Source organism: Podarcis muralis, chromosome 14, assembly GCF_964188315.1.
Source record: "Podarcis muralis chromosome 14, rPodMur119.hap1.1, whole genome shotgun sequence".
NCBI classification, from domain to species: domain Eukaryota; kingdom Metazoa; phylum Chordata; class Lepidosauria; order Squamata; family Lacertidae; genus Podarcis; species Podarcis muralis.
In genome coordinates, this window is record NC_135668.1 from 36,680,196 (window position 1) to 36,802,605 (window position 122,410).

The 122,410-nt window shown below is 46.2% G+C and overlaps 3 protein-coding genes across 12 annotated transcripts; 2 read left to right on the forward strand and 1 right to left on the reverse strand.

The window, feature by feature from the left end:
* Positions 1-13,949: 13,949 nt before the first annotated feature.
* LOC114583991 (cytoplasmic phosphatidylinositol transfer protein 1-like) lies at positions 13,950-57,343 on the forward strand. The gene is made up of 10 exons (XM_028705400.2): positions 13,950-14,232; positions 21,448-21,616; positions 40,594-40,742; positions 45,824-45,912; positions 46,640-46,647; positions 47,950-48,021; positions 48,915-49,010; positions 49,619-49,774; positions 50,478-50,541; positions 56,785-57,343. Exons 2-10 carry the CDS (start codon positions 21,569-21,571, stop codon positions 57,036-57,038), a joined length of 936 nt encoding a protein of 311 aa, XP_028561233.1. The 5' UTR covers positions 13,950-14,232; positions 21,448-21,568; the 3' UTR covers positions 57,039-57,343.
* A 1,841-nt stretch (positions 57,344-59,184) lies between these two features.
* MSS51 (MSS51 mitochondrial translational activator) lies at positions 59,185-86,418 on the reverse strand. 2 transcript variants are annotated; one of them, XM_028705399.2, is made up of 7 exons: positions 85,590-86,418; positions 75,603-75,815; positions 74,174-74,329; positions 73,514-73,638; positions 72,563-73,126; positions 64,664-64,757; positions 59,185-63,045 (listed from the first exon to the last, which is right to left on the reverse strand). In XM_028705399.2, the coding sequence occupies exons 2-7, from the start codon at positions 75,785-75,787 to the stop codon at positions 62,817-62,819; spliced, it is 1,353 nt and encodes a 450-aa protein (XP_028561232.2). In that variant the 5' UTR covers positions 75,788-75,815; positions 85,590-86,418; the 3' UTR covers positions 59,185-62,816. The 2 variants fall into 2 exon arrangements, with proteins under 2 accessions (XP_028561232.2, XP_028561231.2); XM_028705398.2 differs by having other exon boundaries at positions 75,603-75,825; positions 85,590-86,417.
* Positions 86,419-87,903: 1,485 nt separating this feature from the next.
* On the forward strand, positions 87,904-120,856 carry CFAP70 (cilia and flagella associated protein 70). 9 transcript variants are annotated; one of them, XM_028706193.2, is made up of 30 exons: positions 87,904-88,041; positions 89,178-89,308; positions 90,119-90,305; positions 91,642-91,740; positions 92,423-92,502; positions 93,971-94,147; positions 95,671-95,853; positions 96,315-96,409; positions 97,897-97,996; positions 99,712-99,858; positions 100,473-100,616; positions 101,298-101,378; positions 103,549-103,640; positions 104,186-104,246; positions 105,541-105,732; positions 105,961-106,092; positions 106,969-107,094; positions 108,473-108,606; positions 109,785-109,900; positions 110,521-110,541; positions 110,710-110,898; positions 112,166-112,291; positions 112,473-112,580; positions 113,620-113,723; positions 114,319-114,471; positions 116,678-116,839; positions 117,382-117,471; positions 117,589-117,750; positions 118,148-118,195; positions 118,940-120,856. In XM_028706193.2, the coding sequence occupies exons 2-30, from the start codon at positions 89,219-89,221 to the stop codon at positions 119,018-119,020; spliced, it is 3,480 nt and encodes a 1,159-aa protein (XP_028562026.2). In that variant the 5' UTR covers positions 87,904-88,041; positions 89,178-89,218; the 3' UTR covers positions 119,021-120,856. The 9 variants fall into 9 exon arrangements, with proteins under 9 accessions (XP_028562026.2, XP_028562025.2, XP_028562029.2 ...); XM_028706192.2 differs by having other exon boundaries at positions 87,951-88,114; XM_028706196.2 differs by having other exon boundaries at positions 87,951-88,114; positions 90,123-90,305.
* Positions 120,857-122,410: the final 1,554 nt, after the last annotated feature.

Consider the following 122,410-nt stretch of genomic DNA (forward strand, 5'->3'; position numbering starts at 1 on the left):
AACCAAGGAGGATTAATAAAAGAGCCTGGGCTCTGTTTGATTACGTACAAGCTTTTCCATTCGCATTCACCCCTGGAGCTTGTCTCGATGTTCTTGTTCCAGCATAGAGAGACATCCCCACCGGTTGCCCCTCCCCCCCCCAGCAGACTCTCCTTTTGTCTAACCCGGTGATCTGTAATGGCAGAGGGGAGAGAGACAGCTGGCTGGTTTGTATGCAGCTATTTCATTCCCCTGTATTTCGATGGAATTCTGGATGCCACCCTTTGCACCTAATGATTTCTTCCTGTGGATCTGCCTCAGAGGTGCATGCTTTTGCAAAGCAGCATGCAGAAAGAGTCTGGTCACGACCAGGGCATGCCTTCGCTCTCTCTTATCTACAGAAGTTGGCTGTGTACAGGCGGGCAAGGTAGCAAGGTTTCCCCAAAACACAAACTAATCGTGGAAGTCCTCTCCCTTCCCTGATGAGATTCTGCACTCCACAGGAGGGGTGAAAGGGAGAGCCAGCAGATCTCCTTCCCTCTCTCTGAGTGGGGCAGGGTGGTGGGGGACCTCCTCCCTCCCTCCCTCCTTGGGTGCCAGCCTTCCAGCGCCTCCCACACCTGTTCCTTCCTCCTCCTCCTCCTCTTCCTCCTCCAATCATTCCACATCCTGATGGAACTGAGGAGCCCATGAATGTTGTAGCCAAAACAAAAAAAGAATCCTGTGGCACCTTCAAGAACCGAACACATTTATTACGACTGAAATATTTGTGGCCTATTGCCATGAATCAAGATATAACCTTTAAAATTCCTTTCTCTGATTTACAGTGCAGTAGGTTAATGCAGGAGAGGGTAAGATGGAATAATTGTGCTTGTGACAGCCCTTGAGATTGCCAACTTTCCAACCTGTCCCTGCTTTTAACATCGCACCAATGGTGCAGAGAACCACGGTCTGCTCTGAAAAGCTTCACAAACAGGTGGGGTTTTTTATACACTCTGCTGTTGTCAAAGACACTCGGTTAGGGCAGGGCAGGCCTGAATGTCCCTGAATGCCTTCCCCTGGTAACAGCCCTGTGCCCTGGAAAAGCTGCCCCTTGTTTCTGTGTCTGTAGGGGAGCCATGCTCAACTGAAGCAGCTTCTCTCCGAATTGATATGCAGCTATAAAAAGCAGCCTCTCCCATTCAGATGTCTCTATTTTGGGCTCTGTTTAGCAAGTCAAATGTTCTCCGGCTGCTACAGCATCCTCTCTTCTCTCGACTGCCGCTGCTGCGAAACGGATTGCGCTTCTTAACAGCAATCGTAACATCTCTGGAAAGGTGTAGTAAGTGTGAGCACTAAGAATTGACCGTGTACAGCACTATGCTTCTGATTTTCATCTCCATCCCTAAAAGCAAGGCTAACTCCCCTCAATATCCAGTTGCCAAGTGTAAAGGTGATGCATTGGGGGGGACGGACAAAAAACAAACCCTTAATTTCACTGCCAGTTCAGACCCCATGAGGAATGAGACCTGAGGGTCATAGTGGATAGCTCAATGAAGATGTTGACCACTGTGGAAAAGGCAAATTCCATGCTATGCAAGCTCTTCTTGTCTCTTTTTCTTAAATAATAATTTTTTTTGTGTTGGGAGGGGGTAGCAATATTTTACAACAGATTTGTTTTGTTTTATAAGTATCAGGATATTGGCCTTGATGCCTTATTATGATAGTCTCACTTAAAGCTGAAAAGTTAGTAAGAATTCCAAATAGCAGCATGTTTCGCACATATCCTAATTAGTATGCATTAAAAAGTATGTTCATAACGTGCATTGGAAGTATATGTGCAATGCATACATAAAGCACACATCCACGCTATGTAAATACACCACACACACACACAATTAGAAATAATTAATTTAAATAGAAACATAATACATCTTGCCCTAGTGGGACAATGACCCTGTGCACCTACTTATTCTCCTGCCCAGGTGTAAAGCTGCTGATGGGTGATTCACAGGCCTCCCTCTGTTCTTATTACCCTTTTATCTTTTAACTGACTTGGACCAGACACCTCTTCCGAGAGAGGATGCCTTCCAAGAAGGGACTGTCTGCTCACTGCCTTCAGTTCTCTAGATAGTAGGATACTTTGCCACGCTACTGCACATTCTGTTCCAAGTTGCCACCTGCTTCCTTTGGGACAAATCCTCTCCTTTGCGCAATTAGACAAACATCATTGCAGCTTGAGACTCCTGCAAAGGCTGAGGCTTTCCCCCGCCCCTGTACACAATGCATGTCTGAAACAGGGTGTGCCTTAAGTAAACTCACTGTAACAGTTTCCCATTGAGAGGGGGAAAGACCCAGCAACCAACAGATTACACTGGTATTTGATCCTGCACCCCAGATAACAGCTACTACAACTCATACACAATGAACAATGCTGTGGATAGGCAATTACAAGGAGGGAATGGGCTGGCAGAGTTGGTTGAGGAGGCACCTGCTTTGCAGGCAGAAAATCCCAGGTTGCGTTCCTGGCATTTCCCAAATTAAAAATAACAACCAAGTAGCAATTAATGGAAAGCACTATTGCCCTGCAGAGCTGCTGCTGGTCAGACCTGCCGAACCTGGTGCCCTCCAAGCATCATTGGACTACAATTCCCATCATCCCTGATCATTGGCTGTGCTGATTGGGACTGATGGGAATTGGAGTCCAACAACATCTGGAGGGCACTGGGTTGGGAAAGGCAGGAATTATTAGGCAAGGAACCTAAGAACCAGACCATTGGCCCATCTTGTCCAACACTGTCCACACTGATCGGCAGCTGATCTCCAGGGTTTCAGACAGGGATTTCTCCTAGCCCTACCAGGAGAGGCCGGGGGTTGAACCTAATGTCTTTTACATCCCACTAAGTCACAGCTTTTCCTCCCAAAGCTTCATCCTTTTTGGCTTTTGCTTCTGCATTTGTTTTTTGTAAAAATGATGGCTGCTTGGGCTTCCTTTCAGAAGGAGCAGTGCAGTGCAAACAGAATGAGGATGGTGAATGTTGAAATACAGTGGTACCTCGTGTTAAGAACTTAATTCGTTCTGGAGGTCCGTTCTTAACCTGAAACTGTTCTTAACCTGAGGTACCACTTTAGCTAATGGGGCCTCCCGCTGCCACCGCACGATTTCTGTTCTCATCCTCAAGCAAAGTTCTTAACCCGAGGTATTATTTCTGGGTTAGCGGAGTCTGTAACCTGAAGCGTCTGTAACCTGAGGTACCACTGTAAATGAGAACACAAGAACGTAAGGACGACATCCTGGATCAGGCCAATGGCCCATCTAGTTCAGCATCCTGTTCTCAGTGTGGCCACCCAGATTCCTGTGGAAAACTCCCAAGCAGAACCTGAGCACAGGAGCCCTCTCTCCTTCTGCAGTTTCCAGCAACTTTGCCTCCGACGGCGGAGGTAGAACCTTTAATAGCCATGAGGCTGAATAATGAAGAGAAGCTGATTTGGAACAGGCAGAGAGCTGAGAGCTGAAGCATACGGTATTGTAAGGACAGGGCAGGAATTCCTTCTTTTTGCTTTTTTGCTCATAGAGTTGGAAGGGACCCCAAGGATCATCTAGCCCAACCCCCTGCAATGCAGGAATCTCAGCTAAAGCATCCATGACAGATGGCCATCCAACCTCTGCTTAAAAACCTCCAAGGAAGGAGAGTCCACCACCTCTTGTGGGAGTCTGTTCCACTGCCAAACAGCTCTTACTGTCATAAAGTTTTTCTGAATGTTTAGTGGGAATCTCCTTTCTTGTAACTTGAAGCTGTTGCCTCAAGTCCTACTCTCAAGAGCAGAAGAAAACAAGCATGCTCCCTCCTCCATGTGACAGCCCTTCAGATATTTGAAGATGGCCTATCTAATTTATAACAAAGTGGCAGTCCATAAAGAATTTCTAAGCCACGTAATTAGAAATGCACTATATAAGGTCTGGGTGAGGCATAGAAGGTTGTTAGAACCAAAAACCCCATGGTGGGTCTCACCGCTAGAAGTAATATCGGTCAAAAAGAAAAATACTATAGGAAGAATGGCAACTTACCAGCAGCTCCTAAAGGAAGAACAGGGCCAATTAAAACTAAGACCATACGATGAGGTGACCCAATACTGTTCCACATGGTTACAATATCACCAAATTGCACAAATATTCAACCAGGATAAAGTAATAGGATTTGAAAAAGAAGAATCAAAATTACAAAAGGTATTATTACAAAACTCAAAAAAAGATATATCCAAAATGTATAATTTATTATTGGAATGGGAATTAAAGGATGAAGAAGTAAAAGAAGTTATGATTAAATGGGCATGTGATATAGGATATGTAATTCGGCTGGACCAATGGGAGAAATTATGGAAATATGATATTAAATTCATGGCATGTTATACAATAAGAGAAAATTTTATGAAAATGGTGTACCAATGGTATTTAACTCCGGTAAAATTGGCTAAAATTTACAAATTAAAATCGAATACCTGTTGGAGATGTAAAAAAGAAATAGGAACAATGTTTCACATGTGGTGGGAATGCCGACCTATTAAACAATTCTGGAATGAAATCTATGAAGAACTCAAAAAGATGTTTAAAATATCTTTTAGTAAAAAACCGGAGGCATTCCTCTTAGGTTTAATCACAAATGATATCCCTGAAAATCAAAGGAAAGTATTACTTTATGCAACAACAGATGCCAGGATGCTTATAGCTAAAAACTGGAAAGGCAGAAAAATTCCATCAGTGAAAGATTGGCAAATTAAATTTTGTGAATACATAAATTTGGCAAGACTCACAGCTTACATAAGCGGACAATCGGACCAGAAATTATTAAAAAAATGGGGTTGTGCTAAAGACTACATGAAAAAACATTGTTCTGGAGTTAGTATATTGGTATGCAATGAATGATGCTTTACAGGGTTAAAGAATAAGAAAAATGGTGTAAAAAAGCACAAAGATGGAAGTAATCTAATTAGACACAACAATACAGTAAGAGTAAATTTTTTGAGGTCTCAGAACAAAGGAAGGAAGTCAATTTGTGTTTATGTACGTACTGTAATGATATGGTTTTGTTCTGTAGATGTGTGTTTTTTTGTTTCTGTTTAGTTTTAGTTTCGTTTCCTTTGCTTTCTTTCTTTTCTTTTTTTTTCCTTTTCCTTTTCTGTTTTTCCCCCTATATGTTCCCGGGATTTTTGTTTGGATAGTATTATTTTGGACTCAATGTTTGTAATTTTTGTTATGATTCTGCATTGAAAATAAAACTTTAAAACAAAAAAAAGATATTTGAAGATGGCTATCATATCTCCTCTCAGACTCCTCTTTTCCAGGCTAAACATACCCAGCTCCTTCAAGCACTCCTTGTAAGGCTTAGTTTACAGACCCTTCATCATCTTGGTCGCCCTCCTCTGCACACCTTCCAGCTTGTCAACATCTCTCTTAAATTGTGGTGCCCAGAATTGGACACTGTATTCCAGGTATGGTCTGACCAAGGCAGAATAGGATGGTACTATTACTTCCCTTGATCTGGATACAGATCAAAAAATGTACCCCAAAAAAGAGAACATATTATATTAGGATGCCCCAAATAATGTGGATATGAGCGAAACCAATATACAAAAAACAAAGGGCACATAAACTGGGGAGGGTCATAGGTCAGTGGCAGAGCACCCGAGATGCAAGCTGAAGGTCCCCAATTCAATCCCCAGCATCTCCAGGCTGGAGCTGGGAGAAAACCCTGCCAGAAACCCTGGAGAGCTGCTGCCAGTCAGTGTAGGCAATACTGAGCTAGGTGGACTCATCATAAGCCATCCTCCTGTGTTCCTTTGTTGCTGCTCTAGACTCCCACCTTTCCATGGCTGCTTGCCTAAATTGGCAGCTCCTCTCCTCAGCACCCCTGCACTTTCTATTTATACTGACACACGTTTGCCACGAAGAAAGCTGATACCCATCATGTTTCATTCAATGGCACATCTTCCCTGGAAAGATGCAGGCTAAATTTATCATCTTCATCCTCCTCTGCAAAGCACAACAATTGGGGAACGTTCCCCATGCAAACCAGGATGCTGGTGAGAGAAGGAAGCATCTTGCCTCTGTCCACAACTCCCAAAATAATGCAAGATGGGCCACAACCTTAAATGTCTTAAGGCTCAGCAGGGGAAGCTCGTGACATGGATGGGCATCGACCACAAACCTTAAGACCGAGATACAGTCTTTCCCCCAGACATAGGAAGCAGCACGATACTGAATCAGACCCTTGGTCCATCTAGCTCATTATTGTCTACACTGAACGGCAGTGCATTATTTCAGACAAGAGGCATTGCCAACCCTACCTGGAGTGTTGAGGATAGACCCTGGGACCTTCTGCATGCAAAGCAGATGCTCTACCTCTCAGCTACAGGCTTCCACCCCAGAAAATATGTTTATTGTCATGGACTGGTGGGGCGTAGAGGAATGGTGGGAGGAACCAGCTGGGGAAACCCCAAGGGAAGGAGGCTCAGAGCCAGGAGATTGGTGGTGGGATGACGATGTGTGGTCAGAGGGAGAAGACTGAAAAGAGAAGGTGCCGGAAGCTGAAGAAGCAACAGGGCTCAGCGATCTGGAAGAGTCTGTGGTAGAGTGAAGTCCATAATCAGAGGCAGAAGCTGAAGCAGGAAGCCAAGTGGCAGAGATGGGTCAGGCTTGTGTGGAGTCACAGGTGTTTCCCCCTCCTCTCCCCCCTCATCTCCCAGGACTAGGAGAGGCATGAAGTAGGAGGAGCAAAAACAGGCATGCAGGTGCGCTCTCCAATTGCTTGGGGGGGGAACCCTGGAGAGGAGGTGACATAGCTAGCTGTGCAGGGGTGGGAACCTTTAATCTCGACAACTGTTTCATGGGGGAAAGACCTGAATTGCTGCGTTCATTAGGCCTGACACTCCTGTGCAGATCCTATTTTGCTATTAAAGAGTTAACTCCAACTTGCTCTGTGTGATTTACTGCTGGCTCGCTCCTATCATTCATAGTATCATGTTGGGCTTCTTATTCAAATAACTAAATATGAAATAAAAGCGGCACAAAGCATGAACAGGACTAGCAGGACCCGGGTTCAAACCCCTACATGGCCACAAAACTAACTAGCTGAACCCTTGGCCTGTAATCATACTTCATAGGGTTGTTGTAAGAGTAAAATAGGGAGAACTATATTATGTCACCTTGATCTCAGTCAGTGAAAGGCAGGATAGAAATGGAATAGATAGGGAACACATAGAGAGCCTATGCCAAGCTGGTGCCCTCCAGACATTTTCGACTACAATTCCCACCAGCCCCACACACGATGGAAGGCGCCAGCTTGGCCATAGAGTGGCCTTCCATGTAAACCTTCCAGGTTTTCATGGAAGGCTTGAAGGGTACACTGATCAAGAAGCTAACACAATAACTTCATTGTCTCCAGAACACTGACAGGAAACGCCTGACTCCACCTAGATGCAACTTGCGCCACCTAGTGACAAACTATCCAAGATGGTTAATTTTCCAGGCAAAGGGACAAAAAAAATATGGAGGATGACCAGGAAACAGGGGACACGTTCGGTTGTGTGTGTGTTTTTTACTCTACACGTAAGTCATTGTATAGAAGAGGGTTCTTTAAATAGTAAAGCCCATTATATTTGAGAGGCCTCTTGTGCTTTTCCCCAAGGCGTTTGCCCTAAAGTCCTTCCCTGATGGTGCTACTGGTGGTGACCCTGGTTGAAGCAAACAGTATAAATTCTGTTTGATCTTCCTTGACGCAAGGAGATATCCATGGACGGCCAGGAGAGAAGAGCTTTGTGTCTTGATTTACACAAGCTTAATCTTGTCTATTCATCTGTAAGTCCTGTAGATTCCAATGGGGTTTACTCTGAGGTGAAGTGAGTTTAGGGATGCAGGCACTTCAGAGCAATGAATCAGTAGCTGAACCCAGGTGGGCTCTTTACTCTGGCTTGGCTAACACCCTGAGCCTGGCTTGAAGGCATTCACCTCAGGCAGAACTGCTATTAAGTAGATTATCCAAAGGAGGCACAAAGCGAGGAGACAGAGCAGCCTGATGTGGCTTGTAAATCTCCCCAGCAAAACTATCTAGGCCTGGGGCTTTTTACCTCACAGAGTATTTGTTTGATGTACTCCTGCTTTCTTCTCTTCTGGTTTTGGTCCCGCTGCCATTTCTCCTCCTTCCTACAGGGGATGGTGCTTCCATGTTTATGTCGCTGTTATGCCATCCTTTCCTCATGGGGTCTGCTTTCACTTCCACTTTGTACCTTCTCATTTTTTTAGGCAATTGGCTGGCGGTTTCCAAATTCAGAGTACACTTGGCCTAAATAAATACTGGGCATCTTGCCAGTTCCTGATTCATCGAAGTACCTCTATTTTAATGTTATTATGCACCTCTCTCAGGAGTGGGGAACATTTTACAGCCTGAGGGACGCATTCCTTTCTGGACAACCTTTTAGGGGCCACATGCTAGTGGTGGGTGGCAGCAGAAGTAGATAGAGTTATGACCATGGGTAGGCAAACTAAGGCCCAACAGCTGGATCCGGCCCAATCGCCTTCTAAATCTGGAATCAGCGTGTTTTTACATGAATAGAATGTGTGCTTTTATTTAAAATGCATCTCTGGGTTATTTGTGGGGCATAGGAATTCATTCCCCCACCCCCCAAAAAATATAGTACAGCCCCCCACAAGATCTGAGGGATGGTGGACCGGCCCCCTGCTGAAAAAGCTTGCTGACCCATATGACCATAAACTTCATTTTTGTATAGTAAGCTAGTTTCTACATGCACACACACACACACACACACAATTCTCTGTCCTCCAATCAGACAAGCAAGAGTCACCATCAGAGCACAAAAACACATTCCAGTCAGGAAAATGTATGTCAGCCATGACTCCTGAACAGTTCTTATAGGAAAAGAAGGAAATCTACTATATGGCCACTGTGAGAACAGGATGCTGGAATAGATGGGCTACTGGTCTGCTCCACCAAATTTTTCTTGTCTTATCAAAGCAGGACTGGTGATAAGAAGGATATTGACAAGCTGGAATATGTGCAGAGGAGGGCAATCAAGATGACCAAGGGTCTGGAAACCAAGCCTTGAAGGAGCTGGGTATGTTTTGCCCGATAAAGAGAAGACTGAGAGGAGATATGATAGTCATCTGAAGATCCTTTGTTAAAGCTCAGTGTATTTTACAAGTTGATAAATGTGGCTACTGGAAGGGTTCTCAGAATAGAATCTGGAGCTTGAACTGAAAAAAGCTCCCCACCTTTGTGCTGCATGATCCTGAGTTTAAGTTTCAAGAAGCGACAGATACCTTCGCACAAATGGAGCATCTTTTTCTTAATGATTCTATCACATGCAAGAGTTCTGTTCACCGCCAGGTGGAGCAGGTCTGCTTCTCACTCTTCTCTAGTAGCAAAATAATAGATGCAATATTTTCTGGCTGCGGTAATGGAGGGCTGGGAGATGATGGAAATTCCTGCTGGATCCTGAGGTCAGTTGACATACAGGCTGACCGCTCCCTGCACTCAAACTGAAGTAACCTCCAGCCCAGTTTCTCCATCTTCAAATGTTTGGAGAAGAGACTTGTTTATCAAAACATTATTCGTTGCGAAACTAGATCCTGTGGTAAGCCACAGCAAACACAGGTGGCAGCTAAAAACCTCTGCTTCAAAGGCTCTCACTATAATAACAATGACAGAGAAAGAGGCCACATTACCAACTTGAAAAATACCTTGAGCCTTAACAAAAGATCTTTGGCCAGCTGAAACGCAAGCCTTAGCTTTTAATTTAGAAGTACAAACCATATTGCAATGAAGGCTCGCCATTTAAACTGTTAGCATGAAGTAGAAACCCCATCAAAGGAAAGGACAGAAGTACCTAGCCTCTGCTTGATCATTTACCTCATTCGTGTCATTATGATCTTAATGAAAATATTTTTTTTTACAATCTTGTGGCATATATATTTTATGAAATGAAAGCATTTTGACTTATAGCTTCAATTTTCTCTTCCTTTCCTTTGAGGAACAATGTAACAACCCTGTGAGGTAGGTTAGGCAGAGAAATGGTAGCAAGCCATTGGGGCTCGTGAGGGATAGGAACGCTACTCTTTCCCACAATACTCCTGCTGCCACCCCACACTTACATGGCAAAGCTGCATCTGGCCAGCACCACCACAAACAACAAGCAGCGCTTCCATCAAATGTCCCATAAGACTAAAGATTCCACTACACAGAAAACTAGGAATTAGGGTAGCCACATGTCCCAATATACAGAGGATGGACCTCTATTTATAGGGGTACCTTTAATGCTGAGGTTAGTAACATGGAACCTGTGAGCACCAAAGTGTCCTATGACAGTGGTTAAGAGCAGTGGACTCGTAATCTGGTGAACCGGGTTCGCTTCCCCGCTCCTCCACATGCAGCTGCTGGGTGACCTTGGGCCAGTCACACTTCTTTGAAGTGTTTCAGCCTCACTCACCTCACAGAGTGTTTGTTGTGGGGGAGGAAGGGAAAGGAGAATGTTAGCCGCTTTGAGACTCCTTCGGGTAGTGATAAAGCGGGATATCAAATCCAAACTCCTTCTTCTTCTTCTATGGCATCTCCATGTTGCACACCGAGTGTGAATTTCTCCTAATAGACACGTTTTTGTATGTAATTTTGCCTCATGCAGACAATTTTGCAATGCAGTTTTCCTAAAAAGAATGCATTTATGTGAGTTATTTTCACCAACATATGCCCTTTTATGTACGCTTTACCCTAGTAAGTGCATTTTTATACTCATTACCTGAATCATAGAATTTTGAATTGTAGAGCTGGAAGGGGTCACGAGGGACATCTAGCCCAACTTGCTGCAATTCAGGAATCTTTTGTTGAACGTGGGGTTCGAACCCACAACCCTGAGATTAAGAGTCTCATGCTCTACTGACTAAGCTAGCCGAGCACTTCTTCTCTAAAACTGAAAAAGTGTGAATTTCAAAGGACGGCTGAATTTTTGTTCCCATCTAGTTTCACAAAGTGCGAATTCAGTAAGTTCATCGTTAAATGCAAAATGAATTTCTTCTCCACCCTTGACTGAATCTGCACGTACACACAGCAATCTCAGTGAAACCTAAATGCGCTTCCTTCGTAATTCTAAATGTCAAAACATCTCCTCTCTTTTCTCCCACCATGCATGCTGTCTCAAGTGGGGTCAGGAAAAGAACGGTCAGTAACCTGGGCCCTGCGATGATGCAGCCAGATGCTTCTGAACTGATTTATTGGGATCTGATAAGCAATGCTTTTTAAAATTCTTTTATTCCATAAGATGAAGAAGAAGAAGAAGAAGAAGAAGAAGAAGAAGAAGAAGAAGAAGAAGAAGAAGAAGAATTACCGTACTTTTCCGTCTATAAGACGCCCCCATGTATAAGATGCCCCCTATTTTGGGGGACTGAATTTTCAGAAAATGGGAGGCAATGGCAAAAAGTTGTTGTGCTTTTTTTTTTTTTGCAGAGAATTGCCCAGAGTTAATGAGTTTTTTTGGGGGGGGATCACCAAGGGTTGTTAAGCTTTTTTAAGGGGGGAATGCAACAAACGCGTCACAAAATCCATCTCCCGTCTGTCCCCTCACCACAGAACTTGCCAATCACCCGCCCATTTGCCACAGCATCAGCCAATCAACCACACCCATTGATGCAGCAACCAATAACATGCACGACAGCTGCTGACAGCCATGGCGGAAACCATTCAAACATCCACCCTATGCACTACCCATGTATAAGATGATCTCCACTTTTTTGCATGATTTTTAAGGGGGGGGGACTTGTCTTATACACGGAAAAGTACGGTATATACTGCCTTTCATCTGAAGACCTCAGGGCGCTTCACAAGATAAGAGCTTGCTGGATCAGGCCAGTGGCCCACCTAGTCCAGCATCCTATACTCACAGTGGTCAACCAGACGCCTGTGGGAAACCAGCAGGCTGGATTTGAGTGCAAGAGCAACGCTCGCCCTTCCTGTGGTTTCCCGCAACTGATATTCAGAAACATTGCTGCCTCCAGCTGTGGAGGTAAGAGCATAGCCCTCATAGCTAATAGCCCCTTTTCCAGTACATTTCCCAGGGCCTCTTCTCTTTTTTCTTCCTCCTGATAAGTTCCAGATGCAGCCACTCACGCCTCCAAATTAAATCCTTCACACTTGCCAGGCACGCCAGCCTTCTCTCCTGTCTTTGCCTCTCTGCCAATCCTGGTGGCTGCCCCCTCCCTCTGCCCAAGGTGTCAGAATTTCACTAAGCAGCACTGCTGTCCTTGTAAACAGATTTGTACTGGCGGTGTTCTTCCACAAAAGCTCTCTCAGGGGGCTGTGTTTTGCAAGCCGTCAAGGGGGAAAAGGCAGATGAGGAACCGTTTGTGCCCGGTCCTTACAATCACAGAAAGAAGGTGGGTCCCAAAAATATCCACCTCAAGTGTCAAAACCAGGGTAGAGAGCCTTCTTTCCACAGTTTGGTGCCCTATTTTGGACTGCAAGTCCCATCAGCCCTGGAAAGCATGAGGTTGGGGAAGGCTGCCATGCAATGCCCCGTTGTTGCCATCTGACCAGAAAATGAAGCCTGGCCTGCTCTTCTGCTTTTAGCAGCAGCAGCAACAGCAGCAGCCTGGTCTGTAGAAATCTGCCAGAGGAAATTTCTCACCACAGGATTGCATGTGAATGTCTGCACAGGAGCAAAAGAGGTTTAAAAAGCCAGCAACGTGGGGGATAAGCAAGGTTGCCAACTTGCAGGGGTTCCTGTGCCTTTGAGTTAAATTTGGCCTATGAGGTTTTCACACAAGACTCCATGGGATAGCTCAGTTGGTAGAGCATGAGACTCTTAATCTCAGGGTTACGGATTCAAGTTCCATGCTGGGCAGAAGAATCCTGCATTGTGGGGGGGTTGGACTAGATGACCCTTGGGGTCCTTTCCAATGCTACAATTCTATGATTCCATTAAAAAAGGCTTTTGGCTCTTGAATTTCTGTGTAGCATTTCACTGTCAAGAAGTAGGGTTCTTGCAAAAAACAAAAACTGGCAACCCACAAGTCTAAAACGCTGAATATTTCCATTGCTCTTAAACTGAGGGCTTTGCTTCTACTTCTTAAAACAAAAAGGGGAAAAAAATGAATACTTGCAATTTTAAACAACTATACCTATTAAATATATATTGGGGATAAATAAAAGGGATGCACCCCAAGATGTCTAGCCCCAAATTTTGATGGAGTTCCACCTTTACTGACAGAGGCTGGCTGCTTCTGAATGGCAGTTGCTTGTACTCAGAAATGGGGAGAGGGCTGTTGCCCTCAGGTCCTGCTTAGGGGCTCCCCATTGTGGCATCTGGTTGGCCACTGTGGCAACAGGATGCTGGACGAGGTGGACCACCGCTGGCCTGATTCAGCAACCGGGCTCTCTGTTCTTTTGCTAACCTCAGCCAAAGAGCCTAGGTCTACTGTGGATTTCACTACCTTCCCATCAGAGGCAGCGATGACCACCAACTTGGATGCCTTGTTGAAAGATTCATAGAAAACCAGTGGCTACCAGCCGTGAAGGCTAAATGTCCTGAATATCAGCTGCTGACTGAACTCAGTTCCTCTTTGTGGGCTTCCCACGGGCATCGGGTTGGCCCTGATCCTGCGGGGCTCTTCTTAGGCTCTTATAACGCACCTTCCCTTCCCAAGGTGGTATTGCGCAAAGTTGCACCGACGGAGCACCAAAACGCCACCGGTTGGATTTCTTCCTGCGATGCAACTATCGTGACCGCGAGGCTGGCAAACCCCATCCCAGGAAGAAGTGGAAAGTCAGTGAGTCTCTCCTGGCTGCCGTGAGACCCCCCTCGCTTTACTTTTTTTCTCACCCTCGGCCACAAAGCCGAAGTATTTCCTCCTCCTCCTCCGACGCTCCAGGCTCTTCCCAGCCGCCCACCCGCTCCAGGAAGGGGGCGGCTCAGGAGACCGAGGTGCGACGCCGGATTCTCTCCCCTAGGGGTCGTCGGAGGAGGCGGCGGCGGCTACCCAGGAGGACTGGGCTGGACGGCGGCCGGCTTCGGAAAAGGGCTGTGCAAAAGCGGCGCTCTCGAAGCTACAGGAGCGCATCGCTCTCCCCTCTCCCTGTTCCTCCTACGGCAGCGGGCAGTTCACTGGGCCCGCAGCCACAGGCACGTGCGGCGGCTGCGAGGGAGGATCGCCGGGGAGGAAGGGAAACTGCTTGGTCGTGAAGAAGCCGGCTCAGCTGGGCGACCCGCGTCCGGGTGAGCGGGGAATGGGTGGGTGTGGAAGATTGGGCACTGGAACGGTTCAGGAAACCCAAGGAAGGGATTTGCTCCCGGGACATGGTTTCTTTTCATAGGTGGTGGCGGGGCTGCGTTCCAGGGAGGCAACGCAAAGCGGGTCCCCTAGACGGAGCGGGGACGGATTGCGCAAGCGAAGAGGCGAGAATTTGGAGAGGGCACGGGTGCGCACGGGGTGGGGGGTGGGGACCTGGAGGAAGGTGGGGAAAGGTTGGCTGGATGTGGGGCTGGGGAATCCCGGGCTGGTGAAAAAGCGCGATGAGCAACCAAGAAAAAGAGCCGGGATTGCCGAGGGGACGGGAGGAGGGAGGGCGAGACGAGGAAGAGCGATTCTTGGAAAGGCTGCCTTCCCAGAAGCGCTCTTGGGAGGAAGCCTAGAGGGCGCGCACCGGCGAGGCGAGCGCGGGAGGAAAGCGAGGAGGGGCTGCGGCGGGGGGAGATCGGCCAGGATCCGGGCCGAGGAGGAAAATCGCCCGCGGAGGAGAAACGAGGAGGGCTGCCCGGCCCTTCCCCATCAAACTCCTCCCCGTCTGGGCAACCCCGGGGTAGGTGGCGAAGCACGTGGCCGCGCGGGGTCTTTGCCGGGCGCCCCTCCGCCTCCTCTCGGTGAGAGTCTTTGCATCCTCCGGGTGTTCCCCGCGTGGCCAACCGACCCCCTGCGAGAGGCGAGGCGCGCCCAGGCTGCCTGCCTGCGGGGCCCGTGGAAACACCGAGGCGAGCCGGGCGTGGCGGCGGCGCCACCTCCGGCTCCCTCTCCCTCTCTCTTTTCTGCCTTCCACGCCCCAGTTAGCCATTGTTTGCTGGCAGCCGTCGGGCAGGTGAGAACTGGTCCGGAGCAGGGAGGAAGGGAGGGAGAGAAGGCGGGGAGAAACAGCAGCAGCGAGGCTGAGTCCTTCCTGCGCGAAAGGAGGTGGGTTGCAATTTCCCTTCGCCCGCAATCTGGAAGGTTCCCACGACCACCCCCAACCCCCCTCTATTTGAAGGGGCCAGCTTGTGAACTCGGGGAACGAAACGCTCTTTGCGCATGCACCAAGGCACCTCCGCCCCACAACTTGTATTTGCTTTAAGGTTGCGGCAGCATCGTGAGAACCCCACTTTGAACTCCACGGGGCTCAAATGTCGGTTGAAGATGCATAGGATCAGTGGCTGCTAACATGTTAAGGGCTGAGCCTGCAACTGAGCACGTTTTACCTGGGGGACTCGCCCCGCTTCTCAGTTGTTGACGCCCTTTCCCTACAGAATGAGACTCTTGTGTGTGGAATTGGGAGAGTTTTAAGGTTTGAAAAGGGTTCATTTGCCATCCGGCTTCACTTGACAACCTGTTGCATGGTCAGATTTTGCTGTGGGGCATATGAAGCCCTAGTGCCTTTGAGCATTACAGCATTCCAACTAAGGACCTAGCCAGACCATTTCTGCAGTGGGGTGTGTGTGTGTGTGTGTGTGGTTAAGAAAAGTTGTTCCTGGTGGTGATAGGAGGCTTCACTGTCTCTCCCTTTGTGATCTCTCCATCCTAACCCCTCTCTCCATCTCCTCTAGCAGCCCCTTCCAAATCAAGTGCTTAATTTTGAGCCTCAGCAGAGGGGAAGTCGCTGTGCATTTGGATTGCAAAAATGGGCAGCAGGGAAAGGGTTAACTGCCCCTCTTCTCTCCTCCCTCTTGAAGAGCTTTTCTTGTTTAAAAAACAAAAAACCACCACACGATCTTTCTCTCTCTGCTCCTGCTATATTTGCCTGCAACTTGTAGCTACAGCCCCACAGTAAACATAAACAGTCCAATCAGATCTGGAATTCGGGGACGAGGATTTTTGAGGTCACAGATTTGTAGCTTGGCAACTCCTGTTTTAGAAATTCAAGAACTAGAAATGAGATTATCCTCTGTGTGTGTGTGTGTGTGTGTGTGTGTGTTGTAAGGGACCGTTCTTTTATTAAAAACAAGAGCAGCATAAACGAGAGCCATCTGGCTACTTAAGGGAACGGCTCTGAATTTGCAGATTCCTCCACTCTGTGTTTGAATTTGGGACTTCTGGGAGGTTTCATTCAAAGGTTCACTGCAGTGGGATGATTTTTGCTGTGATCCTGGAAAACCACCACCGCCCTGCCTAGGATTTTTTTTTAAAAAAAAATTTAAATGCTGATGTTGCTGCTAGCCACACAATTCATGTAACACATAGTTTGACCCCAAGGCTCTTAGGCAGGTGTGCCAATTTGAATAAAATATTGTGGAGAGGAGCAGGTAAGCAGGTAATCGATCACATGGTGCAGTGCATGTGCACCATTTGAATAGCAATGCCCATCAAGTTGGGGGGGGGCAGCTCCCTCAAATTGAAGTTGGCTCCTATGCCCTTAGGCTTAGCTATCAGAATCTCTTTGGAGGCTCCCTGGGGACATATTGTAATAATAATAATAATAGTAATAGTAATAATAATAATAATAATAATAATAATAATAATAATAATAATAATAATAATAATAATTTATTACTTATACCCTGCCCATCTGGCCGGGCCTCCCCAGCCACTCTGGGCAGCTTCCAACAGGATATTAAAAACACAACAAAAGATAAAACATTAAAAACTTCCCTAGACAGGGCTGCCTTCAGATGTCTTCTAAAAGTCAGATAATTGTTTATTTCCTTGACATCTGGTGGGAGGGCGTTCCACAGGGCAGGCGCCACCCCCGAGAAGACCCTCTGCCTGTGGGAAGCAGGATGCTAGTTTAGACAGATCTTCAGGCTGGCATTGAGCCCAACCCTGAACCGGGGCTCTCTGCTATTTGTATGTTCAGACATGGGACTCACTGCCACAAGATGCAGTGATGGCTGGCAGCTGAGATGGCTTTCAAAGTTAGGCATATTAATGGAGGAGGAGGAGGCTCCAGGTCTATGACTACGAGGCAGGATGCTGCACTAGAGAGCAACTCCTAGCATGAGTGAATCTGTCCCATTCTGACATCATCTGGGCCATGGTGCATATTTTTTCTCTTGGCTACAGCTTCCACTCCCTCTTCCCCTGCCAACCACAAGATACTCTACAAAGGGCCAAAAAAAGCATTGGGGCCCCCACCCACACATGCTCACAACATGTTGCTTTCAAAGTGCTCCCATGCTTTCTTGCTGTGTAACCTCCTACAACAGCACCGTAGAATAGGTCGGTGTTGTTATGTCCACAATGCAGATGGAAAAGCTGAGGCTGAGTAAGTCAGGGTTGCCTCAAGATGAGATTCAGACCGGAGGGTTTTCATTGGGCAGTCTCTCAGCCAATGAACAAGAGCTCTCATTTATACACACCATCACATTTTTGAACTGGCCAATGAACACTATCCATCCAGGCAGGGAAGAAGCAATCTGTGTGAGGACAAATTCTAGCCAGGCAAAAACACTCAAGATGGGTGCAAAGCAGAGCCAGTGAGGGGTGTGGCTTGGGGATGGTTCTGGCGGCCAAGTGAAGAGGCCCCCCAGACCTGAGTTTTCCCACCTCTGAGGTAATAGATCCATCCTCTGAGAACTTTTTAAATCCTTTCCAGACTATCTATAGCTAGTGGCTGGGGCAACCCAGTCAGATAGGCAGGATACAATGATGATGATGATGATGAATTGCATATCCTTGCTCCATATTTCCAAACCTCCCCCCACCATAAAAATTAGGTGATGTATTCCAGAACTGGCTGAGCTCCTCTTTGCCTCCGCCACTAAGCAGAATTCCTGTTTGTCTTCGTCTTAACTTGGGCAGCTGGTTGTTAACCATTAAGAATAGATGTATTATCATCAGAAGCATATTGACAGCGGATTAGCAGCCACGTTATAAATAAGTTGCCCTTTGGGCGAAGACCAAGTGTGGTGTCTGTTCATTAGCGCTTGGATTCTCTGAAGAGGCGGGAGAGAGAGAGACATCTCCGCGAGCTTTTTATTATTTGCATACAAGGCAAATACACACAGTGGCTCTCAAATGAGGCCCCATAGTCAGCAATGCAACAAGCTTGCAGCACATCCCATCTGGGAGGGATGCTGCTGAATAACAGAAGGGTGCAAGGATCTCAAAAACAGCCACATCTTCCCACTGGGAAATAGACCCATTGTAGGTAGGCTTGCTCAAGGGAGCCTTTCTATTCAGGGCATGCGTTGTTCGGCAGAAGTGCAATGCACCCAGCAGAGCATTAGCATTTCAGAAGCATTCAGGATTGAGTTGTGACACATAGCCTTGGGCAAGTCCTTGCTTCCACGACTGGTCCTACTTTGCAGGGTTGTTGTGAGAGGGATTTGAGAGGACAGCTGGAGAAGCTGGTTTCTGAAATAAATCCAAGCACTTGGCACGCCCTTAACGCGAAGCGCCGTGCTGTGCTTGGAAGGCTCACAGCCAGGATTGGTGACAAATGTAAGCCAAGCACAAGGAAAGACCTGCTGGGTCAAGCCAAAGGCCCATCTAGTCCAGTTCTCACAAGCACCAACCAGAAGTCTGCAAATAGGACCGAAGGGCAACAGTGCACACCCAAGATTTCCAGCAAGTGATATTCAGAGGCATGCTGCCCCCTACAGTGGAAGGAGAACATTCAGCCGTCAGGGTTACTAGCCATTGATAGCTTCCTCCACAAATTGGTCTAGGTCTCTTTTAAAGTCTTCCAAGTTGGCGACCATCACTGCCTCATGTGGGAGTGAATTTGACAGCTTAGCTCTGCTGTCTGAAGAAGCCCTTCCTTTTCCCCGCCCTTGTGATTTGCTTGCAAATTTTATGCATATCCTGTGTTGACTTCCTGAAGGAATCCTACCTAACAGGGCTGGTTTGACATGCTGGCACCTAGAAGCATAGAATTGTAGAGTCGGAAGGGAGGTCATCTAGTCCAACCCCCTGCAATGCAGGAATCTCAACTCAAGCATCCATGACAGATGGCCATCCAACCTCTGCCTAAAAACCTCCAAGGAAGGAGAGTCCACAACCTCCCCAGAGAGACCTTTCCACTGTCAAACAACTGTCAGAAAGCTTTTTCTATAGTAGATTGCTTGATGGCTGGCACCTGAAATGTGATAGGACGAGAGTATTGTATTTGTAGTCGTCCATGTGGCTGAAGGACAGTATAGGTTAGCACAGGCCTTGTCAATCGGGGGCCTTCCAGCTGTTTCGAACTAGAGCTCCTGTTATCCCCAGCTCAGCAGCAGCTGATGAGAATTGTCCAAAACATCTGAAGAGCACCAGGTTCCTGAAGGCTGGGAGAGTGTGCCGGATGAGACCTGGCAGGACCATGGTACAAATTTTCCCAGCCTAGAGGTGGCTCAGGGGGTAGGTGGTGCCGACATCTTCAGACCCAGAATTAGATCCCCTTGTTTTATTTTGAATCAGGGATGGAAAGCCTGTGGCTCTCCTGATGTCGGAGGCCTCCATCTCCCATCAAGCATCATGAGCAACTGTCAGCGAGGATGGGAGGTGTAGTCCAGCAGCACCTAGAGATCCAAGGGCTGCCCCCATCCCTGCTCTAAAGCAACTTGTGTTCATGATCAGTCAGGGTAGCTCAGTTGGTCAAAGTGTGGTGCTGATAATGATAAGGTTGCAGGTTCGATCCCCCTATGGGAGAACTGCATATTTCTGAATTGCAGGGGTTGGACTAGATGATCCTTGGGGAATCTCCCAACTCTACAATTCTATGATTCTATATGCTTTAAACTTGATCAGAGCAGCAATTTTTGCCTAATCATCATCATCTCTTTCCATGCCTCTTCTGGCTGCCCCAGGTGCTGTTAGTGCCCTGTTTGGGAAAAACCATTGAACACTAGAACTTCTTTTGGTGGTGTGGCAAGAAGATATCAGGACCCTGGATAGTTCCCAGTGGGCCCTGCTAGCTGAGCTTGAGAAGATGTTGTCTTAGCAATGACTTGAGAGTCACTTGAAGCCTTGGAAAGGCTGACAGTACTTGATCTCCCAGCAACTCCTTCCTCTGCAAGGGCTGCTCTGTAATATGTAAAGGGGCCTGTAGCCTTTTCTGTCGTCACGTGGCTTCTGTGTGGTTGTGGGGCACATGGGCCTGCAGAAGAATCACTTTCAGAGGGTGATGGAAGAGCCAGCTCCTCAGGCTGTGGCAGCATAGAGGAGGGTACAAGGACTCCTCCTTGAGTGTATCATCTGAATCAGAGCTCCTCAGGCCCACATTGGGACCCCAAGGCAGGGGACATGGGAGATAGCCTCACTGGCTTGCAGAGGGGAGAATGTAGGCACCTGCAACATGCTTGGATTTCTAAAGGGAAAATTAAAATCCTTGGAAATCCTATGGTAGATCACCTGTGTCACATATGTTGTGGTACTTATGTGGGGGTAGAGGCTTTCATAAGTCCAGCATCCTCTTATCACAGTGCCCCACTGAGCATCTTTGGAATAATACTAGTCAGGGACTCCAGCACATTGCATTGGGGCAGAGCTTGTAGTGAAAAGTGGTTGGGGCTATGGTGCCAGATGGCAGCCAGCTTTGGCCCCCATGAGGAGACTTCTTCCCCAAAGAGGTGGCTAATTTGTTGTCTAAACAGGTGGCCAAGACTTGTGTGCTGCTTGCAAGATCTGCATTGTAATCATTTTTTGAGGAGATAAAGGCACTCTGCACATGACCAGAGGGCTATCCTTCTTACTTCCCGCCTCACAGGAGCAGCCTGAACCCTGGCATTAAAAAGAGAATGTGGGGCACGAATTATAACCCTGGGCATGGCAGAGTGGGCCGCGGTTAAGGCTAGTACCAATATACATTGGAGTCTTGCTGTTTTTCTCCCCTACATACCCGTTACGCCTGACCTTTTGAGTAAGCTTGCTGACTGGGTGAGGGTTTTTAAACACTACATATCCTAAAATAACGTGAGAAGATTTGGGGTGGTTGGGTAGTGGGATAGTTCCAGCTGCGAAGGAGCACTGATGTGACCTAACCCCTCCACCTCCTGCCTCCTCCTTACCTCCCATGGTCTGGCTTCTACAGCTCTTTTGGCTGAAGAGACTGGTGACCTCACAACAGCTACCATGACAACCGATTATGAAGTCACAGGCAGAGCTGTGCCTGTAGCAAAGGGCGGGGGGGGGGGGGGAGATATAAAGAAGTAGAGCTTTGGATCTGAGTGAAGGAGGGAGCCGATTGCTTCTCAAGACTGCCCAGCCAAGCAAATTGCCAGAGTCGGTGCTTTGCTCCACTCTAACACGTCTCTTCTCGGCTGCAGGATGCATCCTTCCCCAAGGGATCCTCAGGGGCCACTTGGCTGGTGAAGAGCCCCCGTTTCCACTGGAGTGTGCCGTGCCACGAGGGTCCACCCAGCCCGGTGCCCAGAGACAGCAGGCAGCATGCTGGTGAAAGAGTATCGGATCTGCATGCCCCTCACCACCGAAGAGGTAAGTGTCAGACAGATGCAGTGATCAGCCTGCAATAACACAGGGAAGGACAGGCTGGTTGCAGTTGGGTGTTTGCTGCCATTTAGCAAAGTGGCCTCTGAGCCTTGTCTGGAGCCAGGGACCCCTCTTTTTTGGGGAGGGGGGAGAATGGGGTACTCACCCGCTGCTGTGTAGAGCAGGCTCAGATGTAGCCCATTTCCCTTTTACTTCCAGAGAGCACCTGGTAGAGTGGTGGAGAGAGGATCCGTTTTACTGAGGAAAGATCAGAGATGAGCAGTGTGTGTGTGTGTGGACAGGCAACAATATAATTGGAGAAGAAAAAGGCTGGAGAGATCTCTTCCTACCAGATTCCCTGAGAGAAATATATTATAGCAGAGAACAAGGCAGGGGCTGGAGCAGAGGTTTGACTTTGGGCAGGGAGATCGGGACCCCGGGGTACATTTGCAGAAACAGACAAATTGGTTGTGGGCAACACACACAAACACACCACAACCACACACTCTCGCCAGAATTGCATATACTCGCTCTCTCCCCTCGACAGTTAACTTTTTAACAATTTCTTCAACTTCTCCTCCCCCTAAGCATCATTGGAGGAGGAGGGTGGTCTTTCTGAAGAGCGTAGCTGAAGAGGCAAGAGTTAATATTCCTCTCTCTCTCTCTCTCTCTCTCTCTCTCTCTCTCTCTCTCACACACACACACACACACACACACTTACACTTAGGCTTGTAGAATGAGATGTACCCTATGGGCAACAGAAAGGCCTCTGTGGGCACACGTGCACCCACTGGCCCTGTATTGACAGCTGTGGGGCTTCTATGCATATCCTATACATATCCTCAGGTGGTTTGAATCTAAGCCCTGGGACCAGCCTGCTGAATATCCACTTGCTTTGCAATGACTGGAGTTCAGTACTCTGTTGTTTCCCATGAGGCCAGTTCAGATTCATTTGCGTGTGTGTTGATGCATGTGCGTGAAGCTGCGCCTGCCACCCTGCTCCTGACACAGCACGCTCCTGGGTGCCCCACCCTAGTGTCTGCATGAACACCAGGGAGCAGGGCAAGCTGGAGAGCACAGGAAGTTTCCCTGCTTAGGGACGAGATCTCCTTGCAGTGAGGGGTGCCTCAGAGCATTTAAAAGTGGAGAATCAGGCATGGAGAACCTGTGGCCTTCCATATGTTCTTGGACTTCAGCTCCCTTAAACGCCAGCCAGTAGTCAGGGAGGACTGGAGTTGAACAACATCTGGAGGGCCACAGGTGCCCTATCTCTGGTCAATACACTCTCTGGGTGAGGAGCTGGACATCCTGGAAGTACATAGAATCGTAGAATTGTAAATTTGGAAGGGACTCTGAGGATCATCTATACAGCCCCCTGCAATGCAGGGATATGCAGCTGTCCCATACGGGGATCAAACCTGCAACCTCGGCATTATCAGCACTACGATCTAACCAACTGAGCCATAGCAAATCGCCATGCATTTTGCTGTTATTACGTTTAGATTCCGTCTTTCCTCTAAAAAACTCGAGGCTGCACACACTCCCCAATCCTACCCTCACAATGACCCTGTGAGGTAGGTTAGGCTGAGAGGTGGTGACTAGCCCAGTGAGCTTCATGGCAGAGTGGGGATTTGATGTACCATATCCTTTAATCCTTTTCCTGTTTATATCCCACCTTTCCTCCCTAGGGAGCCAGAGCAGCAAACATATCAATAATAATGTGGTTGTTTTGAAAGAGCATTGGAAAAGCAGTTTAAAACATTCTAAACATAATGAATACACCATCCTTCAGCTGTCAAATGCTTGCAGAAACAGGGGTGCTTTTAACTTCCTCCTGGAAGCCGATGGCAATGGAGGCAAGTGCACTGCACCAGGGAGGGCATTCGGCATGTGGGGAACCACCACTGAAAAGGCCCTGTCATGGGTCAGCGCCAACTGGGCAGCCACCGCCCCTCCCCCCAGTGACTGCACCACCACCACCAAGGCCTCACCTGTCAATCGTAGAGTCTGAGAGGGTTGGTATCAAAGATGGCACACTTTTTGGGACATGGGTCCGAAGCGATTTAGGACTTCCTACGCTGGTACTAACGCCTTGAATTTAGCTTGGCAGCCAGTGCAGCAATTTCAGGACAGGTGGCCTGCAATCCCATTGGGTTGCCCTCCTTACTGATCTAGCAGCCACCTTTTGCCACCATGTAGGCGGCTATTTGTTCCAAAGCGTCCCCATGCCAGTGTCCCCTTGCTTGTAAAAAGCAAAATGGTTGTGTGAGAGTGTTTTCACATCCCAGCCTAGCTTGGACTTTCTGCACGCAGCACCCTTTTTATTGGAGGGGAAACAGCTGTCTGAGTTTTTGAATTGGCTCTTGGGCCCAGCTAGACTTGGAAGGAGCATCTCAGTCCCCACCGCCTTTCCTGGACAATACAAGCTCTTTGTACTACCAGTTCTCGGCTTTCTGTGTAAACAGAGGAAGAAGTCACATGGGTGTGATGCTGACACTCTGGGGAAGGTGTGAGAAATTCCCTGGGGTGGCGTTAATTGTCCTCTTCTGGGGATGCTGGACCTGCTGCCTTCAGAGGTCTTCCTGCTGCTGAGAACTCCCACTGTTCACTGGCTGCTCTCACCTCAAGCAGAGCTGGCATGCCCAGAATCGCACAGCCTGCAGGCTTGAAGGGGTAACAGCCTTCCCCCAAACTGGGGCCCTCCAGCTGTTTTGGACTACAATTCCCAGCAGCTCCTTATAACCTCAGGCTTTCCTCCTGAGGTGGACTAGCACAGGCATGCAGATTCACTGCTCGAGGGCTGCAAGAGCAAAGGATGGCTTGCGCATGCCAAGCTCATTTATTCATTCCATTTATATAGTACACCCTTCCTTCAGTAAGCTCAAGGCAATGCACAAAGTCCTCCCCACCTTTTCTTCCTCACAACAACCCTCAGAGGTAGGCAAAACTGGAAATGGCTGGCCCCCTGAGCTTCGTGGGAATTTTATACTGTGTCGTTGTTATGTTTTATTTTTGCAAGACGTTCAGAGAATTTATTTTATGTCTTACAAATACTACTATGTGAACGTAAGAACTGGACCAGGCCAGTGGTCCATCTAGTTCAGCATCCTAGTCTTACAGTGACCAGCCTGATGCCCCAATGGGGAACCCACACACAGGACCTGAGCACAACATCTGCTCTCCCCTCCTTCCATTTCCAGCAATTGATAGTCTGAAGCATTACTGCTTTCCAGAGTGGAGGTAGAACATAGCCATTGTGGTTAGTAGGAGTTTAGCCTCACCCTCCTCCATGAATTTGTCTAATCGTCTTTTAAAGCAATCTAAACTGGTGGCCATCACTGCCTCTTTTTAGAGCAAATTCTATAATTTAATGATGTGTTGCTGCTGCTGCTGCTACCACCACTACCAATATTAATTTGAACCAGCGTCTCCCCAGTTCTAGTTTAGCACGCCAGCCTGGCACTCTTGACTCTGCTTTTACCAGATTGGTAAACATCTCCAGATGTTTTTGGACTACAAATCCCATCATCTCCTGCTGGTTGGGTCTGATGGGAGTTGTAGTCCAAAACATCTGGAGAGCACCAGGTTGGGGAAGGCTGTCATCACACACACACCCACCCCAGCACAGTATACTGGATTATTTAATTTCAGAGCACAGTTTCATGTGACAGGTGCTATTTCTACAATGTTTTAACTCTCTAAAAATGGGCCTTCCATTCAGGATGAGTCAGGAGGAGAACTTGCTCCCTCTCAAGATGGCCAGGGGCTGTGTGGTGGTGAAGGCCCCAGCGCCATGGTTACGCTGACAATCTTTTTGCGCTAACTAGATTTAAGTTGCCGCTCTGAGGAGGTGGAGGGGTCGGATCTCAATCTGGATGAGCTTCTTGGAGAAGCCGATTTGGTCAATGCGGAGTGACACATTCGCTCCCTTTGACAGATGCAGCTTAAATAAGCAATCTTCTTCAGTCACTCCGTGGGCACTTCTGACACAACTTTCAAGCAGCTCCAAGGAACAAAGAAACTGCCTTGTACTGAGTCAGACCATCTAGCATAGTATTGCCAGCACTGACTGGCAGCCACTCTCAAGGGCTTCAGGCAGGGGTCTTTCGCAGCCTTTCTTTTTCTTTTCTTTTCTTTTTCCAAAAAACAAGAAAACTCATGAAACTGAACTCAGTGCCCACTAGCACTTTTGACATCACCACATAAATGTACACAGCTTTGGTTATAAACCAGTCACTTTCCAAGAGAGAGGGCAGGTTTGGTCTCTGCAACTGGTTTTTGAGAATCACAAATCAGAACCCTCTTCTGGCATACAGAACTAGGCATGCGATTCCTTGGATCTTGACCTGTGAAAATCTTAAGTTGTTAGTACTGATAAACCAGGCTTAGATAGGGATGGGTAAATTCAAATGTTTCTGAACCCCTCAACCTTCATTATTCGTTTACTGTGCTGACTGGGGCTGAAGGGAGTTAATCTGGAGGACCACAGGTTCCTTGTCCCTGAATTGAATAGACTACTCCCAGTGCGCCTCCAAGCCCGATTCAAGGTGCCTTCCTTGACAGACAAAGCCCTATGCCTTAGGCCCCAGATATCTGAAAAAGTGCCATCTCCCATATGGACCAGCCCAGGACTTGAGATCTGCACCTTTCACAAAGTATCTGAAGACGCAACAAAGCGAATTGGCTCCTTGGCAGGTTTTGAATAAACATCCACATTTATTTATTTTTACTGATAATAATCAGCTAAACAGTTTGAGGATCTATACAACTTTGTAACATGCAGAAAATAGCAATATTAGAGAAACCAAAGACTGGAACTGAGGGAAGTCGAGAGGTAGGGTGGGGGTTCTGGGGGGGGGGAAATAAGGATATGTTTTTGGATAATATGTCTTGTTATAACTTTGAATAAAAAAAACTAAAAAAAAAGAGATCTGCAGGGGAGGCCCTGTGAAATTTGTGGGGTAGCAGGGCATGACAGGGCCTTTTCTGTGGTGGCCTCCAAATTGTGGAATGCTCTCCCAATTGTGGAATGCTTCTGGCCTTGTCACTGTAAATCAGGGCTGGGGAAGCTGTGGCCTTCTTGATGTCATTGGACTACAACTCCCAGCATCCTTGCCATTGACTATGCTGTCTTGGAGTTGAAGGGAGCTGGAGTTTAACAACATCTGAAGGACCACAGGGGCCCTGCTGCTGTAGTCAACATTTTGACGTCGGCTCAGGGCACACCTTTTGGCACAGGCCTTTGTGGATGGAAGACATTCAGATGGTTTAATTGTGTTGCACTGTGTGTAATCTGCCTTGGGACTACATGACAAATGGTGGTCTATTAATGCCTAGGAATAAATAACTTGATATAAAGCAGCTCCTGTGAGCTTAGCAACTGGAACTGCTATGATGTCTCCAAAACAGAACTGAATGTTGTAGTGATGGAAAGAGGGAGCTGTTTGGGGACATCCCAGCAGTGCCTGATCTCAGGAGACTGTAGTGTGGATCCAGGGAATAGCAATATATTTCTTTACTTATCACCCCCACCCTTCCTCTAAAGACCTTGGGACAGTGTGCATGGTTTTCTCCCACTTCCCCATTTTATCCTCCTAACATCCCTGTGTGAGGTAGACAGGCTGAGATTTGGCAAGTGGCTCCTGGTGGGGATTTGAACCTGGTTCTCCTGCTGTAATCTGAAATATTCTAACTACAACAACACCACACTGGCTTGCACAGGATTTCAGAGAATCTGGTTCATGTCCCGTATTTACCCTGGACTCCTTGTTCCACCTTGGGCAAAACTCTTAAAATGTCAAATTGCTGTCTGTAAAAACAACAAGCGGCCTACCTCACTGGGTTGAAGTGAGGGCAAAGGCAATAAGGCTCGTAAAACTTAGAAGAGTTATAATATAATAAAAGGCAGTTTCAGATTTGTCTCTTTGTCATGCTCAAGCGCTACCAAGGGACAAGGGAAGATAATGAATGCATGATCACAGCCTGGTCCCAGGGGGAAACAAAGGCAGCTGCCTCAAACCAAGGCAGATCAAAGAATCCTTCTAGCTCAATACTGTCTACATCAAAGTAGCCAACATGGTACCCCTCAGATGTATCTGAGGCTCATGGGAGTTGGAGTTCTTTTGCAGGCAAAGCACGTGCTTTCTCGCATGTGACTCTTCACTGAGGTAATAGCTGAGGCTTGGGTAATGGCCCTTGGTGATGGGCAGTTCACTAGTAAATGATCTAATTGTCATGGCCAGGAAACCTTTTGTCCTCCAGATGTAGCTGAGCTACAATTCCCATCAGGCTTAGCAAGCATGGCCAATGTGGTAGGAACATCTGTAGGGCCAAAGGTTCCCAACACCTGCAATAGCAGCCCAAGCTGGCCTGTTAGATGCCTAATGAAAGCTAAGGTAAAGTTAAAGGGACCCCTGACGGTTAGGTCCAGTCGTTGCCGACTCTGGGGTTGTGGCGCTCATCTCGCTTTATTGGCCGAGGGAGCCAGTGTTTGTCTGCAGACAGCTTCCGGGTCATGCGGCCAGCATGACTAAGCCGCTTCTGGCGAACCAGAGCAGCGCACGGAAACACCGTTTACCTTCCTACCGGAGCGGTACCTATTTATCTACTTGCACTAGTGTGCTTTCGAACTGCTAGGTTGGCAGGAGCAGGGACCAAGCAAGGGGAGCTCACCCCATCGCGGGGATTCGAACCGCCGACCTTCTGATTGGCAAGCCCTAGGCTCTGTGGCTTAGACCACAGTGCCACCCGCATCCCTTAATGAAAGCTAGAAGCCAATGTTTTGGCTTCAAACCAGAGAGGCCTGTGTTTAGATCCTCACTTGGTCACGCATCTTACTGCAGGCTGGCTCTCTGGACATGGTTGGACCACAACTCCCATCATCCCTGACTGTTGGCCTTGCTGCCTGGGGCTGATGGGAGCTGGAGTCTGAGAGGGCCACAGGCTCCCCAACCACTGACTTTCTGAGCAGCCTTAGGCCAGCCTTTCTTCTTGCCATCCCTAACCAGTTTGTTGTGGGAAGAGTGAAACTTCTGGGGGAAGGGAAATGCCAAAGCCCATGCAGTTTTAAGGAGGGGAAATATTTTGGGAAACACCAGGCTGTGTATGTTGTGGCCCGGAGTTTGAATAGATGGGCCTTTGAGGAGGCCACAGGCTCAGTGTGTGCAGCATCCCACGACACCCTTCCTGTGGCCTGGGAGCGCAGGCTGCCCGCTTCACAGAGGCCTCCCCTGCTCAGCACGAGGAGTGTCAATCATGCGGCTTCCTGCCTCCTCACGTGAAAGGCCTTAGTTGCCGTGGTAGCGTGCGTCATGGAAACTTCCTCATGCACAGGTCTGTGGAGGAGCGGAAACTAAAGGTATGCTGCAGATCTTGTGGAGAGACAGAAGGCTTTCCACCCCTGCCCCACATGCTGGGTTTGGGGGCCCGCCACCCACTTTGCTCTGGCTGGATTATTAACATTTGCAATTTCTCTGTATGGGTGTGTATGTAGAACACACACACACACAGAGAGAGAGAGAGAGTTTGTGTGTGCATTTGTGCATAGTGTGTGTATTTATAAAGTATTTTGTGTATTTATAAAATATTTTGTGTGTGTGTATGTGTATACGCTTCCACAAACACATAACAAACATAATCTGCATTATTATTATTATTATTACAGTTAATAAAACAATGACAAAACAACAACAGTATAAATTAAAAACCATTAAAAACACAAATACAAAAAACAAATTAAAAGCAAACCCTAACAAGTGGGCACTTGTGGTAAAGACCCATTTATTCAGATGGGAGGTGTGTAGTCCCAGTTGCTTTGTTTATATACCACATTTTACATCTGTGCTCAGATACATCAATGGTTCCTTGTTATCCCAGGGAAAAGCGGCAAATGTGGTGCTGCAGGATTCTGTCCTGGGTCCGGGGTTGTCTTTAAAAATGACTTGGGTGAAGGAATAGAAGGGATGTGCATCAAAATCAAGATGACACCAAACTGGGAGAGGTATCAGGGTTCATGGGTTCAAAGTGACCTTAATAGATTGGACAACTGGGCCACAGCTAACAAAATGAATATCATTAGGGACAAATGTACGGTTCTAGTCTTTCCTGGAGCACAAATGTAGGATGAGGAACATCTGGCTTGACAGCAGTACATGTGAAAAGGATCTAGGAGTCCCAGTAGACCACAAATTTAACATGAGTCAGCTGTGTGATGCAGTAGCAAAAAATGCTAATGCAATTCTAGGCTGCATCAACAGTGTCCAGATCAAGGGAAGTAATAGTACCGCTCTATTCTGCCTTTGTCAGATGCCACCTGCAGTCCTGTGTCCAGTTCTGGGATATTGGCAAGCTGCAACGTGTCCAGAGAGAAGGGAGTTGGGTATGTTTAGCCTGGTAAAGAGGGATCTCTTCCAACTCTCCAGTTCTATTGTTCGATGATCTGTGCTGTTCAAATAAAAACAGCTTAAGTGCAGCCATAAAACAGCAGTGCATAATAAACAGTACAATATCTCTACAACAGAGCACTAAAAAAAAGAAAAAGTCAACTATTTAACACACACCAAAATTTGAGTGAGCATAAAGCTCACCAACAGGTCAAGTAAAAATAGCCAGTAACTCTGCAAACCTGCTTTCACCCCTCCCCTCCTCTATTATGCTTCAACCAAAAATACAGAGCTACAAAAATCAGAGTTCCCTTTGAAGACAGATTGACTGTTAAACTCTTCGGGAAGTTGTAGCTCTATGAACAGGAGTCTCCTAACAGCTCTCAATACCTTTAACAAACAACATCTCCCAGGATTCTTTGAGAGAAGCCATGATACTAATATGCTGTTGATAATTTAGGACTATTAATTGCAACAGGTTTACTTTGAGTAGGATTTATTTGGATACAACCGAAAGATCTGTGGTCTGTCTTTATCCAAAAAAGGAGAAAGCACAGCAGACATCTTCTTCACCCCTGTCCATTTGCATCCCGGCCAGGCATATTAAAGAAGGCTAGCATGCATGTATCCCGGCTACCCTGGAGGGAGGAGGCCTTGGTAACTGTGTACGTAGATCATTACACAGACGCCAGTGCCTTTCCTAGCAGCTGCAAAATGCAAAGGACTCAAGAAGGCAGAGCCGTGCAAGTTTAGTGCTTAACAAACCCTAACATCCTTGCAAAAAATAAAAGAGCTTTGCAGCAGGAATAAATTTTGCAAATCAAGCATGCTCTCACAATGATGGAACTTGGGGCCAACCAGTGAAGCTGATTGTTGGAAGATTTGCAAGGCAGAGAAAATAATTTATTCACATAGTGCATAGTTAATCTATGGAGTTTGCTCCCACACGAAGCGGTGATAGCCATCAACCTGGATGTATTTAAAAGGGGTTCAGACACATTCAGGGTGGATAAGACTATCTAGCTCCACCTTCAGAGCCATTATGCCTCTTGACTACCAGTTGCTATGAATTGCAAGTTGAGAGGATATGGTTGCTCTCAGGTCCTCTTATAGACATCTGCTTGGCCACTATGAGAACAGGATGCTGGAATAGACGGGCCATTGGCCTGATCTGACAGGGCTGCTCTTATGTTTTTATGTTTTCATAGAACTTCCTTTATTCAGCTCTTGTTAGCCATTGGGAAGGCAGGATTAAAGCAAAGCATCTCTGCCTTCTGAAAATTTCATCTTAATATCTATATATTCACAAGTTGTGGATTTGTTTGACTCACTCATAAGGATTCATTATATTCCAGACAAGGAATGTAGTTTACTTCCAAAGTTGTGGAGAGGGTTTTACCCAATGTGTGCCATCCCAGAGTACATGGCAGAAGTAGTCATGGGAAAGGCCACAGCTCAGTAGTAATGATCTCACTTGGTATAGAGCAGCTTCCTAGGGTACTTGGGAAAGGACAGTGGCTCAGTGGGAGAGCATCTGCTTTTCATGCAGAAGGTCCCAGGTTCAGTCCTCAGCACCTCCATGAAGGACTGGAACATACTCCAGTCTGAAATCCTGGAGAGCTGCTGCGAGTCAGTGTAGGCAATACTGAGTTAAATGGACCAGTGTTCTGGCTTAGTGTAATGCAGCTTACTATGATTCTGTGATGGGTGGAAGAATTCTGTGCCTGGTACTGAAGACCACTAGAAAAGTGTCTAAGACTTTCCTTTTGTATAATATTTTTATTAATTTTCTATTTTATAATATTTTAACACATCTTCATTATCCACTTCTTTTGCTCATATGAGCCTGTCAACTTCCCTCCCTCCCACCTCATGGTTTTCAAAATTCATTTGTATATCATAGCATTTATACATGATGGGAATTGTAGTCTCAAAATATCTGGAGGGCCGAGGTTGAGGAAGCCTGACTTATACATTTTCTTTAACTCATTATATATCATTTCCCAGTATGCTTTTACCTTATTACAAGTCTGCCACATATAAGTTCTCTTCCTTTTCTTTACATTTCCAACACTCCTTATTTCTTGTCCTATACATTTTAGCAAGTTTAGTTGGTTTTAGATCTAAGACTTCCCTCTTGGTCAGCAGTGGCTGCAGTTACAAGCATCCACCTCCCCTTATTTCTCTCTCTTCTGCATTGCTTCAACATGATGTTCCCCTAGCTGCTGAAAGTTTGGAGTTAGTGTTGGCTGGTACCCGTTGGGACCAGTAGGGCAGAAGGCAGGAAGACCACCAGTAGGTGGCGCCAGAGGCAATGGCAGAGAGAGCCAACCATTCTGCGTTTGTCCCCATTCTCCTCCTCCAGTGAAGGCAGCATGAAGGATAAGGACAGAGGGGAAAGCTGACAGCCAGTGCCACCCACTGGCCCTGTTGTAAGTTACGAAGGGAGAGCAGGTATGGGTTGGCTGAGGGCAGACTGAGGTTGGTGGAGCAGTGCCCCGTTTGCCCAAATGGACCAGCTTACGCTGGTTGGAGCCTCTGCTCAGGAGAAGCTGTTTGATAAATGGCTCAGATCGACTTGATCTTTTTCAACAGCAAAAGCATGTTCAGTGTTATTCCAGAGGAGAAGGAAGATGGCCTTGGCACCAAAGCAGATGCAAATGGCAAGTGGCCAAATTGGCCCATTAGGAAAAGGGTCCTAACAAAGGTGCAGTGCTGCTGTAGCGATGCCTTCCAAGAAGGATGAATCCCCTGCAGAAGAGGCGGACAGTTTGTTCTGGGCTGATTGTCTCTTTGGAAAGAGTTCATTTCCACATTTTGCATTTATATAATTAACACTGTTTTCATACCATTTGCATCGATGCGGCAGACCTCGTCGCTCACGTGGCCATCCTGCTTGCTCAGGGCAGCATGACCTTCTGGGCTCAGGGATACTGGGGAAGGGAAAACATTGCAACCCACCCCCCAGGCAGAAATTGTGACTCAGTACCAGAGCACATGCTTCGCATCCAGAAAGTCCCCAGTTCAGTCCCCAGCATCTCCAAATAAGCGGGGCCAGGCAGCCATCTGTGCGGAAGATCTCTCCCTGCCTAAGACCCTGGATCTGCTGCTGGAAATTAGAAAATTCTGTGGACAAATATTCTGACTTTGATATAAGGCAGTTTCCGATGCTGCAGGTTGGGTGAAATGTGGTCACTGACCAAAGTTACTAATGCACAAAAGAATTTTACTAGTCCAACTGAATGCCTGCGGCCTGAGGACTAGAAAGTTGCTTCATCCCCCCATGGTCTACCGTAGACAATTTTGACCCACCATAGGTGACTGGCTTTTCCTAAGCCTGGTTCCCTCCAAAGGATGGACACAAACATCATTGGATCGTTACGTGATAGGCTATTTCTATTGCACCAGTGGCTTGCTTGGTCCGTGCTCAGTGTCTACAGTGGTTCCCCAAGAAACCGCTGCTCATGTTGGCCTGGAGATGCCAGGGATTGAAGCTGGGGCCTTGTGTATGCAAAGCAGATACTCTACCACTGAGCTGCGACCCCACTTTTTCCATGCTTCGGTTTTCTATGGGGGAGCAGAGTTCTTGGAAGCATCCGCTGCTGTGGACGCAGCAATGTTTATATTGTGAAGCGCCCTGAGAACTTGTGTTGAAGGGGTGGTATATAAATCTCATAAATATAAAATAAAATAAATGTTGACGACAGGCACTGCATTGGCCCAAGGGTTCCCTGCAGTTCTGCCCTGCTCTGGGAAAGTGTGGTGATTAGTAATGCGCTGCGTGAGTGGTGATTTCAGGTTAACATGCGGATAACACTGACAATTTGATGGAGTACAGATAATAGCTCTCCAGCAGTTAGAGTGATGACAAGAAGCTTCAGCAGAACAATAAAATAATGAGTATGCAAAGACATTGTCAAGTGAACCTCTCCCCCCTCCCACATTATTTGTCGAGCAAGAAAAGTAGTAATCACATTTAAGTTTCTAGCAAGCGAGGGAGGGGCGCAATTGGAGAATTCCTATTTTTCTATGGAGGACTTGGGACTGATGTATGTTCCAGCTCTTCCACAGGTCATAACTTCTACATCCAGCCTCTGTTATTGATTGGTTGATTGACATTTACACCCCACCTTTTTCTCCAAGGAGCTCAAGGTGGAGTACATGGTTTTCCTACCCTCCTCATTGAACTCCCTCAACAACCCCGTGAGGTAGGTTAGGCTGGGAGGCAGTGACTGACGCAAGGTCACCCAGTGAGCTTCATGGCAGAGGAGGGATTTGAACCCTGGTCTCCCAGATCCTTGTACAGTGGTACCTCAGGTTACATACGCTTCAAGTTACAGACTCCACTAACCCAGAAATATTACCTCGGGTTAAGAACTTTGCTTCAGGATGAGAACAGAAATCGTCCAGTGGCGGTGCAGCAGCGGGAGGCCCCATTAGCTAAAGTGGTGCTTCAAGCTAAGAACAGTTTCTGGTTAAGAACAGACCTCCAGAACGAATTAAGTTCTTAACCCGAGGTACCACTGTACTGCAGTGTGCAAGGTGGTGGTGTACATGCCCTGGATATGTTCCAGCTAACACAAAATTCAGACTTGTGATGAATATGCTCCAGTTTTAGCCATGTAGTGGACATATAAAGATTTTCTCTCCCAAGTACTTGCTTTTTTGAATATTCGTCACACACACAACCCGCAACCCTGTCCTCTTGAGTGCCACTGTTTTTCCTGGGTGCTAAATTAAAGATTTGTCAGATGTATGATCCAAAACTCCAAGTTCCGCAGCCTGGTGCCCTCCAAATGTTTTAGGGTACAGCTGTCATCAGCCCCAATGGTCAGGGATGATGGCAGCTTCAGTCCAAGTCAGCTTCAGGGCTGTCCTAGCCAGTAAGGGATCATTTGAGCAGAATGCTTCCTAGCCAATCAGCACACTTCAAAGTTGATCAGGTTTGGCTATGTAATGGATGCCATGGAGGACAATTGGTGTCAATGGAGAGGGAGTAGATGGGTGGTATGGATGAGTAGGCGTGTATCTACTCAAGGAGAACCCACAGATGATTTTTGAGTGAATTGTGTTGTTTGTCAGTGTGAAAAATGGAGTAGTTGTACATCAGCCCTATGCAGGATTCATTTTAGCATATTGGTTTGTTCCAGGCTGCATTCACATAGCAGTTTATTCCATTTTCCCAACTTGCCCATTTCTGTTAAGTTCAGCATTATAGTTGAGCTTTCGCACAATGTAAAAGCCACTTCTGGAACTATAGTGGAATATCATGCAAGCTTAGAGCTCATTTCCATGTTAATTGCTTCCAGAAAAAGAATTTTTTAAATTAATTTTTTTTGCAAACAATGTGGAAAAGAGTGCTGAACTTGAAGTGTATTCCACTTTACTTCTACAAGTGGCTTTTACATTGTGTGAAAGCTCAGATATAATGTGGAAATTAATAGTAAGGGAAATGTCATGAAATGGAATAAACTTCCGTGTTTATACAGCCTCGGGGTAAGATCTCTGTGTTGCTACTTTATGCTCTGTTTGTTTTCCTCTAGCTGTACTTACATATCTACAAAACCAAGGCAAAGGCAATGTTCAAGTTGACTCTCAGAAACGAGAGAATTCTGGTTGTGTTTAAGGTGGAAGAAGAGTCAATATTTCCATAGCTATCTCACTTTAATTCACTTTGGGGGGTCCTGTGCCTCATGGAGGCTCCACAGTCCTTGCACGGGACTCTAACCATTTCACGTGGGGGGAAGTGTTTGTGTGAAAGAGCTTCCCTGGGTAAATTGCCTCCACAGACATTTACCTAACCAGAGAGAGAAGATGGGCTGCCATTAATTCACTAGGTGGCTGTAGGTGGTCTACTCTCTCCATGTCAGCCTCCAGTATGGGGGGTAATGATAATGGTTTACCTTAAAGGGCCACTGTAAAGATTACACTAATAATACACGCAATGTGAAGTATTTTTGACCTTTGAAAGCACTATATGAATCCTAAATGTTAATCATATGGGGTGTATGTGACCCAATAATCAGCTGAACCCTACCTCACAGGGTTGTTGTGGAGATGAAATGCAGGGGAAGACTCCAATTTGCTGCCTTGAAAGGGTGTTGGGGCTGCTGCAAAGGGTATAAATGTAATAAAATATACCATATTTTTGCATACATTTCCTCCACATGCAAATCAGTAATTGACTTTGGACAGAACTGGGAGCAGGGGGAAGACTGTTGGGGAACACTGGTGTTATGTCTGAGCAGATACATAATACTTGCCCTAATATTTTGCAGTACTTCGTATGGTGCTAGTCCCTGTTATCTTTCCTGTGGCTCCTGGTTGCAGCCCTAGGACCTTTACCAGCAAAGTTGGTTTCTTAAATGTGCAGAGCTGGACCTGGAAGCTGCCAGGATATTGCACCTCCTTCTGCTCTGAAAATCCTTCTGATTTTGGAAGTTTTGGGAGAGGAAGGAACTCTGTTCATACTTGGAGAGGCCTTTCCATTTACATCTTTTGAGGGCTGAGCCAGCTTGGACAAGGCTCCCCCTGACGGCTGAGGCCTCACATGGGCTTTGAAATCCGCACAGCATGTTTTGTGATTCAGCTCCCCCTTTCTCATCCGTATGGCAGCCTAAAAGTAGCTCATTTCAACACAGCTGCCACTCTCTTTTTTTGTCGGGGCTGAGCAAACAGCCCCAGCTAGCATATTCAGAATTTGCTGGAACCTGATCGCTTCCCTGGCATCAGTGTTTACCTTGCAGAAACAATCCCCCTCCTGTAAGTGTTTTCTGGCAGTCAATAAACCAGCCTCTACTTTGCTTTTTCCATGTCTGCAAAAAAATTCTTGTATTTAGTTAGTGGACCGCAAACACCTCTGTATGATAGGGATGGGGAACCTAGGAATCACAAGAAGCTGCCTTGTATGGATCTGTCTAGCTCAGTATTGTCTACACTGACTGGCAGCAGCTCTCCAGGGTCTCAGGACAAGAGGCTCTCTTACAGCCCTACCTGGAGATGCGACAGATTGAACCTGGAACCAACTGCATGCAAAGGACATGCTGTACAACTGAGTGAAAATCCCTTGCAGGCTACAGAGGGGGAAATAAATCCGGCCCTCCATTCCTCTCTGCTTGGCCCTCGGGACTCTCTCCAGGCCAGACACCCTCCCAGCCTTGCTTTTGAAACCATCTCTTTTAAATAAGCCAATCACACCATGGAAAGCCATAAGGAAACAACACATCGGCTACTTTAAAAGCTTATCTTTTTAACGGGAGGCTGCATAAGAGGGGAGTCGCTCTCGGAGAGGAACGAGACGAGAGAATATTAGCCTGGGGAGCTTCAGGTTGAGCCGATCCCTTGGAGAGCTGAATTTGACGGGTGAGTTTTTTCCATAGTTACCCAGGCCCACACATGCAAATATCAAGCCGCTGTGGTTGGATGACTTTTCCGTTTTCCAGGACGCCACAAGAACTGAATGTGCTGCATCCCCCCCCCCCCCCCAAGGAATAGCTGTGGTTTGTGCAATTGTTGGAGCTGAGCCGTAAGCAGCCGTCAAACGGAAGCCCAGAGCCCAGAAGGCTGAGTCAGGTCAAAACCAGGAATCCGTGACTCCAGGTGCTGCTGTTCCATGTGCATAGGGCCAGTGGAGAGAGGCAGCCCCAGTCTAAATAGGTTGAAGAGAGCCATTAACCAGCCCAAGCTGGTGGAGACATTGCAGGGAAAGGCTGCAGCTCAGTGATAGGACATCTGCTTTGCATGCAGAAGATCCCTGGTTCCATCCCTGACATCTCCAAGCAAGGCCGGGAGAGAACGCTGTCTGAAATCTGGGAGAGCTGCTGCCAGTCAGTGTAGATAGTACTGGACTATCTTGACCAAGCGTCTGACTCAGTTCCCAGCTTCCCATGCTCCTTCCAGCATCCCAACTACATTCTCATCCGGTGCTCCTAAGGATGGCAGCAACATTTCATGCATTATGTTGCCTCCTTCGCCTTGTGACTACAGTGTGGTGGCCGGTTTGTGGAGTGTGTGTTTGTGGGGTGGGGGGGAGCAAGAGTGATGGGCCAAATACTACCCCCTGGGCCTTTCACTCTGGCCCCCAGATATCTCCCAAGCCACACGCCTCTCATAGGCCCTTCTTTGTGCCCTGAAATTGGCTGAAATGTGTCCTTGAGCCGCAATCGTGCCCCTTGCTTCCCTGAATGGAGGGTAGAGAGGATTGTGTGTGCAGAACCCAGCCAGCTTCTGCCGTTTCCCCCCCCCCTTTGCCCCTTTCCAGAATTGCTATGTGGCCCTTGAAAGGTTCCCCAGAGGTGAATGCGGCCCTCAGGCTGAAAAAAGCAGCACCACCCCTGCCTCAAAATCTACCACTCTGATTCTGCATCTTTCTGACTGTGTACATACATTGCATTTAAAGCACATTATCCCCCCCCCAAAAAAAAGAGAGTCCTGGAAGCTATAGTTCACCGCTCACAGAACTACAGTTCCCAGCATCCTTAACCAACTGCACTTCCCTTCAGGTTTCCTCTGGGTAGGGGGAAAATGTGCTTTAAATGTATGCTGTGTACACAGCTTCCAGCACACACACACTTTCTCTCTGACACACAACACACACTTGCTTTCTCGTTGTTGTCACGTGCCTGGATTCCTTCCTACCTTGGGAATTGCGGCCTCCCCGTTCAGGACAGGCCAAGGTCATTCTTCGCCGTAAACACAGCCTGCCTGGGCTTCCCCAAAGTGCCCCAGCCGTGACCTCCAGGCAGGATGGATTCTCCCATGCGTGCAAAACAGCCCTTACTGAGACCAGGACATTCCCAGGCTCTGCCTAGGCACTTTGGGAGTCTTGTGTGCAGCATGCTCAGGGGTGGGGAGCTCCCTCCTTATCTGCCCTGGCCCTGTTGCCGGCACTCGGGTGATCTGTCTGCGGTGCTGTGCGCTACGCATCACGCCTCCTGTTTTCCAGAAAGTGGTCCATGAAATGGTGACCGGATGCAGGGAAGCCAAGAGAAGTTTCCTCCATTGTGGCTTGTTTGTTTTGTTTGATTTAGTGATGTAGTGCTCTCAGTCCCCATGGCACTTTCCAGAATACAAGAGGGTAGAGTCTCTGCCCCCCAAGAGCTTACAGTTCACAATGCAGACGAAAGGCCAGACCAGGAGGAGTTTCGTCCACCGTAAGATTGTCAGAAGAGCCTGGCTGCTGGATCAAGGCCAGGGCCCACCTAGTCCAGGACCATGTTCTCATCCAAAATAGCCAATGGTCAGGGATGATGGGAGATGGAGGAACCACGCGCTTGCAGTGTATGGTGTGCACAGAGCCTTCTTTTTTTTAGTGCACCATTTTGTGTGCCTTGTTTGGGGAAATGCTTTAAAAATGAAATAAATGCAGGTAAATTCAGTGGGAAAGCTTAGCCTGAGCTGAACAGTTTCAAGTTGCCACATTTGAATGATCCTGATTAACTTTAAGTGTGTGTGTGTGTGTATGAATTGAAAGCTCAATGTTTGGAAGAAAAGGTTTCATCTACCCTTGACCCTGATGAGCTATTTTTCTTACTGCAAGGAGCAGGAAAATAATAGATGTGTACATCTACATTTACATCTACATTGCATGCTTTTAGATAAAGTTGGGGATGTGAGCTTGCAAGGATTTTGCCAGATTTTCGAGTGGGTGGGTGTTAGGTACTTAGCATCTCATTTCCTACATGTTTCGTTCTTGTGGTAAAGCTCCAGATAAGATTTCTTGGTTCAGTTGAAGAGGCTTGTGGGGGCACAGAGGCGGAATTTGTAAAAATAGAACGTTTGCTAGGTTTGGGATCATACCCAGATGAAAGCAGTTTTAAAAGACAAATTAACAGGGGAGCATCTTGCAAAAAAAACCCAAACCCCGTAAAAACCGTTTAGAGCTATTTAAAAAAAGGTTCCAAAAAAAGGAAAGCTTATTTTATAGCCTAATCCTATACATATTTACTTAGAAGTAAGTCTTATTAATATAACCACCCCACCCCACTCACCTTCCCTCTCTCTCTCCCTCTTTTCCTCATAACTTAACATTGTATGTAACACTAATGTCTCACAACAAGTGAAACTGAATTGTAGAAAACACAACTTGGTAAAAGAGACAACACGTGTTTAATAATATATATATATATATATTTGAAAAGAAGAAGTAAGGCATTGATTTACTCCCAGGTGAGTGTACAGGATTTCAGCCTTAGAGTTGTCAAACACTCTTGGTATATTGTCCCGGTAACTCTTAGGACAACTCTCTAGTGTAGGCCATTATCCACATATTACAGATTTTGGACAGAAGGGAAGGTTTAGAAGCTTAGAGAAGGGTAGACTGTATATTGAACTTAGGGGTTTGGCATCCCCTTCCCTTTTGTGGGCCAAGGGGGCTGTTTGGGCCATTTAAGGAACAGCACTTACACCCACACATTGGAAATAACGGGAATGCCGCTGTGTTGAGTCTCATATCTCAACAGCCCAGTCCGGCTTCAGGCAGGCAGAGTTTGTATGGCTGAGAGAATGGCAGGCAGAGGGGCTCTCAGTCCTCCCCACTCAGGGTCCCCTCAACTCGGCTTCTTGAGCTGTGCAAGATGACAGTCTTTTGTATTTCCTTAACAGTACCGTGTTGGGCAGCTGTACACCATCAGCAAGCACAGCCACCAAGAGAGCGACAAAGGGGAAGGTGTGGAAGTGGTGAAGAATGAGCCCCACGAAGACCCTGTCCACGGCTGTGGCCAGTTCACCGAAAAACGTGTGCACCTCTCCAGGTGAGAAGCCAGCCAGTGGCTTTTGTTGTTATCTTTGTGTGTGTGGTTTTGGGTAGGGTTTTTGTTTTTTTTTTTAAAGAAATGATCTGAGATTTTATTTTATTTTTCAATTTTTTTAATTGATTTTCCAAATTTATAACAAACATAACAACAAACAAGAAAAACATTACTATATCAAAAAGCAAACAAACATTTATCCTAACTGTTATAGTCCCATTTTTGTTATCATTGTTGGGTGACTTCCTCAAATCCCCCTAGCTGAGTTTCCATATAGCTCCTTGTAGCAGTTTTCCAACACTATGTTCATATAAGATCTACTTGTTCAACTAACATCTTTCTTTCTTTTCATTTTTACTTCTATCCATAGTATTATATAATTTCACATATTTAAATCCTAGGCCAATCTGTTACTCACAAGTAATTCTATTTAAATTATCTTAACATATTTAACTAAATAATCCTTAAACTTCTTCCATTCCTCTTGATACTCCTCCTCCTTTTGGTCGCGGACTCTTCCGGTCAGGTCAGCTAGCTCCAAAAAGTCCATCATCTTCATCTGCCATGATCTGAGATTATTATCTCCCATCATTCCTCCCGAGGAGCCTCCAGGCAAGAAACACAGCCAGAACCAAACAATATTTTTTTAAGCGTTCTAAAAAGCACTATACATTTAAACCACTCTCATGCCACTTTGTGCTGTCATGGCTTCCCTCAAAGCACCGTGGGAAATACTGTTTGTTAAGAGTTGCTGAGAGTTGTCAGGAGACCCCTCAGACAGCTAGAATTCTCAAGACTTCCCTAGGAAGAGGAATTGCCTGCTAAACCACTCTAGGCAGGGAATAGGGGTCTCAAAACAACTCTAAAGCTCCTGGATTCTTTGGGGGGAAAGCCACGACTGTTTAAAAGTAGTACAATACTGCTTTACAGATATCGTGCAGTTGGGGCCATGTAGTATTGTGCATGGTACGGATGTGGCCAAGCCTTTTCATTTTGTACAATGAAAGCTGAAGATCTGGGGGTTATGGTTCTTCTGGGAGGGGGGGCTCTCCCATCCCATGTGGATGCCCATGCTCAGATTAGCCAGTGGGGTATGAGTTTGTACATGCAAAACAACGTGCTCTGCCACTGAGCTTTATCATCGCCCCCCCCTTCCACCCACCAGCTGTACCTTGCTGATTCAGTGTTTTGCTGTTCTCCCCATTTGTTCTTCGCTTTCCAATTAACTTGTCATGGATTCTGACAATTACTCAAGACTGGCTTTTGTTTGAAAACCGCTGGAGACAAAAGGCATAGCCCTCCCCCTCCCCTTGCTCACATCTGCCACCTACGGAGCTGTCTCTGCTTGACTTGACCCCTGTTCCTCACAAAGGTGCTCTCTGCAGTGCAGGCATACCTGTCAAGGAAGTGGGGCATGTTAGTGTATGCGCACAGCTGAGTGTGAAGGACTTCCTAGACCCTAAGATCTGGCAGAGAGGCCCTTCTCTGTGTCATGCCTTCTGGAAGAAGGTACAGGGTTATAAAGACTAGGGCTAGCCGCCTGAGAAACAGTTTCTACCCAAATGCAATTCTGGTTTTAAACGCAGTATAAGGAGTTGCTATAGGAGTATATTGTATTTTAAAATGGGGTTTCGGAGTTTTTAGAGGTTTTTGAATGTCATATGTAGATTTTTCAATTTCATTGTTCTGTATGGGACAATGATAATAAAGATATCGTATCGAGGTGGCTCAGCTGACAGGGACAAGAGGAAGGGCCTTCTCAGTGACTGCCCCCAAATGTTGTGATTCTTTGCCTCGGTTGACCTTCTCTCTTCCTAGGCTTTGCTAGATGGCAAAAATTTATGTGTACCTAGATGGAATCTTGGCTCTGGGGGTTGAATGTGGCCCTTCAGACCTCTCTGTCTGGCCCTTGGGACACTCCCCAAGCCACACCCTTCACTGGCTGCCCTTCTTGAGTGTTTTTTCCTACCTGAAATGTGTCCTTAAACTGTAATAACACCTCTAGCTTCCTGGAGGTATAGAAAACTTGGGTTTTGTGCAGCTAGAATGTAGCCAGCTGTACAAAGAATCACATAAATTGCTCCACCTAGTTTTGCCTCTGGCCCCACCCACCACTGGCACATGGCCCCCGGAAGAGTCCCGATAAGGGGGTGTGGCCCTCGGGCTGAGAAAGCTTCCCCATCCCTGTTATACACACTGGAAGGGTGAGAAGCATATCCTTCTATTTAAAAGATCAACACTGTCCTGAAACATTTGCACTTTGGAAAAACTGGGTGCTGGTCAGGGTTTCCTGCAATGCATACAAAAGGCAGAATAGAGGGGTGTGAGTGGGTGGGTGGGTGAGAGAGAGAGATCAAGATCCTGCACCTATGCATTGCTTGCTCCCCCCCCCCCCCCGAGATTGGAGCATTGTCTAGTTGTCTTTCTTTGGCAGGTTGAAGGCACCATGTTGGGAAAAGGCTGCTCTGCCTCTCTATTTTGAAGACATTAATTTCAGAGAACTGGATAGAGCAGAGGAAAGTTTCACCAAGAGACAATAACAGTTAAATCTTGGCATTTGGTGAGACAAAGAAAAGCCATTAGAACACAGAGAACCAGTTGAGCAGGAAATCTGATGAACTCCTGCCACTAAGAAATAAAAATCCTTGTAAACTTTAACCACAAGACCATGCTCCCACGTTTTGTTCTCAAACTGCTCCTCCATATGAGGTTTTTCAAATATCCCAAGATGTTCTTGATTACAACTCCCATCCTTCCCAGCCAACTTCGCTAAAAGGGACCATGCAAGTTGTAGTCCACCAACATCTGGGGACCTATGGTTGAAGACCACTGGCCTAGAGGAATCCAAGCTCACACTTTGCCCAATCTAGTGTCCTCCAGAATTTTTCAACTCCAACTCCCATCAGCCCCAACATGTGCATCTCCAGTATTCCACAACATCTGTGTTCTGCCTCCACTGCCTCTGAATGCCAGTTGCTGGGACCTTCTGTATGCAAAACATGCCCTGTCACTAAGCTACAGCCTTTCCTTGAAATAATCCTCTTTCTCTGTAAATCTTGGTGGGAGAGTCCAGCTGACTTGGTGGTGGTAGTTGCTTCCTGTTGCTGTGACCCTGGTTCATATGTGAGCTCTACATAAAGCTTGCACAAGGAGAGAAGCCTCTCTGTTACAGTAGCAGCCATCAGTTGTGGCAGCTGCTGTAGCCACCTGCAGAGAGCTGCCCTCCAGCCCTATCTCTCAGCCCATTGATGAGCCAGTTAGTGGAGTGCTGGCTCCTTTGGCTGACTTCCAGTGATGTCTGGCTTAGAAGCACCAGAGCAGAGTGGAATGAGGAAGTTACTGTGCTTTGCTAAAATTTCCTTGTTCCTTTCTGCTACTGCTGCTAAACAAATCTGGGCCTTGTGGAGCTGGTGGTTATGCTGAACGTGACTGGGAGTGTGTGTGTCTGTGCATCTGCGTGTGTGCAGTTTGCACAGGTGGTGTTAGCATGGGGTAAGAACACAAGAAACTGCCTTATACCAAGCCAAGCCATTGGTCCATCTAGCTCAGCATTGCCTACACTGACTGGCAGCAGCTCCGCAGGGTTTCTAGACAGGAGTCTTTCCTATCTCTGCTTGGAGATGCCAGGGATTGAACCTTGCATACAATACAGATACTCTGCCGCTGATGTTGCTAGACTACAATATCCATCACTCCAAACACTGGGGCTGGTGGGAGTTGTAGTCCGGCGCCATGTTGCCTAGCCCTTTCCATTCGTCAAAACCAACAGCTGCTACAGGCATCTTTCCAAGCAGAGGCTCTGTTCTGGCTCTCTGACATGCTCAGGATGGCAAAACATCTTGGATTGCCCATGTACTTGGCCTTACAGATAGTTTCACTTGTCATTCCACCCACCTAGCTGAAAATAGGCAATGCTTATAAGCTTCAGCAAGGCTAAATCCCCTTGCTTCCAAATGCTCCCGGCATAATGGATCAGGCAGGCAGCCCCTCTCTGCTTCCCGACTCCTCCCTTTCTTTTCTTCCCCTTGTTTCCACACACTCACATGCACATCCCTCACTGCAAGCTTCCCTCCTAGGCTGCCAAGACCTGTCCCCTTTTGCCCAACTGTCCATTGGCTCAGAACGTGTGTTTCGGAGACAGCTTTGGCTGTGTGGACTTGTCTCACTGCACCGCTAGCTGCTGCGGGAGCCATCCGTGCAAGAGGGGGCGGTATTTTTAGACTGCATTCTCACGATTCTCCTCTCGGGGGATGCTATTTATAGAGCGCAGAATCTAATCAAAGCGGTTGGGACGGAGGGGCCCTTGCCTTTTTCCACCCCACAGTTTGGGTGCCGCATCGCTTGATCCATTTGCAGGGAAGCCTGTGAGATTTCAGCCGGTGGTCTAAAGCGATGCGAGAGCCAGCGTCTTCCTCGCTGAGCCCTTCGCGACACAGTGACAAAGAAACGCTCCTGTCTTCCCTCTCCCTTCCCTGCCCCAGGTGTTACAGACTTGTGTCCGTGCTCAGCCATTCCTTCCAGCCACATGGAAGCATTTGGCTGTTGGGTGGAGATGGCATTTTTCAGCCCAAGGGCCGTATTTCCTTCTCGGGAACATTCCAAGGGCCACATGCCATTTTGCCTGAGGCAAAAATGTGCAGAGCAATGGATGTAAACGTTACCTTTGTACAGTAGTTTCTATACACATGCACACACCTCTCTCTGCCCCTTTCCAACTAGGCAAGAGGCAGTATCAGAGGTCAAGGACTCATTCCAGCCAGGCAAAAGCACTGTTTAGAATAAGTGGCCTGGGCCTTAACTGTCAGAGTCTGCAATGCAAAGTCCCTGGTGCCTTACAGTTTCTCTGCCTTGGTTTATCTTCTGTGCTTTCCGGGGTTTTGAAAAGAGGTCTTTCCCCAGCCCTAACTGGAGACTCTGGGGATTGAACCTGGGACTTTATGAATGCAAGGCAGATACTCTGCCCCCTGAGCTACAGCACTTACACATCCCTTTTGGGTTTTAAAGATTTGCCTACTTGGGCTTAGACATGCCCATTTTAAGATTTTCTCTGCTTTCCCCTTTATGCTGTGCTGTCCCACCATTAGCAAGCTGCCTAGCTGGGCTCGCGCCGTGACGCCACGAATATTCTACATCACAGAGAAGGCCTGGAACTATTACCCATACACAATCACAGGTAAGGAGAGCTCTTCTAAATCAGACAATCTCCGTCTCATCCAACAACCTCTTTCTGCAGGGCCCAACTAGAGACCTCTTGAGAACCCCAGAATGGAATAGTGTTGGGTGAGGTAGCTGCAATCTTCACTTTTCTCTCCTCTGTCCCTGGCACATAGACTAGATCTACACAGATATAAAAAAACCAATAGGTAGGGAATTCCAAAGTGTAGGAGCTGCCACACTAAAAGATTGATGTCAGGCAGACGTCTTCACTGTACTGCCTTTGGCACCTGCTGAAAACGTTTAGACAAGCTTACCCAGATATTTAGAATGCTGATGTGTTTATGGTTTGTTGGGTTTTTCCTATGTTTTGTTCTTAAAAATGATCTCAGTGTTTTATTCTCTTTGTAAACTGCTTTGAGGTTTCCTACAGTCAAGCGGTATATGAATCTTTTGAACTTTAGTTGGATACAACTCCTGAGCCACCCATCAGGTTGGGCAAATGGCTTCCCTGAATTTCCATTTGCAGCTTTCCTGATAGGAACGTGGCTGAGTGCAGGGAACCTCAGCCAATGCTTCTCCTTTCTGCCTGGGCTGTTGTGCTGGAGCTGGGTGGCTTAAGTTGTCAAGGGAAATTCAGTTATGACTCCCGCGGCAACTGTCCCTCCCCATCTCATCGCTGGTTTTCTCTGTCTCTTTCATCTGCTGTCCTGCGGATTCCTGGAATCGCCTTGCCATCGGCTCAGAGTACACGGTAAGTGCCAAGATGTGCTTGCATGTTAGGCACTTTGCTGCTTTTCCAAAGGAACGGCTTGTAGCCTGGGCTTCCAGAGTGACCCTGAGGCAGCACCAACTCCTCCAGGCAGGAGGCTGCACATGGAAACAAGTGAATATGCGACAGGGAGGAAGGGAAGGACTGGTTTGGGGATGTCGCAGTCAGCCTGTGAAATCCCCCAGGTTTATCCTCCCCTTTCTTTCAAGAAGCTGATAGTGGCTGACATGGCCTCCCCAACACCACTGTTTCCTCACAAGAACCCTGTGAGGTAGGTTAGGCCAGCCTTCTCCAACCTCGGGCCGTTGGCCATGCTAGCAGCGGTTGATGGCAGCTGGATTTCCCTCCCCCCAAAATTATAATGCATGATAGCACCACTGTGCTGTAGTGACTGGAGTGTTGGACTAGGGCCAAATTCTCACTTAGCCATCAGGCCCACTGGGTGCCCTTGGGCCAGTCACTATCTCTTGTGACCTGACCTACATCACAAGGTTGTTGTGAGGATGGAATGGAGAGTGGGAGAGGCGTGCATGCCGCCTTGAGCTCCTTGGAGGAAAGGTGGGGTATAAATGTGATAATCAATAGATAAAACAAAGAGATAATCTAGGCTTTGCTACCAGACCTGTACATTTTAAAGAAGCATAACCTGATCAGTCTGGGCAGAACCCTCCCATTCCTCCATTTTCCTTTATTCCTCCCACCCTGGCCCTTTAAATTATTGGCCATTTTTGCAGCATTGCACCCATTCAATCCTTTCTGTTCAGTGGTAAGCCCTGTTGAGTCCAATAGGACTGGCTCCCAGGTGACTGTGTATAGAATCACACTATTAGACACACATTCCTGATTTTATGAGCTGGTGTCTTTCAGCAAGTGCTGCAGTCATCACTTCTCTCTCCTTCATCCCTGGCACGCAGGCTGGAGCTACACAGATATAGAAAACACCATGAAAATGCTATGGGGTGGGGTGGGGAACACGCTATGAAATATATGTGCAATTTGCCATTGAGCTCTCCAGGGCCATTGGTGTCACATTTTTATCATGCACTTTTAACATTATAATTGCAGCTGTGCAGCTGAGTCCATAGTATGCCCTTGGGTGTTGAGTTATCCATGACCAGGCAGGCGAGAGGGAGCAGCAACTAGCAGTGGGTAGTTGCCTGCCTTCCTCTTTGCCAGCTGCATCTGTCCTCCCCCTCCCCAGCCAGCATGGCTAACATCTGGAGGACCTCAGGTTCCCCATCCCTGGTTCACCTTCTCAGATTCTCCTCTTCACTTCTTTTACAGTGCTCTTTCCTGCCAAAGTTCTCTATCTACATAGAGACCAAGTACGAGGACAACTGCGGAGACAGCACAAATGTAAGTGCTAATTGGGAAGAGTTCTCAGTCTGGCACAGAACTGTCTGCCATCCCTAACCGACAACTCCAAGAGGCAACAGGATGCAATGGGAGGTGGGGAGGGTGTCCTTTGGTGCCTTGGGTTCCTTGTTTTGCAATGTGGCCAGGAGCTTCTGTTAAGGGGGAAACATTCCTCTCCTTTGTATGGAATCGGTGGTCCATTCCCCCATCTAGCCAGCAGGTCCTACTCTGATTGGCTGCGGCTCTTTGAAACTTAAGGCTGAATGTCCTTCAGTTGGAGACAGGTTGGCAAGGGGCTTTCTGCTGCATGGCATTTTGCAGAGGACAGGTCCCTGCCCTGAGGAGCTTAAAATCTACAATCTAGCTCCCTCCCCCAAATCGTTGACACAGTAGTTTGTTAAGAGTGCTGAGAGGAGACCCACATTCACAGCCACAATTAACAGAGGGGTTTATCAATCAGACCCTCTTCCCTCTTCCCAGGGAACTCTGAGAATTGTAGTTTGTAGGGAATAGGTGTTTCCCAACAGCTCTCTGCTCCCTAAACAAACTACAGCTCCCAGTTCTTTAGGAGCCAGGAATGACGGGAGCTGCAGTCCAACATTATCTTGAGGGACACAAATTAAGAAGGCAGGAAAGCTACCTTTGTACCAGGTCAGACCCTTGGTCCACCTAGCTCAATATTGTCTACACCGGCTGGCAGAGGCTCTCCAGGATTTCAGGTGCGAGGCATGCGCTAGAGATGCTGGGGATTGAACCCAGGACCTTCAGCATGCAAAGCAGATGCTCTGCCACTGAGCTACGGCCTTCCCCAGTTGTTGTGCGTCATGCCCTGCCCTACATCCAAGCTGCTGGCCTGACAGCCCCATCTCTTTCTCTACCTCTTGCCCTCCCAGATCTTCCACAAGGAAAACATATTGGGAGACCACGATGTGACATTCCTGGACATCGCCTTTGATGAAATCCCAGAGCGCTACTACCGGAGCCTAGAGGTAACGTGAGGCAGGGAGGCACCTGTCTACCCAGGTTTGTGTGTGGCCTTTCCCTTGCCTGAGTCCTGCTGTGACTGTAAGGAAAGCCCTGCTGCATCAGACCAAAGGCCCATCTTGTCCATCGTCCAAAGTGGCCTATCAGATGTTCTGGGAAGCCCACAGGAAGCCTTCTGCCTGCGTTTGTCCCTCACCTACTGGCATTCCAAGGTACACTGCCTCTGAGTGTGGAGGCTCCATTTAACAAGAGCCCTGCTGAATCAGACCAAAGGCCTGTGTAGTCCAGGAATCCTGGGCTGTACCCAGTGTTGGTCTGATGCAGAGTAGACCCATCAAAATGAATGGATCAGCCAGCGGCCCACCACCATCCTGTTTCGCAGTGGGCAGCCAGGTGCCTGGAGGGAAGCCCTCAAGCAGGACCCAAGTGCAAGAGCGCTCTCTCCTACTGTGGTTTCCAGCAACTGCTGCCTCCAACCATGGAGGCAGATTGCAACCATCATGGCTACTAGCCATTGGTAGCCTTCTCCTCCATGAATTTGTCCAGTCTTCCTCTAAAACTATTCAAATGGTGGTCCACCGGCTCCTTAGACTTGTCTTCTCCATGTTGGTAGGATCTCCGGTACTTCAGCTCGACCAAGACTGGCCGTGGCCCGCTCCGGGAGGGCTGGCGAGAGCATACCAAACCCATCATGTGCTCCTACAAGCTGGTGACGGTCAAGTTTGAGGTGTGGGGGCTGCAGACACGGGTGGAGCAGTTTGCTCACAAGGTGAGAGCTCAGCCTGGAGACATTTGGGGACCTGGAGGGATGGACTGGGCCCTGCTTTTGCTGGGAGTGTGGGAGGTACCCTTCCTGAGTTTTGAGAAGTCCTTGATTCTCATCAGACAGATTATCCCCCTGCCTCAAAGCAATATTCTGTGCCAGGGGTCGGGAACCTGTGCCTGCCTAGATGCTGCTAGACTACAAAGCCCATCATCCCTGAAACAAAATGGATGGCTGTTGTGATCCTCAGGAATGTCCACCTCCAAGGAGGGCTGGTGGCTCAAGCCAGGGGAGTTCAAAAGTTCCTGAGTTCCTGGGGAAGGCAAAAGTCAGCACCTTGGAGGAAGATCAGGGTGTGTTCAGGACCACAGACAGTGCTTCTGCAGCTGAGCCAACCATCCATGTTGTCTCAGCAAGGTCATGGAGCAACTGGCTTCATAGCAGGGTTAGGCAGTCACTGACTGGACTATGCTTGCTGGGGCTGATGGGAGGTGCAATCCAAAACAGGGAAGGCTTCTCTGGAGCATAGGAGATCAGTCTGTGCATTGCTGCCTCCTGCTGGAAGGGCTCTCAACCGCTCTACTAGCATAGCAGCCTTCGGTGGTTACAGTGGGAGGGGGGTGACCCTCCCCATGGGGCTTGCTGTGATCATTGCCCCCCAAAAGATAGAAGATACCTAAGGAGTTGTTAACCTAGTTTTGGGTTGCAGGCCATCCGGGACATCTTGCTGATCGGCCACAGGCAAGCTTTTGCCTGGGTGGACGAGTGGTGTGGTAAGTGAGCCTTTTTGTTGTGTTGCTGGTGGCAGAGTGGGTGGGAAGAGAGTGTGTGAAAACTCTTTGGGCCGTGGGAGAATCAAGCTTCAGGGTCCTCTTCCCCTAGGCTGCCCTGCTCTTTACATCATTGCGTTTTGCATTCATCAGTATGGACCTCCTGTTTCCTCCTAATCAGCAACACAGAGTAGGGCCCTCATTTTTTTAAACTTTAAGCATGCACTGAATTAATGGGGAGAGCCTCCTGCCCTTCACTGTGCTTTTAAATCCCCTGATTGTAAGTACAACAAGATGGTTAAACGGTAACTAATCTGTGACCTGCATTCTTGAGTGTGGGCCCCTCCGATGGGATCCTACAACTGCACACAAATGGAAATGTTGTTGTTGGAAAACGTTTGCTTTGTTCCCCCTGGAGCTAAAAGCTATCACTGGTGTCTCCCATAAATCTCAAGCCCCACTTATTTTATTTATCTGTATTTACTAAACCTGTTTCTAGCCCTTTTCTTGGTTTTGAAGATCTCCGCAAAGTGCACAAAAGAGCAATACACCGTTAATTAAATTCGTATTGCAACAAAGAGGTCTACAGCTGAGAGGAGGGACAGCGGTGATCAGGGTTCGCAAAATTTTGGGATCTGCTTTGGGGAATGTTACGTAGCAAATCAATTCTGACCTAACGTGTCCAGTTGTGTGCAGTTCTAGGTTTCTTGGCAAAGGAGTGGGGTTGTGATCACCAAAGCTGTGGAGGCTGGTCCATCAGAGTGACCACTGCCCCACCCATCTCACTCTGCCCTCAGCCAGCCCCCACCTGCCTGCCTTCCTCCTTGCAGCCCATTGAAGGTGTGGCCCTGGCTGTCATCTTGCTCCTCCTTAGTCTCTGTGTCACCCTTGTAGAACTCATTCAAAAACCCCTTGTATTAAAGAGCCCCGTAGTGCCTCTAAGCCACCTCTGGCTACGAGCTGCCCCAAAATTTCTCACCCCTCTAAACTATCTGAGACACAGCGTCCTTCTTACCTCACAAATCCCCTTCTGAGGAACTGTAAGCGAAAAAGGTGTTTAGACTCCCGCAGGTAAGTGGAAGGCAGAACATTACTACCTGACTCCACTTTTTTCTTACCTTCCTTTTCTAACCCTGCTAACTTTTCCCCTCAACCCCTGTCCTCTTCATTTCCCCTCTCCAACGTTTTCCTGAGCCTCCTCTTCTTTTGAGTTTTGCTCCAGTGTTGACCGAGGTTGTGCTTTCTTGTACCAATGCTGCCTGGGTCTAAGGTCTCTTGAGTGTGCATGCACAGGATCAACTCCAACCTAGTGGGGGGAGGGGGAGGGGCTCTCCTCCTTGCCCCCTACAGTGGGCTTACATAGCAGCAGCTCTCAGACCAGTGCTGGTGGCCACTTCAAATTTCCCATAATGCCCAGAGGAGCCTGATTTAGTGTTGCTCTGGGGCATCGTGGGAAATTTAAAATGGCAGCTTGTTGATTCTTAAGACCCACCCCCCTGGAGGAGGTCTTAAGCCTGCAGCAGTGCCAAGGGGGCTCTCAGCTGCCTGGTGTTATTGGGAGCTGATGCCAACCCTGAAAACACACACACAGAGCGAGCCAGTGGATTCAGAACCACTTCTCTACTGCAACTCCACACCACAAGGGAACACAGGAATCTTTCATTTCCAGAGAGTAGGGCTGATCTCCTAGGCCTTTCCTGCCTAATTATAATATCTCAGTCAACACAAGGGACCTCGAGAAGCCATCCAGCCCACCCTTCCTCACTGCAGGATCTGTGACATTGCTTTCTACCTTGCCTCTCCTTAAATGCATCCTGCCAGCTCCCGAGGCAAGCTGGCATTCCACTATCGAACATATCTGACTAGGTGGAAGCTTATTCTACTTTGCAGCCAGAATGTGCCATGATCCCCTGCTCGTTTCCACCCATTGGTTCTAATTCTGGGTTAGGGAAAGGGGCTGTAGCTTGGCGGTGGAGCATCTGCTTTGCATGCAGGGAAGATCCCTGGCATCTCCAGGCAGAGCTGGGAGAAACACCTGTCTGAGTCTCTGCCAGTCAGTGTAGGGGATACTGGGCTAGATGAAGTGATGGTCTGACTCTGTATGCTTCCCTCTGGAGTAACTGAGAATAAGGTCCTCAGAAACCGCATTAAGTGCAGTTCATGTCAGGCTGGCATAAGGGACTCTGGGAGGGCTGTGGTGCAAAGGCAATCAAACCTCTTACAACTCCAACCAAGGAGTTTATTTTTTATAAGGGTCAGGCAACATCCTAGGAAGCATTGCAGCCTGGAAAGGGCAGGCTTGTTTGCGTGGCTGGGTTCCCTGCTAGGAGAGGGCACACAGAACCTGACTCCCCATTTCAGATCCACGACTGACGACCTGTGGGCCATGCAGTCCCTCCCCACACACACTGGGGCCATTCCACCGGTCCAGCTGTGTGCTTGCCTGTGTCGCCCCCTGGTGGCAGCAGAGAAGCAAAGTGAAGAAGGGGAAATGAGGGTAGCTGCAAAAGGAGCAGGGAGGGTGTGAGGTCTCGGGAGAAGCCCATGGCAGCTACAGGGGTCAACAAGGCATTGTTTGAGGCTTGCCCCTTTTGCTGTGAGTTGTTGACTCTTTGCAGGTGCTGGCTAGGTTACTTTGCCTATTAATGCTGGCCACCTTTGTAGTGAGATGGAATGACTTTAAAAGAGGATCTGTGCATGGAGGATATCCACAGATGCTAGCCCCAATGGCTGCGTTCTGCCTCTACGGTTGGAGGCAGTAATGCTCCTGAATGCCAGTTGCTGGAAACTGCAGGAGGGGAAAGTGTTCTTGAGCTCAGGTCCTGCTTGCAGGTTTTCCACAGGCATCTGGGTGGCCCCTGTGAGAACAGGATGCTGGACCATTGGTCCATCAGGCTGCTCTTGCGTTCTTATATTCTCATTTATTTCATCATCTACCATCCTCATTTTATTTGTACTCCACTGGTCCTTCTGAAAGGAAGCACAAAGCAACTATCATTTTGCAGAAACAAATGCAACAGCTAAAGGCAAACAGGAGGAGACTTTGGGGCGTGGAGGGCTGTGGCTTAGTGCTACGCAAAAGGTACCGGGTTCGGTCTCTGGCTTCTCCAGGCAGGTCTGGGAGAGACTAGTGCCTGAAACCCTGGAGAGCTGGAGCAGTGCCCTGGCATGCTGAGGCAGAGGCAAAGGACAGGAGGGAGGACTAAATGGGCCTTTGGCCTGATTGATCAAGTTTCTTCTTATGTTCTTATAAGCACCTGAGGTGAGAGAGCAGAGCACCAAACAGAATAGCTGGGAAGAAACCACCAGTGTCTGTGCAGAAGGTTTCAGGAAGAGTGCCTGTTCGCTTGTAGCACCACCTGCTGGCAGAATGTAGCACTAGAATTTGGAAACTTATGCAGAGGATAGACAACAGAGTAAAGCCAAAACTCCAAATACACTCAGTGTTGTTTTCATTGTTTAAAATATATTTTAACATTTGTGGTTGCTTAATTTATTTGGATTTAAGCACATAGGGCAAAGTTTAATTAAATTACATAGGGATTGGAGCAACGAACTACCAGAGAAAAACCTCCCTGGCCAATGAAACTTTTGTTTTGGTCTCATTATTTTCTGAGATTCCACCAAATGGGGCACATTTTTGAGCCTCACTTTGCAGGAGGGTTAGAAACTTGGTGTGTTTCTGTAGTCATTTAATGCAAGCTGAGGTTTTTGTCAGGGCTTTGGATTGTGCTCCCCATCGATAATTCTGAACAATTTAAGATTGTAGCTGCTTTTCAAGAGGAAGGCAGTTGTGCTCCATGAGCTGCCTCCTAAGTTCTGTGTAGTGTGACCCAAATTAGATGTGGCCAGCGAAGGAGGCTGCCGACAAGATGGAGAGACGAGTGCTGATCAAGCTGCAGCTTGACAGGACTGGACTAAATGGGTCATTGGCCTCTGTGTAAAGCAACTTCCGGTGCCCTTCCTCTTAGGGATCCTGGTAGCTTTTTCCTCCCCTTCTCTGTCTCCTGCATAATGGTACTAACAACTCTGCCCTCCACTGCTGCTCAGGGCTTTCTCATCCCTTTTCGCCTTCAACCTCCCCTTTTTCTGATGATCTGTGCCGAGATAGTTCTGCTCCCAAGAGAGAGGGGTTCCTTCCCCCATCTCGTCTCAGTGTACAGATTGTCGCTTGGCAGACATCTGGGAAAGGCCCCCTGAAACTGAGTCGCCACATTTTGCGCCTTTCTTACCCCAAGCAGATGGCCAAGCACTGTTTAGAGGGCAGGATTCAGTCTCTCGTCCTGCACAGCCCATTTTCCATTGGGTGGGGTTAGGGCCAAGGGTCCAAATGTGCTTCCCGCAGCAAGGAGGAGAAATCCTGTCCACAGACACCATCGCAGTTGGTGGTGCATTTGGGACCGGCCCCTTGTCTCTCTGAAAAGAGCGGAGATGCGGCCCTCGCAGCTCCAGCGTCTTGTGACGGCCCCTCGTTGGCTCTTTGTGGGGCCTCAGGGCCTCCGGGTTTCCTGCGCCTCCTTCCGCCGAGCCCGGCTTGCTTTACTGAGCTTTGAGAGCATCTCTGCGTGTTACAGACATGTCCCTGGAAGAGGTTCGTGCCTTCGAGACTCAGATGCACGTGGCCACAAATAAAAACTTCAGCACCCAGGACCCTTAACGCCCCACCTGGCCAGCCCTGCCCAGGACTCCCGTTTTGTATGTATATGTTTTGTTTTTGCCTTTTGGTCTTTCCTTTCTTCTCCTGGATCTCGGCATAGCAGGTCCCAGCCCTATTCCTCCTAAGGCTCCCCTGTCCTTTGGAGACCCAGCTATGCCTTTTCTGTGCCCAAGATGCATGAGAGCAGCAGCAGCAGTGCAAAGGGTGTCTGGAGCACGTTGGGAAAGGGCTGTAGCTCAGTGGCAGAGCACCCGCTTTACATGCAGAACTCTCAGGTTCAATCCTCAACATCTCCAGGTAGGGCTGGGAGACACCTCCGTCTGAAATCCTGGAGAGCCGCTGCCACTCAGTGTAGGGAATATTAAGCCAGATGGACCAATGGTATGATTCTGTCCAAGGCAGCTACCAATTGTTCCTGTGATGAGCATTAAACTGACTTCATGGCTTTCCCCCCATAGATGTGCAGGAATGCTGGGTCACCAGCCAACCTGAATGGAAGGGGGAATTCCATTCAGAGTGCCAATTCTTACCTAGCAAACACAGCAGCACGCAGTGCAATAGGGACAGGGATCCTGGTACTTGGGGAATGGCAAAGTTTTCAGAAGTATACGCACAAATGGAGGAAAGAAAGAGAGGAGAAAACATATACGGAGCATCAACAATACCAGCCCAGGAAAGCTCAAGCACCTGTGTTGGGTGGGATGGCGAGTGTAATGGAGTATCTCACCAGAGGTTTCCCGCTGCTCTCAGAAAGAGAGGGAAAGGGGGTAATCCGCTGGCCTGGATTTGAATCTGAGTCCTCTGCTTCCAGAAGGGATGGATTGGTCTGTGAACTGCCCTGAGACCTCTGGGTATACGGCAGAATATAAATTCAATAAATAAATAAAATTGATCCACTGCCCAGAATTGAGTGTGACATGTTCACTGTTATGACGGTGGTGATTTTATTATTATAATCATTGCTTTTATTTTAAATTACACTTGATTTAGATTTGGGCTTTCAAAAACAAATATTCAACTTTATGTTTAAGCGTTATCAGTGATACAATAGTGAGCTGTACTCAGTGTTGATACAGTAATTGTATATTATTACAAATAAGAATAATACTATGCCAATAAAGGCTGAATCAATGAATAATAATAATTGTTATAAGTCCTCCTCAGGGTGAAAGGCAGATTAGTATTACAATTTCTATCCCACTAGTATTCCAAATAACTTAAGGTGGTCTTTGATTGTTCTTCCGCTCTCCATTTTCCCCCTCACAACAACCCTGTGTGGTAGGCTGAGAGACAGGTGACCTACCCTAGGTCCCCCAGTGATCTTCATTGGAACCTTGCTTTCCCAAGTTCTTGTCTGACACTCTATCCATTATACCACGCTGCCGTACCCGGGGATGGAGGGGAAGCTAAAACCGACCCTTGCCTCACTCTCCTCCCCGTTAAGGCTCCAGAGAGAGGCGAGCGGTGCCCTGGGGGAGGAGAGGCAGCTGCTTGGGCCTAACCCAAAGAGAGGCAGCAAGCACCCCCCCCCTTCCCCACCAACCTCAACCTCTTCTCACAAAGCCTCCCTCCACCTTTGCTTCCCACAGGGATGACGATGGACGAGGTGCGCCTGTACGAGAAGGAAACCCAGGAGGCGACCAATGAGATTGTCGGCATGGCGGAGCCCACCTTCACCCTCAGCGGAGTGCGCCTGCCCCCCAACACCCAGAGCGCCCCTTCCACTCCCCTCAGCGGCGACGCGCCAGACTTCCTCAGTGTGCCCAAGGACAGACCGCGGAAGAAGTCTGCCCCAGAGATGCTCTCTCTGCCGGTCCTGAGGGAGCGTGCCAACGCAGAGTGACGCCTGGCCCCACAAGGCTTACTCCGGCTCCTGAGTCCCCACCCCTTCCTTCGTCAAAGAGACTTGCCCCCCACACACTTCATTTCCCCAGGAAGGCACGTACCTTGCTTTCGTCTGGTTTTTTAAAAGAAATTATTTATGTGTGGGGTTTTTTTGTTTTTTTAATGACCTTTCTGAGTTTCTCCTTGTCCTGAATTGGGCAACATCCACCTGCTGGACTGAGGAAAGGCCTACGACTTGTGGCCCACCAATTCCCTTCCCCGGATTTCAGCAGCTCTCTTGAAAAGTAAACCTTTCTGACTTGTTCTGGCTGGCGTCCATCCAAACGTGGCAGGGATTCTCTGACTTTTCCCTTGTTTGACCTGGGGCACTTGCGGTATTCCTGTATTGCAGAATAACACACACACACCCCGGTCCAGACACACACATCCTGAGCTTCTCCTCCCTTGCAGAAATGTTGAGTGAAATTTACTGCGCCATCTTAAGTTCCTTTGGGACTCAGCGGAGTGGGCAGGCCTGGATTGCTTGTCTCCCACCAGCTCAGCAGTCACGAAAGGGGACTTCTATGGTAGCGGGGGGGGGGGGTCATAGCTCAGGGGCAGAGCATCTGCTTTGCAAGCAGGAGGTCCCAGGTTCAATCCCTGCCACTGAGTTCTGTGTGCTGGGACAACTAGAGTCTTAAGAATCATCAGTGGAATAAGAACCCCTCCAGACTGAGGGTTTGTTTGGTTGTTTTATGCAGAGGTTTTCTGCAGTGTGTCATTGACACAATCATATTGCGTTCATGGTGGATTTATCCTGGGGTGTCCACACTTCGTTCCACTTTATTAGCTGTTCTGTGATGCTTTCCAAAGGTTATCACTTTTATGACACCTGGACGGGCAGCTCTTGTTCTCTAGTACAGTGGTACCTCGCAAGACGAATGCCTCGCAAGACGAAAGGGTTTTTGGTTTTTTGAGTTGCTTCGCAAGACGAATTTCCCTATGGGCTTGCTTCGCAAGACGAAAACGTCTTGCAAGTTTGTTTCCTTTTTCTTAAAACCGTTAATACAGTTGCGATTTGACTTCGAGGAGCAACTCATAGCACGCGGTGTGGTAGCCTTTTTTGAGGTTTTTGAAGACTTTGGTGATTTTTGAAGCTTTTCCAAAACTTTTCTGAAACCATGCTTCGCAAGACGAAAAATTCGCAGAACGAATTAATTTCGTCTTGCGAGGCACCACTGTACAACAAAGCAAGAACCACCACCACCTCTGAAAAATACTGGAACATTAGTGGTATATAAAAAGTTGCAGGATTTCTGCCCTGAATCTATAGTAGGTGCAAACAGGATTGCACATAACTGCCCAGATACCATTGTGAGCACAAATATTGGTGAATGCACAATATAAAGGATGTCTGGAGGGGCCTTTACACTGATTAACAGTGTTCTTTGTAACACAGACAGGCCTTTTCTGAATAGGATTTCCTGTTATTTGTCCCCCTGTTTATTCAGAATGTGCCAATATCCAGCTAGGCTGGAGAGCAAACCTGCCAATACTTTCCACACCACTCTCATGCAGAATTTGATAGCAAGGCTCAGCATTGTGCATGCTAAGGATCTCCATTCTGGGCGCTGCTATAAAACAAGCTTCTAGTCCCTGTGGCTACAGAGAGCAACTTGAAATTACTGTATAGGCAATACCTGGTAATGTTTTTTGAAGCTGCGACTGAGCAGGACTGCTAGGTAGCCAGGATTGCTGCTTTTAGAGCTCTCACCCAGTGCCTTGCGGCTAGCAAAAGGAGAACAAATTAATCAAATTTCTTTACACTGGCATAAAGGGGTAAGAGCAGAAGGGCACAGGCTCAATCACCAGCATCTCCAGGTAGGGCTAGGAAAGACCCCCATCTTAAGACCCAAGAGAATTGCTGCAGGTCAGTGTAGACCTGCTTTCCCTATCCTAAGGTCCTCCAGTTGTTTTGGACTACAGTTCCCATAAGAACATAAGGAGAGCCTGCTGGACCAGGCGAGTGGCCCATCTAGTCCAACATCCTATTCTCACAGCGGCCAGAAAGATGCCTGTGAGAAACTTGCAAGCAGAATTCAAGCAGCTGGGTTTCCAGCAACTGGTATGGCAATGCTGGCTGATGAAAGTTGCAGTCCAAAATATCTGGAGGGTACCATGTTGTCAAAGATTAGCATAGACGATACTGAGCTGCACGGATCAATGGGAGACAAATGTTCAGAGGGAGAGCACAGGCTTCCTGAAACCCTGGAGAGCTGCTGCCGCTTAGTGTGGACAATACTGGGCGAGATGGACCAATGGTCTGACTTACCCTAAGGCAGTTTCCCTATGTGTCTTAAATTAATAAGATTCTTCTGGGTCTTTGTGATGCTGAGCCAGCGTCCTAGTCCTTTCCAGCCCTTCTGCCTCCCTCACACAGTGGCCCCCAGACCTCTTCCTCTGTGCCTTTGGAACAGGGACCATTCCCACTACTGCAACAAATGTCTGCAGAATCCCTTCCTCATGGGAGGTGGGAAGCATCAGTGCCCTCAGCGTCCATCAGCCACAGCCAGGCCATGCACATAAATGGAGCCCTGCAGGATCAGGCCAAAGGCCCATCTGGTCCAGCATCCTGTCTTTGTTGTGGCTGTGAGAAGCCCCCGACAGCACAGGTAGGACATGTCCATATTGGCTAATAGCCATTGATGGTCCTATTCTCCATGAATAGCCTTATCCTCCAGGAAAAGTTGCCCATGTGGCTCTTGGAAGGCTCCCCAAAAAGGAATGAGCCTTGCCTTCTTTCGCCTCTGGTCCTGCCCATAAATTTAATGTGAGCGTAGGAAGCGCCTTGCTGGATCCGGCCCATAGCCCATCTATTCCTGCCTCTTGTTCTCCCAGAGGCCAACTAAACACATTTGGGAAGCCTGCAAACAGGACCCAAGCACAACAGCCGTCTCCCCTCTTTTCAGCAACTGAAACTCAGAGGCCATCGCCTGCCAACTCTCCTGCCATCACCAGCGTCCAACTTTTTTGCCTTGCAGAAAACCAGAAGTGCAGCCCCCGTCTGGAAGGGGGCTTCAAGGCAGTGCCACAGATTCCTCAGATGTCAGCCTCTCAAGTCTTAATGTGCTCTCCGAACCTCAATGTACAAGCATCCTTACTGGAATTTGCACTGCTTTCTGTCGCAGAACGGAACTGCTGCCCTTTTTGAGTGTAGGCATCGGCTCCTAGCTTTTGTGGTTGGTCCCTTTGATTCCCAGACTGCCGTCCCAGCTGCTACATTTTGCCTCTGAATGCACAGAAATTGCTGGATCCTCACCCTTTTTGATGGAAGCGCTTTGGAGGGACCAAACAGACCTCGAGAAAAACTTCCTCAGAAAGCTTGCTGTGTGGTTCAGGGTTGCCAGTTGAGGAACATGGACTGGTGTTTGATGCACATTATCGAGGTCAAACAAGTTTTGAAGTGTTGCTTGGGTGGGATTCTGACCCCTAAGATCCATCCAAGCTCCCAGGAAGAACAGATGGCACAGAAAGATGATCCAGCAATATGTATTTTAGTTAGCCATCTATGAACTATGCTTACACTTTTTATGTGTGCTGAAATATGGGGAACTAGGACTGCAGCCCCATCAGCCATCTCTTACCCAGATTTTGGGGGGGAAGTGTCTGAGAATGTATGGAACACCCTTGTGTTTCTGGGCCTTTTGAGAACCCGGGTGGCAAACATGGATTGGGGCCTGTTCTCATCCAGTGTATAAGCTGAGAGGCTCCCTGAATTCCATGGGCCTGGAAATGGGAGGAAATTGGTGTGTATGGGAAAATCCTATGTAGATAATTTGTGATCTGTGTAGGAGCCATTCTGTTATGCTTTATTTTTTAAAAAACAATTGAGTGATAAAACAGTTTCTCATGGGAAAACCATCCTTGTGCTTGTGCAACTGGCTCAGTAGGGGTCAACATGATGTTGGCAATCATACCGGATTTGTATTTTATTTATTACACTTCCATCCCCTGGGTCCTTACTGCTCTTGCTCTGGCTCTCTTGAGCGACCTTTCATACAGCATTGGGTGTCTGCCCACATATTTCCCAGCATCATTTGTAAAACCTTTGCACTTGCACTAAAGGGGTGTCATATAAAATCAGTGGTGGCTGGTGCCCATTGAGACTGGAGGGGCAGGAGGCCAACAGTAGGTGGCACCAGAGCCATTGACAAGCAGAGCCAACTAATTCTAGTTTCATCCCCATTCCGCCTCCTCTGCCAAATTCTACCAGGGTTAACACTGAGCCTAAAGAGGATGAAGAAGCTGACAGGGCTTCCACCACCTGGGCTGGCTGTAAGTAAGAAGGCAGGAATACTTGATGGGAAATTTGAATAGTGTGCAGGTTTATTTTTAGTAAAAGGCAGCACGAGATTAGGGGATTTTGGGGGGGGGAGTGCATCCTGGGGTCCTCTCCCCACCCTCCATGTTCACAAACAGTCCTCTCCCTTCTTATTTATTTCTGCTTGACAAAAAGGTGGCTAAATATGCCATGGCTCAGGTGGTGCACCTGCTTGGCATGCAGAAGTTGGACACTTCCAGAAAGGGTTGGTAAAAACTCCTGAAACCCTGGAGAGCTGCTGAGCTGGAAATACCAGTGACATGATCCCATGTGTGTGTCAACTTCTTATAGGATGGGACTAGCTGTTAGTTCAACTGCTACATGGTTGGCCATGGGTTCATCTTGCTCAGTATGGTCTAAACCAGTGGCTTCCAATTGTTGGTTTGCATAACCTACCCAGGGGGTCCGTAGCCTGTACCTGTCAATTTTTCAGGACATCCTGCTTTGGGAAGGTTGTGCTCTCACGAAGCGCAGTGCCCCACAACGCTTGAGATTGCGGCACCCAAAAATGTATGCCGTATCCTTGCACAGGTCATGTGACTCGCATGGGAGCACGGTCTGGTTTTGCGCTGGGAGATGTTGGAGGGTGTCGTGGCACCATTCACATAACAAAAACTACCACAAAGATACCAACATGTTCAAAAGTAGGGAGTCCGTGGCTTGGCTTTTGAAAAACAGCAGGTCCACAGGACATTGGCCATGCTTAAGAACTTAAGAAGAGCCTGCTGGATCGGACCAATGTCCCATTTAGTCCAGGATCCTGGTCTCACAGTGCCCCACCCCAAGATGCCTGTGGGGCAGAAGCCAGGAGGCAGGATCTGAGTGCAACAGCACACTTCCTGCAATTTCCAGGAACTAGTATCCCAAAATCTTCAGCCTCCAACCATGGAGCCCATGGGTAGAGCCTGCTGGATCAGGCCAAAGGCTTATCTGGTCTAGCATCCTGGTCTTGCATAGGCCAGCCAGATGCCTGGAGGGGAACCCACAAGTGAGACCCAAGCACAACAGAACTCTCTCCTGTGGTTTCCAGCAACTGGTACTCAAGACGCATTACTGCGTCCAACCTCTGAGGCAGAGCACAGACATCATGGCTGGTAGCTTCATGGTTTCTGGGGTTGATGGGAGTTCCAGTTCGGGAGAGCCTACACCCACGGCCTCAGAGCAGCTCTCTGGGGTTTCAGGCAGGGATATCTCCCAATCCTACACTGGGGACTGAATCCACAACCTCCTGCATGCAAAGCAGGTGCTTCCCCACTGAGCTACAGCCCTTTCCCTATTTGCTACCCTTGGAATCTGCCCTTCAGCTGCAAGGACAGGGCCAGCTTTGAGAATGAGCACGCACACAAAACAGCCACTTGTGTTCCTGACATCTCTGCTGCCTGGAGTTAGGAGGTCGCTTGCTCTAAGCTTCCCCATCTAATCTCGCTCCTCTTCACCCCCATCCAGCTCTCCTATGTCCAGTTCATCTGGGGGAGCAGACAGCCCCCGGAACATCATGTAGTGGGAGTTGCAGTAGACAGGAGGCTTATTGGGGTTTGAGTAGGCCTGTTCTGGTTTGAGGGAGGCGAAGGGGTTGGCCCCACAGCCTGTGATCTGTGTCTCTAGCTCCATCAAGATCTTGAGCGAATTCTTCATTTCCTGTTCACTGGGGGAAAGAAGGAAGGGGTCTTGGTTAGTGCTGCTAGATCATTTTCAGTCTGCACTGCCTAGGTCATTTTAGACCCTAAATGGTTTTTCAAGTGCATCCAGTCACTATTTTGGGGTGGAACTCAATCACGTATCAGCCCATGATAGTTGTGCTGTTAAAATGGATGGGGAGGTTTTGCACAACAAACCCACTTCCTCAAAAGATCAGACTTTTTGCAATGAAAGCAACAGAAAAATGCACTGGAAAGTGTGAAATAACACATGCTTTAACACAACCTTGCCTGGACTTCATTAGCATCCACTGAATAGAGCTGGCATAGAGTAGTGATTAGAGTGTTAGACTAAGACCTGGGGTTCAGGGTTCAAATTCCTACTTGGTTGGTCACTGCTTTTCAACCTAGCCTATCTCAACAAGGTGGTTTTGAGGGTAGAAAAAGGAGAAGTATGTATGCAACCTTGAGTTCCTTGGAGGAAAGATGGGTATAAATGTCATAATAAAATTAATGAAAATAATTTTAGGCTTCTAATACATAAAATCCAATTTACAGAAATATTAAAATATGAACACCCATGATTAAAACACACAATCCCATCAGAACAATGGATTTTCCACATTCGTGAATTTTTCTCATTCCTTCCTTTTAGGTATGTATTTATGAATCTTCCTCCCCCCACCTTGTTTTAATGTAAGTATGTATCTTGTTATATTGAAAATTGAATAAAGATAAATTATGCATACACACTTACATAATTAAAGCAGGCAATAAAACAACACAGCAATTGAAACAGGAGGCTTGGGAAGAGATCAAAGGAATATGTGTGCAAACAGATATTCAAAAGTCGACAGAATGCCAATATTGATTTGGCATTCTGCCCTAATGGGACCACAATGGGTTTGGGGACAGTCCTAGGAAACTGAAAAGAGAAGGCTCCGGTTCCCAATTTCTGTGTAGCTTCTTATAACTCAATGAGTTCAGGGCCATCCCCACTATTGGACAGATTGGGGCAAATGCCTCAGGCGGTAGATGTTGGGAGGCAGCTGCAACAGCCCCCTAGCCATTCCTCTTATGCCTCCTCCTTCCTAGTCTGTTTGAATGCTATGCAGCCTCACCTGCACATTCCTAATGCAGCAGCAAATGTCAAAATGTCCTGGAAGGAGAATAGAAGAGTGGAAGGCCTGTGATTCTGTGGTTAGCGCATCAGCCTTGCCCAGGTTCAATCCCAGGCATCTCCAGGTAAGGCTGGGAATGATTCCTGCCTGAACCCCTAAGAGTCACTGCCAGTCAGTGTAGGCAATATGGAGCTAAAGAGGCCAATAGCCTGAGCCAACATGAGGCAGCTTCCTATGTCCCTGTGAATGCAGCCTGCTTTGTGAAGGTAACAGTTACATCTGCCCACTTTTGCCCCCAGCACCAGATAGAATCATAGAATCTTAAGAGTTGGAAGGGACCCCAAGGGTCATCTAGTCCAACCCCCTGCAATGCAGGAATCTCAGCTAAAGCATCCATGACAGATGGCCATCCAACCTCTGCTTACTCATTGTCTCGTTTGGCCCTTGGCACCAGCAATGGAGAACAGGTGTGGGAGAAGAAGTAGAGGAGAACCTGCCTGTTTACCTGTACACGGTGAAGAGCGAGGGGATCTTGTAGTCTCGAAGGAGCAGCAAGGTAGGAAGCCAACTCTCCATTAGGTCATGGCAGGCATGGAAACCTAGGAATGGAGAAGACCGGAAATGGCTCATTTGCATGCAGTGCCCAGGTTGCATTTTTTGAAAGGTTTATCTTGTGGACTTGCTTTTTGCAGTGTGCTGAAACACACAAGAGAACATGTCAGAAGGGTTTCAGCCTAGCCGTCTCCCTGACCCTGGTGCCATTTCTGTGTGCCACCATGCATAAGAACATAATAAGAGCCTGCTGGATCAGACCAGGGGCCTATCTCCTCCAGCATCTTGTTCCCACAGTGGCCAACCGGTGGGAAGTCCAAAAGCAGGGCCTGAGCACAAGCACACTCTCGCCTCCTGTGGCTTCCAGCAACTGGTGTTCAGAAGCATCATTGCCTCCGACTGTTGGGATGCAGCCAAGGAATTGGGGGCAATTGGCAGGCCCCAGCCCACTGGCCGGTCTGTCGGGCGATCTCCAGTCCTTGGATCAGCATGAAACTGCAACCCTAGCTTCAGAAGCTGGGCACGCACACTCAGCAGAGTAAATAACGCTGCGCAACAGAAGTGGCAGGGAGACGGCTGTGTGAGCATATTTACAAGCAGTTTATTCAGTGTACAGCAGGACATGTCCGACCCCCTTTGTGTCCAAAGCAAGAAGCAGAAGCAAAAGTTATACACAAATGGAAGTTCCCAGCAAGCTGTGCTGGAGTGTAAACAGGCATGTGACACACAACAATCATGCCTGTACTTAAGGTGGAACGGAATATCCTAACATCCTCCCCCTTTCCGTGTAACCTGTATCACCTGTGTTTTAACCCAACTGCAACCGCTGTACATAAACCTTAAGTTGTTCTCTGTTAACAACCATAGACAACAGATCTGCAGGAATTTCGTGTCCTGGCATGTAGGACACCGGAATATCCTAACACCGACTGCATAGCTATTATGCCTAGTAGCCATTGATAGCCATTGTCCAATCCTCTCTTAAAGCCATCCAGGTTGGTGACCATCACTACCCTTTGTGGGAACAAGTTAACTATGCACTGCCTAAAGAAGGGCTTTCTATTGTCTGTCCTGAAACTTCCAACATTGGCTGTCCATGAGTTCTAATGTTTCACTTTCTCCATGACATGCATAATTTTAATACACTTCTATCAAGTCCCCTCTTTCTTGCTTTATCTCCAAACCTAGAAGTCCAAAATGCTACCACCTTTCCTCATGGGAGCGCCCCTCCATCCCCTTGATCATTTTGGTTGCACGTCTGAACACTCCCCTGCAAGATACAACACACACACATCCCCACGCAACCGCTTGCAGCATGAAGCAATTCAGTGCAGGGATGTCTTTAATAACCTCATGTGCTATTTGCAGAGACTGGACGGCAGACAAAGCTGCAGGGCAAGAACTGAGGCTGACTTTCCCTGGGTGCCGTACAGATGCCCTTAGCATGATGTCATGATGGGAAAAGATTGCTCAGAGGACATTCTCTGCACCTTTTGCTGGTGAAGAGTGCCAACTTAGCGTGCTTATACCTTGCAAGGCCGATATGTGAAGCAAGTGCTGATTCCACTTGTACATCACACCTTTGGCAGAAAGAGGATGGAGGCTGGAAACTTCCCCAGCAGGTCGAGGGAGGGAATAGTGAGGGTCTGGCTGTTTGTGCAGCTGTCAGAACAAGGATGCCAAACTATCTCGCACGTCATAGCTGGGAACCATGGCGGGGGGGGGGGCTGACACTGCCAAGATCAGATCAGATTGGGGATGGCAGAGTGGGGGACGGAGGGAAGATTAATTCCCAGTTTGCAAAGCCCTCTGACATTTCTGCAAGCTTGGAATGATGTGCCAAGGGAGCCTTGCGTATTCACAAGGGCATTTGACTATCCTGGTACTAATAACTTAATACCTACGGAATGTGGTGGAGCGCGCCAGTGGAACATGGCCTTGCTCCTGAGTAAGAAGCACCCTTGCAGTGCTGAGACAAGACACATTGCAACATCCTTTACGAAAAGTTTCAGGTTGCCTTCCAGGACTGGGCAGGCAATGTTATGGAAATGCCCAACATTGTAATGGATACGGCATAATGTGGCTTGAAATCCCAAAGGAGAGTTTCCCTCCTCCCTTCCAGTCTTTTTCCTTTTGTGCTGTATTTTTTAGCTTGCAAGCCTGAGGGTGGGGACCACCTATGTCACATTTCTAAGCCACTCTGGAAGGCCTTTTTGTTTTGGGCTAAATATCACCATCATCATCTTTCTATATATAAAAAAGATTAAGTATAGAACTGACCCAAAATTTCCCAGAAGTCATTCCCCGCTCCCAGATAAAATTTCATAAAATGTCTCTCTCTCTTTTATCCCATCCCAGTAGAAAAAGAAGCCTACTTTGCAGCATTGTCCCCAGATATCCTCTACTATTCTGTGATGTGTCATCTATCAATCCAGGCCTGGGCCAGCCCAGCCATGAGGCAAGATGAAGCAGCTGCCTTAGGCGACAGATACTGAGGGGGTGGTGAGTGGACAGAGCTTGTCTTCTGCTCCTGGGTTCAGTGGAGGATGTTGATGTAAGATTCAACAGCTAGTCTGGTCAGCTGTTGTACATGGAGGGGCACCAGTGAAAGTGGGTCCATTAGGTGAATGGGGCACTGCCCCACCAACCTCAGTCTGCCCTCAGCCAGCCCTCCCCTGCCTGCCTTCTTGCTTACCACCAGTCCAGGAGTGGCAATGCCTGCCTACTTCTTCTTCCTCCTCCATCTCAGATCTGCCCTCGCAGAGGAAACTACAACTAATCCAGAATGCGGCAGCTAGACTGATGACTGGGGGCGGCTGCCAAGACCACATAACACCGGTCTTGAAAGACCTACATTGGCTCCCAGTACGTTTTCGAGCACAATTCAAAGTGTTGGTGCTGACCTTTAAAGCCCTAAACGGCCTCGGACCAGTATACCTGAAGGAGCGTCTCCACCCCCATCATTCTGCCCGGACACTGAGGTCCAGTGCCGAGGGCCTTCTGGTGGTTCCCTCATTGCGAGAAGCAAAGCTACAGGGAACCAGGCAGAGGGCCTTCTCGGTAGTGGTGCCCGCCCTGTGGAACGCCCTCCCACCAGATGTCAAAGGGATAAACAACTACCTGACATTTAGAAAACATCTGAAGGCAGCCCTGTTTTTAATGTGTGACATTTTAATGTATTTTTAATCTCTGTTGGAAGCCGCCAGAGTGGCTGGGGAAACCCAGCCAGATGGACGGGGTACAAATAAGAAAATATTATTATTATTATGGGCTGAGGCATGCTAATAGAACCTAGTTTCTCCTTCCATGGAGAAACTGAGCAGGATGCAGTTTGGGAAGCCCTTGTGGCCATTTTGTCATGTACCGATTGCCCCCACATTACAACGCACCATGACGGTTTCCGGTACGTTTTGTAATGTGTGCAAGGAACACCCAAGCTGTGTGTGAGGCTGAGCACTGAATGCCCCCCACCACAGCTGCTCCGCACTTAACCAGCTCGATAGTGATAGGTATGCTAACAAGCTGATCAGCCCCTGTCAGGGTCCCTCAGCTCAGCTCTTTAGTGCTCAGTCTAATCCCAGCAGTGAAACACACTGTCAGCAGCAAGCAGCTGACTGGAAGTGGGATAGCCTACGAGACAGCTGGGCAGAATCTGGTGCTTGCTAGGCAAGTTGTGATCCGCTTCTGAGACATCTGGCATCCAGAGGATCCCTCTGGTGAGTGGGATCACCTGCAGGAGGGATTCAAGTGTGTAATCTAGGTTTGTGCAATTATTTATTGGTAGTATCGTTATTATTTATTGCATTTATATCCCACCTTTTTTCTCCAAGGAGCTCAAGGTGGCATATCGGATTTCCCCTTCCTCATGTCATCCCACAACAACCCTGTGAGGTAGGTTAGGGTGAGAGGCAGTGAGATTCGTGGCCTGTGTGCCGGCACAAGAGGCCCTTAGCAAGATGGCCTGGTGGGAAAAGATTGCTTAGAGGACATTCTCTGCACATTTTATTCAGCTTTCCCTGGGATTACTGCTGAATTGGAACAAAGACCAATCTGCATAAATCCCGACTGATGTTTGTTCTGATTCAGTAGTGATCAGTGGGTTCCCCCAGGGAAAGTGGACCTGTGGGTAGAGAACCCAGGACAAACAGAAGAAATCACAAACAGACAAATGAAAATGTAGAGGATTCTGACGCTTTGTCAGAAAGTCGGAGGCTGTCAGAGGCAGTGTGCCAATGTACGCCAGTTGCTGGGAATGGCAAGCGCAGGGGGGCATTTGGTTGGCTACAGTGAAAACAGGATGCTCAGCTATTTTTATTATAAATATTCATAATACAGTGGTACCTCGGGTTAAGAATTTAATTCATTCTGGAGGTCCGTTCTTAACCTGAAACTGTTCTTAACCTGAAGCACCACTTTAGCTAATGGGGCCTCCTGCTGCTGCTGCACGATTTCTGTTCTCATCCTGAAGCAAAGTTCTTAACCCAAGGTAATATTTCTGGGTTAGCAGAGTCTGTAACCTGAAGCGGCTGTAACCTGAAGCGGCTGTAACCCAAAGTACCACTGTAATGATTTGATTTATTACTTGCCTTTCACCCACAGGTCCCAGGGCAGGTCACACAACAATTTATACAGCATGAAAACAGTTTAAAGCAAAGTACAGCCTTAGGAATATTTGTTTTTTGTTTTTTTTAAAATATTTTTTATTGCTTTTTTCCCAGGTCAAATACATCATCAATTACTCAGCGAAAGCAGTTTTACAAAAGAAAAAAACAGAAAATAGAAAAAAGAAAATTCACAATTTCAAACATTTTTTCATAATCCACTGGACTTCCCCACATCCTCCGCACCCTGCATTCTTTGTAATAAACAAATATCAGCAAATTAATACCTTGTTTCATGCGTTTTTGTACTTTCATCTAATTATATTTTAGATTTAGAGTACGTATTATTGGTTAACTTCTTTCCATCATCAATCCCCAAAAATAGGAACATTTACTCTGAAATTTGGACTTTTCACAGTCATAACTTAATTTCCACCATTTTCAAATCTCAATACTGAAGCATGTTATTCCAAAAAACTTAGCAAATTCTCAACATTCGTATAACTTATAATGTTTTTGTAGATAGTCCTTAATTTTTTTCCAGTCCTCTTCCACTGCCTCTTCTCCCAGGTCCCGGATTCTGCCAGTCATTTCGGCCAATTCCATATAGTCCATCAGTTGCGTATGCCATTCTTCCAGCGCAGCCTTAGGAATATTTGAAGATAGCCATCTTCAGATATCTCAAGGGCTGTCACATGGAAGACAGAACAAGCTTGTTTTCTCCTGCTCTGGAGGGCAGGACTCAAACCAATGGCTTCAAGGCACAAGAAAGGAGATTCTAAACATCAGGGGGGGAAAACTTTCTGAAAGTAAGAGCTGTTTGACAGTGGGATGGTCTCCCTCAAGAGGTGGTGGACTCTCCTTTCTTGGAGGTTTTTAAGCAGAGGTCAGATGGCCATGTGTCATAGATGGTTTTGCTGAGATTACTGCATTGCAGGGAGTTGGACTAGATCAGGCATAGGCAAACTCGGCCCTCCAGATGTTTTGGGACTACAACTCCCATGATCCCTGACCACTGGTCCTGCTAGCTAGGAATCATGGGAGTTGTAGTCCCAAATCATCTGGAGGGCCGAGATTGCCTATGCCTGGACTAGATGATCCTCGGTGTCCCTTCCAACTCTACAATTCTATGATTATGTGAATTCCAGACAGGAAAGTTGTTGAGCTTTTGAGGGCAAAAAAAATGCTGTTTTTGAGCATTTTCTAATGGGAAATAGGCAAAAACGGCATTGTCGACATGGATTGCCATGCACCCGGATTTTCCTGGACATTTTACCAATTTTTGCCTAGACACTGCTAAAGACAGCAGTATTCCACATATGTCCGGAAGATTCCGTACGTATGGGAACTCTAGTTGATGGCCACCAGCCTCTATATGTGGGACTAGGTAGTCTTCCACCCCACACCCTGAGCTCTATGGTGCAGAGGAAGCAGTATGTTTGGCTTGTTAAGGGCACTTCCATAATGGCCCCACTGCTCGAAAAAGATTACACATGTCTTCACCCTTGGGAACCACCCTTCCAAATTGGGAAGGGAGAGTCGCTTGGTGACAGAGCACCTGCTTTGCAAGCAGATGGTTTCAGGTTCAATCACTAGTACAGACAGTTAAAAAGATCAGATGGCAGCTGGTGAGGGGGGGGGGACTCTTCTCTGCTGGAGACCTCAGAGAGTCACTGACGGTGAGAACTCCCAGAGGGAGAGCTGTGTTAAAGAGCTGTAGAGAACTGAATTTGAGATTCGAAAAATGAGAAACCCAGAGAACCAAAGGGAGCAGATCCTTCCACCCCTAAGCATAACATCAATAAAATTAGGGCAATTTTATGAAAGCAGCAAAAGGTGAGACCAGGTATAGAGCTGGTGGAAACAGTTTGGCAGTAACAGCCCATGGGATCTGTGTTGGGCTTCATTTGCCCTGCTGGCCAGAAGTTCCCTACCTTTGCTGCTGACAGCACTGGGCTACACTGGCAATTAGCTGATCCTAATGTAAAGGCTGATCGCCGAAGAATTGATGCTTTTGAATTATGGTGCTGGAGAAGACTCTTGAGAGTCCCATGGACTGCAAGAAGATCAAACGCATCCATTCTTAAGGAAATCAGCCCTGAGTGCTCACTGGAAGGACAGATCGTGAAGCTGAGGCTCCAGTACTTTGGCCACCTCATGAGAAGAGAAGACTCCCTGGAGAAGACACTGATGCTGGGAAAGATGGAGGGCACAAGGAGAAGGGGGCGACAGAGGACGAGATGGTTGGATAGTGTTTTCGAGGTTACCAGCATGAGTTTGACCAAACTGCGGGAGGTAGTGGAGGACAGAGGTGCCTGGCGTGCTCTGGTCCATGGGGCCACGAAGAGTCGGACACGACTAAACGACTAAATAACAACAACAAATGTAAAGTTCCCTGTGTTCCAAACCAAGCTAGCAAACAGATCAAAAATTACAGGGGGGGTAGGTTCTTATTCCCATTGGGGTGGAGATGGGCAACTGCTCTTAAGGCTGTCAGTTTGCTGGCATTGTTCACCTACAGATAAAATACTTGAATCTCTCTGTTGCCATTTACTGCATTCCATTTCCAGTAGCTCACAGACAGATTTAGGGATGATCCTAAGAGTGCATTAGCATAAACAAGGATTTCTGAAACTCCTTCTCTCTCCCTTTCTCTCTGCTGGGTCCACAAGTATCCTGCAAACGCAAAACACCAGCTAAAGAGGGTAGCTAAAGGCTTCAAGCACCATTTGTAATGGGAAGGGCTCCAACACATCATTCATTTAAACAGTGGTGTAGCGTGGGGGGTGCAAGGGGGGCCGGCCGCACCGGGCGCAACATCTGGGGGGCGCGCGCTCGCACTCGCAGCTCTCTGCCCCTACCTGGCTCACTCACTCTCTCTCACTGCAGTGCTGGCTGTGAGAATCCGATCCGAGCCACCGGGTCGCCGCCCACTGTGGAGGGGGGGGGTGCCAGGCGTGCGGTGCGACTCGAGTGCTAAAATCCACGGGTTAGGGGGCGCAAATTACTTGCCTTGCCCTGGGTGCTGACAACCCACGCTACGCCACTGCATTTAAAGCAGGCTCCCTCCCACGGCAAATAATTATGGGAGCTGGAGTTTACCCCTCGCAAATGAAATTCCCAGCATCCTTCGCAAGTTACTGTTCCCAGGATTCCTACCCAGAGATGACGGGGATTGAACCTGGGACCTTCTGCACGCAAACAGAAGCTCCACCACTGAGCTACAGGGAAGGGACAATGGAATGACATACCTGGGTGGAAGCCAACCACGATGTCAGGCCGAGGAGCCTGCTGGGTCTCTACCTGCGATTCCCAAAAGTCATGATAAAGGCCCTTGTAGCTGCTGAGGTAGACTCGTTCCCGGGGCCCAAAAGCCACCAACGGCGGCCTCATGATGGGCCCATCTACCACGTCAACGCCCACCATCACCACCTCGATGCCCTGGTGCTTTGGAAACATGCGGGAGAGCTCATCGTAGTCTGTCACCCGGGCATTCAGAGTCTCTACGTGGGAAGCTCCAACCACGTGCACCGTGATAGGCTTGGCGTAGGGGTCAAGGTGGAACAGGCACAGCCCCAAGCCAATGGTGGCTGGTCTGGACACAAAGTCCGTCATCACCCGCTTGACAGACTCCAGGAGCTCCGCCTCCTCTGGCTTTGGCTTCCCAGCATTGGCCCAGAGGATGTTCATGTAACGCCCCGTCATGATATTGTTGAGCTTCTCCTCTAGACCGTCCTGCATCGAGAAGTAGTCCTCCCAGCCTCTCACCTCCAGGATTCGCTTCGTCCAGGGGCTTGTGAGGAAAGGGATGTCGCCTGTCGGAAGAATCACAGTGGAACAAAAGCTTCAGGTTGACTGGTAGACCTTTGGGTTACTAGTGGGCCTTGGGATTAATTGGTTTGTTTGTTTTTAAGGTGCCCTTGCCCAACCTTTAAGTCTGCCTGCTGTAATACACATTGTATTTTTTATAGTTTATTGTCAGGTAGAGTTGTTTTTCTTTAATTGGAAACTGTGATTAATGAATGAATAAAGAGCATAACCTGATTCTGAAGATTGGCCAGCAAAGGATTCGGTGGAAGCCCTGCAATGTAGGTGGCCCCATAGAGCCATTCTGCCAGTGAAGACACACTAACAGGGCAACTGAGAGAGGGCAGAGGGGGAAAATACACCAGCACTGGATCCCATGCCCATGGCAGGCTTACCTGTGAAAACAAGCCATTCCACTAGTCGGTCGAGAGCCACCAGTTTCAGCTTCTTGCAGACCTTTTTGTGTGTGGGCCAGTTGGCTCGTTGGCATTCTGAGCCACAGTAATAGACATTCTGGCACCTGGGAGTGGAAAGAAGGTTGCTAAAAGGTTCAGCCTACCAGACCCCACTGGCTTCAATATCCATAGCAAGAAGTGATCTTCATTCACTGCCTATATATGGACGATCATATCTCAACTTGGGATATGAACGAGCCTTTGCTCGTAGCTGCTTTGCTCTTCCCCTTTGCAGGAACCACAGAGAAGCCAGGAAGCATCTCCTTAGCCATAGTTTCCTGATTCATCTGGCTGGGAAACAATGGTTGCCTGCTTTGGATCCTAAAACAATTTGTAGCTTGATATACTGGTTTGTTCCAAAGCAGGCAGCCATAGTTTCCTGGTTTGGTCACATGCACGTTTATTTGCTTGATGTATTATGCTTAAAAATGTCATCTGGCCCTCCATATGTTGTTGAGCTACAACTCCCACCAGCCCCAGCAAAAATGGTCAACAGCAAGGGATGGTGCGAGTTGCAGTTCAGAAATATCCAGAGGGCCAAAGGCTCTCCTGATCTAGGATTTTTTTCATTGAATAACAGTTCTATTATTATTTTTTAACCTTTTGCAGCGCCGCAGGCTTTTAGGATCAGGCATTGATTCTGGAAGCTTCTTGCACTCAACACAAAACTTGAAAGTGTCCTCCATTTTCTGGAACATCTCAAAATAGGACCGGATGCCAAAATCTGTGCACAGTTTTCTGCCTTCCACTGCAGACCTGTGAAGAAACAGCACAAACAGGGACCCTCTTGTTTTAATCAGTTGTAGGTGAGCTTTTCTGGGCACCTAACAGTGTACAAATGCTCTAAATACAGGTATACAAATAAATATTGGCAAGGCTTCTTTCTTTCTTTAACTAAGTTTGTTCTCAAAAACAAAACTTGTAGCAACACCATACCAAAACTGTTCATTCAGCTGCCAGAATGTTAGGTAAATGGTGATGTACTGTATTTTTTTATTCTTATATTAAAAACAGTACAGCGTTACATATTAAAAACCTCCCTGAACAGGGCTGCCTTAAGATGTCTTCTGAATGTCAGGTAATTATTTATCTCTTTGACATCTGCTGGAAGGGCGTTCCACAGGGCGGGCGCCACTACCGAGAAGGCCCTCTGTCTGGTTCCCTGTAGCCTCACTTCTCGCAATGAGGGAACCGCCAGAAGGCCCTCGGCGCTGGATCTCAGTGTCCGGGCTGAACGACAGGGGTGGAGACGCTCCTTCAGGTATACAGGACCGAGGACGTTTAGGGCTTTAAAGGTCAGCACCAACACTTTGAATCGTGCTCGGAAACGTACTGGGAGCCAATGCAGATCTCTCAGAACTGGTGTTATGTGGTCCTGGCGGCCACTCCCGGTCACCAGTCTAGCTGCCGCATTCTGGATTAATTGCAGTTTCCGGGTCACCTTCAAAGGTAGCCCCACGTAGAGCGCATTGCAGTAGTCCAAGCGGGAGATAACCAGAGCATGTACCACTCTGGCGAGACAGTTTGCGGGCAGGTAGGGTCTTAGCCTGCGTACCAGGTGGAGCTGGTAGACAGCTGCCCTGGACACAGAGTTAACCTGCGCCTCCATGGACAGCTGTGAGTCCAAAATGACTCCCAGGCTGTGCACCTGGTCCTTCAGGGGCACAGTTACCCCATTCAAGACCAGGGAATCCCCCACACCAACCCGCTCCCTGTCCCCCAAAAACAGTACTTCTGTCTTGTCAGGATTCAACTTCAATCTGTTAGCCGCCATCCATCCTCCAACCGCCTATTCCAACCGCATATTCCCCCCCTATCTTACTAAGGCTCATATTTCAGCTCCCAGTCTTGGAATGAACATCTCCTGGCTCCCAGAGTGCAGATTCTCACTTGCAGGCCTGGATCCTAACAACTTCTGTGAAGCTATCAACACACACACACACACACACACACACACACACACCCAAAACCAGGATTTTCAGCATCCTCTGAAATATCACCCCCATCTACATTTACCAACAAACCTCACCTGTAGTCATCGTAGCTCTTCATGTTGAGTTTTTGAAGGATGACCTGCGACAAACCTGGGACGTTGCTGTCCATAGCCAGGAAACCCAGAGAGTCCATATTGGGTCCTGTAACAACAGGCGTCTCCTTGGGAGTTTTCTTGGCACGACTGGCTTTGGAAGCCCCAGCTTTATTCCTGTGAGCCATCTTTGGGGGTTGTTGGAGGATCCAGAATCTGAATCAATCTGTAAAGAAAGATTTTTATTTATACCTATTTCTGTATTTATGGATCATCTTCCAGGAAGAAGCTACAGCAGGGCAGTGGTACCTGGAGCCCGTTGGGAATGGTAGGATGCAAGGCAGGGAGCCCAACAGTAGGTGGCTCCAGAGCCAACAAGCAGCCAGGTCCAACTAATGCAAAAGGCTGAGATGCTTCAGTCAAGGGGCAAAGTGTGCTATGGTGGTGAGAGACACAGGAAAACAGGAGGATTGTACCACATGTTTCATCAAAATAGGTCAACAGGCTTTGTGTCTCAGCTGCTTGAGCTCCCTTTCCTATTACCCTATCCTTCCTTTACATCCCACCTGTCTGTTCTGGGGTGGTAAAGGGACCCCTGACCATTAGTTCCAGTCGTGGCCGACTCTGGGGTTGTGGCGCTCATCTCGCTTTACTGGCCGAGGGAGCCGGCGTACAGCTTGGCATGTGGCCAGCATGACTAAGCCGCTTCTGGCGAACCAGAGCAGCGCACGGAAATGCCGTTTACCTTCCCACCGGAGTGGTACCTATTTATCTACTTGCACTTTGACGTGCTTTCGAACTGCTAGGTTGGCAGGAGCAGGGACCGAGCAACGGGAGCTCACCCTGTCGCAGGGATTCGAACTGCCAACCTTCTGATCGGCAAGCCCTAGGCTCTGTGGTTTAACCCACAGCACCACCCGCACCCCACGTTCTGGGGTGTGGGACGGAATTTATTTTATTTTTATTTATTTCACAAAAATTATATAATGCTTGATTGCAACGATACCTAGAAAGCGCTTTGAGAAAAGAATGAAACAATAAAAGTATCAGTTAAGAAACAGTTTAAAATGACTATGTAAAACATTCAAAAGTAATTGAAATCAACAATAAGCTGAAATAAAAACAACCCAGGTTAAAACATTCTGCATGTCTGGAAAGCCCTACCTAAACAAAAATATTTTTAGACTGAAGTGAAGGTGCCTGCCTGATATCAATAGGCAGGGAGTTCCAAAGTTTGTGTACTGCCACACTGAAAGATCAGTTCCTTACAAATGTGGGCTGAGTGTTATGTGGCACCTGTAATAGTGCCAGTTCTACAGACTGAAGCAAACTGGGCATACATGGGGTAAAGCAATCTCGCAGGTAAGTTGGTCCCAAGTTAAGGGCTTTATATACTAATAGTAACACCTTGTACCTTGCCCAGTAGGAAATCGGCAACCAGTACAGGTCACCGAGCAGAGGTGTTATATGCTGACAGAGTCTCACTCCTATCAGCAATCTGGCTGCAGCATTCTGCACTAACTGCAATTTCCAAATCAAGCGCAAGAGAAACCCCACATAGCAAAATGAGATAGCAAAGCTATCTCTGTCCATTGGCTCATTTGGGACCCTCTAGCTCCTTCGCCTACTGGGAAAGGCGTGTAGCTCAGATCAGGTCAGGGGTGTGGAAAGGGTTTTGGCTCCATGGGCCAGACCATCCTTATCAGGACGAGCCACATGGCCCAAACGTGACAGGTGGCCGGGGTCGCCCACTCTGTCAATCAGATGACATCATTATGACATCACATGAATCACTGATCATAGGACTGGGAAAGCACTCCTTTCTCCCCTCCCAAGAAAGAAGCCTGCATTTTATAGGCATCACTACATGTGCAAGAGAAGTAGTAGTATTAATAATAATAATAATAATAATAATAATAATAATAATAATAATAATAATTTATTATTTATACCCTGCTCATCTGGCTGGGTTTCCCCAGCCACTCTGGGCGGCTCCCAAAAGAATATTAAAAATACAATAAAACATTAAACACTTCCCTAAACAGGGCTGCCTTCAGATGTCTTCTAAAAGTCAGATAGTTGGTTTTTAACGTGACATCTGATGGAAGGGCATTCCAAAGGGTGGGTGCCACTACTGAGAAGGCCCTCTGCCTGGTTCCCTGTAACTCAGCCAATGTCTGCAAAAAGCAGGCGTTTATTTGAGGTTGGGGGACCTGCTTCCCCTCCCCCGAGGCACCTCTTTTCCCAGCAGGATTTAACCTGTACTGGTCAGCAGCCGAGCTGGGGTTAAATCCTGCTTGTGTTAGCTGTGCATGCCTCTTCATGAAGTGACTGAAAGCCTCAGGTTAAACATATAATCTATTCCTCCTCCCCTCGCAGTCCCTTGGCCTTAATACATTGCCTGCCGATTCCATTCAGGCTGCCTCAGTGGGAGAGATGAGTGGCTTTGCCAAAAGACCAGCTCCACCAGGCGCCTCCTGAGCTGTTTCAATGCCAGGAGACCATTGTAATAATTGGCACTTGAGTTTGCTTTTTCTCCTCTTCCCTTTCTCCTTGTGTGTCATGCTGTTTAGACTGCAAGCCTGTGGGCAGGGACTGCCCTGTTTTCAGTGACTGCATGTAAGCCAGACCTTCTGACTGAGAAATGGGATATAAATGCTCTATATGAACAGATATCTGGTGGGGGCCATGGACCTGCGATTTTGATGCAGCTATCATTTTTTCCAGCATTACAGAGGGTTGCACTAGATGACCTTTGGGGTTCCCTCCCAACTCTGCAGTTCTATGATTCCCCTTTCTTTTTTCCTTCCTCTGACCTGGCACGGTATGTTCACGAAGCAAGCGGATGAGTCTCCCCCGAGGTTAGCTGAGAATACATTCTCCGCCGGCTAACAGGCCTGCCTCTTCTTTTCGGCCTCACACCTGCTCCGGTAAATCATCCCATCATTATATGATACCCACTGGAGGGCGGGCAGGATCAGATTGAGAGCAAGGCATTCGCCTGGCCCCCAGCCAGAAAAACCAGGATCCAGTGACACCACAACTGATATTCACTTGATACTGCGCCTTTCATCCGATGGTTTGTCAGCCTGCTTACAAGGAGCTCAGAGGCAGCGGTGGCTGGCGGAGTTAAGATCGAGCCCTGTAACATGTTTTTGTGTGTGATTGTTGTTGCCAGAGTTCAGGCGGGGTGTGTGTAACCCCCAAGGGAGACAGCTAAGAATGTGCAAAAATCGGAGGAGCGGCAAAGCTGAAATTTTGGAGAAGCTGCAATGCTGAAATTTCAGGGAGAACAACACCCCCCCCCCCCCGTTCATTTTGGCTCGGATATTCTATTTATCACAGATTTATTTATTTTTTAAAATAGTAATAGTGTGTGCAGTCAGATATTCTGAGTCAGTTATTGTCCAAGGTGTTACTATTAGCATATAAAGCCCTAAACTACTTGGTGCCAGTTGGCTACCCCATATGTGCAGGTGGAACTGTGGTCTAAACCACTGAGCCTCTTGGGCTTGCCAATTAGAAGGTCGGTGGTTCAAATCCCAGTGATGGAGTGAGCTCCCGTTGCTCTTCCCCAGCTCCTGCCAACCTAGCAGTTCGAAAGCATGTCAGTGCAAGTAGATAAATAGGTACTGCTGCTGCGGGAATGTAAACAGCATTTCCTTGTGCTCTAATTTCCATCATGGTGTTCCGTTGCGCCAGAAGTGGTTTAGTCATGCTGGCCACGTGAACCAGAAAGCTGTCTGTGGAGAAACGCCGGCTCCCTTGGCCTGAAAGCAAATGAGCGCCACAACCCCACAGTTGCCTTTAACTGGACTTAACCATACAGGGTTCCTTTACCTTTTACCTATGTGCCCAGTTGACCACTTCAATTGACAGAACTGGCCCTGTTACAGGTGCAACATAATACTTGTTCTGCACTTGTAATAAATTTATCTTTTACTGGGGCAGCTCCCACACTTTGGAACTCCCAGTCTATAGACATCAGGCAGGCACCTTCACTGTACTCTTTGCAGCACATGCTAAAAACATTTTTGTTTAGGCAAGACTACCCAGGCAGGTAGAATGTTGACAGCTGTTTTAAGCTTGTTTTTAGCTTATCACTTATTTTAGTTATTCTTTGAATGTTGCAAATAGTTGTTTGGAACTGCTTTTACTGATAATTTCATTGTTTTATTCTCCTTCTTACCCATTTTGATTCCCCCCCCCCAATTTTTTTTATTAATTTTCCAAATTTGTAACAAACATATCGACAAATACAAAAAGAAAACATCAAAAAAAACAAAACAAAACCCAAACATAGATCCTAACTGTAGTAGTTCCACTTTTGTTAACATTGTTGGGTGACTTCCTCGAATCCCCCTGGCTGAGTTTCCATATATATCATTGTAGCAGTTTTCCAAAACTAATTTCACCTAAAATTTACTTAAGTCAATTAACCTCTTTCTTTCTTTTCATTTTAACTTTAAACATCTTATTCTATAACATCACATATTTAAATCCTAGGCCAATCTGATACTTGCAAGTAATTCTATTTAAGTTATCTTAACATATTTAGCTAAATAGTCTTTAAATTTCTTCCATTCCTCCTGGTACTCCTCCTCCTTCTGGTCGCGGACTCTTCCAGTCAGATCAGCTAGCTCCCAAAAGTCCATCATCTTCATCTGCCATTCCTCCACTGTTGGTACTTCTTGTAATTTCCAATTTTGGGTTAACAAAATTCTAGCTGCAGTTGATTTTTTTATTTTAACAATCATGCGGTATATAAACTTTAATAAAATAGATAGATATTGGACAGATTCACACCATACATTTAAAGCACTTTATTCCACCCCTTCAGGAATCCTGAGTACTGTAGTTTGCAAAGGGTGCTGGGAACTGTAGCTCTGTGAAACTAGTTCCCAGGATTCCTTGTGAGAAAGCTGCATGCTTTAAATGTGTGCGGAACATGCTTTAAATGTGTGATGCGGACCTGCCCACCATCTCTCTTGCAGGCAGCTACGGCCTGAAATGTGGGCTTATAAAAATGCTCTGCGTAGCTGAGCCCCTGGATTGAGTTTGACTGCCTGTCTCTCTGCCAGGTCTAAGTGGTTTTTAATTGGGGGAACTTCACTCTCGCTCATGATAAACGGGATCATTTAATTCCAGGCAGCTGGTTTGGCGTTGCTACCCTGACAGTCCCCTGCATTCTCGTTAGACAGCCATCATCCCCGTCTCTCTCAGTTGACAGAAAACAACAGTCTCTCAAAGCTGCACACACATAGAGGCACAACTTGGAGCCAATGCTACAGGCCAGGTTTCAGCTCATAACACACCTCTTGAAATTCCTCTGGCTCTTTAATTGAGCAAGGGATTTTCTCTGATACCCTTGGATAGAGCTCCTGTCATCGCCGTCCATTTATTATCTTCCACACCGCCATGTTTTGGCTTTACAAAGGAAGGAAGACGATTTCCTCTCTCGGCTCTACATTCTGTTTCAGCTGGATAGCTTAAGGCTGTACACACCCCATACATTCAGAGCATGTTTAAAGCACATGGCTTCGCTCAGAGAAACCTTCAGCTTACCCCTCACAGAGCTACAATCCTCAGGGTTCTTTAAGAACATAAGAAGAGCCTGTTGGACCAGGCAAGTGGACAACCTAGCCCAGCATCGTGCTCATTGAGCCAGTGTGGTGTAGTGGTTAAGAGTGGTTGACTCGTAATCTGGTGAACCGGGTTCGCTTCCCCGCTCCTCCACATGCAGCTGCTGGGTGACCTTGGGCTAGTCCCACTTCTCTGAAGTCTCTCAGCCCCACTCACCTCACAGAGTGTTTGTTGTGGGGGAGGAAGGGAAAGGAGACTGTTAGCCACTTTGAGACTCCTTAGGGTCGTGATAAAGCGGGATATCACATCCAAACTCTTCTTCTTCTTCTAATACTGGCCGCCAAGATGCCTCTGGTAAACTGACAAGCAGGACCCAAGCACAAGAGCCCTCTCCCTTCTTAGGGTTTCCAGCAACTGGTGTTCAGAAGCATTACAGCCTCCAACCATGGAGACAGAGCACTAGTAGCCACTGATAGCCTTATCCTCCATGGATATGCCCAATCCTTTTCTAAAGCCAACCAGGTTGGTGGCCAACACTGCCTCCTGTGGCAGGGAGTTCCACAGTTTAACTATGCACTGCCTGAAGGAGTACTTTCTTTTCTCTCTCCTGAAACTTCCAACATTCAACTTTCTTGGATGTCCACGAGTTCTAGTGTTATGAGAGAGGGAGGAAAGACCTTTCTCTGTCCACTTCATCCACACCATGCATAGCTTTATAAAATTCGATCATGTCGCCTTTTACTTGCCTTTTCTTCTAAACCAGGATTTCCCAAACTTGGGTTTCTTTTTGGATTATAGCTCCCATCATCCCTAGCTAGCAGGACCAGCGGTCACGGATGATGGGAGTTGTAGTCCAACAACATCTGGAGAACCAAGTTTGAGGAAACCCCACTCTAAATTTGCACATACCCAAGAGATGCCGTTGCGGAATACTTTATTTTGGTCGGGGGAATGAAGGAGATAAGTTAAGGGTAGCTGGAGCCAGAGACAGGGGATGGGGGAAGACACACTCAAATGTCAGAGACCAAGATGACAAAAAAGCAGGCTCTGCCAACAAGAATGAGATAGCAATGCTATTCCAGTCCTGTGCCTTCCGTGCAGCTGGCCAACTGGCTGGCGAACAGAGCTGGGAGGGGCAGGACTGGGGATGAACGGATGCAAAAGGCACCCCATTAATTGAGAGCTGCACAGGGAGCTAGGAGGTCTCCCCAGCTCACCTTATACAGTAAGCCCAGTGTTTTCCAGCAGTCATTTGTCAAACATTTAGGCATCATGCAAAAAGGGAGAGGAGAGTAAAAGTGGGCATGGATCTGCAGAATAGTTGTATACAGTGGTACCTTGGGTTACATACGCTTCAGGTTACATACACTTCAGGTTACAGACTCCGCTAACCCAGAAATAGTACCTTGGGTTAAGAACTTTGCTTCAGGATGAGAACAGAAATCGTGCTCCGGCGGCACGGCAGCAGCAGGAGGCCCCATTAGCTAAAGTGGTGCTTCAGGTTAAGAACAGTTTCAGGTTAAGAACAGACCTCCAGAATGAATTAAGTACGTAACCAGAGGTACCACTGTATACTCTGATTCAGAGGTATAGACGCAAATTCAGAAAGAATTTTTATCATTGAAACAGAAATGCAATTCATCTCAGCCTAGTGGAAGAAACTGTGACCAGGTGAGTTGTTTGCCTGCTGTCCAGGTGAGATCTGTTGATGGGCAACTTTAAGCCCGCCCTCCTCTTATGAGAAGATTCACACTATACATTTAAAGCATATTCAACACACATTTAAAGCACTTGACCCCCACCACCCCCAAATACCGGGAACTTTAGTATGCTATAGGTGCTGGAAATTGTAGTTCTGTGTGTATAGGAATCACAGTTCCCAGTATTTTGGGGGGGAATGTCATGCACTTCAGATATGCGTTGAATATGCTGTATGGTGTGGATCAGCCTCTTTAAACGGGACCTGGCCTGGACAGCCCCGGACTCTCCTCTGATGACCCTTCAAAGAGAAAGGCTGTCCTTTTCAAATTTAGACACATGGCTACTGAAGTCAAATCAAGATATACAGCTAAAAGCTATGAGCAGAGAAGGGCTCCTCCAGATGACCTACTGTATTTATTAAGCATTCATCCTGATTTGTTTGCATAAAGTTTATGCAAACAAAATGTTGGATTATATCTAGTCTTTAATGAACATTTGTTTTGATTTGTTTGTGTAGTGGTCATGTGACAGTGAGCATTCATCCTGTTCCTGCATTCATCCTGATTTTCTTGTGGGGTAGTTTATGTGTCTTCCCAGTAATCACACGTTCATCTCACCCTTTTCGGTGCATTCCCCCATCCCTTTTCTAACTGCAAAATGTCCTCTTTCTCCTTTTTAAACAAGAAGTAGATCTGTTGCAACAGAGCACCTCTCTGTTGGGGTTTTTTATGTCTTCCTGCCAGTCATTTACTCTTCCCACACATTTCAATGCATTTCCCCATCACTTTTCAAACGGGAAGAAGTCCATTTCTTTTTTAAAGAGGATTTGTTGTGCTCAGGTGACAGAGTTCTTTACTTCACTCTATTTGCACAAAGCTAGATTTCCCAGTGTGCCCTTGAGCCCCTCCCACAAAACACAGACAGTCTGGAGATGCCCAAATACAGAACGATGGGAGACAGGAACAATTAATATATGGGATTTTCTATACAATAAGATTAGACACGCAGCTGCCTTATGCTGAGAAAAAATACCCATCCATCCAGCACACTGTGATTTGTGATGCGTCAAATGAATACTTCTGTGAATGAACATAATGAATTTAAAAGGGCAGGTGGAGAAAAGGGGTAAAACTGACAACTGCACAAGTATCTAGTTAGCTGGCAGGCATGCCTGCCATTTATTTTGCACTAGCGAGAGGAAGCTTGGCTCCGCACGCAATAGAAAAACTTGCTGCAACTCCTTTTCTGGATGTTACATTTATATGCCCTTGGACAGAGAAGCAGGAGTAAAGTTCTGTCGGACAAAACAGAAATAAAGGTAGCTAACAAAAATTACTTATAGTAATATCTTTAATGTAGGTTATTATCTTTAATATCTTTATAGAATCATAGAATCATAGAGTTGGAAGAGACCACAAGGGCCATCGAGTCCAACTCCCTGCCAAGCAGGAAACACCATCAGAGCACTCCTGACATATGGTTGTCAAGCCTCTGCTTAAAAACCTCCAAAGAAGGAGACTCCACCACACTCCTTGGCAGCAAATTCCACTGTCAAACAGCTCTTACTGTCAGGAAGTTCTTCCTAATGTTTAGGTGGAATCTTCTTTCTTGTAGTTTGGGTCCATTGCTCCGTGTCCGCTTCTCTGGAGCAGCAGAAAACAACCTTTCTCCCTCCTCTATATGACATCCTTTTATGTACCTACATCCTTTAATGTAGGTTCATTGCAATACTAGAAGAACAATCACTCGAGCAATTGTGGTTTTTGTGTGTGTGGGTTCAGATCCATCTGCATTATAGTCAGAGGCAGATTTAGGGGGGTGCAACCGGTTCAGTTGCACTGAACACGGAGCCTTGGGGGTGCAACAGGCGGCGCCGTAGAGTGGAAGGCGAGAGGCAAAGGGGGCACTGAACGTTGGCACAGGGCGCCACTGAAAATTGAGACCCCAAGGTCTGCCACTGCTACAGTTAAGAGACACACCATCCCTCAGTGAGTGTCAGTGACAGTCAGACTGTCTCTCCAAGATTTACCATTTGAATACAGTTATCTGGAAAAAAATTGATTTACAAGTACGTTCATAGATAGCAAGAAGTCAAGAGATATGAAATATGGAGCCAAGCCAAAACTGTTTTAAAAAAGCTTGAACTCCCTATGTAGAAGTTGATGTGAAAATATTTATATTTATATTTTTTTTTTCATTTTTGAAATTTGTTATCTATTTTTTATTCTTTGTTCTGTTTCTTGTTTCTTTTTATAGTCTCTATTTTTCTTTTTAGTTTTATTTATGTATATTTGCTGTATTTACGTGTTCGTAATTAATAAAAATATATTTTTTTTTTTTTTAAAAGAGAGAGACACCATCCCTAGGCTGAACCCACTTGCAGGGACATGTGTGTGAGTATATACAAATAAAAACCTTAAAGGGCATTTTTGAAACATATTCAAAAGGCAAAATAGGAGTAGCAATTCCCCACCCCAGAGAGAGAGATAACAGGGATTATTCCTGTTAAATTGAAATTGTTGGAGGAGCACAGGGCATAGAGATTGTGAAAAGCTGATTGGGGTCTGCCGTTGGGTTGAAGGCAGAAGGACTCAGGGCAGCAACAATGTGCAAGGAGGTAAAAAGGTTGTGAGAGCAAGTTCTGAGAAAACCAGAGAAAGTCAATAGGCTAAATTTAAAGATCAATGCGCAGTAAGGGAAATTTACCTGCTAGACGTCTCTGCAGCTGGATTCTTCCTCTGCTGCAAATATCCCTTGAATTCTCCAGTATTGCTCTCAGCCTCCAACTGCAGAAATGCCAGGAAGAAAATCTCGGTCTAAGAATATCCTGCCAGCAGTTCCAGATCTTGACTAGGAAGGAGGACTCCTTCCAAATGGACAGAAGGGATGGGGAGGGAGGGTTGAACTGAGCTTTCTCAATTGCTCAAAAGTTTGTACAGTATCAGGATCGTAATGAGCCAGCTGCCCCCAACAGGAAAATAGAGGACACTACAAGAGGCCCACACTCCAACTACCACCACCAAGCTACTTTTCACAGTTGTGGCTTCTCCCATGTGTAAAAAAGGGGAAATCATATACACTCGCCTTGTGGGGTTATTGTGAGAAAGGCGAAGGCTGTAATGCTCTATGGACACAGAATCAAAGAGCTGAAGAGTTGAAAGGGATCCCAAGGGTCATCTAGTCCAACCCCCTGGAATGAAGGAATTACAGCTGAATGATCCCTGACAGATGGTCAATGACGATCAGTGGTAGGAACTGATGCAAGAGCCCTCTATCGCTCTTTCTCTTTACAAACAGCTTTGTTCAGCAGCAGCATGCTGAATGACATGTTGCTTGCTCAGTCAGACTCGGTCCTTTCCACACCATATGTCAAATCCACACCAAACATTTAAAGCACCCAGCTTCCCCCAAAGAATCCCAGGGACTGTAGTTTGTTACGGGTGCTGGGGATTGCAGCTCTGTGAGGGTAAACTACAGTTCCCAGGATTCTTAAAGATATGCTCTGTACACACCCAGATAAAGTTAAGAGCAGGGGAGGAAACAACAACCTTTTAACCTAAAGGGTGTGTCTGGTCCTGTCTTTTCGAAAGTCTCAATATGGTGCTGGAGGAGACTCTTGAGAGTCCCATGGACTGCAAGAAGATCCAAACTATCCATTCTGAAGGAAATCAGCCCTGAGTGCTCACTGGAAGGACAGATCCTGAAGCTGAGGCCACCTCATGAGAAGAGAAGACTCCCTGGAAAAGACCCTGATGTTGGGAAAGATGGAGAGCACAAGGAGAAGGGGACGACAGAGGACGAGATGGCTGGATAGTGTTCTTGAAGCTACTAGCATGAGTTTGACCAAACTGCGGGAGGCAGTGGAAGACAGGAGTGCCTGGTGTGCTCTGGTCCATGGGGTCACAAAGAGTCGGACACGAATAAACGACTAAACAACAACAACAACTTCAGCAGATAGCATTTAAGAACACAATAAGAATTTTGCTGGATCAGGCCAAAGGGCCATGTAGACCAGCACACTGTTCTCACAGTGGCCATCTGGATCCCTCTAAGAAGCCATAGCTTCTTTCTTTGTAAGCAATTTGCACCACCATGTGAGGGACATGCTTCTGCTGTTTCTTCCACTGCTGTCTCTTGGCTGGGTTGAAAATCTAACACTGGTAATGCCATCAGTGGCACCTTGTAGTAAAACAGCGGTAAATGGCCAATGTGAATGCCTGACTTTCACCCACCAAATATTAATATGGAAGGGTTATTTTAAAATAGCTGTCAACAAGAGGTTTGGTATGAGGGTTTTTTCTTGTGGGGAGAGATTACCCAGCGATTTAGCTGGGGTAGGTGGGGGAAGACGTGTGTCCAACATTTTTGGTTGCAAGAAGGTACTCATTTGGGCCTCAGAGACTTTCCGATAACAGAAAGTTATATGCCCTCAGAACATATGAAATGATAAGGAACATGCACTTTGTTTTCTTGCGCCTCATCTGATGGTTATAATTCCCTCCACTTATTATTATTCACAAATTTATTGAAGAAGGCAGGTGTTGAGAAAAGAATAAAAAAGGGAAGGAACCCAGAGGGTAAAAACCCAGAAAAACTGTCAGCTCACACTGACAATACAATAACCACCAATGCCCTCAATCTCTGCCTTTTCCCAGCGATTTAGGTATCCAAACAACTGCGTTGGCCCTTTTTTTTCGGGCTGAAAAGGGGTGTTCCAATGTAGCAAGGGCATTAAGGTCTTCAGACCATTGTGTAATAGATTGTGGGTATTTCTCTTTCCAGGCTTCCAAGTATAAGTCTCTTAGCAACCACTACAGCTTGCAAAAAAAAACCACACTTGCTAACTCCCTTTAAATCTAGGGTTCTGTGGGCTTCTGCTGCGCCCAGTAAATGCAACTCTTGTGGTGAAGACACCGCTGGTACAACAGACGCGTGCCCGGGCAGGCTTATTTCTAGACAGGAGGCGGCTGCGAAACCCAGTGAGAACCTTCACTTGCCCACAACAAACATGGCAGCCGGAAGGTCTCGCGAGGCTTCCCCGGGGCGAAGGAACGGAGAAGCGCTCGAGGCGCCCCCGCGTCGCTATGGCGACTTAAGATGCTCCGGCAACCGTCGCTGGGTCTCTGCGCTCTTCTGTTAGCTGCGGGCGGGTGGACAGGTGAGCGCCTCTCATTCCCCGCTGCCCCCGGTTTAGCGCTCGCACCCATTTCCATCCAGTGCAGTGCGTGAAGGTGCTTTGCTTTGATTCCCAAGAGTCGAAAATTTTCCAGTGAAAAGTGAACTTCAGCTTCCCAGGGTTGTATCCATCCAGCGTGAGTCCTGCTTAGAGTAGACCTTAATGTACTTAATGGCTGGCTCAGGCCCATAGATTTCAGGGGGTCTGCTCTGAGTAGACGTTAGTTGGATACAGGGTCAAGATAAGCTGTTTCATCCAAGCATACTTGCAATGGTTTGCATCACGACCCCCTCGACCGCCTTCTCTTAAAAGGGTGTGTGTGTGTTTTTTAAAAAAGAAATCGGTTTAATGTTTATTTATGTTATTTAACATCGCTTTTTGCACACACCAGCCCTGCAGCAGTAATTGACATATTGCTGCCTGAGGCAGAGCAACAAATGATGTATTTATCACTCAAGTCCAAGTGCTTAGTACTCAAGGCCAGGCAAGTTATTTTGGCACCTAAGACAGAAAATCTCATAAGTGCGGTGGGGGACGGACACAACACTATAATACATACAAATTAGGGCTGCAATACTGTTACTTGGAAGTAACTTACTGAGATGGCCGTTCGCAGTAACTTACTGAGATGGCCGTTACTGAGATCGCATTGTTGACTTTCAAAAAGGAAGTGATCTGAGAATGTTGGAGACTTATTGCAGCAATCAGCTGCAGGGTTATATTGTGCTATATTACTGCATTTTTGTGCTGTATATTTTATTAGTTTTCTATCCCTGCCTTTTCTCCAATGGTACATCCCTCCTCTTTAGCTTCAGAACAACACTGCAAGTTAGGTGACATTCAAAAAAAGTTGAGTAGCCCAAGGTCACTCTGTGAGCTTCAAGGCTGAGTGGGGATTTGAACTGGGATCTTCCTGGTCCTATTCTGACACTCTAGCCATCACATAACACTTTGTTCTATACTACTCTGCATTTCCTAGCCTACCTTGCAAGGTTGTTGTTGTTGGAATGGTAAAATTGGGTAGAAACCAAAGTATATCAGCTTGATCCCCTTGGAGGAAAGGCAAGATATATATAAATGATAGTTCATGTTCCTCTTTCTTTTCTTCTTTTCTTTAGCTGTATAGACACCTCTATTCACCAGCAGATTCTTCCTTCTAATGGCTGTCTCACCTTCCTTTTTGCATCCCGAGGTGCCGGAAAGATGTGCCAAACTAGTGAACATCACAGTACTGGATGGACACGACTTGGTAAATTTTCCTTTTGAGACAATTTTTATTTATTTTGAGTTCGGTATTTTATTTTGTATAGTACCACCACATTTATTTCACAATATTTATGTACCATTTGATTGTAAAACAAAAGAAAACATCAAGGCAGTTTAAATAAAGAATGAAATAATAAAATTATCAGTAATAAAAAAGATTTAAAAACAACAATTTCAAACAGTTTTTCAAAAAAATTAAAATCACTGATAAGGTCCAAATCAGATTAAAGCACATATCAGCATTCTACATGTCTTGATTGGCTTGCCTAAACAAACATGCTTTTAGCAACTGCCAAAAAGAGTGATGATGTCAATTGGCAGGGAGTTCCAAAGTGTAGGTGCTCCCTTCCGCACTCTATCAGTATTATTAGGTGCTGCACATAAATGAAAAATAAAACAAGTCATGCTCAAAAGTTTAAAGCTAAAGACAAGACCACTCAGATTAGGGTGGCAAAGAAAGACACATGCTTATATTTCTCTCTAATGTTTTTGAATCTCAAATTTGGTCCACCTTTCAAGTTAGGTTTGGTCTAGAACAGGGGTGGTGGTCCCCCAGACCCTTTGGGGGGGTCCATAGCCTCCTTCCCTGGACTTCTCCAACCCTCCTTGAGTGTTTTTGCCTAGCTGGAATATGTCCTTAAAGTGAAATAATTCCTCTTGCTTGCTTAAATGAATGGAGAGAGGCATACAGGCATATGGAGAAGAAGGAGTGTGTGATCTTGTTCAGGTGGTGTGATACTTGAATCTGTCCCATACAAAAAAGACTGAGTGACACCACCTCCCTGTTTGATAGAAAGGTGTCAAAGGAGATGGGCCAGTTACCTTTGTGCGTACCGAATACAATGGCATCGTCCTTGGTGACTCCGCAAAAGTGGAAAGTTCAGCAGAAGGAACTGCAAAATATAATTTCACTACCACCTTTGACTGCCAGCCTGAAGGGCCACACAGCCTGGATGACATTGCACACAAACCTTTGCTATGTGAGTAAGAGTGTTCCTCCCTTCCTTGTTTCCCCATTTTAAACAGATGCTTCTGAATTGACAGTCACTTAGTCCTTTAGAAATTGGGAAAGCAGAGATTGGTTTTGTTCTTTGATTATTTCAAAGGAAACATTGTATCCTGTGCATATTTCATCCACTAGAACAGGCCTGCAATAACTACCCTCAAAGCACTTTTGTTCCTTAATCTTAATAATCTGGTTGGCCACTGTGAGAACAGAGTGCTGGACTAGATGGGCCACTGGCCTGATCAGCAAGCTCTTTTTATGTTCTTAGAATCTTTATAGCAAGCAGAGCTCTTTTGCAGCCAGAACATGCCGGAACTCAGTTCTGCCACCTCTCAGGTGGGTGCCATTGCCATTATAAGAGAACAAAGGAGGCACTCGTGGTGAGTTCTGATACCTCTTTTTCTAGAAAAATAGCACTGATAGCAATGAGAGAAGTAGGGCTTGTCAAATACTATCGAGTGAGTTTGTGAGTGAAATGAATTTTGAACTTTGTTTTGTAGCTCCCATGTCACACTATTTCTGTATTGTTAAAGTTTTATTAAACCAACCTTGGTTATAGCTCGTGGTTTATAGAGAGAGAGCTAAACGGTGAGCCCAGGTACAGAAAATTTGGTAAGTCAAACTGTGACTTACTGCAGTGAAGCACCAAAACATTTAGGGAAGAGCAGAGTGGCTGGGATCTTCTCTCCAGGATCCCACATGTTTGCACCAAGTCATGGCCTGGCTTAGCAATGCTTGAAAACATGGGCCATGAATTACGAAGCTGGCTTGTTCAGTTAACTATTGTTGAAATTAAACACATATTGTAAAAACAGACAGCACCTCCTTCAGTAATCTATCCCTTCAACATGGTCAGGGTATTGTAATGTAACACATGCCTGCTCATTTTCTTGATATTGGTTTGAATGATTTCTCAAAAATGTGATGCTTTTGAAATTATGGACAGGATCCCTGTTTGGACAGCTAAGTGGGAGATGCAGGGCTGAGCTACTTAGATATGTGATTTTTCAATGGCCAAATTACAGGATGGGTTTTTATTTTTGTGCCTAGCTTAGGGAACCCCTGGACCCTGGAAAGGCATGCCAGAGAGAGTTAAACTAGGGTCATTCAAATGATCAGGGGCAGTAGTTTTCTGCACGTCCCTAGGATTTCGGAGAAGCCTAATGATTCTTGAGAAGTTCTTCAGTAAGATGATGGTAGGGATAGCAGCCATTTTTAAAAGAGCAAGCATCCCACTTCCATACTGCTGGGTGCTTCTGCATCACAGATGTTTAAGGAATGTTATCAAATCTTATGTTTGGTATTCCCAGTCACTGTGACAGAAGTCTTACCAAAGGAGAAGAAGCAGAAGGAAGAGAAGACCATGACCCTTGGTCAAGCTGTGATGGACCTTCTACCTTTACTGGAAGGTTAGTGATAGAATTCATCCTTGGTTTGCTTTATCCCTTTCCTTGGAATTCACACTATGGAAGTTATACAGTGGTCTAGTTCGCACTTAACACTAAGCCATGGCTTGCTTAGTTTAAACGTGGCTTGTTTGATTGTGCAAACTCAGTCCTGTGGCTTGACCAAGAGCAGCTGGTGTAGTATGTGGGTTGGTGGGTCTGGACAGTGTGGGGTGGGGTGGTGGTTGAGGTCCGGCTGTGTGGGCAGGCTGGTGGAGCCAATCTGGTGCTGTTACTGGTGCACATGCACAACCCTCCCATTGCCCAAACACTGGCATATCCCATACAGGTAAGCGGCTGTTGGCAGGAGGGCAGCTCCACATCTTTGCCCTACCACACTGACTGCTCCAGAGCTTAACTATGCTTGGTTTGTTCCCAACAACCCATGATTACAAGCCATGGTTTGTTGGCTGCTTACCAACCATGGCTTGTTCTGGCGTTGGCTTTTTATTATCTATGAACCCATCTTGGTTTGTTAACCATGGCTCATTTGCCTGCTCCATCCCAGATTCTTGCCAGCCTACAGAGCAGCGTGGCAAGAGCAGTTGCGTTTCCTGGTGCTTTCCCAAAAAACTTCCTTTTAATACTGCTTGGCCACACCATCATTTGTGATTCCCCTCCAAAAATTATTTCTCTTTCTCTGCAGGACTCTGTGAATTTAGTGCAACACTTCCACTGTACCCTGTGCTTGGCTCTCCCCTGGAGACCCTCCGGCCAGATGCCAAGGTATTTAAAAAAATAATGATAGAGGCATTTCTTCAAAGGAACTGTATGCATCAACATAACTTCAATATCTCTGGCTTCAAAATATTGGTGGTTAGCACTTCAATCCTAACACACATTATTTTATTTAAATTGTTTCTATCCTGCCTTTTTGCCTGGCTATATGTTTCCAGCTTAAACTTAATATATAATAAATGTAAGGTTTTCTTTTTAAACGTAAGACAGTTGACTGAAAAATATACTCTGTTCCAACTGCTGCTCTCCAAGGGTTGTTTAGTGAGATGTGGAAATCCACACACCCCCAACCCCCTATTTCATTTTTGTGCTTGAAATAAGCACCACCTCGTGGTTTATTTGCTTATTAGTGTGTGTGCAGTGCTCATCATTCAAAGCATTTTTATCCAGCTTTAAAGCAAAAATCTTTTAAAAATTACTCCCAAAAGTGTCAGTGACAAGTAAGGATGGGGAGAAATTTGGTTCAGTTCACACTTAAAGGAGGATCTACCTAATTTGCGCTTGCTGAAACAATATGCAAACTGAAACACAGCCATCCTTCAAATTCACACTTTTCTGATTTCTGCAGTGCATTGTCCAACTACAATAATGATATACTACAGTAAAGTGTACATACAAATGCATATATTGCTAAAAATAACATACAAGAACGCATTATATTATGGGAAACAGTTTTGCAAAAATGTGTATATTTGGGGAAACTGCATAGAAAAATATATTACAAAAATTTTCCACTAAAATGCTGATGAGGTCCTGTATTTGTTTTAAATTCCAAGCAGATGTAGAGAACTGAAGACTGGGAAAATGAGAACTGAGAGATTTCACCCATCCTTATTGATAAGATAGTCCCTGCCCCCAAACTCACAGTCTAAAAGACACAACACAGAGGGAAAAGGAACTTAGAGACAGGAGAGAAAAAGCAAACTAATGTGTTGTTTCTTATCTGAATTATTGCCCAGAATTCTCTTGGGCAACTGGATTGTCTGCAGCTCCTGCCTTGGAAGCATGGGCTGGTTCATCCATGAACCCTCATCATGGGTGGGCTACAGGAGCCCCCACAATGACTGTCTTTGGCACCAGCCACCTCTCAAGCTTCCTTCTCCTGAGTCGGGGGAATAGACCCAACAATCTCTCTCCACATCCATTTTTCTCAGTTGCTGTCTAGGTGGAGTGGAAGTGGGTAGGAGGGAAATATCCTAATGACTGGATTTAGCAGAGAGACCTGGCCCAGCTGGATCACACTCATCTAAAAATGACTGTTTTCTGCTCAGCTGTTTTCTAAGGATTTTATTGACACCACTGACGTAAAACTGATACAGCCATCATTCCATCTTCCTGATGAACTCTGAAAATCCCCAGGATCCCTTGAGGAACACCATGGCAATTTGAACCTGCATAAAAGCAATATACAAGTTTATAGTGCTGGCATACCCCAAACCTGACCTTGTTTTTGTAGTGTGTCATCAACGTAACAGTATCTGTGCAGGAGAGTCTGCTGTCCCAATGGCAGCTGTCCGAGGGCAATCTCCTTAGAGTGACTGTCGAAGGTGTTTATTCAGTCCCTGAAACGTTCCTGCCCACTGGGCCCCCACAGAACTATATGATCGGCTTGCAAGTGCCTGCTGTTGGCGAGGTGAGTCCTGGTGGGATCCTGAACTCTTGTCTTTAATGTGCTCTTGCTCATTCTTCTCTTACTGTAGTCACAGGGTGCTGTGATTGGTGTGACTAGTTAGTAATAGCCAATAAGACCTCCGGGGGCAGCTGGAGCTTCCAGGAGGCTGCAGAAGAGGATTCAACATCACTCCCCCACCCCCCAGTTCCCTTTTGCTGCTGTTAGTCTCCTCTGAGGAGCAATGGGGGAGCCAGCTGTCAGTCTTCTAGTCTGGTGAGAAGACCAATCCCCTCTGAACTGTATTTAAGCCTGGCTTCCGAGCCTTCTTAGAATAAGACCCGCACAATCACTAGAATTTTATTGCCTGTTAAGTTTCTTTTTTTGCTTTGTACATGAGTCTATATTAATTATTTTTTTAATAATTGAATTTATTCTCTGTCTACTAAATAATTGATTTTTCTTTCTTTCTTTGTATTTATAAAATGTTTTTATAAACCTTTCTTTCTGCAATCTCCATCCTGCAATGTTGTGTATTTGATAATAAATGGATGTCCATTGTAAACTGCTTTGGACACAGCTTACTGTGAAAAGGTGGCATATAAATGAAGTAAATCAATTAACTGAGGTAAAAACCAGAGCCTTCTCGCTCCAATTGTAAGATACTATATTTCTAAGTAGTTAGTTACATAATTGATTCTATAATTAATTATGATAGTTTTGGGCATAGTGGATAGCAAGATGAAGAATGTAGATTTGGGTGGACACAGGACAGGAGCAGAGAAAAGGATGGAAATCACTGTCTCCTTACATCCATATGCATGGTACACTTAATGCAGAGTGCAGTACACTTAACACATGGTACTGTGCATTCTCTACCCCTCAGCGTTTGTTCCCTAAGATGGCTGCCTCACCCCGTCTAATGGTAGGGCCAGCCCTGTGAATTCAGATCCATACACCACATGATAGATGTGGAGGTGGCAAACCATCCCCTGCCTCTGCCCCTGGAATTGTTGTGTGGCCTTCAGCAAGTCACTGACTCATTCCTTGAACAAGCCTCAGGTTTAATGGTGGTCCCCTGTTTGGATCTGGAGAGCAAGTGCAAGTCATAGTTTGTCAGTATGGATGTGATGGTAGGCTGTGGTATACTGTGAAGCAAGAACTCAGAGGGGAAATTGGAGCCTGTGAGGGATGAAGGATCAGGGAGGAGGAAGAATGTGAGCCTGAGGTTTGCTCATGTGATGCCAAATTGGGGTTTTGTGTTAGAAACACGCTGAGCCACTGTTTTTCCACCTCCCTTGTAAAATTTGGAAAATAGTGGCCTGTCTCATACGAGCTATTTGGGGGATGCCACAGTGGAAACTTAAAAGGCACTTTGCAAATTAAAAGACCTATATAAATCATTCTTAGTCCTCTCTTTTGTAACTGTATTGGGGTGTTTATTAGAGTGTGTCTGTACCCCATTTGTATCCACGCCACTCTATACTATACTGCATATGTGTGTGTGTTACTTTGCTGATTACGTGAATCCTTTATGATCATTCCAGAAAGAATGCCCCTTCCTGTTCAAGAATGGAGTACTGAAGTTTGGTGGTGAGAAAGAACCATTACCCCGGCCCAAAAAGTGGCCGGTCACCAACATCTTAGCACCAGGGGGGCAGAATATCCCAGACTCCTTTATCGTTGGTGGTGCTTACGAGGAGGAGGATGGAGAGCTGAACACACTGGAGGTGACTTTGAAAGAAAGAGCTGGGACAGATATAACCAGAGTAGCTATTTAGAATCATAAAAATGTGATAATTGCTGGGATAAGTCCAGCCACTGCCTAGTTTTTCCTGAAACCTTGTCTTTTCGTACTGGAGAGCCAACAGAGAGTATAATAGCCAGAAATGAATGCGATGACTTACACTTCTAAGTCTAATGTGCAAAATAAGCATAGGAAGCGTCAGAAGGATGGTGTTCGGAGAGAAGCATCTTCCGAGATATGTTTGCTTCCACTCATTCTCCACACTAGAATGTACTTTGCCCATTCTCTCCCATCCCCCCAAATTTGTTTCTAATGCCACCATTGAAAATAAGCACTAATTTATATAGTGACGGAAATGAGGGTTTCCTGCTGCAGAATTTATCGTTTTCTTTACATGGTGATTTCTAGAGCTTCTAAATGGTTCTTTTCTTCCTTTCTTTTTAGGATAGAGATCTCAGGATCCAGGCAGAAACTGTTAAAAAACGAATTATCTGGGACTTGGAAAGGCGCTGCTACTTAGATCCTCCTGCTGTGATCTGGTGAGAAAACATAGGCCTTTCTCCATGGGCTCATAACTTACATAGAGTGGCCCAAAGGAACTAGATGAGGCCTACTGCAATATAGTGGCTAATAGCAAAGAACTGGCAATCTTGTGAGAGAGAACTTCAGACACTATTGGGTGGCCGAGATCTGACTGGCCTTGGCCTGCTGTAGAAAAGTTATTATGATAGTTACTGAGATAAAGCTCTATATCAATGCTAAGTAAGTGTTAATGGAAGGGCCAGAGCTCAGTGGCAGAGCATCCTCTTTGCATGCAGAAGGTCCCTGGTTCAATACCTGAGCATCTCCTAGTAGGACTGGGAGAGACTTCCTGCCTGAAACCTGCTGCCAGTCAGCATAGACAAAACAGAACTGGAAGGACCAATGGTTTTACTCAGTAAAAGGCACCCTCCTACATACCTGTGTGCATCTCTGGCTTGGTTTGCAGTGGTGTCTGTGGCACGTCAGATTATTAGTAATAGTATCATAACATTTATATTTTGCCTTTGCTTCAAGGAAATCAGGGTGTTAAGCATGGCCCCCTCACCCCATTTTATCTTCATAACAACCTTGTGGGGTAGGTTAGACACAGAGAGAAAGTGTCCAGCCCACTGAACCTCTGGGGAGGGCTGTGGGAATATAAACCTGGGTTTTCCCCATTCCTAGTCCTAAATAGGCAACCGTACTGGCTGCCAGTGACTGCAGGGGTGCAAACAATCCATGCATTCTGCAAAGCAAATAGGAATAACCATAATGGTGAGCAAGTGACATGTAGCTTGAATTTCTGGTACTGAACAGAAAGCGGCTACTGCTCTGTGTCTGCTTCTCTATGATGCAAACCCTCTACACCTGGCATTAGCAGTGAGAGTGGCCACTGTTATGTACTGAAGTTCTCACCCTGGGCCAGCAGGAGGATACTGTAGATAGTTATGCAAATGAAGGATCGAAAGTGACGTTCAGTGATTGGATAGTTTTAGAAAATGGCAACAGTTACATTGTTCTGGAGCTCTATATAAGCAGGCTGACTGAGCTCCTCAGTTCAGTTCTGTGACAGCTTACAAATAAAGAGCTGCTTTGGAGAAATCGCTGTGTCGTCTGCTATGTCTACCCACTATTCAATAGCCACAAAATTTAGAGCCAAACCAGAAGTGTCAGTCACGACTCCATTACTTGACTGTGACTGCTGGCTGACACGCATGTTTTCTGAGCCAAGATGTATGGTATAGCCACATTTTCAGGTGTATTCATACCATTGGTGGCCATTTTGTTCATTGATACAAAAGACTAATTGGTGTTTCATCTTCATTATATTCTATATTTTCCTCCCGACAGCTTTGTGAGGTAGATTAGGCTGACAGATGGTGAATTCAGGGGCAAGTGGGAATTTGAACCACAGTCTCCCAAATCCTGGTCCAGCACTCTAACCATTACATCACGCTGGTCTAGAATAATTATTGTTTTCTGCCTGTCTTTCTCTATGCCACAGTTTTCGAAAGCGGATTGCAGATTGTCGGTACTGGCCTGTGGAGATGACCAGAGTGCCTGTGGTCACTTCCACCAAAACAAAAGGTGGAAAAGGAGACAAGGTAAAGTACCTGTTATGCTTAAGCATGAAAGGTGAGAACAAGTGGGTGCTTAAATGTTGCCTTGATTCATTTGCTAGAGGTAGTATGCCTGGGGAAACTCTGCAGCTTAATGAAGAAGTTCAGCCTTCCAGAGGAGAGTCAGTCATGAACCAAGTGTGGACTTTGGTTGGCATTAATGGAGGCAGAATGTGTGCGTATTAGAGACCTGAATCATGTATACACATTATTATTATTTTATATTTTGCATTACCCAGAGAAACACAAAAAGGTTTCAAAGCAAAAGAAGAGCATTCGTATAATTAAAAGTGTTTAATCATACTGGTAGAGCCCTCAGGGATGCTACGAGTCATTGCCCTATCTCTTTTGTTGTTACTTGCCTGGATGTGTTCTTGAGACAAAAATGAGCTCTGCTTATTGATCAGTTGGTTTTTCTTTATTATTTTTTTTAAAAGATATTTATTAGAGTTTAACAAATAGAGAAAAAAGAAAAACAAACAATGAAAGGTAAGAAGAAAAGAAAAAATACAGTAGTAAAAAACAACAACAGTACATCAAAACATTAAAAAACAAAAAAAAACATTTAAAAAGCAAAAACATTTAAAAAAGAAAATAGAAAAAAAAGAACCAGTATTTTCATATCCTTATCTTTCATTTGCTTATTTCCTTGACTTCCTCTCACCTCCCTTTTTTGTATTCTAGTTCAATTAGTTGTTTCAGCAGGTCCTTTCCCTCTTTCTCAAATTTAATTCCATAATTTGTCTTAACACAATTTGGCCTTGAATTTTACATCTTTACCCATTATCAATCTATTCTTACCTCAATTTTTATTAAATAATTTATCTTAACAGTCTAACCTATTAATTAACTCAGCAGATCCTTTTCATCTTTCACCATATTCTGTTATTCAATTTGCCTTAATTTATTTAACCTTATCTTACCATAAAATACCTTAGAGCTTAAAACTTAATACTTATTTATACATAACTCCTTATATCATTTCTACTAAAGCCAAACAGTTTCATTCCAACATTTTGCCTAATATTCATTAATTTTACACTAATTCCCAAAATAAAAATTTTTCTTTATGAACTTTCTTCCAATCTTCATCCAACGTCTCTTTTTCCTGGTCTCAGGTTATGTCAGTCCTTACTGTCCATTCCATCTAGTCCATCAACCTGGTAATCTTATGTCCGAGGCTCTTAAGTCTTTTCCATGTCCCTTCTTTATTACCCCTGCAAGAGGCTGGTTGCCTTTTTGTTCCTTGTCTCAGGGAGGCTCAGCTGGAAGTTCCTTTCTTTGCCAGGACTTCATGCCATAGTGCTGCCTAAAACCTTTTCTTGAAAGCAAGGCCTTGTCCCACTTGCTTGGGCTTTCACCCAGCATACATTTGAGAACACTTATACCCATCTGCTCCATGATTATCTCCGAGATCATTTTGATCACTTGCCTCCTGTTATGAACTCCCTTCCTTGCAGACTCTCCGAAGTCCAAACCTGAGCACCTTTCACAAGCCCTGTGAAGCTTGCATATTTCAGGATGACTTTCAGTGCTCAGAGCTGAGTCAGCAAATAATGGGGAAAGTTCTGGGAATTTGCTGAAAGGTTCTTCTGTTTTGTTGCTGTGATTCTGTTCCCTCTTTGCTTTGCCTGCTTGCTGTGAGCTTTCAGGACTATAAGATTGAGGTGATCTATAAATCTCTGTTTTTCAATTTCCAGGGAGGAGGAGGTGGCGGAGAAGAAGAGCAGATTTCCTTTCATGGTGTGGCTTACATCAACGCAGTGCCTTTGCTCTATCCTGGGGTGAAGCGGATCCGGGGTGCATTCCGGGTCTACCCTTATCTTGACAATGAGGTGTTTGAAAAGGTAAGAACCTGCACTAAGTGGCCTGCCTTTCACTTGATGCTCTTGCCAGGGGTCTCAGCAAGTGAGGTGAGTCTCCCATGCCTGAACAGGAGAAAAGAGGAAAGGCTTGAGCCTATCCCAGGATATATCTTGATGGAGCTAGGAATACCACGCTGAAGACAGATGTAATATTTCAAATATTTAAGGCACTAAGATTACGGAGTTGCAAACATAGCCCCCCCCCCCAACCTATGTTAGAATATCTGGTCAAAAAGGGGAAGACAAGAGCCAACTGGTTGCCTGAGAGCAGTTACTACATGCCATAGGCAAACAGGTGAAGTGGCTGTTTATAAGCCTGTCATATTGAAAGAGGAATTGCAGCGAGTTCTTCACCCATGGTGTGAGACCAGCTTCTGCCAAGACACTAAGTCAGTCTTCAGTCCTGTCAGTCTTCCTTCCTATTATTTTTAAAAGGGAACATTTTCAGACAGTAGCCAAACTCTCTCAGGGACTGCAGTGGAGAGGAGAGGTATCTTGCCGGTGTTGTGTGCATTAGCTGATCAGGTAGATTGGGGGGGTGGGGGAGCTTGAACAAAATGCAGACAGTAGACCCCTTTCCTTCTCTCTTGTTTCAGACGAAGTGTCTCTTCAGTCTTTTCCGTGACATCGGCCACCAGACAGCCCTAAATAAATTAGGGCTGCTCACCCCACATACCAAAGGTATCCTTGGGAAGACTACAAAGGAAGACAGGCCCACTAAAGAGGTCGTAATGAGAAAGGTGAATGTGGAGAGAAAGTCCTGGTGAAATTCCTGATGCGTTTGAAAACAAAAAAGTTACTTGGCAAGGAGGGCAAACAGCAATGAGGGGATAGTGCTTTGCATAACAAGAGCTGGGAATCTTTGGCCCTCCAGATGAAGCGGAACTTTGCATCCGCTTCAGCAAGGATGTTCAGTGGCTAGGTATGATGGCAGCTGTTGTTCAGCAACATCTGGAGAACCAAAGTTCCCACCTAGAAGCCTCCTATATAACCACTGTAAATACCGCATCCCAAAATGACTGTGGAATCATGGATAATTAATGGGGAGAACACCCCGTGTCTGTTCCTGAGGGCCAAGTCAAAGCAGCACCAGGCCTGTAACAGCTGCAGTGTTTTCATTGGGCTATGGTGGCCCATAGCAGAGTGCCTTGTGGTGGGCTGCTCAGCCAGTGGAAGTGGGCAGCAGCTGCAACGCTGAAGTTGAGACAGCTGGCTGGCTCTATCCACTATTTAGTTTTCTTACAATGCCTCAAGGAAATGCTTTGAGGTCCTTATAGTATGGAATGTGGGACTGCAGATAGGCTCTAGGTCACATGGCTACCATAGTTCTGGCCTTGGGGAACAGAAAGGCAGAAGCTGATTGGACAGAAGCTTCCCACATAGCAGCTGTGCTAAATCTGATCATTGTTATTTTTTACAAGGCATCTAATATTGTGAGAAGGGACACATCTGATACCACAATTGAAGCGGCAATATCTATATGCCAGAACATTGAAGGGCAGGTAAATATATTCCTTAAGTGGATGACTGGGAAATTGTGGACTCTAGGTGCACATTTTTTAAACAATACAAAACTGAAAATGAATGAACTGCAGTGAAAATATTATGTTCATTTTTCACATGGCCTCCCTGCCCACACCCCTAATATTCTTAAGAGGGTCTCTTCTCCAGTCTTCAGAGAGTAGCTGGAAGTGGGAAGGCAGAAAAAGGTCCTCCTTTCCTTCCACTCTGCAGTTTTAGTTTGAAATCTTAGGCACAGTACTGCACCCAGAGCTCAGAAACTGCTTGCACTAATGAAATTCCATATCACAAAATGCGCCTAGAACAATGGGAGTTTCGAACACTGGCTGGTTGTATCGTTCTCGCTCCCATCATACAAGGCCTGAATTTGCAGAACTTGATTGATTGTTAGTCAGAAAGCTAATGATGTGCCACTCAAAAGCCTTTGTTGGTGGAGTTTATACAATAGTGTAGACAACAAGGAGCTAATATTTCTTAATAAAAGGAACAAGCAAGATCCTGATATGGAAATATGTGTTCCTTCATCTACCAGAAAGGATTTTCTGAAAATATGGGCTGCCCTCCCATATTTCTTTCTGCCTCCCTTGTTTCTTAAAGTCTCTCCCCTGCTTGTTTAAACATTATTCTTTAGTTTTATTTATCAGTCTACCAATCTGTCAACCAATCAGTTTTCTCATTTCTTCCTCATTTGAAACAGGTGAAAGAATGCGGATCCAACAGTCTGAAATGGTGCACTGTCATAGCTTTCTTTATTATAAAATAGTAATTTCCTTTCTTATATATAAAATAATGAAATGAAATATAGATGAAAGTTATCAGATGAAAAGTGGAACATCTATCTTGACTTCTAGTCCTAATTGCTTCCCTGTGTGTGAATATTAAATAAAACCATTTATACGGGGGCATATAAATTGAGCAAAATGTTGAAGATGCAGCATAGATGAGGCAGATTTAGCAGATTTGATTGCCCCTAAAAAGAATTATTGGAAAGATGCAATTAAATATAATGGGATATATGTTATTCTGAGAGCAATTCCATTAAAATTCCATTATACTGTTTGGTAATATTAAGGATTGTGCTGCAGTGTCTGTTAGTAGGGATATATGCTTTTAGTGGCAAACATTATTGCTGCTTTTAAATTGGAACCCAAGATGATTCCAATTAATGACAGGCAGAGAATCAATGAGGTGGTACAAAGGGAGAATCTCTGGCAGAGATCAACACTTCCTAAGCCCCATCCACTTGTGCCAATTAGGGTGGAAGGTGTGTTTCGAGGCAGATGTTCCTTTTTTAAATTTTCCCTATTCAGTCGGTTTTTAGTTATTATCATTATTTAGACTATTTTATTTATATTTAGATCTCCCAAATGTCTTACAATACCGTTAAAAACATGAGTAAACAGATTAGCAAAAAACAGCAGTCGTGCGAAACGTGGGCAGCACACTAATAATAATAATAATCCATTGACACTAATGGGAGGGGTATTGATGACCAGCTCCTTGCTGCTGTACTTTTTTGGACTTTCTGTGGGCGAGACGGGAATGAAGGGATCTTGTGGATCAAAGCATTTTCACAGGCAAAACTTTGGATGTATTCCAAAATGGACATTAACTGGTGTGATTGAACCACTAGAGAAGCACACTTACCCTATCGTGTACAGTTTACTCTCAGCGGGTGAACGCCATAGAAAACTGATTTGGCCATTTTACAGTAGAAGCTGCCTGTACACTGTGCTGGTTAGCGAGTGCCTGCAGTGTCACATTCCCACTCCTTCATGCCTGCTATCCCTGGAGCTGTTATACCATTTTTCCTTGTGACAAATAAGCAGTTTGCATGCAATGCTTGAAACTTTATTCTTAAAAGGTGGATAACTCACCTAAAGCTAGCAGGAAGGGCACAGCAGGTGTTGATCGGAATTAGAATCACTGACAGATTCATCTGTTGAATGCAACGCGAAGGCAGAGAAACAGTTAATGCAAAGCCTATGGTGGACAGAATGCTCGTTGCTATTAGGAACTCCCATCCTCCATTCCTCTTTTGTACTGGCTGGTATATGGTGTGAGAGAGATGCAAACTGTTTAATCTTCATCTATGAAAATGCTCTTAAGATCTTAAGACTGAGAAAGTGTCAACCTGCTTTGTCGTTTCAGCAATATATAGAAAGCGGGACGTATATTGTGATAGAGTTTGCGTTGGACAAACCTTTGGTGCCCAAGCGTTTGCCAGAGGAGCTCGCCAGCCGGTGCGCATGGGCAGTGATCTGGGGAGGGAGGGATGTCAAGGAACATGTTCTATAAAATTTATCATGTATCCTAAAGTGCTCTGTAAATTCTCCTTCAGTGGAGGAGGTTCTCCTGAGACGGGTTATTCCTTCCATTTGCTCCATGGGCAAGGCCAGGCCAGGCCAGTTACTACAGATTTTTAATCTTCCATGGTGTCCTGTTCTGACCATGAGCCAGAGTGGAAAACATCTGAAGGTGGCACAGTCGGTTGGTAGCAGGAAAGGTTGTGCTAGAGTTGTAGGACCTTGGACAGCTCCAGCAAATTGCATGCTTTTACAAAGGTCCTATTCACACTATCATTAGGGTTGGGAGAGAAATTAGATTCTGTTTGCATTTAAAGGCAAAATGACCCTAATACACAGTTTTTGGCCTGGGTTTTAGTCTGCGATCTGCTTTGAGGAACTCTTGGCTCATAGGCTTAAGTGTTGAGATCTGGGTCTAGGGTCAACATTTGTGTATAGAATTGCAGACTTGGAACCCACTGAATTTTGTCTTGCACATACAGGGTAAAGGAGATGATTCCTCCACGCCCTCAACTCCCTCGAAGGACTGCAGGAGCTAAGAAGGTATAGAGCAGAATAAGTGTACTCACCCAGCTTTCTGTACTCTGCCTGGGGGAGTGGGGAATTGAAAATTCTGTGCTAGGAAAAGCTTAGTGCTGCAAACCGAATAGTTTGCACAAACATGCATATTATCTCTTACTGTGTGTAATTTATTTTGCCCACTTGACACAATTTATTCTGGTTTGCCTTGTTATGGGGACTTAAGCAGCACACAAAAGCTGCACCACCCCCAGACCACTAGAAATTTTGTTCAGCCACCCTAGGGCTTCTGAAAGCTCAACAGACATTGTCTTCTTACACATAATTCCAAGCATTTATTTGTTACCATGAGAGCTATAAACATGCCTTTAAAAGGGGGAAGGGGGAGGAAATAGAGAATTGCTGGAAATCCTCATTATTGCCTTAAGCAGATATTTTACTTCCCTGTAGAATCACAACACATACACAGCCCTGAGAATTTGGTTAAGTGGTAAACTATCAGAATCTACATGCCACTTCCTTATGTGGTGAGTCCTTGGGCTGAAAGCTAACCTGTCTCCTTAGTGGAGGTCTGTGATTCCGAAGAGATCGTACTCACCTTGCACACATTTGCCAAATAAATTAAGAATAAAAGCCATGTACAGGGTTCCTGTTTCATCTTTGCAGCAATCTTGTGAGGTAGGTTAAACTGAGACAGAGGCCCAAGGTCATTCAGTGAAGTTCATGGCTGAGTGAGGGTTTGAACTGAGATCCCCTTGGTCCTCCTAGTCTGACACTGTCTGCCATGCTGTGCTACCTCTGGCATGGGATGACAATAAACACTATCTCAGCCATCACCCAGCCATGCTGCCTGTGACCCTACTCTAACACCCACGACGGGTTTTTCCGGTCTCAATTCTCTTTCAGTGCTTTGATGCTCCAGAACATACATCGCAGCAGTTTTCCTTATCTGGGTATCTAAGCAATGATTTGCACTGCACCTTGCACTTTTTTGGGATGGAAGTCTTTCAGAGACTTCACTGGTGATAAATTGGTATATTCAGTCAGAACGGTTCTTTCCAAGCAAGAGTTCAGATGAGTCACTCGTTGTCTCAGTCTTTTCTTAGGAACATAGGAAACCGCCTTATGCTGAGCCAGACAAGTGGTATTTCTATCTCAGTATTATCTACTACACTGACTGGAGATGTCTCTCCAGGGTTTCAGACTGGGGTCTCTCCCAGCCCTAACTGGTGATGCCAGGGATTCAACCTGGGACCTTTTGCATGCAAGACAAATGTTCTCCCACTGAGCTTCTGCCTTTATTTCTCTGTCTTTTTAGGCAGTAGAAGATTACCACGCTCAGGTCACCAGCATTGCTGAGGCCATTCTGGATGAGTATCACGAGCTGTTTGGCAGGCAGTTGGTTGAAGGGTATGCCATTGACAGCCACATCCTGGAGAACCAGAAATGCCAGCTCAACTATGAGCTCAACAGCTCTGGGAAATACTTTGCATTTAAGGAGCAAATCAAGGTATAAGCTCCATTTCAATTCATTTCTTTTGTACATGGTTGTTGCATCAGTGAATTTCTTCAGCGCTTTCTGTGATAAAACGATACCTTACTGGATCCCCCTGCATTTTAAAAGCCACATTTTCTTTAAATCTTATTTAGCCCAATAGGGGGATTAAAACCTGTATTTTCTGGATTTCTGTCTCCCCACTCCCAAAAATGTCAACTGGAGGGTTTGTGTTCCCTGCAGCATGCCGTGGTGAAAATTGTGCGAGAAAAGTACTTGAAAACAACTGCATTCGACAACTTGGACCAGCTCCAAGCTTTTCTGAGTGAGCTGTACGTGTACTTGGTGGATCAGATGCATGTTGCTCTGAATCAGGTAAGGCCAGCTTGGAAGAGAAAGGCACACCTTAGAAAGTGTCAAATCTACAAACCATTGTTTTATTCTTGGGACTGTTTGAGGACTTGTCAGAGGTTGGAGTAAGAATCAGTGTTGGAAGCTGTTTATGTTTTAATCAGGATTTTGGACTGTCAACTACCAGTCTATGGCTTCTATACTATGCTGGGGTTGCCACACCACTCCCTTCTGCCCCAGCCAGCACAGTAGTACAGTCGTACCTTGGTTGTCGAATGCCTTGGTATTCGTACATTTTGGTTCCCAAACGCCACAAACCCAGAAGTGAGTGCTCCAGTTTGCGAACCTTCTTTGGAAAACAAACGTCCGACACAACTTTCGCAGCTTCCAAATGAGTGCAGGAAGCTCCCGCAGCCAATCGGAAGCCGCACCTTGGTTTTCAAACATTTTCAGAAGTCAAACAGACTTCCAGAACGGATTCCGTTCGAGAACCAAGGTAAGGCTGTAGTCCAAAATGTTTGGAAGGCACTGAAGTTTGGGGTACAATATTTTCAAGCATCATTGGAGAAACATAAGGGAGTTGCCGGCCAAGGCAAACAAATCCAGCCACACCCATCACCATCCATATGTTTGGCGTACATAAGGAGGTAACTCGCTTTACAGCGAGTCAGACCATTGGGCCTGTCTACCACAGTATTGTCTGCACTGACTGGCAGTGGCTGTCCAGGAATCTTGGACGTAGGCAGGTTTAGCCCAGGTGGTTCTGTAACCCCATCACATATTATTTACGCACCAAGGGGCAATCTTCCAACCACCCCATTATTACTGAAAATCCCATTCAAGTGTAAGCCTCTGCCATTTGATCTGTAATAGTTGCATTGTTCTCTTACCTTTGGGCAGGTGCTGTCCCAGCAGACCCCCAGCCCTCCTCCTCCCAGCTTTACCACCTCCGAGCAGCTCCGTCTTTTTGCCCGCGAAGCCCAGAACAACGGAGACTATAACTTGGCAGCGACCTACTACCAGGAGGTGACAGAACTGCTGCTCCTCTCCAAGCAGAACAGCTGCAGGAACAAAGAGTCTCTGGTGTTAAGGCAGAATTGGAGACATTTAGAAAGGATGTTTTCATCATTTGCATTTTAGGATGTGTTAAAAATCCTAAGGGGCTGTGGGAGGGTGGTTGGGATTTTTTTTGGGGGGGGGGTATCCATGTCTTTTGCAGCTAGAGGCAAGATGTGAGAGAGGTGGGATTTGAACCAATACAGCTCATTTTCTTGGGGAAACATAAGGGGTGCATATTGTTCAATAAGGTTGTAAGGCCAAAAACTGAGGTGGTAAAACAACTCCCAGACTGTATGGCTTTGGACTGCAGGCAAAGGATTACATGAGTAAATGCTTCTCCATTTAAACCTGCCCATACATGGAAGGCAAACATATAAGGGAGAAGTGTTCTATGCCAGCTTTCTCCCTGACATGCTAGATTTCTCTGTTCTGGGTCCCCACCTCCTCTGATGGGAAGCATTCAATCATGCATCCACCCCTGCTCACAGTTCATGCCACCTAAACTGCTCTTTTTTTGAACTAGGCCTCATTGACTGAGATCTTGAGCGTCAGAAAGACTATTTCCCAGATAAGATTGACTAGTAATGACCTTTACTGTTGAGTGGGTGCATGACAGTGCCTACTTCTCTAATAATGTGTGACTTGGCTTGTTTGTATAATTGGCACTATTTTTTGCTTCTTTAGCACCATTTATTTTTGAAAGATTTCTATTCAGTCAAATGGTCTCCAAGCAACTTGCAAGAAATCTAAAACAATTCAAGAAACGCTGCTCATCCCTCACCAGTTGGGTGGCTAAGAAATGTGTGGGGGCGAATGATGCTGAAGAATTTCCCCTAGGCCTCTGGTATCCCTGCTGCTGTGGGAACTGGAAGAAATATTCCCCTGCCTCAGTCCTCTTTGCATGTACTGCCAAGCTAAATATCACAGTCTTGTGATTTGTGGCTCTTTAGCTCAGCAGTGGGGCTCTCTGCTCTGCTGCCTGGAGCTGTATGCCATTAGCCTCTTTTCAGGTTGTGGCACAGAGGGCTGCTGGGCAGCTGACTATGCTGGGCTAGATGGATCATCTTTGGTCTGATTCAGTATAAGGCAGCTCCAGTACACATATAGTTAGATGGACCAGAGAACCTCTGCAGGGGTTTTGTCCAGGTGCATAATGGCTCACAAACCCTGAGGCCAAATTAAAATCAAATAAGACTAATGGGATGTCTGTCAGCCTTCCGAATTTGGAGCATGATCAGGTGACTCATCAGAAGGATGGAGCCCCATTTCTAATGTGCAGTTTTTATCCATTCAAAACCATGGAACATCAGGGAGTCAACTTACGCAATGGTGTTTCCATCCACAGAGATTGTCTCGCGACCGCCAGGATATCCAGAGTTGGTTGGATTATGGCACTTTCTGTCTGCTGACTGAAAACAATCTCAAAGCCCAGGAGTGCTTCCGTGAGGCTGTTAGCCTGGACCCCAATCACCTACCCAGGTAGTACTTGGTATCAAGAGGCAGGCAGGGAGGGGAGATGTGCGGCCTTGTTCAGACAATTCTCATGGGGCAAGAAAGGCTTTGTGTAGCTGATGAATATTGAGGGCATTTCTCCCCTCCAGCTAAAAATAGTACAGTATACCGTAGGTGCAATGCTTGGAGGCTGAGCTGTAACATGTCCTGATCTCCCACCTTTTTTCTAAAGGGAAATAAAAAAATAGAATGGCTGGGCACATGGGCTTCTGTGCATATATATGTCACTAGTGCTCATGCTGCTGCTATCCTGCTCACAATCTGTAGCAAGCATCAGCACCTTTGAAGGTGACCCAGAAACTACAACTAATCCAGAATGCGGCAGCTAGACTGGTGACTGGGAGCGGCCGCCGAGACCACATAACACCTTCATTGACCTACAAAGACCTACAAAAAAACCTTCTGAAGCCAGTGGAATTACCACGAAGGGCCCCCTGGGTGATATTAACACCCAGGGAGGCTTGTAGGGAAGTAGGGGGTCTTTCAGATATTGGGTTGAACTTGGGTCCCATGGAAATCAGTGGGGTAAGTTAGTCATGATTTAAAGTGCAATGACGGTGGCAGATTACCAAATAGGCAGCATAGGCACGGGCCTCTGGGCCTCACGCCTTTTAGGGCCCCCGCAACAATGGATCAAAATAATATGGTGTAATAAAATTGGTTTATTAAAATGCTTGGCTGGCAAAATAAAATACACGTATTAGGAGATAATGTGCGAGGGGCCTCCCAATTTTTTTGACTGCCTAGAGGCCTCCAGAGGCTTTAATCTGGCACTGTGCAATGATGTCAGTGGGAACAATGTGTAAGTAACTTAACCTGGCTCCAACACAATGTGGCATGCTTTATGAACACTGAACTGGGAGAAAGCCCCATTGATCACAGTGTGGCACTTGCTTCCAAGTGAGTATCCAGAAAGAGACATTGGGTGGTAGGCAACTAAGTTTTACTCAGAGTAGACTCATTGAAATTAATGAGCATGGCTAAGTTAGGCTCATAATTTCAACGGGTCTAGTCTGAGTAACACCTAGTTGCCTTCCATCCTTACTCTAGTGGGAACGCTCATAGGCTACACAGTGCAGTGGGCTCTTGCTTGCTTGCTTTTTGCAAGTGGGCAGCTGCTTCAGTCTTTGGTTTTGTCTGCCCAGCATACTGCTCTGTGGCATCATGGCTGTGATGCTGGAGAACTACGAAGATGCTGAGGTCTTCTTTGAGGATGCCACCTGCTTGGAACCCTCCAGCATTCTGGCCTGGACCATCTTAGGTAGGTCAGCTGGATTTGCTGGGGTGGTCTTGTTAATGAGCTTTATCCTGGTATTCTCTTCATCGGTACTGGGCACACTTCTGACATCGTAGGATTCCCTCTGCACACATACAGGAACTTTAAGGCTCGGGTCCATTTGTTCACAGGCAGGTGTCGGTTTTATTCCATTTTAGTTCACCATCCGCTCTCTCGCCTGTTTCCAACCCAGAACATCTCAGCTGCACTGCCTTGGCTGCAGAGTCTGGGCATCTCTTCCATGGGTTGTATTCAAGTTACATATACACTGTGCAAGCATGGAATCTCACTCCTGGTGTAGAATGATTTGAGAATCCCAGAGTGGGGGAACAAGCTTCTAGCCCTTATGAAGACGAACAGTATTTATTTCTCTTCTTTGGAGGGGATTTCTCTTTTCTTCCAAAGAAGTGGTTTAACAATAACAACACCAGCACAGTGGGCTGTCACCAACTAAGTCCTACTCAAGAGTAAACCCACTGACACTAATGAACCTAAGTTGGTCATTCTATTAACTTCAGTGGATCTACTCTAAGTAGGACTAGTTTTTTCCCCTTTAGTATGTTTTCATTAAAATATTTTCCGTAAGTAACGATCTCTGTTTTCAGATCGTAGAGTCTTTCATGCAGGTCAATTACCCCCCTCCCTTTACTCCCTGATGGAAAGGAGGGTGAATTTTATCACCTTCTTCCTGCAGGACCCATTAAGGTGCCTGGCCAGCTGGGGGCACTGCAGGTTGAGAGGCCCCCTCCCACCTCCCAGCAGTGATGCAACTCTCTTGCTTGCCTTTCCCACAGGGCTATTCTATGATATCCAGGAGAATGACATTAGGGTGGAGATGGCGTTTCAGAAGGCTTTCAAACTCCAGAAGGCTTCTCTCCAGAAGGAGCGACCTCCACCTGAGGTTGGAGATGCAGCAGTACGAAAGGTCTCCATGTCTCCTTCAGCGGTGGAAGTTCTCTCTGTTTCAGCGGAGGAGGAGCTGCGTAAGCTGAGACTCTGCCTGCAGGGAATTTGTAAACAATGGGGTCTTGGAAAAGGCGCAGCTTATTCACAGCAGGTCAAAAATATTCATGTTCACAACAGACAGAATATATTATGCCAACAGGGACATCATCTGTGTCTCTGGGATTAGAACTCTGTTTATCCCAAAACATTTCCTCTCATCTTTCTGAAAATTTATTTTTATGACTACAGGCAAACCCAATTTGCATGAGGATTGCAGTCCGGGAGGTCATTGTGGGCGTCCGTTAAATAGCATGCAATTGAAACACCCTGTTCTGCCCCATTCTGCCTCTGCTCCAACTCTGCCCTGCCCCCTTTCTGCCCTTTTAGTGACATCTTTTATGACGTTTCCAGGTCCCTTCTGAGTTTGGCACTGTGCGAGTGTGTGCATTTCTGCATATACTGGTCATGCCTATAATCTCTCTCATCCTTCCTGGACTCCTTTGCCCTTTCTGAAGTGTTGGTTTTGCTTCTTGATCTTACTAGTGTAGGGGTGGGGAACCTGACAGGCCAGATCCTTAATTCACCGGCACCTGGGGCGGGGGGGCTTCAACAGGGGGTGGTCCCGTCCATCTGTCAGTCACCTGATGTCATAACAACACCAAGTGATTGACAACTGTCAAAAGTTTAAAGGAGATATCAGCAGTGGGGAAATACTCTGTTTGGAGGAAGTGGTTTGAATCCCCAGCGCAGCCAGCATGATGGGACTTGTAGGCCACAGACTCCTGTTCACTGGCTTAAGCATTTGCTTTGCACTCCTTCCCAGGCATCATGGGGCTTGTAGTGTCAAGAAGCTGCGAGGGGCATCAGATGTCAAGGAAATAAGCAACTATCCTACTTTTAAAAGGCATCTGAAGACAGCCCTGTTTAGGGAAGTTTTTAATGTTTAATGCTGTATTGTGTTTTTGATACTCGATTGGGAGCCACCCAGAGTGGCTGGGAAAACCCAGCCAGATGGGCAGGGTATAAATATATTATTATTATTATTATTATTATTATTATTATTATTATTATTATTATTATTAAAATAACAGCAAGGCTGAGCTCCTCGGTAACTCTAGCTAACCCAGTAAGTTCATAGAGAACTCCCAACCAATCGGCTTCTGCAGGCAGGACATGGGATCGGGGATGTGGGTGTGAGTGTGGAAGCTCATTCCTCCTGTACTGAGACTTGCTATCCAGTTAGAAATATGCAAAGATAGTTTTGTTCTTCTTTGACTTTTCTAATTTTTCCGGATTTCCCCTTAGCATCTGTTGAAGTTTCAGACATCCCAGAGCCACCCGTAACCATCCATCGGACAGAAGAGGAGAAACCTAAGATCGCCAGAAAGATGTCCCTGGCTCCCAGTAGATTGAGGCTGGCGCCTCCGAAAGGTTTGGGGCCAACAACCTTGGGCTTGGAGAGGGTGTGACTATACCTTGAAGAAATAGAATGAGCTACAACACCAGTCTTGTTGTATAACTGGGCAAAGCTGAATGTCAGGGATCTGAGAGGCAGATCAAGATAGGCTTGTTCTCGTTTTGTTTTTTCTCATTTTTCATGATTCCCCTTTAGCGTCTGATGACGAATCCTTTCACCGCCTGCAAGAAGAGGAAGGAGTGTCTAAGATGTCCAGGAAGATGTCGATGGCTCCCAGTAGAATGAAGCTGCCTTCTCTGAAAGGTTAGGGGCCACAATATTAGGATTCGAGGCAAATGATGATTACGACTGGGAAGCAAGAGAATGAGCTGCAGCAGAACCACTCTTGCTGCACAAATGAGCAAAACGACACCAGCAATCTAAGGGGCAGAGCTGCCAAAATCAAAAGGATGTGCTTGGGCGGTGATAGCAGGGTCTGGATTGCATAGGATGACCTGTCCAATGGACTACTAGCCTGCATTTGAACAGAGTTTCTGCTCAGGGGTGAGTGAAGCCAAACAAAGCAGACCTGCAGACTTGGATGGACTGATTTCCATTGCTGGCTACAGGCAAACAGATGAACTGCAGCCATTTCCCTTTTCATTGGCATTCTCCTAAGTGCTGTGCTTATTTTGCATTTCCTCAACTTGCTCTCTTAACATAGGCTTTTGGCTTGGCTTAGGGTTCACGCCTGGGATGTGGATAGACAGTGCTGGTGATGGTGGTGGTGGTGTGGGGACCAGGCACACTTTGCAAGGTGGAAGTTTGCTGAAAACTTTAAATGAAAAATGAAGATGTGTATTTTCTGCATTTATTTAATAAATTGAGTACAGTATGATCGCAACTTATGCACGTTTAACATGTGCAATTTCAGCTTTACTCTGGAGAAGGCTGGCCAGTTGAAATTGCACAAATTAAATGCACAGAAAGCAGAGAGCTTAAAAGCTCTTTTTTGCACAGGGTTTTCCCTTGCGAGATCTCTGGGGAACTTGGGTGGTCCCATGAGATCTCATGAGAGCATCTCAGAGTCTTCATGAGAGCATCCATGAGCCCGGTAAGCAAGACAGAGAACTTCAACAGTCTTTGCCTTGCTTGGGGGTCAAGGCCAGCTCAGTGCAGGACTCTGGAAAGGTAAGGATGCTTGTACAGGGGCAGTTCCAAGGGGATGGCTTGAATATATGCATTCTTGCATATACATGCCATCCCTGGAATACAACCCCTACCCAAGAAGTGATCATACTGTACTAAAGAAAGGCATCTAAGGTCTGTTGTTAAATTCCTTGAATTCCCTGCTTCATTTCAGAACCCAAGGTTGTCTTTGAAACAGAGCCTCCCCCTCCCCCACAGCCCACCACCACCATCTTCATGGAGACGATTAACTTTTTGATGGACGTGAATGCCTTCCAGGTGAATGTGGAACTAACAGGGCAGGGGGTGGGGTGGGGGCAACTGCAAAGTAGAGCTGCTCCCTTTCCATGGGGAATCAACTAGTGCTTCAGGTTTCATCTGGTGGATTAATCAAATGAGACTCCAGTGATTAATCATCAAAAAACAGACAGGGAGGGCAAGTTTTAATCAACAGAAATATAAGTTGAGGGAACTTGTTTTACTTCTTTCCCGCTTTTTGATGATATTTTGGTTGTGCGTTCATGAGGGGAGTGAAAAATGAAACCTTCAAGGTGGCCTTTCCTTCTAGCCATAGGCACTGGCTCTGTGGGTTCTCTGGGTACACACTATACATTTAAAGCTCTTCCTTTCCCTCAAAGAATTCTTGGCACTATAGTTTACGCCTCACAGAGTTACAAGCTTGACTCCAGGTAAGCTAAATTTGGAAGCCAGAGGCCACAGCTGGAATGTGGAGCAGGACTGTGTGGAACTGATAGGTAGGAGAGCAAGAGACAGCAAATTTAACTGTGAATAAAGGCTAGTGGCATCTGGTTGAGCAGGTCAGGAGGTTTTCGTGGCTGCATAACAAACCCTGGGGCTGGCTTTTCCTTCTCAGTTTGTTCACAGGGCATTGGCACATGAGCTGCTCTGCCCTCAAGGAGGCCCCAGCTGTGACTACTACCTGGTGCTGGCCCAGACATACATGCTCAAGAAGGAATACAGCAAGACAGAAGAATGCCTGGAAATGGCCGTCCAGATTGATTACCTGGCAAGTATCTCTTTTTAGCACCCTTTCCTTCCGCTCACCCAGCATCAACAAGACAGGCACCTCCCAAAGAACCGTGCCCGAACATCACGTCAGTGATGCCAGATTTCTTAATACCTTTTGTATCTGATTCCACTGTTTACCAGAAAAAAAGGCAGCACGTGTGAGATTTTATATGTATACACACACACAAATATATATCTCCATAGACCTCCCCAAACTGGGAATAATATGTCATGTATCTGACAAAGTTGACTCTATTCCACCAAAGTTTATGCTGTAACTTTTAAGGGGGCTGAAGGCTCTTAGTTGTTTTTACTGCAGCCGACTAACACAGCTGCCCTTTCTGCAACATCAAAGGATAAGAAGAGCCTGGCTGCTGGATCAGGCCAATGGCCCATTGAGTTCAGCATCCTATTCTCACAGTGGCCAACCAGATTCTACTGTGATACAAGGTGTGCTCCTTCTTCAAGGCTGTGGGGCATTTTTCTGCTAGCCTACTGATCTGAGACAGCAGCACACTGGAGTGATGAGCAGCAGCAGCAGAGGCCTCAGCAAGCAGGTTGTTGCCTCTGTGCAGGACAGAGATTCCCTGTGTAAAAGTTCCCTACAGAAAGCATTGAAAAGCTCAGAATTCCCCATCACCACATCCAGGCCTGTGCAGGCTTGTCTGAGGCCCAGGGTGAGAGTCCCCGGCCGGCTGGGAGACGCAGGGCATTCTTGGCACGACAGCATAAGTCCGGCAGACCGCTGGTGGGGCCCTCCAGCCAGCTTAGCCCTTCAAAGCCCGGGGCAAGTGTACCCAGCTGCTTCACTCTGCACAGACCTGACCACATCCTTTGTTTTTTGAAATGTTTTTTAACCACTGCCCTAGTCAGACTCATTCTTCTGAACCCCCCCACCCCCACCCCCTTCTTCCTTTCTTTCTTTTTTTAAAAAATTTGTTTGGTTTCTCAGATTAAAATTTTACAATCATATATCAAATATAAATCATAAAAACAAGATTCCAAGGAATCTCCTGGACTTCCCTCCTCCCCTTTGTGGGTCCTATTATTAATCATTTCCTCCTGCATCTTTTATGATGATCCAAATCTTTTACATCTCCATTATATCCAAAATTCACCATTAAACTAGAAGTGATATTCCACTCCTACTAACGATTTTAACTGTTTACAATGGTCTTTAAGATTATAAATTTTCCCCATTCTTTCTTAACATTTTGGTCTTCCTGGTTTCTGATTCTTCTGGATATTTTAGCTATTTCGGCATAGTCCATCAACTTGATCTGCCATTCTTCTCTGGTAGGGACTTTATCTTCTTTCCATCTCTGGGCCAATAACATCTGCGCAAAAAAGTCATTTCTGCTCCCTTGGGATTGCCACACCTAGAATTCCTAAAAGGAAGGCTTCAGGTTTTTTAGCAAAGGTTATTTTAAACATTTTCCCCCCAACTCATTATATATCTTTTCTCAAAATCCCTTACTACCTTACCTTTCCACCACATATGATAAAAGGTTCCTTCTTTTCCCTTACATTTCCAGCATACATTTGAGCCTGTTTTATACATTTTTGCCAATTTGCTAGGAGTTAAATACCATCGATATATCATTTTCATATAATTTTCTTTCAACGTATAACATGCTGTGAACTTTAAATCCCAATTTCATAACTTCTCCCATTCTGCCTGTTGTATATTATACCCAAAGTCTCTCGCCCACTGTATCATTACTGATTTGACCTGTTTGTTTTTTGTATACCATTCTAATATTAATTTATACATTTTTGAAAGTTATTTTGTTTTATTCCCTAGCAACTCTTTTTCAAATTTAGAGATTTCAGTACAAAAACCATTCTTTTAGTCTACCTTAAATATATTATTTAATTGATAGTAACCAGTCAATTAGTAATTCTCTTATATCTTCAAACCTAGATCTTTCCACATTGCCCAATCATTTCTCATATTCGTTTTTTCAAGGATATTGCTTCTAATGGGGAGAGCCACCAAGGTGTTTTTTGCTCTAATAAATTTTTATATTTTCCCCATACTTCATAAACCGATTTTCTTACAACATGATTCAAGAAAGCTCTATGTACTTTAACCTTTTCATACCACAAATATGCATGCCAACCACTTATTGCATGCAACCACTTATGCATGGAACCACTTATTCCATTTCCTGCCACCATTTTTATTTTATTTTTTTGTGCAGAATCCAGAGGTTTGGGCTCAGAAAGGGCATCTCTGCTACCTGACTGGGGACTTTGGCGAGGCAAAAGCCTGCTATGAGCGGACCATCAGTTTTGTGACTGATGCAAAGGATATGCATTTTGTCTACCTGCGGTTAGGATCCATCTACTTGGAGAGGAAGGAGGTGAGGAGGCATAAAATGGGAAGTTCAGTGGGACACAGAAGAGCTGGGTGGGCTGGCAGTCTTGACATGAAATCTAAGGGGAACCTCTCCTACTCTGACTGGGGAGGCCTGTTGCCTTCAAGCCCTACTTGTGGGCTTCTTGGAGACACACCTGGTTGTTAGAAGCAGGAGGGCCACTGGACTAGTTGAATCTGCTGCCCTTTAATGTGCTTGTTTTACATTCTGGAATTTTAAAGGCTATTTTCTGCTGGGCAAAGTTTTTACAATTATATTAAGTGCCCGTTTTAGATTGTATTGGTTGATTTTATCTTGTTTTAGTAGTCCTTTTTTGTTTTGTTTTTTGTTTTGATATTCCTTTATATGTCACCAACAGTTACTGAGCAGCTAATAAATATATAAAAAAAACAACCCAATGTCCTTTGTGAGTAGCTCTCTTTGAAACAGTGGCTTGAGAAGGCTTCTGTCAAGAACAAAACAAACAGAGTATAGTGTCAATTGTCATAGCATGGAGGGTAATTTGCCAACCTCTGTTCCTCTGACAGTATGACAAGGCAAAGGACATCTACCTGCTGGCCAGTAAGAAATCACCTTCCTGTCTCACATGGCTGGGAGTAGGAATTGCCTGCTATAGGGTAAGAGACTGATGCTCTTTAATCCGGCTGCAGTGCACTCCCACTGCTGATGCTTGAAGCCAAGTGCACAGCACATGGTCTTACGTTTTTAATCAGTCTACTTCTCCCTCTCTAAAGCTCAAAGAGATGGTGGAGGCAGAAGATGCCCTCTCCGAGGCCAATGCCCTCAACAACAACAATGCTGAAGTGTGGGCGTATCTGGCTCTCGTCTGCATGCAGGTGAACTCTCAAGGGCCTTTTAACCCAGCAAAAGACGTATCTGCTTTTCTTTACAGTAGTGTGAGTATGTTAGGTGGAGGGTTTCAAGGAGGCGCTCAATGGAAACAGGTACTCAACCATTCTGATGCCCAAGCTTAACATGGTTCATCTGTGTATCTTTTTTGGGGGGTGGGAATCCTCAAATATTTAACTGGTAAATGAATGGGTCCAAGGATGCTATTTATCAAAACAGAAATGTGGGGGGGGGGGGAGTGGTGTCAACCCCCCCAACATCATTTGCCTTTTGTTTGCCTCTATCCGCAAGTTGACAACTAACAAGTACTTCATTGGGGAGTAGTGTTTCTCTGCTGTCCATTCTTTTTCTTAACCCATAATTAAACCCTTTGCAGTTTCTTGCAACTGCAATAGTGTTGTAAAAGATCAGCTTACTGTGGACTGCTTCCTTCTTCTTCTTCAGGGTGGAAGGCAGCTGGAGGCAGAACAATCCTACAAATATGCTGTCAAGGTTTGTCACCCTATTCTCTCTTTCACGATTGTTAGATTTGTGGAAAGGCGTTACACTTTGGTTCGGAAGCAACCAGCAGGTGTGACTAGCAAGTCACACATTCTTTAAGCCAGGATTAATTTAGTCATCATTTATATATATATATTAGAAAGCACATCCCTCCTTTCTATTTCTTGAAAAAATGCAAGGAGGCTAAGAACAAGAAGAATGATGAAGCAGTAACAAAACCATTACAGTACAAATAAATGAAGGCGACACAAACATGAGTATCAAGTAAAATCAAGTGGAAAAACCTTTTGGGATGAGCACTAACTCACATAGTACTCTCTGTGACCAAAGTGCTTTTCTGTACACTGGTTGTATTTTAAAGTCAATGCAAAAAGGGCTGTTCAACGTCCGTGTGTAGATTTATGTTATATTTATATTATATATCAGGCATCATTGCGGGTTCCGAATGTTCCCATGATGAAAAGTGAGACACACACTGAAAATGGCATTGAATTAAATGTGGCATTTCTCAATCAGCTGCTGTTGCATGCTGCTATCTCACCATCCTGACTTGTTCTATCACATCTGATGCCAGCTTTTGGCAGGCCGACAGTGAAAGTATTTCTGGTTGTCTTGTGTGGCCTTGAAGTAGGGATTAACTGGCCCAGCCTTCCTCCTTGAACCAAAGCATACATGACAGATCTTTAAATAGGCACTTGATTTAGTCTCGTCTCATCCCTACTCCTTCCATTGCAGCTGGAGCTGGCCAACGAAGAACTGCTCCAGGAGATCCATCAGGTGCAGTTAGATGTTGGCTTTGGCGATCCGTCTTTCTGAACTCTTCCAGTTTATGGACACTTCGACTGTATTGAGCAGGGGGTGAACAAAGAGTTGGGTGTTATGCAGTAGGAAGATATGCCAGATTTCTACCACTGGACAGACCAATCCACAATGCCCTGACATTTTTTGCTGACATTTTTTGTATAAAGCAGAGATGGAGAACTCTGTGGCCCCTTCCCTTGATGTTGCCTGGATTCCAACTCCCATCAACCCCATCTATCATAACCAACAGTTAGGGATTGATGGGAACTGGAGTCCAGCAAAATCTGAAGGTTCACCCTTGGTATAAGGAACCTGGAATTTTCAGGTGGCAGCTTTCTAAGCATCTGGGAGCAAAGTGTGATGTCTTAAGAAATGCAGGTATCTTCTTCCTTGGGACAACCCCATGCACATGACAAGGATTTTAATGCGCAGAGTGCAAAGGCCATGCCATCGTTGTCACCTACATTGTTACAACTGCACATTCTGTTCAGGAGATGCTACATCTCACAGCTGAAGCAAAAGAACACAGAGGAGATTGGGTGTGATGCAGTATTTTGTACCCGTGGCTTCTGAAACAATGTCCATGGGTGCAAGCACACATACAGATTTGGATTGGACTGGATTGGCTCAGCCACACAAATTGGTCATAGAAGGATCCTGCGAGTGGAGGCTAAATCCTTGGAGACTTGCAGTTCACAAGATTGTCTAGGGATAAGTGGTGCAAATGATCCATTTTTTCTTTTTCTTTTACAATAGCGTCATTGTATTTTACGCTTTGTATTTTTGTATTTTTACTTTTTGTTGACATGTTGATGGGCTGCGTTTGTTTTGTGAATTGCATTGGGTGCTAAGTAAGGAGGTCAAAAGCTGCAGAGAGAAATTATTTTACACACACAGAGAGAGAGACACCAAAAGCAGCCGCATGGCTTTAGGCAACAAAAATGTCATTTTGATTACATTCCCAGGCTGTAATCCTTTGCATGCTTTCCTGTATGCCCCATTGAATCCCATGGGACTTACTTCCAAGGAAGCACACACAGGATTGGCTTGCTCATGCTACTGTTAATGTTATGTGCATTTTATGATTAATGCCTATGAACTCTAATTGTTTCACTTTTATTTTGTAAATTGCCTTAAATACAAAGTTAGAAGGGTATACACTATATAGATATAAATATTTTTCTGTGTGTGTGTTTTTTAAAAATGCATATCTTGTTCTCACACCTGCATCTTTGTCAGGAAAAGCAAGTGAAACAGAATTCAACAATGGTCACACAGATACTCACGCATCTGCTTCGCTTCTAGGCATGCTTTTATCAGAAATGACACTTGTGTGGCAGTTGGGGTTTTTGTGACCTAAGTTGTTAGGTTTGGATCCCCAAAAGTCATATGCAGCAATCCTGAGTTTCTCTATATGATTTATTTTGATGTTTTGTTTGTTAAGACTCTTCAGGTGACATGTGGTTAGTTCGGGAAGGGCACAGTTGGCAGAAAAATTCTCTCTTACATCAGTTCTTTGAGCTCTTGTGTAATTTCTTTTCTGAGGCTTTTGGACTCCTTCCCAACAGATTGTGCCCTTTTCATTTTCTCTATAACTATCAGCCCTATCAAAGTCTGTGTGTGAGTTCTGAAGTTTAAGCTGGGTTCTTTCTGAGTCCTTGTCCATCCTAGGGAATAGTGTACAAATGGAATGGGATTGCAATTGTGTTGCAGATGTATCAACCAGAAGAATTGGACATTTTTTTCATCTGATTTTGGAAATTTCCCAAGGAAAGGCAAGAGGAGCGTACCGTTTGAAAATAACTACCGTACTGAAGCTAGCTCATTTCTGTTTTTAAAATAAATAAATATATATATTTATGTTTATTAATTTACAAAATGTGTGAGCTGTTTGTCTTATTTTTTCTTTAAAAATGCCTGTAACAACACACAGCTGTTAAAAATCTACATGGAGTTGGGATTTAAAATTTACAGCTTGTTATACCCTGAAAGAAAACTTCATGACAATGATAGTACCTTACACCAAGTAAATTAGCAAAAATGTATAAATCAGTCAGGTACTTGCTGGAAGTTTCAATAAATGGAGGGCACTTTTAATCATATGTGGTAGACTTGTAAAAATGCGAAGGAATTCTGGGAGATGGTATATAATGAAATGGGGAAAAAATGTTTAAGTGGACTTTTACAAAAAGACCAGAAAGCTTCCTGTCAGGTATATTAGGAACGGAAGTCCCCACAGACCAAATAATTTATTTCTTTACACAATTACAGTAGCCTGAATGGCATATGCTCAGAAATGGAAAGAGAGAATGACTTCAACAAAGGAGAAGTGGCAGATAAAATTAATGGAATATGTAGAAATGGCAAATTAACAGTAAGAGTGGAAAATCTTTGCAGAATATCTGAAGAATTGTGTAAAGCAGGACAAAGTGTTAGCAGGATTAGTTTAAATTCAGTTTAAACTTTTAAAACTATAGGGGGAAGGGGAAGTTTGAATAAAAGGGGAAATGAGAATATGCAGTTTTAATGGATAAACAAATGAAACCATGGGAGGAGGGCAAGAGAAGTCAATGATTGAATATTCAGTGATATTCAGTGAGAGGGGAATTGTAATGAAAACTATAAAAAAATATGTAAAAAAAAGGGGGCGGGAATAAAAATTATAAAATAAAAAACCCTACACATCCATTATATGATATAGTGGCTAACATGTTGACTTTAGACCAAGAAGACTCGTGTACAAATCCCTGTTCAGATGATCTGGGTCAGCCAGTGCCACCCCCCAACATAAACGTCGTTTAGTCGTGTCCGACTCTTCGTGACCCCATGGGTCACGCCTGTCTTCCACTGCCTCCCGCAGTTTGGTCAAACTCATGCTGGTAGCTTCGATACCACTGTCCAACCATCTTGTCCTCTGTCGTCCCCTTCTCCTTGTGCCCTCAGTCTTTCCCAGCATCAGGGTCTTTTCCAGGGAGTCTTCTCTTCTCATGAGGTGGCCAAAGTATTGGAGCCTCAGCTTCAGGATCTGTCCTTTCAGTGAGCACTCAGGGCTGATTTCCTTAAGAATGGATAGGTTTGATCTTCTTGCAGTCCATGGGACTCTCAAGAGTCTCCTCCAGCACCATAATTCAAAAGCATCAATTCTTCGGCGATCAGCCTTCTTGATGGTCCAGCTCTCACTTCCATATATCACTACTGGGAAAACCATACACACATGCATATTTGAGTTCCCTCCATCATCATCATCATCATTTATTTATTTACCCTCTTTTCTCTGTCAGGGTTCAAGGCAGATAAAAATAAGAACTGCTAAAATCTGGCGACATGCCAAGATAATGCCTGCCTCCTCATTCTGTAAACATCTTTACCAGAATGTTTACAAAAATGCTGAATCTCACACCTGTG

What these genes read in the sequence shown, in the direction of transcription:
- LOC114583991 (XM_028705400.2), top strand. Translation starts at nt 21,569, where the DNA reads ATGCTGGTGAAAGAGTATCGGATCTGCATGCCCCTCACCACCGAAGAG. An exon ending in AAACGTGTGCACCTCTCCAG is followed by an intron (nt 40,743 to 45,823) that starts GTGAGAAGCCAG and finishes TCCCACCATTAG; the next exon opens with CAAGCTGCCTAGCTGGGCTC. An exon ending in GCTACTACCGGAGCCTAGAG is followed by an intron (nt 49,011 to 49,618) that starts GTAACGTGAGGC and finishes CCATGTTGGTAG; the next exon opens with GATCTCCGGTACTTCAGCTC.
- MSS51 (XM_028705399.2), bottom strand. Translation starts at nt 75,787, where the DNA reads ATGGCTCACAGGAATAAAGCTGGGGCTTCCAAAGCCAGTCGTGCCAAG. An exon ending in AGCCTGCGGCGCTGCAAAAG is followed by an intron (nt 73,639 to 74,173) that starts GTTAAAAAATAA and finishes TTCCACTCCCAG; the next exon opens with GTGCCAGAATGTCTATTACT. An exon ending in GGAATGGCTTGTTTTCACAG is followed by an intron (nt 73,127 to 73,513) that starts GTAAGCCTGCCA and finishes TTCTTCCGACAG; the next exon opens with GCGACATCCCTTTCCTCACA.
- CFAP70 (XM_028706193.2), top strand. Translation starts at nt 89,219, where the DNA reads ATGGCTGTCTCACCTTCCTTTTTGCATCCCGAGGTGCCGGAAAGATGT. An exon ending in TACTGGATGGACACGACTTG is followed by an intron (nt 89,309 to 90,118) that starts GTAAATTTTCCT and finishes CCTGTTTGATAG; the next exon opens with AAAGGTGTCAAAGGAGATGG. An exon ending in ACAATGAGGTGTTTGAAAAG is followed by an intron (nt 99,859 to 100,472) that starts GTAAGAACCTGC and finishes CTCTTGTTTCAG; the next exon opens with ACGAAGTGTCTCTTCAGTCT.